Source organism: Alosa alosa, chromosome 9 (genome assembly GCF_017589495.1).
Source record: "Alosa alosa isolate M-15738 ecotype Scorff River chromosome 9, AALO_Geno_1.1, whole genome shotgun sequence".
In the NCBI taxonomy this organism is placed as follows: domain Eukaryota; kingdom Metazoa; phylum Chordata; class Actinopteri; order Clupeiformes; family Clupeidae; genus Alosa; species Alosa alosa.
Window position 1 is genome coordinate 13,857,640 of NC_063197.1, and position 143,688 is coordinate 14,001,327.

At 43.6% G+C, this 143,688-nt stretch overlaps 7 protein-coding genes across 15 annotated transcripts in view; 4 read left to right on the top strand and 3 right to left on the bottom strand.

Moving 5' to 3' along the window:
• The first annotated feature begins 1,731 nt into the window (after positions 1-1,731).
• srd5a3 (steroid 5 alpha-reductase 3) lies at positions 1,732-4,585 on the top strand. Its single transcript, XM_048252880.1, has 5 exons — positions 1,732-1,977; positions 2,481-2,632; positions 2,741-2,932; positions 3,428-3,550; positions 3,844-4,585. The coding sequence occupies exons 1-5, from the start codon at positions 1,763-1,765 to the stop codon at positions 4,101-4,103; spliced, it is 942 nt and encodes a 313-aa protein (XP_048108837.1). The 5' UTR covers positions 1,732-1,762; the 3' UTR covers positions 4,104-4,585.
• A 327-nt stretch (positions 4,586-4,912) lies between these two features.
• tmem165 (transmembrane protein 165) lies at positions 4,913-13,659 on the top strand. Its single transcript, XM_048253683.1, has 6 exons — positions 4,913-5,249; positions 6,352-6,577; positions 8,119-8,294; positions 10,977-11,156; positions 11,892-11,997; positions 12,134-13,659. Exons 1-6 carry the CDS (start codon positions 5,112-5,114, stop codon positions 12,208-12,210), a joined length of 903 nt encoding a protein of 300 aa, XP_048109640.1. The 5' UTR covers positions 4,913-5,111; the 3' UTR covers positions 12,211-13,659.
• A 4,403-nt stretch (positions 13,660-18,062) lies between these two features.
• On the bottom strand, positions 18,063-70,750 carry clocka (clock circadian regulator a). The gene is given in 25 exon segments (XM_048252075.1): positions 18,063-19,617; positions 19,620-19,740; positions 20,239-20,551; positions 21,136-21,320; positions 21,785-21,907; positions 21,951-22,097; positions 23,127-23,273; positions 23,794-23,892; positions 24,376-24,464; positions 27,976-28,123; positions 28,542-28,617; positions 29,008-29,155; positions 29,361-29,467; positions 30,464-30,546; positions 30,900-31,018; positions 31,390-31,503; positions 32,154-32,274; positions 33,179-33,268; positions 33,750-33,841; positions 33,954-34,102; positions 34,818-34,877; positions 39,984-40,075; positions 44,997-45,288; positions 45,907-45,984; positions 70,647-70,750. Coding segments are annotated over 22 exon segments (2,700 nt in total). The 5' UTR covers positions 40,004-40,075; positions 44,997-45,288; positions 45,907-45,984; positions 70,647-70,750; the 3' UTR covers positions 18,063-19,468.
• A 4,731-nt stretch (positions 70,751-75,481) lies between these two features.
• On the bottom strand, positions 75,482-81,406 carry nmu (neuromedin U). 5 transcript variants are annotated; one of them, XM_048253180.1, is made up of 10 exons: positions 81,189-81,406; positions 79,265-79,320; positions 79,085-79,132; positions 78,865-78,924; positions 78,539-78,568; positions 78,156-78,206; positions 77,473-77,523; positions 76,112-76,165; positions 75,841-75,890; positions 75,482-75,618 (listed from the first exon to the last, which is right to left on the bottom strand). In XM_048253180.1, exons 1-9 carry the CDS (start codon positions 81,355-81,357, stop codon positions 75,855-75,857), a joined length of 555 nt encoding a protein of 184 aa, XP_048109137.1. In that variant the 5' UTR covers positions 81,358-81,406; the 3' UTR covers positions 75,482-75,618; positions 75,841-75,854. The 5 variants fall into 5 exon arrangements, with proteins under 5 accessions (XP_048109137.1, XP_048109136.1, XP_048109138.1 ...); XM_048253179.1 differs by having other exon boundaries at positions 77,473-77,550; XM_048253181.1 differs by lacking the exon at positions 78,156-78,206 and having other exon boundaries at positions 77,473-77,550.
• An 18,341-nt stretch (positions 81,407-99,747) lies between these two features.
• exoc1 (exocyst complex component 1) lies at positions 99,748-123,457 on the top strand. Of its 5 annotated transcripts, XM_048252182.1 has the most exons (21): positions 99,748-99,939; positions 100,523-100,657; positions 107,715-107,845; positions 107,947-108,106; positions 108,797-108,814; positions 109,122-109,309; positions 110,163-110,390; positions 111,008-111,140; positions 111,688-111,797; positions 112,291-112,359; positions 113,440-113,589; positions 114,351-114,459; positions 116,042-116,086; positions 117,086-117,258; positions 117,546-117,647; positions 117,834-117,910; positions 118,486-118,714; positions 119,870-120,053; positions 120,390-120,589; positions 121,557-121,751; positions 122,615-123,457. In XM_048252182.1, exons 2-21 carry the CDS (start codon positions 100,534-100,536, stop codon positions 122,765-122,767), a joined length of 2,778 nt encoding a protein of 925 aa, XP_048108139.1. In that variant the 5' UTR covers positions 99,748-99,939; positions 100,523-100,533; the 3' UTR covers positions 122,768-123,457. The 5 variants fall into 5 exon arrangements, with proteins under 5 accessions (XP_048108139.1, XP_048108141.1, XP_048108140.1 ...); XM_048252184.1 differs by lacking the exon at positions 116,042-116,086 and having other exon boundaries at positions 99,749-99,939; positions 114,351-114,457; positions 117,084-117,258; XM_048252183.1 differs by lacking the exon at positions 108,797-108,814 and having other exon boundaries at positions 99,749-99,939.
• A 45-nt stretch (positions 123,458-123,502) lies between these two features.
• Positions 123,503-128,408, top strand: chst14 (carbohydrate (N-acetylgalactosamine 4-0) sulfotransferase 14). The gene is made up of 2 exons (XM_048252187.1): positions 123,503-124,256; positions 126,136-128,408. The coding sequence occupies exons 1-2, from the start codon at positions 123,966-123,968 to the stop codon at positions 126,961-126,963; spliced, it is 1,119 nt and encodes a 372-aa protein (XP_048108144.1). The 5' UTR covers positions 123,503-123,965; the 3' UTR covers positions 126,964-128,408.
• Positions 128,409-128,859: 451 nt separating this feature from the next.
• cep135 (centrosomal protein 135) overlaps positions 128,860-143,688 on the bottom strand; it is a 16,254-nt gene continuing 1,425 nt past the window's right edge. The window contains exons 3-25 of the mRNA XM_048252957.1: positions 143,462-143,652; positions 142,948-143,115; positions 142,525-142,754; positions 142,201-142,329; positions 141,114-141,329; positions 140,364-140,429; positions 139,705-139,855; positions 138,881-139,119; positions 138,431-138,586; positions 138,170-138,313; positions 137,755-137,832; positions 136,883-137,034; positions 136,189-136,304; positions 135,782-135,936; positions 135,226-135,281; positions 134,700-134,868; positions 133,984-134,094; positions 132,685-132,870; positions 132,046-132,255; positions 131,463-131,665; positions 130,217-130,321; positions 129,788-129,961; positions 128,860-129,541 (exon numbers count right to left, since the gene is read on the bottom strand). Coding sequence (XP_048108914.1) covers positions 129,520-129,541; positions 129,788-129,961; positions 130,217-130,321; positions 131,463-131,665; positions 132,046-132,255; positions 132,685-132,870; positions 133,984-134,094; positions 134,700-134,868; positions 135,226-135,281; positions 135,782-135,936; positions 136,189-136,304; positions 136,883-137,034; positions 137,755-137,832; positions 138,170-138,313; positions 138,431-138,586; positions 138,881-139,119; positions 139,705-139,855; positions 140,364-140,429; positions 141,114-141,329; positions 142,201-142,329; positions 142,525-142,754; positions 142,948-143,115; positions 143,462-143,652 — 3,427 coding nt within the window. The 3' untranslated portion in view covers positions 128,860-129,519. The remainder of the gene's footprint in view (positions 129,542-129,787; positions 129,962-130,216; positions 130,322-131,462; positions 131,666-132,045; positions 132,256-132,684; positions 132,871-133,983; positions 134,095-134,699; positions 134,869-135,225; positions 135,282-135,781; positions 135,937-136,188; positions 136,305-136,882; positions 137,035-137,754; positions 137,833-138,169; positions 138,314-138,430; positions 138,587-138,880; positions 139,120-139,704; positions 139,856-140,363; positions 140,430-141,113; positions 141,330-142,200; positions 142,330-142,524; positions 142,755-142,947; positions 143,116-143,461; positions 143,653-143,688) is intronic.

A 143,688-nucleotide genomic window follows, 5' to 3' on the forward strand; every position in this document is an offset into this window, starting at 1 on the left:
CCCAATTCCAATCCTCCCCCACCTTTCTTATGCAGCCCTTGCCACTTAATCTACTAAACCCCTCTTCTACTGCACTTTTTACCCCCCCCACTTTGCACAAATAGGCTGACACCAGACATAATTTCACTGCATTTCTTATTTCCAGGAACTATATGCATGTGACAATAAACTTCCTTGTATCCCTTGTATCCCTTGTAACTTTACATCAGTCCATTTTAAATTAGCTCAGGCTCAGATAAGATGGCATTTCATCATGTCTAAATTAAATGTATTTTTTGCATGGTAGAGTTAACACAGGCATTTGTGAATGGAGTATTAAACTGTGGTCAAGTTTTCCTGAGCCCATACAATGATTTTCTTTACAATGCAGTGCCATCTGAGCTCCGAAAGACTACGGCCATCCAATATTCAGCCCTGTCCCTTATTAAAAAGTTTCTCTGGATTCTCTAAATAATGACATTATGTATGCCTACTGTAGATGATGAAATCCTCAAATCCTTTGCAATTTAATGATAAGAAACATTATTCTTATATTGTTTCATCATTTGTCCACACAGGTTTACACAGAATGATGAATACCTCCACATATTTACTTCTAAGAGTCTCTCTGGGATGCTCTTTTTTATCCCCATTCATGGCTCCAGTTCACCTAGTTGTGAAATGTTGGCCTACTCTTTATGTTGACTTTATCATTACACAACTTTTCCAGCCTTTTGTTGCCACCGTAACTAACTTTTTTGAGACATGTTGCTGGCGTCAAATTTAATATGTGCTTATATTTTCCATAAAATAGACAAATTTCTCTCCCTCAACAGTTGATATGTTATTTTTTAACTATTCTCAATTAAATATAAGGTTGACATGATTTATAAATCATAGCATTCTTTTTTTATTCACAATTTACAAAGCGTCCCAACTTTTTTGGAATTACATATGGAGCCTGATTGTATGCGACCTTTCTACACCAGTGATAGGCAAGTCATGAAAAAAATGTATGGTGTACATTACTCGTTTTATAAACAGAGCAGAGGCGACGTGATGATCTACAATGGTCAAGATAGACTATTCTTGGGAAATTTGGGATGTGAGCCCGACATATTGTATTTTATTTTGTAAGGTGGACTATTCTTTCTTGATCCTGCATGGAACCTGAAACCTTCTGTGTCTAAGGTCCACAACATTTTCAAGTTCCTGTTGCAGTCGTTAGAAGGCGAGCCTAAACAAATATGCCTGGGTGTTCTTTGTTGTCTAGAGCTGGGTCCATCTGCACTTGTCCAAAAGTCCTGCTGCGCCTTTAACCTTGACACAGTTCAAAGACTAGTCTCTACAAATAAGTATGAATCTTCAGTGTATTGATGCATTTGTGTCAATACAGATTAAGACAGGGGATTTGTACACCTGTATAGTGTTGAAGGTCTTGCTGATATCAATTGCCTTGAAAAGCAGGTCTATAATGTCTTGGAATAACAGGAAAGACGGAAACCATTAAAGTTGTTTACATTTTTGCCCTAAAATAGTTACATATTAATATGTGTGATTACCAGAGTGCTTGTCATGCCTGTGTTTACTTTGTGTCACGAATTTGATTTATAGTCCGTTATGAACACATTGTAGGCCTAAACTCTTTGGACCCATGCTGCCACCTGTTGTCTACTATTGGTTACTACCTCTCTGCAGCTCACGTTGTCGAAGTGGAACCATTGTTTCTGTTGTTCGAGCGAACAGTTTTGAATGCTGGACCAGTGCGTCGTAATGCATTACGATGCTTGGTGGACTCCGAGTGGTAGATGTGACATGGTTCTCACTGGGATTTAGCTTTTTGCTGGCCTTTTGTCTCCATAGGTTTTCACGTTATGTGCCTCAAAAATTTGAGAGATCTCATACATTTCAGCTTTTCCAGGATCTAATCCGATACGGGAAAACCAAAGCACAAATAAAGCGATCGGACCTCCTACGAGTCTTTGATGTTCCCAAAAGGTGACAGCAGCTACACCACTTTTCTCTGTTATTTTGCTGTGATGTGAAAGCATTGATTCTCAAGGGTATGTCTGTCGTAGGTTGTTGCATTGTTGCTCAAAGATAATTGTTGCATAGAACAGTGACATTTCTCTTTTAGAGACAAACATGTACGTGAGGCCAAAGGTCTATAGGCCTACGTTGAATTATCCCCTTTCAACAGTTAAAAGGTTTGATAGGGACAAGACGGGGTAACAAGGCAGGCTACCATACCAAGTTTGACCTCTATTGCGTGTGTAGTGTACAGTTATAAGAGGGTGCTCTACAGGCCAGTAAACTATGACCTCACCTGACCTCCTCCCTGATTGTTAGACTGCATCGATTGACGTCAATATTCTTTTTTTTTTTTTTTTTTTTTTTTAAATATTGTTTTGACATACTTACAGTATCATAGTGTGTAATAACCTATGTTGTGGTATATTCTTAGCTTAATGTCATTTTTCTAAATAACCTCTTCCCAATAGATGGTTCTGGCATTTCTACGCTGTCTCTGTTGTATGGAATGGGTTCCTCCTTACTTTGCTCCTCCGAGCAATTATGTCGGAGGAGGGTCTTCCAAAGTGGTTGGTTGACACACTGTCATTCCTGAAAGGTGAACAACCTAGCACAGCTACTGGTAAGTTACAAGTAATAATGCACTTGCAAGCAAACCTGTGCAATGTGAGGTTATTTGGTGGATTTCTTTTAAAAGCCAATTTAAGCATCTTGTTCGTTCTCCCATCAGATCGTCCATTGTCTGTCTGGATGGTTCACATTTTGCTATGGGTCCACTGTCTAAGACGTCTGCTGGAGTGCCTATATGTCAGCGTGTTCTCCAATGGAGTCATCCATATAGTCCAGTATGCATTTGGGCTGAGTTACTACATCTTTCTAGGCCTGACTGTGCTCTGTGTTGACATTTCACCCTCAGATGAAGGTGAGTTTACAATTAAACAATTGTCCGTAAGTAAGTGCCAAAGTGTTGTAAATAGACAGATGTCTGAGTTTAAACTTAATTCCAGTAAACATCTGATGTGTTATCTAGCTAAAGTAAATAGTAAATAACAGATATTACTGGTCTTTGATCAGATTGGCTGAGCCACGTATGAAGATGTTGTAAAATACTAGACACTCACACTTGACTGCATTACATGCCAATTACTCCTGCACCTAACAAACTGACAAACAAACCACTTCTGTTGCTTTGCGATGATTCTGATGTATGTCACTGAAGAACTACATTAATTGGAGGAAGAATGATGATCTGTTATCAATAAATGACTGAATGTATTGCTGTGTGTTTATTTTACGAAACCTTGCTGGTTAGGCTATATGTTGTAACCATGTTATAAAAGTATCATGCCTACTGTAACTGTTTAGCTAAAACCACGGGAAACCATGGCCTCAAATACCCACCTGCTGTTTCGTTCAGGCTCATCTCTGCTTAGCCAGCTGCAGTGGTACCATGTGGCTGGAACAGGGCTTTTTCTCTGGGCATCATGGCTTCAGCACCACAGCCTGGCCCTGCTGGCCAGCCTGCGCACAGGAAACACAGGTAAGTGCCTGTCTAACACTGGATCTCTGGAGGAGGATAATGAGACATGAGGCGAAGCGATGAAAGGATATATTGGTTTTCTTATTTTATCATGAAGCTTGTGGATGTGTGTCAGATGTCCCTCATTTAACAATCTGTGGGTAGGGGAGACCATTCCGGATTGGGTAAAATAAAAATCATATTGTCTGTTGATTGACACTTTTTTACTTCCTTATGGGAGGGATTGTTTCCTCAAATAATGACCCCTAATGAATCATCAACATCTTATCCACTATCGTGCACTTCTTGTTCAGGTGCTGTGAAAACTCTTGCCCACCGTATGCCGCACGGGTGCTGGTTTGACCTTGTCTCCTGCCCACACTACTTTGCTGAGCTCCTCATCTACGTGTCCATGGCCGCTTGCTTGGGTGGTGCCTCAGTGACCTGGTGGCTTGTTGTGCTCTATGTCCTCTTCAACCAAACGCTCACAGCTCAGCTCTGTCATGAGTTCTATCGGAGCAAGTTTGAGGAATACCCGCCTCAGCGCAAGGCCTTCATTCCATTTGTACTGTAATTCAAACCTTCAGTGTTTTTGTTTGAAGTGAATATGAATATAACTTTGCTACTTGTTAACAATAATGCATAAATGTTGTTTTGAATGAAAATAAAGATTTGCCTTGTTTATCATGTAAAACACTCAGGTCAAAAGGAAGAAGAAACTGAGAGAGGGACTTTTACTACTGATAGTGATTGATAGCGCTTTTATATAAAAGTCTGTCAGGGGAATTGTTTAATAGGAATTTGCTGATGGACAGCAGCAGCTCTAGTGCACACTGAAAAATGCTGCGTGCCCCATGACTGCTGTGTCAACAGATGGTAAGTAGACTACTAGAGGGCTCAGATGTCAATGTATCCCTGTCCTGAAATAAACCTTGCAAATTGTTTAACCTGCAAAACTGTCCATGGATTTAATAGGTAAATTGGTGCATTTTGAAGATCTCCAAAAGGTTTGCTAGTATGTCATAATTTATTGCAATAAATCTGCTTTTAACTTGGCAACCTGGCAATGCATGATTTATGGATAAACCGATAAAATCAATGTTCTGTTAATCAAATACCCCAAATATATCTGTTAATTTTATTTAGTAAAAATGAATGCTTTATTTTGTTTAATATATAGTAGGCTATAAAGGGTCAATGTAATGTAGTCTCACACATCCTTTCAGTACAGTGGGTCTGCTCTTTCCAGCTTGGCAACATTTTCCATGATGTACGTTAATGATAGGTAAAATGTCCAATAACCACATTGTGTTGATGTGACGTCAGAGCCATATGTACACGTCTTGAACTCAGAAATCCAATTATATCACTCGACGAAACACTGCCGCCCTCTCATAGGGGTAGCAAGTTCGTGTCCAGGCCAAAACCTCTATAGTAAACTTAGGGAAATGGAGAACTAATGGCGAAGTACCATGTAGCTTGTTGACGATCGTGAATAAGTCGAAAGAACAACTACACTCATTTATGTGCGGGTGTTCTTTTCTTACACGGTTATCTTTAGCACTGCTACGTTGTTTTGAAGATGGCTCTTAGTGCCGCTGGTTGGCATGGCGCGATCAGTTTGATCTGCGTCCTGCTGTCCCTCACAGTTGCGTTGTTTTCGGTCGGAGTTGTTGGGATTCAAGAGGAGAAACCCGCACAGGAACAACTGCCTGTGGAGGTACGTTTGAGATTGACGTTTATCGTGAAGAACAATTCGCTGGGCAGATGCCAAACGTTTTTTAACCAATACAGGACATAAATTAGAGCTATATAAACATGCACTGGTAGCTAGCCAGCTAAAGTTAGCTACAAGATAATGGTCCCTTGATCATCACCTGGCTAGCTAGCAATAACTAGCTGTTAGCTTACTGCGCTCTTGCCGAACATCAGCAAACTGGTTTGAATAAGCTCAGTGTGACATCTAAGTTGTAACAGGTTTTAATGACATTAAGTGGAATCGTCATCAGGGTTAGGTCAGCCAGGCCAGGAGCTATAACATAACATTGGAGTTGTGCTATGAATAACTAGCAGCTAGTGACACTGTTGATTCATTGTATTGTAACCTTAGTCGTCAGTTAACATTAATATTAGGCCTTTGGATTTGCACATTTGTACAGTTTTGAGACCTCAATCGCCGAATATTGATACAAGTTAAGTAAATACATGAATGCTGTTCGTAGTACGGTATATGTAGAATGACACGCATTGGAATGCTAATGTTATATTGGATGTCCACGTTGCTTCCTGGTTTAAGTCTGGGCGGCAATGAACTCGCAAAACTGGAATAGAATATATTTGTGTTATGATCGGTACCCAAAATTAATATTACCAATGCCTCTCAGTGATGTAATGTAAAACAACATTTTATTGGCCTCGTGCAACTGAACTGACAACCTTATGAAGTTTATACCGGAATCTTTGTCATGCGTGCTGATATTGTGTGAGAAATATCAGACAATACGTTCCCACGTTCACTCACGCCTGTCATACTGCCGCTTCTTTGCATTGTTGCCTAGTGAAGTTAGTAGCGCCACACGTGTACTGAACCTCAAACTATAAATGCCCAATTTGGCCATTGATGATCACCTTTCTACTGCTCATTGTGTCGGTGGTATTCTCCACCAAAACGTTTATGCTCTCCCTTTTGAGTTCTCATAGCCTGCCCTTTTTTGTTAGTCATTGTTTTACACCCTTTAAGTACTTTGAGACCGGGTTGAAATACACACACCCAGACACATTGACAGTGACACTGACCTGTTTCTTGTCTGTTCACTTTTCAGAAAGCTCCCACAGGCCGACCCAATGGCCCAGTGGTCAGTCCCGACGACCCCAGCAAGGGGGAGCTGGGCTTCATCCATGCCTTTGTGGCGTCCATCTCGGTCATCATCGTCTCCGAGCTGGGAGACAAGACCTTCTTCATTGCCGCCATCATGGCCATGCGCTATAACCGCCTCACAGTCCTGGTGGGGGCCATGTTGGCTCTGGGGCTCATGACCTGTCTGTCAGGTGAGTGGTGACCCGTGGATGGTGCTTGGCTCAGATTAGAGTTTTTGTTTTATTATTACTGACACAGAGCACAGTTTCCTGCCTTTTGGCATGAGATGATAACTTGCGAAACTGGTGATTGGCACCTTGCACAAATAGGATCTATGCTGTTATAAAGTGATAAGGTGGTCGTCTTGGCAGACAGCGTGCGGTCATCTGTGCAGGAGTGTGGTGTTGGAAAAGCAGCAGTTCAGTCTTCGTATAACGGGACAGGTTTTTGTCCAACCTTCTGGGACCATTTTTAGAAATGGCTGTGTTTGACAGTGGACGGAGACAAACCTCTGGTGACCCGACAGGATTACAGCCAGCGTTTCCTTGTACAGTACAGTAGCCATCCATAAAGGAAAGCACATATCAGAGGACGTTCTCAAATATTTGGAAATAGCCTAGTCATTGTCCTCCAGTCAAGCATAACCCAGTCAACCTTGTGATCTTGGTGTTTCTGTTACACTTGCATTGGATATGCTCATATAAGAATATACTATCTTTAAGATTTGCTTACCATAAAATGTAGCCTACTTCTGTTTTTGTAAATAATTAGTTATTTGTGACCGTGGCCTCCCACACTTCTTCAATGTGATCAAAGCTTTTTGGTGGCACTAATAATAGAGTACCGAAGTGTTCTGTTCCGTTTCCATGACGGCACTTTCACTGGATCTAAACAAACTATCAAACTGGCTTCCCAGGAGGATATCTTCTGTTGCCGGGAGACACTGCACATGCGGCATCATTTCTAGTTAATACAATTTTTATTTTAAATGTAGGCTATAGCCATTTAAATGTTTCTAAATGCTAAATGCTTAGCCACAAAATACGAATTCCCTGGCAGGTGTAGTAGAAGGAAATAAAATTCCAGTGGATATTTTATGTCTTATCAAAGACTCGCGGCTGTTAAGTGACATTTTTTGTGTATGAATTTTAATTCACACAGTCAGACCCAGTGTTAATCCATACATGTATGCCCTTTGTATTATACAAAACCTGATGTTATATCCAATTTAAGTCCTTAATCACATCCTTGGCGATCTTTCAATGACAACAGTGTGTAAACTTATGATAGAAGGCCTATTTATTCTCTTGGGACTCCCCTTTAGTCTATGGTTTATTTTTTGAGATTGCATGTTTAGCTACACTTCCTGTGAGGTCTCGCCCCAATACAGCGATGTGTGAAAGATTAGTTAATGTGAGAAATTGTTTCACACTCTTCTTGCCTCAGCATGTTTCTCACATATGCCATTGTTTTGTTGTATTGTTTTGTTTTTTTTCTTGTGTAAATGGGGGATTGGGGATGAGAAAGAATGTCTTGGTGAAAGTTTGTGTGTGTTGCGTGCAAGCGAGAAGGGGGACTTATTTTTGCAACATCTCCTTTTTAAGTCCTCTAACAAGGCCTCGAACACATCCCCCTCCCTTTCTCCTACACACACATACTCACACACTCACACTCACTCACTCTACCCTTGTTGTGTTCATCACTCACGCTTCTGTGCCTGATGTCCCCACAGTGCTGTTTGGCTATGCCACCACTGTCATCCCACGTATCTACACCTACTACGTGTCGACGGCGCTCTTCGCCATCTTCGGCGTGCGCATGCTGCGCGAGGGCCTGCGCATGAGCCCTGACGAGGGCCAGGAGGAGCTGGAGGAGGTGCAGGCCGAGATCAAGAAAAAGGACGAGGAGGTGAGGTCACTTCCTCTTTTAGAGGCAGCCGCCGCTAGCTAGTCCACTTCCTCCTGGAAGTCCTGATCATTTGATAATTTGCGTCTTTACCAACTCCTGTATCTTCCTCTGATAAGGCCCATCACTTTGGTGCAGTCAGTTGTTGAGTGGTTAAATGCATATATAAACATATAATTAGAATATAGCCGCAAGCGGCAATGGCGGGCCCGAGCACCTGCGTGCCGCGACCCGTGACATGTCGGAATCCAACAAAGCACCGACGTGGTGCGTTTGTGAAATGTACATATTTGATGCGTGTGCTATTTGTTTTTGTATTTTATTTTCTGCCACATGTACTTGCTTGGCCAGGTGGGGGCGCAATGCAAGGCAGGCCCATTGGGTGTCATCATAATCATAATATATATTAACCTGAGAAATTGCAGACCATTAATTTTAAGCAAAGAACATTTCTGATACACTTTTTGGTTGGCCAGATGGTGGCGCTATGTTAGACATGGAAATTAGACATGTGAATGTCATCACAATAATGATATCCAAATTTTGTGTAAACTTTCAGATCAATCACATTGTCCATTTCTGGCACATTTCCTCCTTGACCAGGTGGTGGCGCTATGCCAGGCAGGCCCATTGGGTGTCTGGATATCATCATAATCATAATATCTATTAACCTGAGAAGTTTCAGACCATTTATTCAAAGCATAGAGCATTTCTGGCACATTTCCGGCTTGGCCAGATGGTGGACGCTATGCTAGGCCTGTGAATTATGCATGTGAATATCATCACAATAATGATATCCAATATTTTATAAAGTTTCAGATCAATCACTTAAGGCATTGTCCATATCTGGCACATTTCCTGCTTGGCCAGGTGGTGGCGCTATGCCAGGCAGGCCCATTGGGTGTCTGGATATCACCATAATCATGATATCTATTAACCTGAGAAGTTTCAGACCATTCATTCAATGCACTGTGATTTATGACACATTTTCTGTTTATGTGGTGAGATATTAAAATCATATCAAATATATTACAACATTCCAAAATCCATTCACAATTTAACATCAGCGACATCTTGGCATAATGTTTGCCAAATTTCAAATGAATCTGACAAACCGTCTAGGAGGAGTATGTTCAAATTGATCATGTGACATCAGGATAATTGTCATTCTTTCTGTTGCCAGTTGGTGGCGCTATGCCAAACATGCATTATGGGCATGTGAATATTATCATTAACATGGTCTTTAATGACCTGTGAAATGTAAAACATTTCAAGCCATGCATGGTGAATTATGACACATTTATTGTTTGTGTGGAATGGTATTAAAATGAACAATTTCGCCATTTTGTCAAATTACAACATATCAAAAAAAGGCTTCACAATTTATAATCAGGAACATCTCGGCGTCATGTATACCAACTTTGACATGAATCAAATCAACCGTCTAGGAGGAGTACGTTAAAATTGATCATGTCCACAAGGCACAAATTCTCAATTACCTCACTTCCTGTGGGCGTGGCTAATGGCATGTTAATACAAAAGTTGTTTGTTTTTGGGAGTTACATACACCCCCCAAATTTGGTGTGTGTATCTAAAACTATATGCCAACCACAAGTCACAGTGACATAAGGGGCTAAGCGAGTCTCTGGGCCATACCGGGGCCAAGCTTTTTACCTAGCTGCTTTGTGTGACACCTGATGTGTGTGCCAAATTTCAAGACTTTTTTCGATTATGTTAACCACCTCAAAATATTTGCCAACCACGGGATCAGTCACCTAAGGGGCTTAGCGAGTCCCTGGGCCACGCCCAGGGTCAAGCTCTTGTACCTAACTGCGATGCGTGACACCTGACGTGTGTGCCAAATTTCAAGAGTTTTCGACCATGTTAAAGAGGAAAAAATGCACGCACATCCCGATCTAATCCTGGGTGCTGGACAAAACACTTACGATGAGCGAGAGGGGAAAAAACCATGTTCGACCATGTTAACCACCTGAAAAACAGGAAAGCAAAAAAGTGGAATAATAATAATAATAATAGTGAAAAATAATAATCCTTACAAAAACAATAGGGCCTTGCGCCCTTCGGTGCTCGGGCCCTAATAAAAAGGTATATTGTATATAGTGTACAATAACAATGAGGGACACTGTTCAATTATCTTTCCTTCAGAGCAATATCATAATGATGACACTAATATCATAGGGATGCCATGTTTTGCATGTTTGGATGTTAAGTACGTACTGGTATATGGAGTATTGCTCTCGTGCACACAGCACACATATTTGCATAGTTGTGCATTCGTAGTCTCAAATTTGCACTTGTTGCTTTCATAGTCAAAGGTACAGTTCATATAGGTAACCACATTTGCATGCAACCACACACACACACACACACACACACAAACACCGACTTCTACAGAAACTGCAGCTATGCGTGAGCACAGACATTGGCACTTTCGATTGGGCGCTGAACAGAAATTTACTTCAGTCACCTCATGTTGCTAAAAATGCACAGTAAGTTCCCTTTACTTGTGCTAATACACACTGGTTACCCAACTGATCAGTACACAGATACTCACAGATTCTGAACACCAGGGCTTATTCTTACTGTTGTACCTGAAATCAAATAAATGCTTCAACATGGCATCTGTTGGTATCTCTTCACTGATTGGCTACCTCCCCCCCTCAGCTGCAGCGCTCCAAGCTGGCCAACGGGGCCCCGGACGTGGAGACGGGCTCGACTGCCGCCCCCCAGAGGGGCTGGAGGAGCATCATCTCGCCCATCTTTATGCAGGCCTTCACCCTCACCTTCCTGGCCGAGTGGGGCGACCGCTCGCAGCTCACCACCATCGTCCTGGCTGCCCGAGAGGTGAGGCTGAAACATCAGGGCAGCTCCACTGGTAGAACAGTTATATATAAGGGCCTGTGTCCACCAGTGGTGTTTTTTTTTAGCACCCTCAACTTCATTTTCAGAGCGCTTCAGTCAGGTTTTTATTGTTGTTTGGGTTACAACGTTTTTATTGGTTGTCAAGAGAGAAGCGACATTGAGGAGCCATCATTCTCTGTACCACTAACATTTTTCTGTTTGAGCATTGACCGGTCTCTTCAGATATTCCTATTAAAGGATAAATATAATTGTATATTATTTTATTCATCAAGTTTATTCTTACCAGTGCTAAAAAATGTATATGAACAAACTGACATAAAAAGATACTTTTACTATATAACACACTATTTCCTTAATGCTTTGCTTCATGGTTTGCTTCACAGTTCATTTGTGAAGTGTTTGTTGTAGGGTAATTTCCTGCTGATCTGGGGAGGGTTCCTGTAATATTTGGAGTTCTCTGTAAGAACTCTATAGTTAGCAGGATTTTTAGTCCACTTTGCAGCATTCACTGGGCTGGTGGAGTGGGCAGTATGCTTTGTTTTGTCTGCTGTCTCTCCCTTGGCGACAGTGGAATTTTCACTAAGTACCAGTATTTGCGTGCCCTTGAAATCGCCATGCTGATTAGGAGACAGAGTAGGCCAAAGGGATCTTTGGCAAGAAGATTGTAGCAAATTTTCCTGACTGATTGCCTGATCTTTATGGTGGTCCATCTCCCAGGATCCTTTTGGAGTCGCAGTGGGCGGGACCCTGGGGCACTGCCTTTGCACAGGGCTGGCCGTGATTGGTGGACGGATGGTCGCTCAGAAAATCTCCGTCAGGACTGGTGAGATTTATTGCACGCATGCATCAAACGCAAATCACATGAATGCACATTTCTTGTTTATACTGTGTTGTAATGTGGACTTACAGGATGGGAGGTTGTCAGTGCCTTGACTAGTGTTTGCGTTTCCCATCCACAGTTACAATCATTGGAGGTATCGTCTTCCTCGCCTTCGCCTTCTCGGCCCTCTTCATAAGACCTGATGCTGGGTTCTGATTGGAGCGCGGGGTAGTGGGTTCCTCTTGTAAATAACTGTTCGACTCAACAGCGTTCCTACGGAGATGGGATATACTCCTGAACTGTGTGTGTGTATGTGTTTTAAGTATGACTGAACGTGTGGAAGGATGTTTAGGAGTGTTATTGTGTGTATGTGTAAAGTGAGATGTGTGTATGTATAAAGTGAGGTGTGAGTGTGTGTGTGTGTGAGTGTTTAAGCGTGTGTCTTAATGAGCCGTGTGGCTCTGAAACTCTGAATGCTACTGCCCACTTTGGCGGGCGCCCAACAGTACTCTACTCGGCATCCTCTCTCCAGCCCCCAGCCTCCTTCTGCATTCAGACTGCAGTCCTGTCTCCACAGAACGCAGTGGTTCTGACGTGATCATACAACATCAGAACTAATCGTAGTCTTTCATTACAACCTCCATCTCACCACCCTCCTCAACCACACACACACACACACACAACCCTCCGTCCCTAGTGACACTATGTGAGCCCAGAGACTGAGCTGGAAGAACTCACTGCAGCCGTTACTGTTGACCTCCCTTTTGAAGTGTATGAGCTCCAGTGTTCCTGTGGCTCTCTGGCCAAGCCCCCCTGGCCTGTGCTCTGGACACCACTTCTGAGCTACCTGCCATTTTAAAACCCTACTCCGCCGCAGTAATGCCTCCAGACCTGGTCGTGGTCGCCGTTGTCCTTGTGTCTCCAACATGGCCGCCAAGTGCAGTCAAAACGTGTACACCCTTAACTCTGGCAAGACTGTAATTACATCGTCAGTTATGTTTTTGTTTTTTAAAACGTGATGGCTAGCTTGCACACATATTTAGCATTTAGACTGCCTTGTTCTGGTCAACTCTGTCTACATTCCTGTACTGTACATACACAAGTATGATCCAGAGACACATTCGGTTGAAAGTACTGTCGTGTGAAAATACTTTCTGCCGGTTGTCAGAATACTCCAAGCGGCTGGGGCTGGGGGGTGCAGTTGGGAGGCGATGTTTTTTGGGCCAGTTCTTCAATCATGTCTTCTACAGACCTACTATATACACACGTACTGCCAGCGAAGCAAGAGGACAACCTATGTTACGTTGATACATTAAAGAGTGGTTGGCGAACTGCGTCAACCAGTAAGTGAAATACCATAAACCCGTGAGTGATTATATTTATTTATATCCTCCCATGAGCACAGATGTGATGAGATTAAAATCGTTTTGGATGAATGTGCCCTTTGATTACTTTGGTCTGTGGTTTTTGTTAGTTTTTTTATTTTACAGAAAGTACTGTAGATATTGGGAAGAGATTACTTTTTTTCAGGACGATTGGACAAACCAGTCAATATTTGACAGAGTGTGTCCCACTTTGAAGGTGACCGGTGTGCTTTTGAACAGATTAAGTTTGATTTAAAGACTCTGAGCCCCTGTAAATAGTCAATAAAACCTGTCAGTCTCAGCCATGTGTCCTGTGTGTGCTTTCTCAGGATCTACTCTGGACCAATCAGTGTACAAATCATAGTGAAGTGTCCCTCCCACTTGTTTCTCAGGATCCACTCTGTAGACCAGTCCGTGTGTTGGTGCTTTCATGCTTAAGTTGATTTGAGGCTAGTATTATGCACCAAAAAGTACTAAAGAGTATGTGATCTTGAAACAAATTAATGATTTACTTAAGTACTTTTCTTTTGTTTTTCACTACACTAAGTGTATTTACCCAAGACAATGAAACCCCTCTTAACTAAGTATATGGCTTACTTTTCCAAAACTAGCCAATTGGTATATCAAATTAAAAGGGCTTTGCATTATACCAAGGAATTAAACTGGGAACTAACAATATGACAGACATGATGATTGGCAACTACTTGTACTTTTGTATCAAACTTCACAGCCAGACTTTTTTCAATATAGGTTTATTTTTCAAAATTGAATAAGGGGGGCAAACAGCATGGTTTGCTTAAAAAGGATCCATAATGGGTGTTTTTGTTAATTATGTAAGAATGGCCTGGCTCGTGAAATGAACCAGATGCAGCACACTCCTATACAGTGATAATACAACTCCGTTTGGTAAGTAGGCAACGAAAATAACAAACGCCTTCGATTTGAATTGATTTCGCCACCCTGGTCTTTATTATAGTTGTCACTTTTTAATCAAGGTAGGCAACAAACTTAAAAAAAAAGATGACTAACTACGGTGCTACTTAAAATGTTTGTTTTTATTTATTTGTTTTTTTATGTGCACTGACCAGATCAATTTCATGAGCCAAACACAAGTGTTCTGCAAAGAACGTCACACATACGAAGATTAAATGATAGCAAGATAGAGAACACTGATAGACATTCAGAACTTCTACTGCGTACATCAGAACTACAGAACAGTTAAACATGATTTACCATCTCCTCTGTATGGGCTTTCCATCAGAATATTACAAAATAAAAATAAAAAAACAAAATGAACAAATTCGTTAGGGTTTTTAGGCTTGTTCTCAATCTTCTTTACATCTCTGGATAGAAAATACTTGCAATCATTTCTTTTGTCATCACCTGACCAAAGGGGAAAAGTGTCGTATGTGAGCATTTCACAAATTAAGGGATATCTGGTTTCTGGTGATTTAAAAAAAAAAGGGAATAAAAAGGAGAATACAGAAGTGGCTGATTTGAGAGGACAATGTGCAAGTTTACAGGTACATCTCACTGATGGGTCCAGTCAAAGTAGTCAACAATAGGATGCATGAGACAAACACCAAACACTACAGAGAAGAGTGGATCTTAGTATCCCAACATCCAAATGAAGAAAATGGCAAGAGAATGACAAAACCAGGAATCTCACACAGATATCTCCATTGTGACAGGACTAGGGATAGTGATGATTTGAGCATTCATTTACGTGAACACAAGGTGGTGCTCTTTTTTGCTTTTTTTTTTGCAGAGAGATGATGAATCCCCATTTAATGCAGCATTATAGGCAGTATTGACCAAATCTACCACCCAGTCAGCTTGTCTGGAGTAAATAGAAATGAGGCCAATTAACAAATCAAACACATGAATGAAATGACATTCTGGAAAGGTCTTGATCTGAAAAAAAACAGCACTCTTAGATGTGAACAATAACAGTGGAGGTTTAAAAAGAGAGATCAGACTCAAAGTGTGATTTGCTTTGATAAGTGCATTTCTGATACACCTACTGTATGCATATACTCAGACCCCACCAGCGACCTTTCAACTACACAGACACTTCAAAACAGCCACTTCCTGAATTGAACTGCATTGTGGGCAACAAATTAAAGCCAGTTCTCCAGTGTGTCACAGTTTGTTTAAGTCCTCAATGTATAGTCACTCTATAGGGTTGAGTTCTTTAAGGTCCCTTTCTGTAAAAACATAAACAGCTCTATACTACAATTAAAACTTGTCTATATATCCATATATCCATCAGCATGGCTTGGTCATAGAAAAATAACGCCTTTTTTTGATAATTTGTACATGTCTGTTCCTTAAATATATTATATTAGGTTTTCAGCAGCTAAAATGCATTCATGCTAACCATTTGCTGTAAAGCTATGTAATACTGCACTACATTCATTCAAGCTAATACCTGGCCTAGCTCAGGTCTGGGTTTAAATTCATAACCACATTTGGGGTATAACATAGATCCAAATCTGAAAGGTTTGATAATTCGAACAAAAGTGTTTATATTTGAGATATAAAAATATCCATAAATCAAAAATGCTAGCTTAAGTAGTGTCCCATCTTACCCCAACAGAGGGGCTTGCCACAAATGACTGGTGACTAAACATTGGGCTTCAGTTAAAACCAAAATCCTGATTCAGCATCATCACTGCATTTACATGCTACATCTCTGGCAGGACATCTTAACATTATGGCACCGTTTCCTGTACATACATTAAGCCATAGCTTTTTCTCTAGAGATATCCACTGAAGTTCTCTTTCAGTCTAGGACTAGGCTTAATCCATGTATGGAAAATAAGCCCTATATATGTGGTTTTAGCTGACCAACAAAAAGACCAAATCGCTCTCCTGTCGAAACTACACAAAGAGAGATAGCTCGCCTTCTGTACGAAGTACTGCATCCGGAACCTTAATTGGGTGAGGCTAACGTTGTGATGTCCTACTGCAAGAATGACTCGAGAGGACACATATACACCCTCTGTGAGCATTATACACATTCAAACGTTTAAGATACTGCATCTCCCATGGACTCAGATATGGATAACAAAACAATCAGTCCACTCCAAGTGTCCCAAGGACCCACATGACCACTTCAAGAATCTCTTACGTAAGCCACAGACTTGAGCCCACCTAGACAGTGTAACGGTTCTCTCACTCCTGACCCCTGATTGTCATTTAACTACAAAGGGCTTCAACAGACACAAAATGTAGGGCTACACTCAGCATTGAGGACTACCACCTGACCACCTGAAGGGTAAATCATGAGAGAAAGAGAGAAAGAGAGAATTGGGAATTGAAGGGGGGCTGCGAGGTTATTGTAGCGGACCGCCTCTTCCTCCATCACCACAACGTGGTTACCTTGGCGACTGAACACGAAAAAAAAAAAAAAAAGGTTTGACAGTGACCCAGAAACAAGGTCACTTTAACGACCCAAAGGCTGCTTTCTGTGGGTAGCTCATTCTGCTCCCTGTGACTCATCTGAAACAGTGACCGATCAAACGCCTGCTGCTCGGAGGCATCACAATGGCCTGCAATTACTGTGTGAGGCATTTTCCCTCGTCCCACCGAGACGGTGCAAGAAAACAAAAAAAAACAATTAATTTGGTCAGGAGATCTACAGCAATGTAGTGTTGGGAGATAAATCTACTGCCTAGCTTATTCTTGTCTCTGATAAGGACACAGTATTTGTCAAGTGTGAAGAGCAAGGCTATAGGTTTATTGCACATTAATCAGAGAATCCAAAAGGGAATCTTTCTAGTGTGTGTGTGTGTGTGTGTGGGGGGGGGGTTATACTGTATGAAAAAGAGGACACAGAAACTTTTAAAGCTTTTGCTATTCCAATATTATAAGTGCTATACGTCTATGACCATAACAAGTCAAAGGAGTCATTTAATGTCTCCTACTGAGGACCTCCAATAAGGAAGCAGGCGGGCCAACATTAAGGCCACTGTCACCTATTTGTGAGAAATCAATTTAGCACTCTCCTGCAAGAGTGGTGTTGGGAATGACAACACAGATTCAAAGAGATTTAGAAGCTATTCTGGCACCATTAGAACTCTGCTATTGTGGTCTAGTTACATCAGGCCACACGCACCTGGGACAACTGAGTCAGATTGGGACTACATTACTAAGAATATACTGTGCAAAGTCACACATGGACGTGTGCTGAATTACTACCATAAATGAGGTTTGGTTTGTTAAGGTAGATATTGTTGTTGAGTACTTGTAGCTACACTTAAGTACATAATAATAATAATAATAATAATAATAATAATAATAATAATACTAATAATAATAAGCTGCACTACTGTGTGAAATCATAAGGTCTGTATTAAGGTGTTTGTCTTTTTTTTTTTTAAATCACTAACTTACAACAGTCATGCCTTGGCACTATTGTATAGATAATGAACATCACAGTCATTCTTTCCAAAACCCTCGCGACTTGATCAGTTTTTTCGGCAAACTCCTGTAAACATTCAGATGAGGTCCGCTGACACCTAAAGCCATCTGCACTAACCTTATCATCTACTGTGAATGTTAACAGAAACTGTATAGTATGGTGGCAATTCAACACCATACGATGCATTAAGTAATCCATGAAACACACACACACACACTCACACACGGTACTCACACGTACACACACACACACACACACACACACACACAGGTACTCACACGTACACACACACACACACACACACGTACACACACACACACTCACAGGTACTCACACGTACACACACACACACACACACGCACGCACGCAAACACACTCACTCACTCCATGAAACAATGCCATCTGATCTGTATCTGTGTATACTAATTAAAAATGTTGAATAATATATCTGTACTATATAAACCAATGCCATATATATTTACTTTTAAAAATCTGTTCCATTTCCATTAAAAAAAAACCTCAACAGTACTAATAAATTATGTGTTTGAGGACAAAACAAACTGTGACACAATTTGTAAAACCAGCAGTGCCTGCTTTTCAGACACATACACACTAATTCACATACAAACACACACACACACACACACACACACACACACACACGCACACACAACCCACAAGGAAAAGCAAGTCTGTGAACAATATCAGCCATTAAGCATGTTAAGTTCTCTTTTTTTCTTTGAATACTAGAAAAAAAGTATATTCAAAGCTACAAATAACAGACTAGGCTTTTCATGTCATGCATTATATAAAATATTAGTTTCTCTGTCCTTGTATCCATATATTTACAGATTATTTTACAGGTGTTCTGTACAATAAAAGTTCAATCCACATGACATTCTTAAAAATATTTTCTGACCCATAATTACTTTGACATGAAAAAGAAAGAAAAGGAGCAACAGAGAGAGAGAGAGAGAGAGAGAGAGAGAGAGAGAGAAGAGAAGAGGGGTGAAGAGGGAGAAAGCAGTCGTCTGCTCAGCAGGACCTCTTTGAAGCCCGGATGATTCGCTTCAGCCCAGTGTCTGAAACGGTCTGCATAAATTAAACCTGTGAGAGGTGACGGGCACACAAGATACCAGGGACGAGAGAAGAGAAGAGAGGGCAAGAGGCTTGCCAGGTGGACAGCCCACGCAGTGGATATCTCCGGCAGTGGACGATGCCATTGCAGCAGCTCTCGAGTGGGATTCCACGACAGAGACAGGCAGGCCACCGTCACTCCTCAGGTCACAAGCTGACCGAAGGGTCCAACGTGTAGCGCAGCCACGTGTTCCTGGAACATTCCAGAACTTGCGTCCAGGCAGGCAGGCATCCTGAGGAGGATGGCGGGGTGGGGTGAGGCAGGGATGGTGACACGGGCAGGGGGTGGGGGCAGAGGCCAAAACCTCCATCACCCCCACACACACACACACACACACACACACTCCCCTAGAGTCAATGCAGGAAGAGGGCCGGGTGGTCTAAAAAGACCAAACAGTATTCTTACTGTTAGCTTTGAAAAAAACAACAAAAAAAAACAATACCCAAATGACCCTCTCCACTGTCAAACACCAACTAACGTCTCTCCTCCACCACAACCACCACCATCACCCTCACCACTGTGCATCCTGCAGCCCCTTAAGCCAGGCTACTGCGTGGGTGCATTGGACCGGTCCGACATGCCGTCTACTCTATGTGACTGCTGCTGCTGCAACTGTTGCTGTTGCTGCTGGAGCTGTTGTTGCTGTAGCTGCTGCTGCTGCTGTTGCTGTTGTTGCTGTTGTTGCTGTTGTTGCTTTGTTGTTGCTGCTGCTGCTGCTGCAGCTGTTGTGTGGTTGTGAAGGCCCCCTGCTGCTGCAGAGGAAAGGCAGCCTGCAGGATGAGCTGGGTGGACTGGTTACTATGGAGCAGCCGAGGGGCCTGTGGGAGAGGACAGAGGCGTCAGACACCTGGATATGGAACAGACAGACATCCCCTTCACTAAAAATGTTTGGATTTGCTAAGTTAGCCTTACTTTTTTACCATTGAGTTCATCTTACTACTTCCAATTATAGTAGATACAAATGACAAGTGTAGTCTGTGCTCAATTCAGGGCACTGAATATGTAAACCGTATAACAAGGAAGAAAAGAGCAACCTTTGTAACACACTGATTTGTGCCACGCACTCATTGACCCAGTAATCTATGAACCCACTCCTGTTCTGAAATACTCTTCTTGACCTTCTTCTTTGCTTGACAACGTGTCTTTCTAGGTGGACTGACTGACCCAGAACCTATATTCTGTTCACAAACTCTACTGTCAACATGGACAGCCAATAAGAGTAAAGTTCTAAGATGAGTAGGATATGGCTTAGAGCGCACTATATCTACGGGCGGGTCCAGACTGACCTTTGACACGCCCGGCCCCCTGGTGGTCACCTGCAGGAACTGCGTCTGCTGTTGAGCCAGCTGCGCCTTGGCCTGACCCTGCTGCTGCTGCGCGGCTGCTACTGCTGCCTGCGTCTGCGCCTGCTGCTCCTGCGCCTGTTGTTGCTGTTGTTGTTGTTGTTGTTGTTGTTGTTGTTGTTGTTGCTGGGTCGGTTGCTGGGCGATGCTGATGGTCTGCGGCTGGCCCTGCTGCGGCGCGAACGCCGTCACCACCTGGCCCATGAACATGGTAGTGGGCACCATGACGCCGCAGGCCATCGGACCGGTCACCAGCTTTGTCAGCAGCTGAGGGCCCGCTGGAAACCTGAGGGATAGAAAGATGAAGAGAGAGGGAGAACAGAGAGGAGAGAGGGGTACAGAGGGGGAGGTAGAGAGAGAGAGAGAGAGAGAGAGAGAGAGGAGAGGAGAGAAAGACAGAAGGACAGAAAGAGAAACAAAGAGAGTGTGTGTAAGGGGAAGACAAGAAAAGGAAAGAGAGATGGAGGAAGGAGAGAACAAGGAAGAGAGGGAGAGTTCATGAGAAACAACACGGAAAAAAGACACCTCTTTGTAAAGCAGAAAGCTGCTTTCAATCAAGTGCCCATGTTGGAGAGCACACAAGCGGCTCAGAGACAGCTCTTTGTGAGAGCGCGGTGATCTCTGAGAGACCCCGTCATGTTGGCTTAGCATCACTCTCTGTCTCTTGGCCATGTGGGTTGGGACATCGATTGGAATGTCCACATCAGCCTTTGGCACACACTGTGTGTGTGCGTGTGTATGGGCGGCACAGAAGTGTGTGTGTGTGTCTCTTGGCCATGTGGGTTTGGACATCGATGAAAACAACCACACTCAGCTCCCAGTGGTACCGTGTGTGTGTGTGTGTGTGTGTTCTGCGGTTCCGGTGGTTACCGGATCTGCCGGTCCTGGGAGAAGGTGGCGACGGCGGCACCGCTGGGGCTGTTGGTCTGCGCCAGGCTGGTGGAGATCTGCACCACGTTGGCCTGCGCCTGCTGCGACGGCTGCACCATCATCATGGTGTTGTAGAGGGAGGCCGGCAGGGCACCCTGCGGGGACTGCAGCTGGTGGGACGGCCGCTGCGGTTACACACCAGAGAACAAACACACACACACACACAGGTCAACACCGGAGAAGATCACCACATGACATGACATGAGTCATCTCTGAATAACCCCAGTGTATGAAATGCCCTATACAAATAAACAGACAAGAGAACAATCACATGTGTCAACACCTGAGAAGATCATGACATCACCTGAATTATCTCTCAATTTATCAATGTTCCCTTTACATTCATTTAAGTACAAATAGTTAACAATAATTAAAGTGCACATGCATAACAGTATACTAACTGTTAGACTAACTACTAATTCTTGATTACATTTGATTCATTATATTCTTCGATACAGGGTGAAGACAAAACCGATATATACATGGACCAACAACCAAGATAAGCATTAGCAGCACAGGATCTGGGTCATAGCTGTTCTGTGGCGGGCTGCCTGTAGGGGGGCTCCTGGGGGCGGTGAGTGGCGTGTACCTGTGTGAGGGTGGCGCTCTGATCACGCAGGAGGTTCTGCGGCTGAGCCTGGGCTTGCTGCTGCTGCTGCTGTGGTTGTTGTTGCTGCTGCTGTTGCTGTTGCTGTTGCTGTTGCTGTTGCTGCTGCTGCTTGTTGTTGCTGTGGTTGTTGTTGCTGTTGTATGACGTGATGGGTGGCCGTGAGGCCGCCCTGGAGGCTGCCCGCTGGCACCACCTGGCCCTGCATGGTGAGAGTGCCTGCCTGCAAGGCTGTCCCCTGAGTCAACTGCACCGAGCCCAGGTTGAGCCCACTAGCACCAGGCTGGAGAAACATCTAAGAGAGGGGGAGAGAGAGAGAGAAAAACAGAAAGAAAGAAAGAAAGAAAGAAAGAAAGAAAGAAAGAAAGAAAGAAAGAGAGAGAGAGATGGAGAGAGAGAAGGAGAGAGAGGGAGAGAGGGGAAATAAGTATGCATAGTCTACCACAAACAGATTTTGCTGATGGTTGGATTAGTTTCATCCAGCCATATCATCAGACAGTAAGAAAATAATGTATTGGGTTCAACAAAGCAGCTCTGTTCTCTTTCATTAACGCCAAGGAGAGTGGGACGCTTAATAAGCTGGAACTGTTTACTCTAGGAACCAAGGTGATTTGAGGGAAAACACCTGCTAGCATATGTTTGAAGGGTAAATCACTACAGACTTGCAGGGGTGTGGGTTATGTATGCATTCCACAAGAACTATACGTACACTAGCGGTCAAAATTCCATTATAGACAGAATACCAGCTGAGATCAGTTGCACTGTTTTTTAATCAGGGCAGTAGTTTTTAGATTACATTATTTCCTTTCATAATAGCAAAAGGGTTCTCAACTGTGCAATTATGTAAGCACCTAATGTAATCTTAAAACTGCTGCCCTGATTAAAAAAAAACAATGCAACTGATCTCAGGTAGTATTCTGTCTTTAATGGAGTGGAATGGAAATTTCTAAGTGACCCCAAACTTTTAACCGGTAGTGTATATAACTCTTGTGCGATGATGTATGAATAAGAGTTTCATGCAGTTGGTGTAATCAGTTGTGTGAGGGAAACCCTATAGCCTTACTTTACCAAAACATCAGAGATCATTAAAAGAGTGTAAGTAACTACTGCCTAATGAGGCATAAATATTCACAAGCGATAAAATTACCATTACCACTAATTTTCAGACAACAAGCTTGTATTGAAGAATCAATTAATTCCATTTCAGTGTCGTCTCTCAAAGGTTACCATTTACAGATTGAAATCATTAATTTATAAAAAAAAAAAACAGAGGTAACGTTAGTGTTGAGCTTCTGGCCTCCTGTCAGTAGGGGGCAGCACTCACCTGCAGGCCCTGTCCCTGCACCCTTTGCAGCTCCTCCTGGATCTGGCGCAGCTCTTCCTGCTGCCGCTGGATGTTGGCCTCGATCATGCGTGTGCGCTGCTCCAGCTGGTCCTTCAGGTGCTGCATGGCGTCCAGCTGAGTGGTGAACTGCAGCCACATAGCCAATCACAAGAGCTCATTAGCATCACATGACCACTTTAGGCGGTGAAGTAGACAAGTTGAAAGGTCAAAGAGGTCAGCTGACGACAATACAAATGGTGGTGGTGGTAGTGGTGGGCATTGGAGGTTAGCTCAGGTCATAAGACACAGAAGAGTGGGCAATAACAGGGTCTTATGACCGGACCATAACAGTGTTGTTGAAAACATGTGACCCAGATATGGGATGTGTAACGTGAGCCCAGCTCTGACTTGAGAGGTCATGGAGTGAATAACACTGCTAGAAATACAACAGACTCAAAGGCTAGAGAGTTAGCCAGTCGCCAGCCACATCACCACAATAATAGAAAGCTGTGCTCTTGTCTTCCAAATGAGCGAGGCAAGAGGCACAATTTGTGCCTGACTCTCGAGGTGCACCTTGGAGTGGAAAACGGCTTCCTTCCCCTGACTGTCTGTAACCTGCCATTATTTTTGGCGCTCCACAGAAGAAGCCCCCCCGCTCCATGCTTACCTGCACAGTGGGCTGGAGCTGTTGCTGTGGCTGCTGTTGCTGTTGCTGGGAGACCATCGACGTGGCCATCGTCTGCGCCGTGTTTTGCGAGCTCATCGACTGTAATTGGAGACCAAAAAAAGAATATGATGGGTCTCAGACGCAGAACGAAAAACCTCACAAATGCAAATTAAAAATGGTGCATATAATAGCTTGTTATATTAGTTTGAGTCTATTATTCCTCTGAGCCACAAGAAGCGCTGTGTTTGAACCCTCGCCGACTTGCCCCAGGTCAGTATGTCTTAGTGGGAGACCAACATGTGCACTCTGGCCTGGTAGCAATTTCCTCTCTGGAGATGGCTGAGATACGATGAGACTCTGGGCCTGATTTATTATGTCCACATTTGCCAGCTCATTTATATTCATATACAGATGTTGGAACAGACTTAGTTGGGTTCAATGGCACATCTGGGATGCTGGGCTTTGTCCAAGATCAGAAGGTGAGTGAGGTGTTTTATCTTCATCCAATCGCGGAGCTAGATGTGCTAACTTCTTGTCCAATTGGAAATCTCCCACCCTGACACCATGGTGACGGTCACTGACCTGACTGCCAATGGAGGGGCGGCGTTCCATGGCGGAGACCGATTGCCGTGGCGGCGTACTGCGGTCCGTCTGCAACTTCGTCTGTGTGGCTGCGATGACAAAAAATAAAATAAAAATCACACACATTTGAATCACAACGACCCAAAAGTGGCAGCTTAATATTTTTTAAAGACTACAGCACTAAGGACTACACACAATTACACACTCATTTCACAAAAAGAGTGAGCCATCTCTTCCTCTCTCCATTAAATAGCTTTGTCTGATCTGGTGCCCTTGGATGACATCTGCTCACCTACCCTAGACTGCCATTGTGTGTGTGTGTGTGTGTGGTGTCTGTGTCTGTGAATGTGTGTATGTGTGATCATGTCAGCGATTAGACTAAGTTGACACATGACTTTGAGTGTGCACAGGCAGTGCAACTGGTTCTGAAAAGATCTCATTGATAATGAGAGACATTCTTTCATCACGTGCCACATGCACCGTGCCTCCTCACTCAAGAGATAACATAACGACAGCTGATCTGCTTGAAGGGGAGGTCTCAGAGAACACATGGCAGGACAAGGTGACCCTATGCAGGGGAACTATTGTGCAGATGAGCACCAAACCAAGTCAAAGACAACGGAGAGAATGTTGAACCCATAAAAAAGTGTGAGTGTGTGTGTGTGTGTGTGTGTGTGTGTGTGTGTGTGTGTGTGTGTGTGTGTGTGTGTGTATATGTGTGAGAATACTGCCATGGCTGGTTGATACTGGAATTCTGTCCAACAAACAAAAAGCCTACATTGACCGTCAAGGCATGAATGAGCATGTTTTTTGCTTAAAGACCGCCATTGACGATTTCAAGCATGAATCTGCTAAACTATACATTGTCTTTCTTGACTTCAGAGATGCCTTCGGCACTTTGCCTCACAGAGTCATGATTGATGCATTGGAAGAGATACAGCTCCCTAAAATCTATGTGGATATAATATAAGATGTATACAGTGATTCCTTCTTACAAGTAATCTGTGGAAAAGACCTCACCAGACCAATACCACTTGAAGTAGGAATTAAAAACTGGCTGTCCATGGAGTGCTGTAAATTTCATTATTGCATTAAATACATGGCTAAAATGGCTCTGTGCACATGCCCCGTCCCAAGTCCTGCCACCTAACCCAGTCCAGGGCTATGCTGATGACGTGGCCATCGCATCCCGAGATGAAGGGGTGATTAACAACATGCTGTCATGCACTGATAGATTCCTTTCATGGTCTGGCCTACAAGTAAAACACAGCAAATGTGCAGTTTTTTTATGAGAAGTGGTGGCAATCGCTGGTATAGATCAAAAACTGACCAGCCCCCCTCTTTTCACATCCTAGACCAGCCAATCAGAGTGTACTCCAGACACGAGACCTATAACTACCTGGGCCATAAATTTAATATCGCTGGAGAATAGAATCAACAAGTGAATGACATGGCACATCAGTTTATGACCAGACTGGATCTCATCGACACAGCACCTCTGCATGTAACTTTTAAACTACAAGCAATACAAGACATTTTTGCAAATGTCCATATTCCACAGAAAGTACTGCGTGAAATCGACAACAAAACTGTAAATATGGTTAGGAAATGGCTGTGTCTTAATACACATTCCACCAGATGTTTTATCTTCCAGAAAAACAGGGCCGGGGGCTTGAGTTCAAACTGCATGTGGGAGTATACATACAAGACAATCTCACCTCACCAACATGCTGAGTTGTGACGACACCAGCGTGAGGCAAATGGCCAGAGCATCCTTAATGCTGGATTTTAAGAGACGGAAAGTGCTACATGGATGCAGTGGGGAAGACAACTTCCTGGGCTTTAAAAGAAAGCCCAATGGAAAGCTTGATGGACAAGCACAGGGTTTTGGCGTGTCATCTGACTGGACCTAAACCTATGCCAGAGAACAGGCACTGAATTGAAGTGGACTTCCCATCTCCAACCTGTGGAGGTCTCTGATGCAGTTGTGGAGGATCCATCTGTTGTTGTGGAAGCCAGGCTGGACCATAACAGCATTGTTCACCTGCTCCAGCCTAGAACATCCAGGCAGACTCTCCTGTCTATTCAGAGAGCCCAAAATATGGAGTACTGGTCCAGTCTAAAGCTACAGGGAAAGTTGGCCAAACTGCCCTTTGCGGACCACTCTGCATCACACACCATCTATAGCAATGGCAACATCAGTGAGGAGATCCTTATTTTCTGTATAAAAGCACGTCTACAGGTTCTTCCCACCAAATACAACCTTTCACTGTGGTTTCCTTCCATCCATTCACCCCTCTGCATGCTGCATGACCCCCCTCAACACCTGGAGTCAGTAGCCCACATTATGAACAGTTGCACTTAAAGGACTGTATATTGCCAGACACAACAGACTTGTGGATCTCATTGCTGCTCAGATTCCCTGTGTGGCTGATGAAAAGCTCTATAAAAACACTACTGTACAGTCTGATTGGTTTAACTCACCTGCAAACACTTTTGTAGGAATACCAAATACACAAGAAATTGTTGTCATATCTCAGCATTCCAGAACAGTTAAGCTATTTGAAGTAGCATGTGCATTTGATCTGTTTATGGAGGACTCTTACCTTTCGTAAAATATCAATCATTAATATCCACCATCGAAAACCTTGGCTACAGATGCCAGCTTATTGTGCTAGTGTTTGGTAGTCTAGGGCAGGTGTTCCCAAACTTTTCCACGACAAGGCCCCCCAAATACCACTAGGTTCTGGCCAAGCCCCTTGATGTGACCCCCCCTATTAAACCCATCGACAATACTACGGCAAATGTAAAAATACATTAAGCTAATCCTAATAATTATTTTAGCCACAAGCACTTCGCGATGGAGCATACAGTGTGTAAAAATTGTATTTGGGGCTTTCTGCTATATGAGAGCTATCACTCTACTATTATTCCCAGTCATTATCATGGGAAATATAATGTTCAGATATGCCTCACATTATTATAATGGCATTGTATAACAACCCTCATAGTAATAGGTATATTTTAAATTTTCCAAAAGTATTTATTTTTTGCTTTTATTTTTCCTTCCAACTTGCTGAGGCCCCCCTGGCACCCCCTCGCGGCCCCCACTTTGAAAACCACTGGTCTAGGGCATGTACACAGGCTGGCGACCCGGGGACTTTGTATTGGGGGGCTATTGAAAACAAGAGCCAAACAGTTGGTAAAGTACTGCTCAATTTCAGCCATTATAGGAAGCATGTTTATTTGGAAAAGGAGATGTTTTCTGTACCCCTGAGATTGTATTGTCATACATAACAATGTGCTGATGTGGTTTAATCTGTTTCAACATTTGATTCCTAATGAAAATTTACTTGTAATGTGGAATTGAATAAAGTATCTAAACTGTGTATTCATGTGCAGGCGGAAGTGTGTTTTCTGTATTCATCATTGTCAAAAGCTGTGTTTCACATTTTATAAAACTGCTGAAACCTTTTTGCTAGAAATTTGGTTGTAAAGAATGAAGTCATGTTGTAAATCATGTGTACGTATACGACAGAGAAACAGTGAGTATGTGTGTGTGTGAGTGTGTGTGTGTGTGTGGTTGTGTGTGTCTCTTACAGGTGGGATCGGAGACAGCCGTGTGCGTGGAGGACTTGCGTGAGGAGCGTGACGAGGCGGAGGGCGTGTGGCTGCAGTCGAAGCGCTCTAGCGCCTCCTTTAGACTGGAGGTGTTGAGCTGCGACTCCGAGCCCGAGTCATGATGACTCTGCTGCAGGGAGAGACAGAGGAAGTGAGGAGGGCGGAGGAGAGGAAGAGAGGGAGGAAGGGAGAAAGGGTGAAGAGAGAAAGACAGGGAGGAAGGGAAGAGGGAGGGAGATGAAGACAGGAAATTGGACACAACCAAATGGCCAGTTCCAGCACGACTGAGTCACGCTCCATGTTGTGGCTCATTCCAACTGATAAGTCATGTGTCAAGAGAAAGTTTCCACAATGACAGGGTTGGGTGGGCACGAGGCAGAGGGAAAACAATGACTAGGCAGAGAAAAGGCCACTGGGTCAGTGGGGTAACGGTGACTGCAAAGGAGAAGAGGAAAAGTACTGAGGTACTGTGTGTGTGTGTGTGTGTGTGTTGTGTGTGTGTGTGTGTAACAGGGGGTCAGGATGCTGATCTGTGGACTGTTCACCTTGTCTGCAGTGATCTCTGGGTGAGACTCCTCGAGACCCAGCTCTCGTCGCTGTTCCGCTCTCACCTCAGCATAACTGAGAGAGATGGACAGAGAGAGAGAGAGAGAGAGAGAGAGAGAGAGAGAGAGAGAGAGAGAGAGAGAGAGAGAGAAAAATAGAGAGGGGGCGGGAGAGAAAGGGATAGGGGAGCGGGAAGAACTTTATTTAATCAGTGGAAATCACAGGGATCAACTTTGTTTTCCCAAAAAGCACAGCCACATTGCACACAACACACAACACAATGAACACCACTAAATCAGTCATTCACATTCGTAGATGGTGTCAGTATATTTAACACGTATGAGTCATTCAAGAAGAAAATGATATATCAGACCTAAAGTCTATGTGCGTGTAAAAGTGTGTGTATGGATGTCTGGATGTCTGGATGTGTGTGTGTGTGTGTGTGTGTGTGTGCTCTTCCCTTACCTGACTACTGTGTGTGTGCAAACAATGAACTCAGGTCTGGAATTCCACTGGTGGTAGGTGATGTAGTACTGTGTCTGCAGCCAGATCCACTGCTGACCTTTTGTCAAGAACCTGTAGTAGCACGACTTGCCTTTCCCATACTGCATCACTGCAAGAGGGTGGGGTCAGAGGTCAGGACAGCAGTCAGGTCAGGGGTCAAGTTAGGAAGGTTAAATCCTGAGATGCCATGGTGAAGCCAGTGAACTAATTACTGATTTAGCTTCCAAAACTAAACTGGGAAACAGACTCAAAGACACACACGCACGCACACACGCACGCACGCACGCACGCACAGTGTGTGATGACTAACTCACAGTGCTCGTGGCACTTGGCCAGCGTCTCCAAGTCGTCTACGTGGTAGTAGTCATACCCTGATGTGCCCAGCACCTCAAACGGCAGGTAGCCAATGATGGGCGGCGCCCTGAAAAGACACAACACAAAAGCAGACGTTTTAATTTGTTCCACTAATATTCCCAGTCTGCCTCTATCCTGCCCAACTGGTTTGCTCCATTTTTATTCATTAATCCTGCGTTTTGAAAACAGAAGAAAAGCACTGTGTATTGTCAGAGGTATTTAAGCTTGTGTTTATGCATAATCACAAGGACAAGTAGCCAGGGGCAAACATCACATTCACAATCAGTCTCTGATCATAAATAATGCATGGCATAATACGCCACCCAGCCAATCAGAAGCGAGCATTCATTGTGACCATGGTTTAAATCATGAATAATGCAGATCATTGGGGCAAACCAGGACATGATGAGCATGGCCGTGGAGCAAGCTCCTCCTGAGAGACAGTCTGGTTGATGTAGATTCTGTTTGCTGTGGAGTGAGTGTGACTCACTATTTCCAGCTGAACTGCCGTGTGTGTGTGTGTGTGTGTGTGTTTTGTGCCCCAAGCTCAGACTGATCCCAGCGCAGCATCCTCGGGGGAGCGCCAACACACACACACACACACTCAGGCAGCAGCTCACGTTTAGAGCTGAACTTCAAGCAGTCGCAGAGAGAGTGGGCGCTAGCTGCCATTAGCCCACGCAGCCAGAGGCTACCTGTGAGTGAAGTGTGTGTGTATACACACAACGGGTCGGGAAAGACATTTTATTGAGACCACACCCTCCCCAAAGACACTCCTCACTCCATTAGTTTTCACACACACACACACACACACACACACACACACACACACACACACACACAGTAGTATAGTATATATACTCCCGTGAGGGAAATTTGGTTTCTGCATTTAACCCAATCCGTGAATTAGTGAAACACACACAGCACACAGTGAACACACAGTGAGCCGTGGCCCACTGGTCGGGGCTTGAACCGGCAACCCTCCGGTTACAAGTCCAGAGTGCTAACCAGTAGGCCACGACTGCCCTCCAAGTAGGCCACGACTGCCCTTACATACACACACCTGTGGTCAAGAAAGAGAAACTTCCACTCTAAGCTGTGTCGGGAGGTGAATTCCTCATTAGGCTCCTCCACCGTGCACATCTCCTGCAGGGCAGAGGAAGGAAAAAACACAGAACACAAAAGATAAAAATCAAAAACTACGTTCCCCAGCTCCAGCAAGAAAACAAAGGCAACTGCATTCCAGTCATTTCCATCTCCGACGCGGCCTCCTTCGCTCTTGTTTTCTTCCTTTCTCCACAGACACTGATAAATGAACAGTTGGCAAAACACTCAGCCTTGACTAGAACATCAATCAACAGCACGCCCACGCATACAGTATAAACAGACCTACGTCTCATTTACTGAGGACAAATACAGAAGTAGAAGAGCAGTCCAACTGGATTCAAACACACACTCACACACACACGCACACGCACACAAATGGAAAGTCAACCTACCTTGATGAACTGAGGCTTGGCTAACCGCACAGTTGCTATGAAACACACCCGATCATCAAATGCCGGTCGCAACGATCGCTGGATAACCCCCTCGAATCCATTACGTGTTGAGTTAGGCACTGGAGGAGACATAAGCAGGGGAGAGACAAAGAGGCAGAGTAAGGGTTTACCCTCTGCTTGTACACCCTATTTTGTACAATTAAGAGTGTTGTAAACAGACCATTACAGACACACTTCAGATGGCAGAGAGCTTTTTAATTAGCACTAGCTAGCAAGTCGAGTGACACAGAAACCATTTCAAGTGTTAGAAGGAAAAAAACAAAACGTTTATGCAGTGGTAATTATATTGGAAACTGATTCCTGCAGTATTCATGTACAAAAAGGGAGAGAGAAAGTAATTGAAAGAGAGACAAAGCGAGAGAGAGAGAGACAAAGCAACAGAGTGAGAGAAAGAGACAAAGTCGGTATGACTCAGCAAAGTTTCTCTCACCATTATTCAGGGACTTGAAGTTTCCGATGAACTTGACGTACTCATACACAGGCGGGTCCTTGGGGTCTATCGTACCCCGGAGCATGTGGCAACAGAACTCGAGCTGGTTTTTCGCTACAAACGAGGCCCAAGAGAAAAACACCACATCAGCCCGAGGAAACAAGATCACACACCCGCCCCTGAACAGGAACTCACAAAAATGCCCCAATAACTCCCCCAAAATAATAAACAACCCCCTCTCTAACTCTGGGACCAGGACCAGCCCTGATCTAGTACCAGGTTTGGGTCGGGTCTAATTGGAGACAGCTGCTGTCCGGGTCTCTGATTTCTCTCCTGGACAAAGAGGCACAAAGCTGCAAAGCAACGAGCACATCTCCAGTACAGGACCAGGTCATAAAAAACTCCCCCCATGAGTGTTTTCTTTTTAACAGAGCATCAATAAAAAGCACTTATGGAGAAGCCTTTGGGTGCAGACTCTTTCCAGTGGTCTTAACAGCCTACCACTGACCCACATGGTGTGCAGTACTAAAGCCAGCTGGCCAAAAGTGAATCATCTGAATCATCACATTTAACAGGAGCGTCATCAGCTGGTCAGTTCTTATGGATCACTCACTCAAAAGATGAACTTAATAATACCAAGACACGGCGAGGTGGCTTAAATAGATAGCTACATCAGATAGATGGATGTAGAGAGAGAGAGAGAGAGAGAGAGGAGTGATAAAGTAATGGATAGAGTAATGTGCAGTGTTCAGTGCAGTGCTCACTCTTCAGGTAGTCAGGCGTGAGTGTCTCTCCTTCCAGGATGTTTGCGGACAGAGCCTTGTAGACGTCAGAGTGCTCCCCCAGAGGCAGGAAGTTCAACAGGTTCTGGTCCACCAGATCCGACTGAAAGAGAGAGGAACCCGCCTTTCAGAACTATACTATACTCACACACACACAGACACGCAGAACTATACTACTATACAGAACTATACTATACACACACACACACACACACAGACACACAGACACAGACACAGACACAGACACAGACTGCCTCTCCAGCGGAGTTTCGATTACAGTTTTGCACAAAACAATTACTAAACCCTTTCTACTTGGCAGCGACAACATACAACAATTCTGGGCAGGCACGTCCACAATGACCATTATAAATGGTTGTATTTTATTAGTGCTTTGTGTATACACAACGTTGTCTTCACCTCGAACCAACTATAACAATTATTCTGTCTTCATCAGACCACACAAAACGTGAACGTCTTTGGAACGTGTATAGGGTCATGTGACTCATCTAAACGCAAAAAATGTGTTTCCATTTCCTTTTGCAAAGCATTTTTGCATGTTTTTTCCCCCCTAAATTCTCACTTTTCCATTAATGTTTTTTTTTTTCATTCTGCAATTTAGATGTGTGCATTTTCAGGGTTAATGGAAACCCGCCTTCTCTCTCTCTCTCTTGCTTGCTCGCTCACTCACTCACACACACCCTTTTCAATATCCAGTTTACCCAACTCTTCCATGGACCCTGGTGTTATGTGAAGTGCTCTCATGTTCTCTTTGTTCCATGTTCTGAGGCTAAACACACTCCTGCAAAGCCTCGGCCGTTACGTTATGTTTCCGGGCCTTACCTGCCTAACACATCATGCCACCGGTGTCTGACCTCACAGTCCTGGGCTCCAAAGATCTAATTATATACATGCCGACCTTGTGTCCTATGTTGTCAGACAGACTCCCATGAGCACACGTGCGTGCACACACACACACACACACACACACACACACAGATAATACTCACAGGCAGATGTTCTAGTAGAGATGTAACACTTTCCGACACGTAGATGATGTTTCCGTCCGTCATGATTGCCAGAAAGAAGCCATCTAGTGCCTGTGGAGATGAGCAGGAGGAACACATTTAACGTCATATTTGCAATAAAAATATAAATACCTCTAGGACAGGGGGGAGGGAGATCTCATTCTTCTTAAACATGATATTTAGGTCTTGTCATGTCAAGACTGAATTCCTCTTACAGGGCACAGCGGGCCGGTATCCCAAAGTTATGCCAGTAAGAGAATTAATTATTTGCAGCTTGCTTTGCAGTTTCATGCTCTCTAACAATTCAATTGTGCCAGAAACAGATGAATTCAAAGTCAATAGGGCCTATGGAAGCTCTGGTGGAAAGATTGATTCAACTTGTCCAGATATTCCCCTTCAGTCCTCCTTAATGGTTTTGTCACAGTCTCATCTCAGTGTTCAACTGCTGTGGTTCCAATAGTTACAAATGTGTCCCAATGCTCTCTTTTGCAGCCTCTCAGGAGGGGCTGGTAGACATCATTACGAGTCATACAGGTGCAGGGGTGTTACTGACCTCCAGCATCAGCTGGGTAAACTCCTCGTTACTGAGGAACGGCGGCTTCCAGTCCTGACGAATCTCACTTGACTCTGACTGGGCAGCGATTTCTGATGGAGGGACAGAGGGAAAGAGAGAGAGGGGTGAACAACTATTTAAGAAGACTGATATAAAACCTGAGATTAATACGAGAAACTGGGTCCGTTAGGAAGAAGCCTTCACCTTTGTGCTTGCGCAGGAAGTCTATGCTCTTCTGCAGGATGGTGGACTTGTCCATCTTGCGGGTGTTGCCTGGCAACATGGTGCCCAGTTCCTTGATGAGGACATTGAACTGGTCTCGCCTCTTCTTCTCCGATTTATTCCTGGAAACTCTGTAAGGGGACAGTTCAGCGAGTCAATGAACACACCCAAACAGTAAACAGCAGGGGAAATTATGACAAAGTAATACACACTCCCATGCAACATCAATATCCTGAACCTCTCCCTTCCACACACACACACACACACACACACACACACACACACACACACACAGACACACACAGACACACACACAGACAGACAGACACACACACACACACACACACACACAGAAACACACAAACACACAGACACACACAAACACACAGACACACAGACACACACACACACACAGACACACACACACACACACAGACACACACAGACACACACAGACGCCTCTAACACTGCAGTGCTTCTTCAGGCCTTCCCACACTGCTCCAGCGTTGCTCTTTCATATCCATTGAGAGGCTAAACATCACCTCAGCAGTTCAACACGCAGCCACTTCTCAGACTAACGGCCTCACTGTTTAGAAGTCTGCGGCGTCTAAATGGGCTAATATTTCACCCGGGCGTGCACAAGCTTCATGCCTTATTAAATGAACAGCATGCTTCTCAGCTCTGCAGGCGCAGCCCTATATCAGTGCTCTGCGAGGCCCTTGGTTGATGTACTGTATCTGTCTGCGTGTCTGTGTCTGTGTGTGTGTGTGTGTACGTGTGTGCATGTGCATGTGTGTGTATGCATGTGTGTGTGCGCGTGTTTGTGTGTGCTCTTCTCCTCCTTACCGTTTTGCTTTGTCCTTCTCATCTTCTTCCATTAACCCATCAAAGATACTGCTGTCATCCCTGCAGTTTAAGACATAAGGAGAGGAGAAGAGGAGGGGAGAGGGGGAAAAATCAGAGAGCAGCTCAACCACCTTCTGACACCAGCTTCACAGACCCTCGCTGCAGCAAAAGCAAAAAATCCAACAACCACTCTTCACCTCTCTTCCTGCATACACAACAGCATTCCTCAGTAGGACTAGGTCTGTTCTTCTGCATATAGTCAGTTACACTCAAACGGCAGCAATCTTTCGGAGATGAAGGTTGTAATAAAGAACCTCATTTGCCTCAGTTAACTAACAACTGCCTGACCCAGAAGATCTCCTGCTGCGGCCGCGCTGTTTGGCAGGCGCCTGTCCCTTTAAGAGGATTGTAGGTCAGTGGAGGAGCCTGCGGAGAGGCTGTCCGGCCGACAGCGAGCCACTAGAGGGCGTTTGCGGCTCCGCTGGTCTATATTTAGCCGCCGTCAAGTGACTCAGCTGGTGCCGAGGCAGAAAGGAAGGCGAAGGCGAGGACTGCTCATCAGCTGCCATCACTGCCGAGGAGGGGAGAGCCTCGGTCAGCCAGCATCCAGCTAGTCACCCAGCAATACACACACACACACACACACACACACACTAGGGTTGCTCGATTATGGCATCGATATCACAATGATTTTGTTCAATATTGAGATCATGAGTATTAAACACGATTACTCAGTGATTTTGGACCATCAACCATTTTCAAAGTTTTTTTTTTTTTTCATTTTTAAATTGAATTTTAAATATAATCCAACAGGAAAAAGTGCATGCAAAAGGATAATGCACACGGCAATTCAAGACCAAAAGAGAGAATTGTTATAAAACTAAATGTAGCAAAATAATCATTACATTTTGATTATGTTGTTTTCAAAATCGTTGTCATTGGATGTCATAATCACGATTAATCGATTAATTTGATTAATTGCACAGCCCTAACACACTAAGGATAAGGATATATACTCTTTTGATCCTGTGAAGGAAATTTGGTCTCTGCATTTAACCCAATCCGTGAATTAGTGAAACACACACAGCACACAGTGTACACACAGTGAGGTGAAGCACACACTAATCCCGGCGCAGTGAGCCTGCATCAACAGCGGCGCTCGGGTAGCAGTGAGGGGTTAGGTGCCTTGCTCAAGGGCACTTCAGCCGTGGCCCACTGGTCGGGGCTCGAACCGGCAACCCTCCGGTTACAAGTCCAGAGTGCTAACCAGTAGGCCACGGCTGCCCGTAACTAGGGAGGGTTAATGGACCCCTACGCGTTTCTTTCTGAACTCCCTACTCTCAAGTGAAGTGAAGTGGGGCTTTTTTAGGTCATGGACAATACACTGAGCCCAGCCATTATCACCCCAAGGTGGAGAGCCTCCAGCCTTTCTAGCTTAGAGTGCTTGTGTGTGATTATAGTGTGTGTGTGTGTGTGTGTGTGTGTGTGTGTGTGTGTGTGTGTGTGTGTGTGTGTGTGTGTGTGTGTGAGTGAAAAAGAGATAGAAAGAAAGAGAAAGAGAAAGAAAGAGAGATAAAGACAGATCTTGGAAGAGGGTAGATGTTTGCTTAATGTGAATCCAACAAAACAAGGAAAATATAAAATGCATTCAATCACATGAAAAAATGTCATAGCGTGGGAGACTCCATATGTACCCGTGTGTGTGTGTATGAGTGTGTGTTTATGCACACATCACAAAAGCTTCAGGGAGGTCTGAGTCAGATCTGTTAATGTCCAAATGAGTGCATCACTGTACAGCACACGCAGAAGTCTTTTCTTTACGACTAAATTAGCATGCATCACGCAACTTGCCCGAGTATCTGCATGTGTGCATGTTTGAATGCCCACATGGATGGGGAAGAGGGATACTGCTATAAATAGCAATGAGAAGAGACGTGAGGGAGACACTGACATCCACGCAACACCAGAATCACATGACATCTGCTACACAAATCAGTCATCGTGTGTTGGGTATGTCAAATAGGTTGTAAAACAAAGAACTACATATTTTGACATACCCATCATACCAACAAGTGAACACACCCAGGAAATATGTGTGTGTGTGTGTGTGTGTGTGTGTGTGTGTGTGTAAGCATATTAGTAAGTGAGTGAATGTATACGGGTTTGTTTTCATAGGAAGCACTCCGACATTTCTAAAGAGTGAGTCAGGAAAAGTCCTCCACATCATTTCCTGTTTCAGCCCATCTATTAATTATAAAAGCCGACCCCGAATCCTTAAGTCCCATGTGAGTCACTGTCACTGTTAGGGCCTACTGCACAGGTTTACATGACCTAGTGTGTGTGTGTGTGTGTGTGTGTGTGTGTGTGTGTGTGTGTGTGTGTGTGTGTGTGTGTGTGTGTGTGTGTGTGTGTGTGTGTGTGTGTGTGTGTGTGTGTGTGTGTATGCAAACTTGAGAGGATGCAAATACAGGTCCAGGAGCATCTGTGTGTGTGTCCGCATTAGCATGTGCATTCAGTTTCCACGTGCTGTTCATTCAGCACTCATGTGAGCCCTCCCAAAGCATGGGGGTATATCAATGTGTGTCGCCTGCGTCATGCCTGCGTCTCCATACAGTGTGTCCTGTGGCCCTCAGTGGCCATGGGTGGGGGGGGGTCAGGCCTGCTTTCTAAAGAACGCATACAACCGCTCTGTTTGCCTCCCATTGTATTGCATGAGTGTGCTTACAATTAGGTGTGTAGGTGTGTGTGTGTGTGTGTGTGTGTGTGTGTGTGTGTGTGTGTTATTTTCTTCCCACACCAGGAGGTGAGTAAAAAAGCAAGTGCGTATTCCTTCTATTTGATGAAGCATGTGTGTGTGCTCACTCCCCCTCACGTGCAGCCTTGAGTATGTTGTCAAACTCTGTAAGAGATAAGGGTAGGCCAGCTTCTAGGCCAGCCCTTCTGGGACAAATAAATAAAGTGTTGTTACTCTATACAAAATCATTCTGTCGTCTCAAGATTAGAATACAGATGATCTTTTAAAGACGCATTCAGGAGGGCGGGCAAAGCCAGCCGGTTGTGGTCAGGTGTGGCATGTGTTTGTGTACAAATATCACCCACACCAAACACGATGGGAAGTGGCGAGTTCGGTAGTGAGCTAATCATTAACTCTAATGGGGTTTGGACTGCCAGCATTGGTGTGAATGAAAGGCTGATAAGGACTCCGAGAGGAAAAGGGGCAGAACAAAGCATTCCTATTCCACACCGTATTCCTCGCACTCCGCTTAAGCCCACATAAACAAAGCACATCAAGCGAGTGCTTAAGCGAGCCTCACACACACACACCTCTCTCGAAAACACATGCACAAATACATTCACGCTCTCACATATTCATTCTCTCTCGCTCTCTCGCTCTCTCTCTCTCTCTCTCTCTCTCTCTCTCTCTCTCTCTCTCTCTCTCTCTCTCTCTCTCTCTTTTTACGGCATGACAAATAGTCAGATTTCACATCAGTGTTTCCCATACATTGACTTGTTTGTGGCGGCCCAACACAATATCAACATTGACCACCACACAATGACTTTCCAGGTTGTACTAAATTGTGTTTAAATCTGGTTAGCATCATAACCACGGTGCGCTAATTTGTTAAAAACTGTTGCATTCAAGTTAATTCTGCAAACCTACCACCACAAATAGAATTTAATTCTGTGGGAAACACTGCACATACAGTGAACACACAGGTATAAGCCATGGACATAACAAGTCAAGTCTCTCTCTCCTCTCTCTCTAAAACTAACACTCAAACACACACACTGTCTCTCTCTTGCGTACACACACACTCACTCAAATGTTCAATCTCTCAAATGTTCTCTCTTACACACACACACACACACACACACACACACACACACACACACACACACACACAAACACAAACAAACACAGGTCCAGTCTGCGGCACTAGCCAGGGGCATGTGAGCCAGGGCCATCTGCACGGCGCACAGGCTTAGCGTGGCTTAGGCCCCAGTGTGTTAAAAGCCCTCCTCTGACGTCTGCGTTATGTGAGCTCATTCAGGGGCCTCTCGCTCACATGCACCCTCACAGGTACTCACACACACACACACACACACACACACACACACACACAAACGTACACAGGCGCACACACACACACGCACATACACAGGCACACACACACACCTAGACCCAAACGTACGAAGGCACACACACACACACACACACACACACACACATGTACACAGGCGCACACACACATACACAGGCACACGCTCAAACACACCTACACCCAAACGTACGCAGGCACACACACACACACCCACAAACACACGTATGAAGGCGCACACACAGAGACACACTAAAGCACATGCACACACACACACATACTCCATGAACCACCCCACCGCAGCCAGAGTGGTGGTCACAAACACAGATCGCTTTATTGACACCATACTGTGTAACATTAGTGAACACTGTACAAGCTATATTTAAGTATAGTATACTTATTTACACTTGAGAATGCATAAGTATAGTATACTTATTTACACTTGAGAATGCATTTCATACTAGTGCAAGTCATACTAGCGATGTAGTGTGTCATATCTTGCAGTGTAAACACTGAAGACTGAAGGTGTCTTTTTCTATTTTGTCATATTTTGTCATATTTATGTCGAAATTGTGAAATTTGTATAAAGCTGTAAAATACACAGCCCTCTATCAGCCAATGTAAACACTCCAAACAGTCCATTCTTCATTCAATAGGGCCACACCCAAAATTCCCCACCACCCACAACAAGGTGAGTCAGCCATGTGAACCTTGAATGTTAACCATGGCAACTGAGTACAGGTGTATTATAGTAGGATAACACCTCAACAGACATCTTTAAGGGACAGTGCGGTATGTGTATAGGGTGAAGGGCAGGATCAGGCTGTAAACTTTATTGTGAAAGGATGAGCAAATGTTAACATAAATGTGTGTGTGTATATATAAAGGGAGGTTTTGATGAGAGTATTGGTTTTCCAGAGGTCAGAGATAGCATTCAAATGAGGCATCCAAAAACAATTAGCTTCAGAAGAGGCAGCAATGCAAAAACAAAATGCCCTGGCTTTGAACCAAAACATCCTGGGGTTAGCGATGGGCCGTGGCTACCGCGGGAAGCTGGCTCACTCACCGGTCTATGCTGGAGGTCATTTTGTAGAGTGTTCAGGGTCGCAGTGGTAGAGAGACGCCCTTTAATCGTGAGGTAGACATTTGTACGCAAACCTGCAGCAAAAAAAGGGGAACAAAAACAGCCCGTTAAAGCAGCCAGAACATCACATTCAGTCCTAGAGAGAGTAAAAATACTGTGTCAACGCGCCCAAGGTCTTTGTCGAGTTTCCCAAGGGACGCACTTATAGATAAAAGAAACACCTTCACCTTCAGTCCAGTAACTTTGGCTAACAGCTTTGGCTGAGTAAATGTAAACGTATTGTAGAACAGCAAGGGTATTCAATGAGATATAGTAGTTAGTTTCAATTAGCAAAAAGACACAGGGGAAGGGGAAACGGAATCAGTTACAGGGCTAGCTGGCTCTGTGTGTGTGTGTCTGTGTGTGTGTGTGTGTGTGTGTGTGTGTGTGTGTGACTAAATTGGCCCACTTTTCAGTTTATAATAGTAAACTTTTAAGTATACTTTATTTTGTACTGCAACTGTACTGAGAACGATACTGTAAGTAAACTAGAAATGCAATTCCCAGGAATTACACGAGGGGATGCAGTCTGCTGGTTAGGGTGTTGGTGGGGCTGTTGAGCTTGCTGCTAGCTGGTTGGTAGGGTAATTGTGATACCTGCAAAGGTGCTTTTGGAGTAACCAAATTTGAATCTTTTGTGACATGGCATTATTCAGATATCACACTCAAGGTGTTTTTGACCTTGACATTTGACCTTCAACCTCCAACTTCAACTCACTTCATCTTTGAGTCCATAAAAACACTCGTACCAAATTTGAAGCATGTACGTCAAGCCGTTCTGGAGATATAATGCTGAATGCATGAGATATGGCTGGGACTTTTATTTTGACACACAGGAAACACTTTAACAGGATGTTTAGTTCAGGTAGAGCTAGATTGTATCAAAGATCCTTGATTACTAGCAAGATAGAGCAACGTAATTCGTTACTATGGGAGCAAAACGGGACAGTTCCGGTCTGCATAAGTGGGAGTGTCACCTTACGTCACTAAATAAACTTTCTCTCTTAATAAGCAATAAGAACAGATAAACCTAATTGTGTTCACAGTATTATTGTCTATAATCATGTATGATACCAATGAATCATTCTTTAGGACATGATATGAATAATTTAATTAGTCATGTGAACCGAGCTAGCTAGCTAGCTAACGCTAGCTTAAAATGCTATACAAGTGGATGGGAGTAGCTATGGCAATACAGCTATCGCGCCAACAAGTGACTAGTAGTTGAAGGACTTCGCTTAAACTTAATATACTGTTGCAAATTCACTTGAGTATAAACTATCCACTTTAACTAATGTAAGTAATGTTATTCAGCTAGTTGTCATTTCAAAGAAATTACACTTCTCCGCTTAAAATTTTACCTTAGCTAAGAGGATAGCTAGCATGCTAACAACCGACACTTACTGGCAGCAGCATGGTCTGATATTAAGTTATTTTATCACAACCAACGCTAAAAAATTACACTTTTAGGCTTGAAATGATCCCAAACACTTACAGATTATGACAAAAATTTCCAAAAAACCCTCAACAAATCCAGAAAGACATAATGACCAATTTATTGGTAAAATTCCACAAGTCTCCATTGACATTAGTGCAGCGAGGGTTTACTCTGGTCTGCATAAAGGGGGATTTTCCCCCCTCCCCCTTGCAATAATCGAACGCGGAAATTGTCGAACGTTTGCGCCTCTCGCTCCGCTTTAACCCTCTCTGATTGTATGCTTAGAAGCTGAGACAGTTGGAATCCTTACAGGTGACACCTGTGCCAGTGTTCTGATTAGCCTGGGAACTGCTCTGAGAACTACTTAACGAGCGCAGCTGGCTCTATTATGACATCACAGCCCCCATTCAAGTCTATGGGGGAAAAATACACTTTTATTTACAAATATCTCAAAAAGTATAAACTTCTCAAAAATGAAAAACGGATAGGACGGTAAAGCCTTGGAAGATCTACGGAACGGTGTTTCAACCAAATTTGTACGTGAAGCGGTTTGGGCTGAATAGCGCGCACAAAAAGGTAAAAAGAAAAATAAGAAGAAGAAGAATCCGGATTTCAATAGAGGGGATGCATCTAGCTAGCATCAACTAGTGAAGATACTAGTTATAGACCATATTTTAGTTAATGATAGTATACGCATACGTAAAAAATACACTCAGTAAACTATAAGTTTAATAGCTTTTATACGGCAAGTGTACCATTCAGGTATTATATAGTTATACTTAACTTTCCTTTAAATAGTTTTAAAGTTCACTAAACACCATCAGTGGACTACAAATACAAAAATTCACAACATATAATCTGAATAAAATGCATGTTTCTTTATTAATCAAAATGTTCGACTAAATGTTTTATTCGATGGCAAAACATAACGATTTAAGTAGGGTAATATTAAAATCTGTCATGCAGCCTCTCAAAGATCAGTCCCTGGCTACAAGTACAAGTGATTTTTCTGTCAGTATAAGCCAAGTATACTTAATTATAAGTACTAGGCTAGATATGCTAAAACCTTTATGTACACAGTCATCTGTACAACAGTATAAGCCAAGTATATTTAAGTATAAATCAATTTAGTATATCTGTAATCAGTACACAAAAAGTAAACAATACATATACCACAAATATTCATATAAGCAGTTTCTACGTGAACTAGTTCAAAGTTCAGTTCACAAATTTTAAAATGAACTAGTTCAGTTCATAATTCAAAATTTTGAACTAAGTTCACACTTTCCAAAAAATGAACTAGTTCATAGTTCTTTTTTTTTTCATATGTTGCTGTGAGCAGTTAATTTGGGTTGAGGATCTGTCTTGACAGTCTTTTGATTTTTTTTTTGGCTTGCACATACCTTGAAAGGCTAGCCCGGTGCTTCAGTTCAATGTGCCGTATCAGGTTGCTGTGGATGTGACTGAATTACTTTTTCTGCTGTTAGTGAATGTGTGTGTGTTGAGACCTTGAATTTCCCCTGGGGATCAATAAGTATCTATCTATCTATCTATCTATCTATCTATCTATCTATCTATCTATCTATCTGAAGTGCGGGCAAAGTTTGCACAGAAATGTACGATTTTTCCCATCTTCACCGACCTTGTCATAAAACTTGTTTAAATGATCATACGACACCTCCTTGCTGCTTTGTCGTCTACATCAGCCTTTCTCACTTCGTTGACCTGAGGCCCAGTATAGGCATACTTTGGGGTCATAGGGCCCACCTACATGAACCCCCTCCTCCTCCCACCCCCATCAAATTATCATAATGATATCGATTATTATTATTTTTATACTATATTGATATACATGCACTTCAAAACAGTCAATGTTTAAAGTGCTAAGATTGTTCACAAAAGTTTGTGAAAACATGCACATCAAAGTACTGCTTTACTAATGTAAAATGTAATTAGGCCTACAATACTTTCATTGTTTTTGCATTGTTGCATGATGCTTGCATGAGAAATACTTCTCAAAACAACAGCAATTATATGGGTGCCTTTTTGGGATGTTTCCCTCATGCAAGCATCATACACTGATAGAATATTTATATGCTATTTAATTACATTTCATTTGAATGCATTCAGGAAACACAATACCAGCTTTTGTGAATGGTAAATGGCGGATCAGATCATGCGTAAATAACTGATCTGGAGATCTTTAACTATCTTTAACTAAGACTAATTAATAGCTTTTGGCTGACGTTATTACTTAATGCTAGACAGTGTTTTATATAGTCTGTGCTCTGTTTTTTATGGAAGTTACATAAATCCACGTCGTTCTATTAAATGTCGTTTCATAATTAAATAGCCTTCCAATAGGTTGTTGAAGCTTAGCTTTGCTACCAACGAGCACACGCATGCATTGAATAAATGCTCTACCACAACTTAATTCTATGCCTCTATGTTTGATGACACCAAATTAACAAGTATTTCCTACTAATTGCAGAAACGTTTGTTTTCTTTTTCTGTCCGCGGTTCCTTGATCAATTGCACAACAAATTATAAGACGATGCCCCGGGAATAATTTCACTCTGCAGACCAGCATTGTCCACGTTGCGGACCGCGGCCCATAGTTTGAGAAATGGTGACCTGCATGCTGCCATTTTAAGGCCTTTTACGGTGTTTCAGCCGGGTTTTCGCATGGAAGGCTCTGTAGAAATCTGGCACCCTATTGAACGAAGTTAAACTGAAAGAGCGTGCAGACACCAGAATGAACGAGTTCACAGTAACGTTCATCAGGCAGTAATACAGTACGTTCAGTTCACGTTCGCTCAAAATATGAACGAGTTCATTAACTTTCGCTCAATGAACGCGTTCAGGCACAACACTGCATATAAGTATACTAACGGTACACCTCCATAAACTTCTTTTTTGGTAAGGATGTCCAAATATACGCAATGATAACTATAATGCTAACTGTAAAAACATACATTTTTAAATATTGTTGAAGCTAATAAGAAGGGCCACATCCACAACACACACTGTAACTACAACATGAACAATAATTCAGAATGTTTTTTTGAACAATAGCAAGGCTGACAGCCAATCAGTATCAATTGAATTTTTGGCATCACATTTCACACATTAACGCCCATAGAGAATATTCCTGATGACGCACAAGGCAGCTTTCTAAGTAATTTTGCTGGGTAATGTTCCTGAATGTTTCCTGACTATTGTTTTTTTCTGGCACATTCCCATTGATATTGGGCAACATCTTTCGTTTCTGAAGAACTTTACATCAGTAGGCAAATTGTCATGATCATCCAATCAGAACGAATAGAACCAGTTATATGGTTGCCCAGCAACACTGCTCGAAAACTATGCCCCATCACCCCCTTCAGAAGTTTTTCTCATTGCTGGTCAGTGTGGACGCCCACATTATTAGAGCTGTGGTTGTCTTTGCAGTGATGGTCAGCAGTGTGGACAAGCCTCTAGGTTGGTTGTTAGTGAAGGTGCTGGGAGTTCAGCCTCACCTCCAGTCCAGCCGCTCTGCCAGAGGACGAAGATCTTGCAGCAGAGTGAAGATCTAATCCAGGTGAGAGGGTGGAGGTGGAGGTGGCTGAGATCCGTAAAGGGGGGGTGGGGCTGGGGGCTGGGGGTGGGGGGACGGGGTGTGTGGTAAACACCCCCCCGGATGTGATCAGGGGTGCAGTGTCTCGCTGGGGACAGGTCAAAGGTTACCCGTGCTCAGAGGGGTCCTTGTGGAGGCGTGGTTTTCCGTCGGGTGTGAGAGTGAGGAGACCACATGACAGCGACACACCAAGCCTGCAGCAGAGAGAGAGAGAGAGAGAGAGAGAGAGAGAGGGGAAAGGAGAGAAAGTGCGAGAGAGAGAGAGAATGGGGTGGGGTTGAGTGAGCGAGAGAGAGAGGAAAGGAGAGAGAGAAAGAGCGAGCAAGAGAATGGGGTGGGGGTGTGAGGGAGAGAGAGAGAGAAAGAGAAAGAGAGGAGGAGGAAGGGTGGGAGAGAGGGAGAGAGAGAGAATATCTTCAGTTAAAACATCTTGCCATGTTCACTCACCTAGGGAAATGCGTGACTTAACAGCCAATTTGATCGAACACATCCACTAGCCACAGCAGCATTAGAGTGTCAGAACAGAGAGAAGCATTCAAGAAACAAATGAGACATTTGCTCAACAGAGCGTATCTCATTATGAAAATGTGCATTAAAAAGCTCTAAAACATCCTGATATACCTCCTAATCAAGTACATTAGAGCAGAATGGATTGAATTTGGAGGATTAAGCAGCACAGTCCACTTTCCAGGTCAGTAGTGCAGAGCCAGCTTTGAAAAAAAAAAAAGGCAACTGAAAATGGCACCTGAATAAATGAACATTTCTCTCTCTTTCTCTCTCTTTCCCTCTCTCTCTCCCTCACACACACTTACCCATCACATGTTCTCTGAAGTGCTACTGTGGCTCTGAAGCATTTGTGGGGAGGCGTTTCAGGTTTCCTTGTTTCCCTCCTGTGAAAGGCAAAAGAAAAAAAAAGAAGAGTCAGGTCAAACTTTATCCTTCATCCCCGATGCTTTGCTAATGGACTGAAACGCTGCCATGGGAGGCCCGTCTCAGGCTTGACAGGCATATGGAAGCCATCGCACAGCACTGGAAATACCCCCCAGCCTCCAGAGACACACAGAGAGAGAGGGGAAGGATACAAAAAAGAGAGAGTGTGTGTGTGTGTTTGTGTGTGTGTGAGAGAGAGAGAGAGAGAGAGAGAGAGAGAGAGAGAGAGAGAGGAGGGAGAGAGGTGTCTGTGAGTAGGAGGTGGGTGAAAAGTAAGAGAGTGTGAGAGGGCAAGAAAGTTTGTGTATGTGTGCGCTCACAAGTGTTGTGTGTGCGCGTGAGTGAGTGAGTGAGAGAGGCTGTGTTACTATGTGTGTGTAAGAAAGAAAGAAAGAAAGAAAGAAAGAAAGAAAGAAAGAAAGAAAGAAAGAGAGAAAGAGAGAAAGAAAGAGAGAGAAAAACCCTGCAACCCGATATTTCTTGCAGGAATGCTTGTGGTAAACTCCTGGGGGCAAGACTGCCGGTGACAACCCAGATACAGGAGGTCCTCTCAGTTACTCCCTCTCTCCTCTCTCCTGTCTCTTGCTCTCTCTCACTCTCTCCCCCCCAAGAGACACCCTCCTGACATCCACAATGCTTAAACTATCAGAACGGAAACGGAATCCAACAAAACTCCACTGAGGCTGCACAGTGCACCAGCTAACTTCCCAGGCCACAGGGCACCACTTTCAGTTCTCAGAAAGCCCCATATAAAACAGCAACAAAGCCTTTTATACCCACACACATACACAGAGCTGCGATGCAAACTCAGATGAAACCAGTCAAGTCAGCCATCTTGAAAAGAGCGGGTTAGCAACAGATCCTCATCTCTTTGGAGATCACAAGGGTGTGGTGCGAGTCAATTGAGATTACAAAATAAAATGTGCGCTGCGAATTACATATCAACCACAGACACACTGGGGACAATGGAATTTGGACCCGGCTAGACTGGATGTCAACTGTGTGAAGAAATCCCGACAATGATCTGAGCGCACCTCGGGGACTGTGCAGATGTGTGTTCAGAACAAACAGGCCATTGAGCTCGGCGGCTGGGGACAGACTGGCTACGATTTATGATCATTGAAAACCAACAAGCTCAGAAACGGCTTCAAGAGATGGAGAATAATGAAAGAGCAATGGAGTCAAAAAAGTCCGTAGACCTTGAAGCTTGGGAAATGGGCTTTGAAAACAAAAATCCGACACCAAGAAATCTTGGCATGGTTGCCCATTGGGCGGCCTGAGGGCAGTCACACAAAATGACAATGAGGAAGAATGCTCTGATCCACATCAATGCAGCTCATCATTATGGACAGAATAGGACTTGGCATCGGTATGCGAGTGACCAAGCACAGGCTTCTATGTAGCTTTCAGTTCTTCTGGATGGAGAGAACGGTGTGAGGCAGCACTATGCCACATCTGGCCACACCAGCCATCCCCACTAGGCATCCAGGAAATACACTATGTGGTTCAGTGTTGTGGGATGGAGCAAAATGCAGGACAGGTTTTTACAGCACAAACTAGGCTATTGGTCAACAGGAACAGGTGGGCGGTGGAAGCGTAGTGGTTAATGAGCTGGGCTAGCATGCAATAGCCTGAGAGTTGTAGGTTCAATTCCTGGCTTCCATCGTTGTGCCCTTAACTTAACCCTAAGTTGCTCTGGAGACAATGTAATCCCTTGTAATATATTTGGCGTATGCATGCCACTTTGTATAGAATAAATGTAAAAGTAAACAGTTTTTATCTGTGGCAGCGCAAGTTTTAATCTTGTGATGAGATGTCTTTCAGGTAGTTATAGCACACAAGTTTTTACACTCTAACATTTACTGCTGCTTGAAGTCTAATGTTGAACAGAGGACTACACCCGGCATGAGTTCCTCCAAGCATGCAGTTTGCGTGTGTCTATTTGTTGTGTGATCTTTATGATAACACACGCACACAACAGAAATATCTGCTGTCTGACCAGACAGTTTCACAAGAGCAGGGCTAGAAGAGGCCAGACTTCCTATGGTCGTAACGGTGGATTCCTACAGCTCAACCACTTACACAAATAGCTACTGATTCACAGAGAAGACAAACCATTTTTTACAACTTTTAATGCAACGTTCTTTTGAAGTTTACTTTGTTAGTGATTTTGTTTTTGACGGTAAATAGGCTTGGTTGTTAATCGGCCCTATCTATAGTACTAAGAATTTAACAATAATCCTGTGTATGTTTGAAATAGCTGACATGATGCAACAGCAGTGCTTCTTATGTCTTAACAATACTTGTGGTTTGTTTCTAAAAACCAACTGCTTTTTTTAAAAATTGTACGGTATCTGTCCACAACACCCTCTTCAATTTCCTCAACAGACATTCTGTCGACAGCATGGCTCTCTAAACAGCTACATTTCCAAGACATTCCCAATGTCATATGACGATGCTCACAACCTGTGCCTAAACCTCTGACCTCAAGATGACCTTTGGGTGTCACTTCTCTCTGTCGATATATTGCTTCTCTCTGCTGATATATTAGCCAGTTTTGAATCATTTTGACAATTATTGGACCATAACGGTATCCATCTCCTCACATGCCGATATTTGTTCAAATGCTCCCTCTTGTCTTGTGCAATGTTTGTGTGTTGCACTATAGCCCTATATTTCCTACTGAAAAATACTTCATACACGATATTCGAGATAATAGGGTATTTCCGAGTTCAAAAGATCCATTCTCCATCCATTCCAAGTTTAAAAGAGATCCATTCTCTTTTACTTAGTGTTTCGGTAAAGGATTCTGAAGGCAAGGTCACAAGGGGATCAATGTGGGAGGTGCTAAACGTGGAAGAGCACTGAAAGCAATAAAGCCTTTGGTAAAAGCTGCAGTCAGTCAATTTGTTTCCTATAAGGCGTGAAGCCGCTAGATATTATGTCTTCCTGCCCAATAACCGTTGGATTTATCTGAGCCTCCGAGCGTAATGGCGGAGTCCTCTGCACCTGCCAGCCAGCAGTGACAAATCCCTTCGCACACAAAGGCGTATGCGCGCGCGCGCACACACACACACACACACAGGAAGCGTTGCGCTAAAACAATCTTCACACACGCCGATTCGGCTGCATGTCCGTCACAGCCTACTGAAGGTCAGCTATGTATCACCTGCTTACTGCTCGTGACTGATGACATCCTGACCTGCACGCTACTGAGACACAGGTACAGAGAGAGAGAGAGAGAAAGAGAGAGAGTAAACATACTCACACCCAGACACATAAAAAGCATACACACCCACACTCATTTATATCAGTCTTCACACTCTCCAGAGTAGATCCTCTTGCCATATTTTGAGCCACTGCATGGTCAAGTTAAAGGCCAGTCATGCAGATAAAAAACACACTCAGAGTTAGATCACCTCATTAACTGGGCAGGCTTTCTAATGGCCCTCATGTTGTTGGGAACTGAGCTAATCAAAACAGTGTGCTTTGTGTGTGAGAGAAAGAAAGAGTCAGGAGAGACTGATTGAGGAAGAGAGAGTGTGTGTGTGTGTGTGTGTGTGTGTGTGTGTGTGTGTGTGTGTATTCCAGGAATTTGGAAACTTTCCATGGGAATATACAGGAATTAACAGGAATAATGGGGAATTAATGGGAATAAACTGGGAAATTTTAATATGACAAGTTAGTCTATAACAGGGAACTTAAATGTAGTGGACAAAACCCCATCTTGCAGCATAATATTAGTTAAAACAACCTACATTTAATTAAATAATTAAATTAAATTAAATTAAATTAAATTAAATTAAATAAATAATTAAATAAAGGTTAATTTCTACCCCGCATATACGTCAATCACCAATCAATTATGTTGTTGAGTGGCGTGGTGTATCTTGGGCAGTTCAGTGGTTTCAGTGTTGCTAGCTTAGCACGCTAGTAAACCATAGGCAGAGAATGGGATTCCCGCTAGCATGCTTGCTAGCTTTGTATGTTAAGCTAAGCAAAAACACGAACAAACAAATCATATTGCTTATTACGAAACAAAATGTTAATGTTTGTATATGAAACAGTTTGTATGAATTACCTAAAATTCCCAGTTAATTCCCGTAAATTCCCATTATTTCCTTTAATTTCATGAAAGTTTCCCATTTTGCAACCCTATGTCTGTGTGTGTATGTGTTGTTTGTTTTTCAGGTCTTTTTGCCTTCATCGATTATCTTCTACAGGATGCCCTGTTCTGTTCAGTTGAGTTTCAGTTTCTTTCAGAAAGAGAAAGAGATGGTGTGAGCTGTGGGAGCTGTGGCTGCAGCGCATGTACCTCAGTCAGGTCCGAGTGCCCACAGGGACCCGGGTTCGAGTCTGACCCGTGGTCATTTGTCCGATCGATCCCACCACACTGGCTTACTGTCACTCATCACTTTTTTGTCTGAATAAAGGCAAAACACCCAAAATAAAAAACAGGGAGTCAGACAGAGAGTGAGAAAAAGACTGAAAATTTTGGAGCTGAGGGCCAGGCTCCAGAGTAGAGGGACTCTACCATACTCACAAAGGTGTCACTAGTGAGATGGTGGGTGGCAGGAGGAAAGGTCATCTCCCACTAACAAGATAGGCCCCTGGGTGGGGTTGGGGCGGCAGAGATGGACACGACAGGGACCGCACCTAGACCTGCCTTCATTTACATCACACTGCAGCATGTTCTTCAAAGCACACACACACACACGAAATACACATAAGCACACACACACACACACACACACACGGCATGTAGGCACCTACCACACACACACACACACACAAACTGAGCAGCACACTTTCACACACAGACGCACACAAACACACAAAACACACACACACACACACACACACACACACACACACACACACACACACACACACACACACACACACACACACACACACACACACACACTCCCAAACTCATATAGAGCAGGTCACAAGGACAGCCTATTCCTCAAGGCTCTGTTTCAAAGGGGACAAAGAAAACCCTGTTGCCCTTCATACTGCTGGCCGTGCTGGGAGAGAGATGAATAGCACTAAAGGCAAAGAGGCGACAAGAGAGAGAGGGAGAGGGATGTCATAAAACAAGACACCGATGTGTGGGGGGCAGGGGCCATGAGCACACTTGTCCCCCGAAAAAATGTGACATTTCACGAGCATGACTAGTAAAGACAGTGTCACCAGACTCACCACGCTCCACAGGCAACATTAGCCTAGTGAAAAAAAGCGCACTTAGTAGCCCATAAAAATGCCTTTGCGTGTGTGTGTGTGTGTGTGTGTGGTCTCTTGGCATTCTCCTCTTTCCAACTCACGCGACTTGACTCAGCCATACATTTATAGCAACTCTCCCGAGCGAAGCTGCCATGGCGAGAGCACGCAACAGAAGCCCTCAGTGTTCATGCAAAGCAGGTGACAAAACTCCAAGAGAAAAAAAAAGCAGATCAAGATAAAGAATGACAAACAAAAAGGAAAGAAATAGATGCAAAAACAGGGTGGCAACTGAGATAGAAGAGAAGATTAATGTTAAGTGGATATGGCCACAGAGAAAGAGAGAGTGAAAAAGAGAGTGAGAAAGGAGTGGAGAGAGGAACGGAGAGAGAGAGAGAGAGAGAGAGAGAGAGAGAGAGAGAGAGAGAGAGAAAGGAGAGAGGAACAGAGAGAGAGAGAGAGAGAGAGAGAGAGAGAGAGAGAGAGAGAGAGAGAGAGAGAGAGAGAGAGGAAAGAAAATTAAATTCACTTGTGGACAAGGACAGAGCTGCAACACAACAATGGGGGAGAAAAAAAGAATAGAAAACAAAGAGAAAGAGAAAGAAATAAAGATAGAGAGAGAGAGGAAGGGCAAGAAAAGGAAGTGGAGCAGCCATTGGGTTTCCTGCAGAGGCACAGTTGCCGACGCAGCAGCAGAGCTCACAGGCAGCGGTTTTGTAACTGTGATGTCAGTGGATGCTTCACTGACCCGCTGACCCAATGACCTACTTTCCACTCGCTTCCACTGCGCCTTAATCACCGCTCAACAGGCAGCGCCTGCAACCACAGCCAATCAGGACCAGCCCCGACTCATCGCTTGTGGCGGTCAGCCAATCAGAGATCAGAGCAGCTCACCGGTGAGACGGGCCTCTGGCCAATCGGAGAGGCAGCGGGTGAATGCCTGAGCCCTCTGGCCAATCGGACACAGAGCTAATGTGCTGAGCAACCGCTGCACCCAAAATGGAGGAAGTGAAAGCAGTATAAACACAGAGAGAGAGAGAGAGAGAGAGAGAGAGAGAGAGAGAGAGAGAGAGAGAGAGAGAGAGAGGGAGAGGGAGAGGATTAGATGAGAGAGAGAGAGAGAAAGAAAGAAAGAGTGGCAAGAAAAGAAAGATTAGTCTACAAAAGAGAAGTTAAAAATCAAAAACAGTATCAACAAGAAAGAGAGAGGAAGAATCCAACAGACAACATACAACGCATAAGACAGAGGCCAGCAACAATGAAGAAAGGGTCAGAAAGAAACACTGGATGTGGATAATCTGCGTTGGCCATTTGTTGACCTGCTTTGAGAGCTTTTGCGAATGACAGTCCCCTTTTGTGAGTGCATAAGTCACACTGCTAGGAGTGTCTTCCTCTGACGGCCGTGCAGGCGGCACAGACACGCCGCAGTGCTGAGGGCTGGAGCGCACCGTGACGCGTACAGTACACTCTGCTCCTCCATACTCTACTAATAGTGCTGGCTAAAGAAATGCACACAGAATCCCGCAATATTCTAGAGTTTCTCATTCTTTTCTCTCTCTCTCTCCCGCTCTCTTTTTCTCTGTATCTCAGCTTGGTTTCTCTCTCACTCGTTCGCTGCCTCCCTTCTCTGTCTCCCTCTCTTTCTCTCGCTGAGTTTATCTCTGAATCACTGTTTCTGTACCCCTTGTTCCATTTTGAACACAGCAGCTGATTCTCCCACGCTCACAACAGGCAGTCTGTCCCAAGATTGGGGCCACTGCGTACGTAGGTGCAAACACACACACACACACACACACACACACACACACACACACACACACACACAGGTATTCAAGCTTTCTTTTGTCAGTGACAAAAAGACACCTTCTCTCTCCCCAAGATGATGTATACACCCATTATCACACCATCTTGCCTTTACTCACACACTCCCTCACACACACCCACAAACACGCCCAAGTTGGCAAAAAGTGTGTGCGCGCGTGCAGCGCCTCTTTTTGGTTCTTTCGGATGTAGGTCAACGCAGCTCTGAGGATGTGACTCACACACACACACACACACACACACACACACACACACACACCCATCCACACACGCAGACACTTGAGTGGATCCTCAACACCGTTCTGCACACATGCACATGCACATACACACATATACACACAGAGACGCCGGCATGACAACAGTGCCTGTCAGCAACGCCATAGCAACCGCCCGCACCAGGCGGAGTAAAAATAGACCGGCTGAATTCCTCCACTGCGGCGACTCCGCTTTCCCCCCTTTCTCCCTTTCCCTCTCTCCGCTCTGCTATCATCAGCCTGCATCAGAAACACCCCGAGCCCCCCTGCCCCATCCAGAGATGCCCCGTTGCCTGGGCCAGAGAATCCCCTTTCCGTGCCTTCAGAGAGCCCCGGCTGCGTCTTAAAAAAAATCACACGCTATGTTTAGGCACCGCTAAGCATCCTACGCTGACGAGCCTCGCTCAAACAAACCAGGCCCACCAGGGCTAATCTGGGAACGGGGGCTACTCCGCTACTCTGCTGAGGGGTTCCTCTCAAAGCCCCCCAGATCCTTCCTAGTGCCATGCGGAGAAGCACAATGCCTTGGCTTTGTGGCGGTGGAGGTGGTGGTAAGGAAGAGAAGGGTCTGTTGGGGCGCGGGGGGATGATACGCGACTTCAAAGTGCAGCTCATCCTAAGCCATGCTACATCAAAAGAATCCCCTGTGACATTTCTCGTGTATGTTACTAATGGTTGAGTCAAGGAACTTGAGGGGATTTCAGGAGCCTGGTCTCTTGTGTGTTGGGGAGATAAAACTCATCCCCATGCCACCCCAGAACCCCCCCCCCACCACCACCACCACCCACCCAGGGTGCATTTAAGTAGTGGTACACCAGCGCCTCGACTCCAGAGAAAAGCCTATCACAAGGGACAGGGTGAGCCGAGAGAGAGAAAGAGAGAAAGGAGAAAGAAAGAGAGAGAGAGAGAGAGAGAGAGAAAGAGAGAAAGGAGAAAGAAAGAGAGAAAGAAAGAAAGAAAGAAAGAAAGAAAGAAAGAAAGAAAGAAAGAAAGAAAGAAAGAAAGAAAGAAAGAAAGAAAGAAAGAAAGAAAGAAAGAAAGAAAGAGAGAGAGAGAGAGAGAGAGAGAGTACATACAGAGAAGAGAGACCGGTTTCAGTCTAAAGGGCAAGCTTTTGATCGTCAGAGGCTACAGGCTACAGCAGTTCAGTGCTGGTAAAAACGGGACCAGGCATCAGAGAAAGGAAAAGTACCAGGAGCCAAGAGCGGACTTGTAAACAGGCGACCAAAGCAAGGGAGGGAACGAATACGGAAACAGTCGGTCACAACGGCACAACGCACTTTCTGAACAGGAATGCCCTCCACACAAAAGGCACTCGAACAGGGAGCCATTTAAGACTGGACTGGAGTAGCTTAGCCTAGCCTACTGTTGTGTAGCCTAGCTTAGCATTCTTGTCAGGGGAAAGGTTGAGTTATCGTTGAGTGAGGAGACAGGCGAGGAAACCAGGGAGGATCTACCGCAGCGTCCATTACTTAAAGTGTCACCACGGAGCGGAAAGGGGGTGGGGCGCGGGAAAGTCAGGGGGGGAAACGGGGAACGGCAAGTCTGCTGTCACCATGGCAACTCCATCATCGGCCGGCAGCCGACGGTTAAAACCCGGAGCCTGTTAAACCTGCAGCATGTGCAGTCAGGCAAAGGACAAACGGCACACACACACACACACACACACACACACACCTATGCCTATGTCAGTGCATTGTCTCATCTTGCCACAGAGATTCACAGACCATCAAGTCTGAGACCGCGTCAAAAAGAGCCACTCAATAGGACACACACACACACACACACACACACACACACACACACACACACACACACAGACACACCAGGCCAGGCAAAACACAAACAAACACGGCTCAGCAAATGTGTCGAAGAGAAAGTCCCGACAGCTGCATCACTACTCACACAATACCCTCACACACAACTCTGAAAATATTTTTTTTTCAACTGCAGCTTTAACTGTGATTTGAATTGGAATACTAAACACATCATAAGGTCCCACACATAGAAGGGACAGGAACGTAGGGTCCAGAGGCAGTATTTGGAGGAGGAAGATGCATTTGAATCGTTTTACGGCACTCAAAATTTCCAGACACAATTTCATCTCCTCAGCCTCAGTTCTGTGCTTTCCCAGCGCTGTGTAGACGGAGTGGCCAGCTCCCAGGCTCCCTCTCCCTGCACGTGCCCGGTACCTCCACACACACACACACACACACCCACCCACCACCGCACCCGTCTCTGCTCCACACTGCAGTCCTCCACACACTCCCAGTGCCAGACCCCCCCCCCCTACACACACACACACACACACACACACACACACACACACACCCATCCATTAATAATAGACATCCATGGGATCTATCAACCTGCGTTTCTGCACATGCACATGCACATACACACATATACACACACACAGGGGCTGCATGACAACAGTGCCTGTCAGCAACGCCATAGCCTCCGCCTTTTTTAGGCGGAGGCAAAATAGACCGCTGAATTCCTCCCACTGCGGCGACTCAGCTTTCCCCCTTTCTCCTTTTCCCCTCTCAGCTCTGCTATCATCAGCCTGCATCAGAAACACCCCCCCCCTGCCCCGTCCAGAGATGCCCCGCTGCTGGGCCAGGAATCCCACTGTGCCTTCAGAGACCCGGCTGCGCCCAAAAAAATCACACGCTATGTTTTGGGCACCGCAAGCATCCCTCCTTTGACGCAGCACCTCGCTCAAACCAAACCAGGCCTACCAGGGCTAATCTGGGAACAGGGGCTACCCGCTTACTCTGCTGAGGGGTTCCTCCACAAAGCCCCCAGATCCTTCCTAGTGCCATATGGAGAAGCACAATGCCTTGGCTTTGTGGAAGTGGAGGTGGTGGTAAGGAAGAAAGGGTCTGTTAGCGTAGTGGATGATATCTGTAGGCAAAGTACAGCTCATCCTAAGCCATGCCACATCTTAGGAATCCCCCTGTGACATTTCTCGTGTATGTTAATAATGGTTGGGTCAAGGAACTTGAGGGGATTTCAGAGCCTGGTCTCTTCATGTTGGGGAGATGAAAACTCATCCCCATGCCACCCAAGAACCCCCACACCACCACCACCACCCACCCAGGTGCATTTAAGTAGTGGTACACTCGACTCCAGAGAAAGCCTATCACAAGGGACACAGGGTGAGCCGAGAGAGAGAAAGAGAGAAAGGAGAAAGAAAGAGAGAGAGAGAGAGAGAGAGAAAGAGAGAAAGGAGAAAAGAAAGAGAGAAAGAAAGGAAAGAAAGAAAGAAAAAGAAAGAAAGAAAGAAAGAAAGAAAAGAAAGAAAGAAAAAGAAAGTCCTGGAAAGAAAAGAAAGAAAGAAAGACCAGAGAAGCAGAGACCTTTCAGTCTAAAGGCAGCTTTGATCAAGTCAGGAGGCTACAGGCTACAGCAGTTCAGTGCTGGTAAAACAGGATCAGGCCTCAGAAAAGGAAAAGTACCCAGAGCCAAGAAAGCCGGACTTGTAAACAGGCTGCAATTAAAGCAGGGAGGGAACAAATCTGAAACAGTCGGTCTGTAACGCACAACGCCTTTCTGAACAGGAATGCCCTCCACACAAAAGGCCTTTCTAACAAGGAGCCATTTAAGACTGGACTGAGGGCAACAGCCTTAGCTTCTGTTGTGTAGCCTAACTTAGCATTCTTGTCAGGGGAAGGTTGAGTTATAGTTGGGTGAGGAGACAGGCGAGGAAAACCAGGAGGATCTGCAGCGTCCATTACTTAAAGTTACCACGGGAGGAAAGGGGTGGGGAAAGTCAGGGGGGAACGGGAACAGGTCCTTGTGTCACCATGGCAACTCCATCATCGGCGGGGTGCCGACGGTTCAAACCCAGACCTGTTAAACCTGCAGCATGTGCAGTCAGGCAAAGGGACAAACGGCAACACACACACACACACACACACACACACACACACCCATGCCTATAAAACAGTGCATTGTCTCATCTTGCCACAGAGATTCACAGACCATCAAGTCTGGGGGACCGGCGTCCAAAAGAACCACTCACACACACACACACACACACACACACACACACACACACACACACACACACAGACACACCCAGGCCAGGTAAAACACAAAACAAACCGCCTGAACAAATGCCTAAGAGAAAGTCCGACAGCTGTATCCCACACTCACCTGATACCCTCACACACAACTCTGAAAATATTTTTTTCAACTGCAGCTTTAACTGTGATTTGATTTGGTTACTAAACACATCATAATGGTCCCACACATAGAAGGGACAGGAAACGATCCAGAGGCAGTATTTGGAGGAGGAAGATGCATTTGAATCGTTCTGACCTCAAAATTTCCAACACAATTTCTCATCTCCTCAGCCTCAGTTCTGTGCTTCCCAGCTGTAGAACGCCCAGGGCTAGCTCCCCAGGCTCCCTCCCTGCTGCGTGCCCTCGCCCTCCACACACACACACACACACACCCACCGCCACCGCCGTCTCTGCTCACACTGCGGTCCTCCACACACCCCGGTGCCAGACCCCCCACACACACACACACAGGACCCCTTTGTTTGGGTGTGCAGCACCCCACCACCGGGTCGGCAGACAGGAAAAGGTCTGAGAGCAGAGCACAAGCCGAGCCAAGCAGCGGTTTTCCACCAGGCCAGGGGCCCACGGCGCAGCTGCCAACAGCCCCATGGCGGAGCTTCAGCTTCAGATTGGGCTTCGACTGCGGTGGCTGATGATGCTGCTGCTGCTCCTGCTCCTCTTGCGGTGGCTGCTGCTGCTGTTGGCCCACAGCCTCTCAGAGGAGCACGGGTGGGCACGGGGGGATGGGCTTGCTGGGCTGTGGTGAGGTGGGGTGGGGTGGGGTGGGGAGGTGGAGGGGGTGCTGTGCCAACTGCAGGAGGCAGCAGGGCCAACTGGGTCAGTGGGACTGAGGGCCTGGATAGGGAGGCGGAGAGGTGGGAGGAGGAGCCAATGCTGCGGATGATGGGATCGCAGAGGAAGAGGGCGGGTGTAAACGAGCAAGCGTTTGTGTGTGTGTGTGAGTGAGACAGAAAGAGAGAGAGAGAAAAAAAGAGAGAGAGAGAGAGAGAGAGAGAGAGAGAGAGAGAGAGAGAGAGAGAGAGAGAGAGAGAGAGAGAGAGAGAGAGAGAGACTCAGCACATCAATGTATACTAAATGGGGGGAAAAGGACCTCAAATGCAAATGTTGTGTTGTGGTAAGCTGGTGTGTGTTGTTATGATTGGATACAAGCTTTTTGTTCAGAGCTGTTGTGAACGCGCCTGTGTGTGTGTGTCTGTGTGTATGCGCACACAATGTTCAGCAGCATGAGACACATCATGAGCAAAGGTTACTCTGGGTCAGTCGCAAGCAAACAGGTCCCAGTCCTTACTTACTTACTTACAGGTGTGCCCAGCCATCACACATCTCACAACTCACCAGGAACTTGCACAAACTTGCCTCCAAACACACACAGACACACACACACACACACACAGAGACACACACACACAGACACACACAATGCTACTTATTGGTGGAAACTATGCACAATCTCAGCTTTCCAAACTTCCCTGGCAATCCACAACAATTAGTGCATGTACACTTCACATCCTGACTAATTAAAATAAGACAAGCTGTAGGTTCCAGACATACCTATGGACATAATCTCAACATTTAGACCCCCATAGAAGACATTAATGTGACTAGGCTAGTGCACCAATAGAAGCCTTCACAAGTATAGAATTTTCAGTCAGGGAGTTAGAAAATCCAGATCATACCCCCACCCCCCTCCCCCCTCCCCTTACCCCAAAAAATATGCCCCAATTTCCAGCCAGAAACAAGCTGCACATCAAAGCCCCGTAGCAAATAAATATATAAAGGGGTACAGAGTCAGTGAATATCTGATGAATGAGGGCCAGAACTCCAGAGGTAATTACGCCGTTTACTTCCCACGCCAAGCCGACAATGTGCCGCAGTCTCGGCGGTGAGATCCAAAACCAAGGGAAGCGTCTCAGGGACGCGTCTCCAGCAGCTCACACTCAGTCCCACCGACAAGGAGCAGAGGGAGCTTTAACTGCACGGGAGGGACGCCATTTTACAAGCAGAGGGGGAATGGGCTGAATTTGTAAAACTCTTCCTCTGCACTGCCGGCACTCAAAAGTGCTCTATATTTCACGCATCACAGAAGCATCCTCACATACTGTAGATATATCTGAGGGATGACTTGTGCAAAAAGCCCTGGTTCCTGTGGCTGGGGAGCAGATTGCGGTTCTGTGGTTGGATTGAGAACAAGACGACACTCAAGACGCAGCCAAGAGGAGCTTGGGATTTGGAAACCAGGGTCCCTCTGAATCCCGCAAAGCCTGGTCTACCTCCAGAGCCACTTCCTCACCCCCCAGTCCAACCCAATCCGCTCTGCTGAAGCATGCTAAAAATGTACACACATTTTAGGTCATTCAAACACCCCCTCGGATTAGCAGGGACAATTCCCAAAAGGATTGGCCTGTTTGTGAAAACCACCCAAAAGAAGATTCGAGGAACACAGAGCTCAGCCGACTTCTCAAACGGGATGTGTCCCAACCAATAGCTTCTCTGACAGCTGGATAGACATAGACACACACACACTACACTACACTGCAGCTGTAAACTAGTCATTTGAGAATAAGATACAAAACCTCCCTCCAAAAGTTGACCCGACACCTGACCCGACCTTCAGCCTAACACCAAAACCTCCCTCGCCCTCTCCTGAGTGGACAGCGGTAGATGTCCATCACACTCTTGACCTTTCATTGTGACCCACCTTCTCCCCCTCCACCGCCACCACCTCCACCAGTGAAGCTTGCGCGTGCCTGCAGAAGCCATTCTTAGAGCAAAGACGTCATGCTTGTCTATAAAGGGCTGTCATGCACCCAGTTAACGTGGCTCGCCGCCAGGTTTTATATTGAGATGAATACCTTCCAGAGGAGGACCTCTGGCAGAGAGAGCATGACAGAACCGCTCCGGAGACCCAGTGAGATTGTGTGGAGCGCATGGTTATGGTTCTGCAGTTCTAGGGCATGATGGTTTTCCAATAGTTCTGGAGGTAATGGACTTTTTTGTGGTCTGTCTGATGGCAAGACAGTGAGATCATTTTAAATGGTTGGGGGGGTTGGGAGTGTGGGGAGGTGGAGGTGGAGGTTGTAGTTGTAGAGGGGACGATGGGGGACGGGGGCGGGTTGGAGAGAGGTAGGTCTCTCACGGGAAAGACAGGCGAGCTTGCTGAGAGTCCCAGTACACAGTGAAGATTTCCCAGAGCTCATAGCCAGATGAACAGTATGCAAACCAGGCTGTGCTTGCCTGGAGTCTGGTGACACGCACAGCCGCATACCTGAATAGCGCTGCCAAATGAGGGACCTCAACGGTGGTCTCCAATACACACGACAACGTACACAGAGCTGAAAATGCCAGAGCACCAGGAAAACAATCTAGCCTGAAGCAAGAAATCAATTCGTTTGGCTACTAGCAAATCCAAATAAAAATCGGGGGGCGATCACTGCTGGCTGACACAAATCTGATTCCAAAGCGAGTGCCTTGAAAACATTTCTGCTTGGCCTGAAAACGCTTTAATAAAAAACGAGAAGCAAGGGAAAGAACTCCTTGTGCTCTGTGTACTAAATGCCACTATGGAAAAAAAACAGAATCTGGGACAAACCTCTCTCTCGTGCTGAAACACATGCATAGTGTTACCAAAAGGCAAAGGAAACCACTTGTACGTTGGATTAATAGCAGATGGCTTCTGCGTTACAATGTTTTATTCAATCACAGCAAAGTGAGACTAACTGGGAGAAGGAGGAGGACTTTGGAGAGAAGGGCAGCAAGGGAAAACTATGGGGAGAGATGGAGGGAAAAAAAAACAATCAGGCAGACGCATGACTGACCTTTGTCAGGGAGACACGGTCTCCTAATACAAAATAATTTGACAGTGCCATTCTTTGTTTTGTTTTTTGAATCTAGGTTTCATTTTCAACTTCCACTGTGTACTACCCTAAAAACCAAGCAAGCTTTAGGAATGGATCACACTCTAAGATGAATTACTTTCTCACATTAAAGATAGTTAGCTGTAAGGTGAGCCAAGGACAACCTGTTCAAGTGATTCCACAAAGCACTGTTCCAACTTGTTCAATTATGCCACACAAACAGAATGATAGGAACAGTCTCACCACTACATAGTTTAAAGCCAATGTGTGAACATGTGAAAAGCTAGCAACCTTGGGGCTAAAGAATTTGCAGGAGTTCTCTCAAGCCTATTTCAGTAATCTGTTAGCATTCTCTCAAGCCTATTGACACGATCAGCCCACAACCCTCAGCCCTCAGGTCATGAGCAGCCAGACCAACACGATCCTCAAGTCTACTGCACCCTCCTCTACACTACGCTAGCCTGAGAACAGGTTAAAGTTCTTCACCGCGGCGGCGCCATGCTCATCTAAAGCTATGCCAGCCAAGTAGAGCACTGTGTGAGCTGACCGAGTCAGGGGAACAACAACAGACTTGGCAAACGACCAGTTGCCATCTCTCTTCAGCCCAGCCCTCATCGACTTCAAAATGGGCGCCCATTCTAAATGGGGTACACAGAGAAGGTCAAAGATTTTATCCTGAAGTTGGGCGGGCAGAGGCAGGCATGAGTAACAACTAGCGACAGCAATGAGGGGTGGCAGTGAGATGGAAGGGGGGGACTACTGTCAATTTGGGTCATAGTACCCCTGTCAACACAACCCCCCCCCTGATTTGCTTAACAGGATCTCACTGTGTCAGAGCCTGCACCCCCACAGAAAAACCTCAACAGCATTTGTTGTCAGGTAAACCTTACTCTGTGTTAACTAAAAAGGATCATGCAGTCTGTAAATTTCACTGAAGTACAGCTCTTCTGCCAGGGCACAATGGACTGCGCTTCATGTTTATAATAGTTACTAAGGTAGGTGTCCTTCACTGCTCACATAATGGCAATTTCCACCGTCAAACCAACATCGCCAGAGCTCAAACAAGAAGCAGCTTGAACAAACACAATGCATGCTGCATGCAATAGCATAACAAACACAAGCATTAACAGTAAAAACAAGGTAACATAGTTCACCAGGTCAAGTCAGGGGAAAATGTAAAATTGTTGTTATCAGTCAGGGAAAGTTCCAGAACATTTATTCATCAGTAATCTAAACAGTGTCCAAAGAGTAAGGCTAGTTCAGACTCCGTTGTGGGTGTAAAGATAAAAACAGGATCGGAGACCCTGCATACTTCCACTGTTTGTCTATGCTGTGCCCCAAGGCTACACAAAAATAACATTCAGCCCATCACAGACACTGCCATGTCCCTTGAAAATAGCTTGAAGTTGGTACGGCTAGCCTATATGATCAGGTGCTAGTATATAAAAAAAAGGAAGTCGAAGAAACAGTGTGCCAAAAAAACGTTACCATGTCCTGATCATAAAACATTCATCAACAGTCACAGTGACAACAGCAACATTGACAATTTTTTTGGTCAACAACTCAAGTCATCCAGACCGCAAAGACCACAGGCTGACTGCTTAATGGCCATGAGTCACAGGGTTAAACATAAGCAATGGCCTGCTGGCCCAGGGCAAGTAAAAGACCATGTTGGCCAAGTTGATTGGCCAGGGAGTCACTGGCCAATTTTGGGCTAGTGTCAGTTTTTCTGCCAGTCCCCATCAAGAGTCAGTTCAGCTCACCTGTGGTGATGCTAACTGGTTGAAGCTTAGCATGTGAGGCTAAAATAAAGAGGGAGCTCATTACAATGTAATAAATTAACAGTTTTGTGTGAAAGTTCCTTTTCCGGGCCTGTGGATATATTCAAGGGACCAGCACAAATGTCATGTACAGGCCGGAGGGGTCAGTGGGGGGAAATTGTTACATTGGACAGGAATGGACACTGGCCGCGACAGGAACAGAGATGGCAGAACAGGAACAGTCAGGGAGCTTCTGTCAGAGAGTCAATCTCCCCTCTTGGGGATGAGTGTGGGTGTGTGGGTGTGTGGGAGTGTGTGGGTGTGTGTTTCTGAACAGGTTTGCTGGAAGCTTACAACAACTTGTCTGGGTGGGTGGGGAGATCATTAATTTGCTTTCCTGAGGTGTGTGCAGCCTTACTGAGGTTGGGCTTCTGTGTATCTTTGAACAAGAGGATGAGTGTGCAAGTGTGTGTGTGTGTGTGTGTGTGTGTGTGTGTGAGAGAGAGAGAGAGAATGAGAGAGAAAGAGCTCTAGGATGACCCAGATGTTTTACTTGTGATTCATCTCTAATCAGAACCTCTGGGATTTCTGGAGGTACTGGGAGGCACCAGAACACAGTGATCAGTGACACTTCCCCTGCACACACACACACTCACACACTGTTACCATACAAAAAAAAATACACATTTACAGGAGTACACTTTAAGACCCTCTAAGATTCCCACACACCAACATCCCTCTTCATAAACCCATTCACTAACCTCAACAACAATGTCAGCACACACAAACAGACCCACTCACACACACACACACACACACAGAGAGAGACAGAGACAGAGAGAGAGACACACACACACACACACACACACACAGAGAAAGAGAGAGAAAGAGATAGACACACAGACACAAACACACACACACACACACACACACACACACACACACACACACACACACACACACACGCTTAACCAGTGTAAATGTTTTTTCTCTTGTTGGTCAAGATCGGGTGGGCTTATTCATGTTAATTCCTCCATCTGCATGGGGACAAACATGGGTGTGAGGATAGAACAGATGACACGCTGCAATATTCAGTAAAATCCTCAAGCGAATGTCCATCAAAGCATGCTAATGCTAATGCCATCATCTGTTTTCTCTACTGAGGTGTTCTTTGAGATACTTAGGAAGTGACCTTTAACCCTTTCACTTCAATGAAAACAACATCTTAAAGGTTGAGCGTTCAATTCAGGTGAAAGGTTGTTGTTATTGGAGTCCAAGAACCAATCAAATTACAGACCCCATTTCATGCCTGTATTGATTGGGTATAATAGTGAATTTTTCCCTCCAAACCACTTTTTTTAAGCCTGTCTTAAGCCATGCTGATTCTCAAAAGAGAATTGGTCTGGGGATGCTTAGTTCACTTCCAATTTCCAAGGAGTGTAAGTAACCAGCAGTGAAATTAAACTTAAGTAACTAAAATTAAGTATAGCAAGCACACCTTTCTTGTAAACAAAGCTTTTAAATGCAGTTGTTTACTCAATTCCAAAGGAGATACAAGTCTGTGCCGTTTATTACTGACGCCATCAGCGCAGCCATTGGTTGTGTTCAACTCAACTGTACTCCCCTGTCACATCGCATAAAGCCCACCCCAAGCCAGATAAGCAGTTGTGATTGGCTCCTGGGCTTTCTGTGATTTTGGAAATTTCAGAATTGAAGATTTGCCTGTCGGATCTGCAGAGCAAATATAAATGTGGTCTCAGATTCGTCTGGGTTTTTGTTTCCCATTTTCAGAACCAGGATTGCACATGGACAGTGATTTTTTGTATGCACACAAACAGACGGAGCCTTTAAATACCTTTCAATTCACAAGTTCAATTCTTCTACCAACATGAGAGGGGTGCACTCAGATATAAAACAATACCGATTTTTAGCACAAGAATTCCAATAGCAATATCCCCATTTTGTTGGCGGTAGTCCGGTCAGTCATTTCTTACTTCTGCTACAACACATCAGCGTCTTCCAAATACACTCTCGGTTTTTCCTCCCTAGTTTTTCCTACTTTTACGTTTAAGAATGAATAACTAGGCTGCCCATTGGTGCTATTATATTACCTGTTGCTTCTCATAATATGCAAGGTATTCACAAAATAATTTCTTTCAAGTGAGTTTGTTTATTACCAGCCTAATAACTAAACAACTAAATAAATGAATATCGGCCCAAAATATTAGCCAAATATTGAATATCCATCCAGAGCCATTAGATATCGATATTGGCCCTTAAAAATGCATATCGGTCAGTCCCTAATAATAATCCATCCATGTTAATAACATTGCTTGCAGTTCCTCTCTCTTCAGCTACGAGAGGACAACACAAACAAGCAGTCTGAGGAGGAGTCTCGTCTCCGCTGGCCGACAAACGAGGCCACAGAGGCAGAGGCAGGTGGAGGGCGGGGGTGTCGGAGGAGGCAGTCAGCCTCCAGGCTCCCATGGGGCCCTTCTCACACCTTCCCACTCCCCGGGGGCGCACAACACCTTCCAGTCCCTTGCTGCCACCCCCACCACCACCACCACCACCACCACACACCCACGGGGTCCTGAGTCAAACGAGTGGGACCGCTGCCCAGCTGAGACCCAAACAGTGAGACACAACCAGTAATGGTGCGCTCAGTGTCGACTCAAATCAGCCTGTGATGAACTATGCACTGTCTTTTGTTGTTTGTTTGTTTGTTTGTTTGTTTGTGTGTGTGTGTGTGTGTGTGTGTGTGTGTGTGTGTGTGTGTACCAAATTGTGCATGAAACGAGCACCGTTTGAAGATCTGCCATTACAAAGCAACTGCAAGGGCTTGAGTGATATGTCTTGACTATATATGTGGACAGCAACACAAACCAGCGGTCCTGGCAGCTTCACAAATGGACCCAAAAACACCAAAAATGCCTCAGACCAAAAATATACCCAACAACTGTCTGGAAAACTCAAGGCACGGTTTAGCATTAAGAGTTGGTTCAGACTAAACAATTAGCTGTCAGTTCAGCAATGAAACATTCCAGCTGTGCAAACATTACTATTTCGCCTTTGAAAAACTAGAAATGTCATTAAAACACAATTTTGCGGAACCAATTTGACATACAGTTTACTTTTTGCCAGGATGAAAACTCTTTAGACCATGCCCATAAGCGCTAGCTTAGGAAAACCACTAAAAAATAATTTAAAAGGCCCTGTTTCTCTGCCAGCACTCAAGGTTATTATGCCTCTGAGGTGATAGTGATCAATGAAACCTACAGTCCCTGCTTTCATTAACCACGACAAAGAGGTTAGCAGCAAGGTGACAACAATGATCTGACAGACACTCACCTTTGGACACATTGACATCATCAGCCACAAACCTATCATACCTAGCCGCTATTAGCTCCATAGGGTAGCTGACACCAGCTGAAAGAGTCATTCCTGAATGATGAACCTCATACAGATCTCATACAGATCTGAATGAATCAGGCTAACTGATCTAATAGAGTTCCGCAAATGATACCCAACCACTCACAGAGTGTAGTGTATATTTCCTATGTATAGGAAATCCACAATATTAAGATGACAAAAAACAGCATGCAAATGTTATAACACATTTATTTAAATATTGACATTTTTTAAGTGCTGCCATCCTTCCTTACAGCTTTTTAATATGCACACAATTCAAGTATCTTGTTAGTTAACGTAAGTAAGCCAGAACTACTCTCTTATGTTCAAATGAACACATCAAAACAAGACTAAGTGAAAAGGAAGGTGTTGAGGGGTGGAGAGAGACCAGGGTCAACACAACTAAAATTAAAACTACATGTTCAAAAAACACCTAATATTCTGAGCCAGTGTAGCCAATCAGTGAGTCAGACTGGAAAAGACGCACAAAGCAACGGCTTCGCCCACACATATGCTGGCTTCAGTCTTTCCTCGCGCCACCATCTTTAAAAAGCCATTTCCTCTGTGGTTCACTTCTATATCAGCCGCCTCTGCATCCCACACACAGACCAGCAAAATCTAATATGGATCCTGAAGGAGTGTCGTCGTTAAGCCACTGGCTATCCAAATGGCTGAAACAAATCCTTTCCAGGACACAAATGAACATGCATATTGTACTACAGTGGCCCACTGAAACTGTGACATATATACCAGCAAGGGGTAACTTTACTGCATCTTCAACTTCATAACATTTCAGGGAGGCAGCTGGTGTTGAAACATTAACAACCCAAACTGACATAAAGTCCACACATCCGTAGCCACTGGAGCTCAAATGTGTAGGCCCTTGCATCACCGTTTTCCCCCTGAACCAAAATTCAACTTTGAAGTGCAACATTCTCTCAAGAGTCCTTGGTAATTGCCTCCCACCTTTGCTGTACCAAAACAAACCACTCAACCACAACCAACCATCCATATGTATCACTTTCATCATTTTTTTAAAGGAATGCTTAGGTTACGATAAGCCATGACTAATCTTCAGTTTGGGATTGTCTCTGTCTAAAGCTGCTTTCAGATATAACCTCGGGAGTTTTGTCAAACGGAGGTCCGATCCTTCGGGTGATTCAGATATGATGCGAACATGCTGACATTACACGGCCATATGTGTGAACGACAACGACGCACATTAACAGAATCTCAGTGTGGTTGAACACGCACACGAACAGAATCTCTGCATGTTCTTCGCTTCGTTCAGAATAATTTACAAAATGTTCGTCGGAAATATATGTCGTTCAGATATACGGCCCAACTGTTTAACATCCACAGAACCTCCTGTCTTACACGTAGGTCTGAGTGCAGCTTACATGTCACCACTGCCAAACTTCACTCACAAAGGGTAATATTCAACAATACTGATGACACCTCCCAAGTCCTGGGGAACTCTGGGGAATCTAAAAGTTGCATAAGTCACCATGTAGATTCATAACATGCATTCTTCGGCAGGCCAATCCCGGGGCTGTGCCTTTGAAGACCACAAGCTTCATCATCATTAAGTAGGTGGCACGAAAAAAGGTTGTCTAACAATTATGCCATAATTAGCCAATTACTGGCTGACAATGACCGTTTACACCTGAGTAATTACACCACTCTTCTAGAAGATTGATACTAATCTGACCACCAAGAGCTCAAGGTTAAACCCCAAGGAGGGGCAAAAATAGCATTTCTCCAAACATTCCAAACCACAAAAGTGTGTGTGTGTGTGTGTGTGAGACATGCCCTCCTGTGAGCCTACGCCCCGAGATAAGGCAGTATGGAGGGATCTAGACGTGGAGGCACAGAGACCCAGAGTCCAGAGGTTGAGCTTGAAGCAACAGCCGACATGCCAGGGGATTCACGACCAGGCGGGGTGGGTCCCAGCACTGTGCCAGATAGGCTACGCAAAGTTTCTGGATGCTGACACTAGAAGTTCCTCTCTACAGCAAAAAGGGCAAGGTCTATCATTGAGTTCACTTTTTACACACACACACACACACCTCATTCCGGGGTAATCAGGGTCCGTCAATAATGGAAGTAAGGATAGCACAGGTCAACCAATCTAAAGTCTCTGAAATGCAATGTAGATGGACTGCACTTAAACATTTCTACACAACAGCCTTCACAGTTACTATGAGTGGAACGTGGTCATAGTGAATTATGAATGGTCCATAGAGGCTAAATCATACAGCATTTTGGGACATACACATGTGCTCACACACACACTCCCAAAACTCTCTCCCAAAAGAAAAAGCAACTGACTGTACATCTTGTTATTTGCAAATGTGTCTCCATGGCATAATCTTAAACTCTTATGTCAGGTGACAGTAAGAGACCCTCAATTCTGACATAAACACAAATGACCGATTGAAGACAATGTCATATGGTTAAGGGTCAGCAAGGGCTTGATTCAGTCTACTTATTAAAAAAAAAAAGGCTTTTATCTTTCCATCAAGGGAAGTGTTTCGGTTTAGATTATGTTTCTTATGTTTCTTACTTTTGATCATTTTGATTATAGGAAACTCAACCTTAGTCGACATTTTGAATACAAAGTCAGTTTCATTGCATGAATGAAGTGTAGGCTATTCAATAACTTTTTCCATTTGTATAGTTGATATTTGATATTACTATTGATATTGCGGTTATTATTAGTACTATGATTAATGCAGGCTTTTGTACTTTATTTGATACCATTATTTTTCAGCCAAATGTCATAACCATTTCGACCAATAGGCTACTTTTACAAGCTTCTAGATGGATATCCCGAGTTCGGATATCCATATAGATATCGTTTGTTAGACTAGTCCCTGAACTTTGTGACACAGACATTATCAATTTCTACCTGCACGCGATGTCTATCATAATCATAAAGCAGGTGTTTGGTGCAATAGAAAAATCGTAACTCCCATGAACACTCATGCCAAGAGACACATTCGAACGGCAGGCTATACACCTAAGTCTCCGCAGCAAGCATCAATAACCATAAATGCCGGCTATCCCACAACTTCATTGCAAGATATCAGAGAGGATGGTCACATGGACACAAACAAGCGATAAGGAGGATGTAAGAGCGCCGTTTTATTGTCCTGTTTTCATAGAGTGAGAATGAATGGGTCCCTTCAAGCACGCAATGACAACATGCAGCGAACACTCAAAAATTTGACGGCTCTTGATTGCAGCTAGTAACCAAAAATTAAGCCTAACACACAACTCAAGACTGAATACAAATCAATTCCATTCTATGAAATTATGCCTGCTCAAATACATTCTCATCTTGCGGGTTTGTGCTCAACCCAATTCATACAATAATCATTATCCTGTACAACAGACACTTGAATGAACGGCATTTCCTCTGCAGTAGCCTGGCGAGACTAAGATTTACAATTAAGAAACACATTGAAAGAAAACCATGTAATGTAACAAATATACGAACTGGCAACTAAAAACATGTATTTAGGAAGCACCGGTGTCGTGCGCGTTAAAAGGATCGCTGCTAGCTTTGACGCCTCGGCTACAGGTTGCTCTAGCGGTGTCTCAGGGAAAATGGTCGGGATAAATTGGATTTGGTTTCCCCGTGGAGTCCAAATCCCCGGGAAAGCTTGCGTTTGCACAGAAAAAAATAACAACTAAACACAGTTGTCAGCATATGAGCTTCAGAATGTTATTCACCTTATACACTGAATACATCCAGTAGATCCGTTCCGGAGAAGAAGCGCAAGTTTCCCATCAAGCGAATGCGCACCCGAAACCAGCGGCGTGTTTAATCACTCAAAATCAGGGGTCACTGCATGCTAACCGTGCTAAATATAGCAACAAACTTTGAAATGCGAAAGGGAAAATAAAAGACTACGGTGATCACCACAGGCATATAGAACACGAAGAGCATGCGGGCTTTTAACCGGTTAAAAACATTTGGTAGCACCATACAGTCCCCTCCCCTGTCTCACCGGGGTAGAGCGAATGTGGGTCACCGGGCCTTCGCATTCTTCCTAAGCAAAGCGTAACGCTAAATAGCTAGCATAGAAAAACAGCATCGTATACTCTCGATGCGGTCATATTTGCAATAAACTTAACCGGACAGCGAGTCGATTGCCATTTCCAAAGACACGTAATTATGCATGTCTTAAAATCGCGCTTACCTTGTCAGTTGTCCGACTGTTACAATTTCCGTCCTGGTTGTTTTGGTAGTAGATGGCTGCGCGGCGGGTTGAACTGGAGTTAGAAAAACAGCCAAGGCCTAGCTCGGGCTCGCAAAGAGCATGCGCACCAGTGTATGAGTATACAACCTGGCGGAACTACACAGGCATACCTTTGACGTGCATGAGAGTTTTTTCTTGCCACAAACATCGGCATAAGACGTTGTATTGCGTTTTATTTATCATGTTTGAAGGTATGAAAGGCATTGCATTCACACGATGGTATTTAAAATAAATGCAGGACTACATCTCAACACATTTGCACATATTAACTGAGACACAAAACATGGGCTCTTGCTGATTTTTCATGGATGCAGGCCCACTTAAATACCGTCGGCTATTTCTTATTCTGGTCGATTAACTTAAATTAAAGTCTTGAAATGTTGACTAAAATAACTAAATTACGGTTGTGAGTAATTAACATCCCTCAAGGCTATATTTTACTCGATAACATTTGACGTAACAATTAATTTTTTATTTATTTATAAGAGCGCTATTCTATTACATTTTGTGTTATACAAATGTTCCCAATCTTTGGCCTTCATGTGTCGCTCATTCCTCTGGCTGAATGCCAATTAGGTCAAACGCGCAGTGCAACCAAGCTTGAATGAAAGAAGCGCGCGAAACAGAGAGGCGGGATTTTTTTACCATTTGGCACCTGCTCTGTCCAATCACGGTTCCGTGCGTGCGCACGAAAAGATCCTGTGTTTTTAGCCTACTGACTCACATCTCGCAGCCTGTTTTATTTGGTAATGATAAACTAACTATAGCCCTTTGTGCCCATGTAGGAAAACGCAGTCTATACTTTCCACACTCAGCAGGGCTGAATTGTGTATCTAGTTTACTTAGACTAATTAGTCCACTGAGGGAGAGTTTTGCAGTTGTGATGAACAATGGATGGATTTAGGCAAATGTTCAATAGGCCTTTATCACTGCAGCCGAAGTAGGAAGTGAACAGCCCTGTTCCTGTGTGAGCACAGGTGTTTCTAATTAAGTGTCAGATTCGGCAGCAGTTACTTCAACCAGAGGCCTCGTTAATGTTTTTAGGAACACCTGTGGTTTGCCTGCCAACAGGAAATTCAACAGCCCTGCTTCAGCTGCCTGTGGGCTGCCGTGATAAAGGCCTATTGCAAGTAGCCCAGGGGCCCTATATACCCAAACGCATTGCAGTACGGTGACATTGTCTATTTTGTGTTATTTAGGCTTATTTATATATATTTAATACTTATTTATTTTTGTTTGATTGGAAAAAAACCTATCAATTGTCCTTTTCAATGGTGGGTTTCAATATAGTTGGACAAACTTCATTTGATTTGCGATCAGCTGTTTCAGGAATAAGCCCAGCTCAAGTTGAAATGAAGAGAAACAGCGACATCTAGAGTTAAAGCTCATGAACATCCCTTCTAAGTCCCTGCAATAAGGCTCAAAGATGTCGTCGCGGTCTTATATTTACGACCGCACAACAATTTAATGGCGACTTTAGGCAAGTCTACGCGAATATAAAAATGGCATCTTTTTATCTACATAATGAAAAATGTGTGCTAAAAACCGGCAGGTGGCAATTCGATTTATGTGCGTCTTTCATCCATTCTGGAAAGTTCAGCTTCCAAAGGTGGTTGATCAAAAACCTGTTCACAGCTACTGAGTGGGATAGTCTATGTAACAGGAAAACTGGTGATTGTCATCCATAGCACTCACCCATAGAAATCACACATTTTATTTATCAAAGTGTAAATTGCAATCAATGAAAAGCATGGATAGCCTACTTTAAGAATAAATGAGTCAATAGCCCAGATATAGCAGCTGAATTTTATTTAAGTACATGAATGGATTCCCACATCTCTAGCCTCAACGACTACAGACCAGTGGCACTCACCCCAGTGGTGATGAAGTGCTTTGAGAAACTGGTCCGTAGTCACATCACAGCAGCCCTGCCAGGCAGCCTTGTCCCCCACCAGTTTGCCTACAGAACTAAACGATCCAGGACGCCATAGACATAGCACACAATACTGCACAATCACACCTGGAGCAGCAGGGAAGCTATGTGCGGATGCTCTTTGTGGATTATAGCCCTGCATGTGGATAAATAGCTTCCTCTCTGACCACAGACAGAGGGTCAGAGTAGGCCACCACTAAGGTTGCTAACCGTCCCGAATTGTGCGGGACATCCCGTATTTTGGGTGATTTTGATTTGTCCCGTCAGGGACAGCACCACTCCCGATTTTTGAATCACAGCTCATCGGCCTTGTTAACTTGTCAATAGTGGGCTACTGTAAACGCACCTGGAACAAAGTGTCCAGTGCCGCCGCTACCACGCGCATCTCGCACCACAATTTAGCCAGAGAAGCTTTACTGCAAACTGCTTTTCACTCTTCTTAGAGAACGATTACAATGTCAAAATGCAGCAACAGCATCTTACATAAGGATGATACTTTTTGGATCCTCTCTATTCTCTCTATTACTAGTCTCTCTATTATGCAGCAGATCTAACTTGAACGTTATGCTACTCGTTTTAATTGGGAACGAGAGGGAGAGAGGGTGGAAGTTTCCAGCTGGCTTGTGATCATTGGTAATTGATTTCACCTTTTTAAGAAACTTTTAAAAGGAAATCATGAGAACAACAAAAACAACGCGAGGAGATTGCGGAATTATCCGGTTCACACTATACTGAGGGCACCTTGACATAGGCTGCACGCACTGTAATTTGGACTGATAGAATATGAAGAGTGGTCAATTGCCTTTGTGTAATGGTGAGTCTTCAACAATCCGTTTCCCTTGAACTAAGCATTTACATGAAGCACATGATAGGCTATGCCAATTGAAACACTTTCCACTTAAATAGCTAGGTGGCTACCAGGTTCATAATTCACTTTTTATTGCAAACAGAAAATATATAGCTAGCATCATTACATGCTTCTATTTCCACAGGAATGAAGGTTGTTTACACCAACTTAATTTACTTATCATTGTGCTACAGGCCTAAATATGGCACAAACAATTTTTAGAGTTTGTGGAATGACCATAGGCTATATTTGAATGGAGCTAGCAAAATATTATGAATACCGTGTAGACAATGCTCTTAAAGTGACAGTACACCATTTGTAATTTTTTTTTTTTTTTTTTTTTTTTTTTGGGGGGGGGGGGGGGGGGGTTATCCGCATTTGAAGTGAAGTGTCCCTCATTTGGGGTTGAGGAAGTTGGCAACCCTAGCCACCACACATCCACGGCCCTAAGCCTCAGTACTGGCTCTCCCCAGGGCTGTGTCCCTTGCTCTACTACTCCCTCTACACACACGACTACTCCCCTGTCCATCACAGCAACACCATGGTGAAGTTTGCGGATGACACCACAGTGGTGACCCTCATCTCCGGGGGCACCTACAGAGATGAGGTGGAGCGGCTGTCAACAAGGTGCAGGGCCAACAACCTGCTCCTCAACACCTCAAAGACTCATCATAGACTACAGGAGAAATAAAACAGAGATCCCACCATTAATCATCAACGGGGACTGTGTGGTGAGGGTGGCATGGCAGTCTTCCACTTCCTGGAAGTCCACATCGAGGAGAGCCTGTCCTGGAGTGTGAACACCTCTGCGCTGTGCGCTGCCCAACAGAAACGGTACTTCCTGAGAATACTCAGGAGGAATAACATCACACAAAGACTGCTAGTGTCCCTTTACCATGCCTCCATTGAGAGCATACTAACATACTGCATGTGCGTATGGTACACCAGCTGCATAGCGGCAAAGAGGAAAGTGCTCCACTACAGAACTACAGTTCCCGTTGTCTCAAAAAGCCCAGAACATTATAAAGGACACGCACCATCCTGGTCACTCCCTGTTTGAACTGTTGCCTTCATACATACGGTACAGATCAACTAACGCAAGGACAAATAGACTCAAACACAGTTTTTATCCAATTGCAATAACCACCCTCAATGCTGCAAAAAATAATGTGCAATATGGAATCTGATATGAAATGGATCAATGCAATGACAGAAAGTATGCATGTCTGTAGATGATTTGTGTTCATACTGTTTTTATGTAATGACTGTGTTCATACTGTTTTTTATGCAGTCACTGGGTGTGTAAGACTGGGTGAATTTACGTATGCTGCTAATGTTGTTGTATGTTTTTAGTAACAATAGCACTTAAATTATATTTTTATAGACTCAATGAATGATGCACTGACTGGAGAGCACTTTAAATGTCATTGTACCTGTGAATAAAGACCTATTCTATTCTATTCTGAATAGTTCCTGACTCAAAATATTTGAGATTGTCCCAATCTAGATATGGAAAAGTTGTTGAGGCTCTCCACACTGACTGGACCTGCTACTGTATATGGATCCCCCTCGTTCAGTATACAGAAGTTCTGCAGCAGGTCCTGAGGAATTATTTTACCGTGGGACCCATGGGAGTGAGATGCATCACCTAAATAGATTATTGTAATTCTCTTCACCTATGCTAGGAGCTGCGATGACACACCATTCCTCTACCTTCCCTTGTGCATCGCCATTCAAGACATGTACGACTATAAAAACGTGCCGCATCTTTGAAGCATTTGTAATATTTCTCTCTCCTCTTACATATCTCTGTCACTATCTCTCTCTCTCTCTCTCTCTCACACACACACACTTTATAAAGCTCTCTTTTTCTCTCATTTGGGGCTAAATTGGTGAAATCATACCACCACAATAAAGAACCTTTTCTAGATGCTTTTAATTCCAAAGACAGCTTTGTTACACAGACAGTTGGGGGTCAAAAAGAAGTTTATTTGGATTCTCTTGAGTACATTCAACAGCACGATACAGTGGTCATGGAGGGCATGGAGGAGCTTAGGAGAGCTGCAGGGTATAGGCCATGACACCCTCTGGATACCAGGTCAGGTCTGTGCAGTGGGTCCAACTGGCGACAACTGATGCAGACACAAGCAGATCCAAATATAGGCTTTAAGCTCCTGTGTTTTTTTATCTAACTCTTATAAACATACTTACTTAATATTTTGTGGACAAATGACATTCCAGTTCTTGTGACAAAATATTTAACATCATAAGATTCCAATTCTCACTTTACTTTGCACTGTACCTGTCAAGCAAATGACTAAATGTGCTGAAGAAGTCCAGCTGTAATCTAATACCTTTTTGTCTTTATTTACACATATTCTGCGGATCTTCTTCCATTTCTCGGCTGCATGTGGGAAAAAAAGAAGTGTTAGAAATGAGTGTTTGTTTTTCATGAGATACCATGATCTCAACAGATATCATGATATCAAAAGGTCTCTCGGCACTGTAGTTATGATGAAAAGATGAAAGCTATTATATCCATTAAGTCAGAGATGAGGGAATGATATTGAGTGCACTCTGAGAAAAGTCAATTGAAACAAATTTCAGTCAAAATATTGATCTTACCCGATAAAGAAAGTATCCTCTGCTTTGTATTCCTCCTGGTCCCTTAACATCATCCTGAGTAAAGACAAACACATTTTTGTCTCACCAAATATATTGTCCTCACCTCTACATAATATCATCTTGGTTCTGTATAAGAGTTGGTTAACAATCCAGAGTGAAAAAGGGTAATATGTTAAAGAGAAAGAGGTCAGAGTTCCATTAACATGCCTTTGACCAGAGCTCCTCATGCCATTCCGTCATACAGAAAATAAGCATCTATAAAATTTGTGGCAACTTCTGTGCCCTTACTGACAGTTAAGGAAAGCAGAGGGTTTTAGAGTTGGCAGAATGGCATCTTGTTTTAACACCACGGTTGCAAAACAAACCTCAGCATCCAGTTTATGAAGCCTAATTGTCTAATGACATATAATGGCATTGTAACATAGTAACCGCAGCAACGATTGTTTGTGTCCACTCCACTGATAATGTTTATTGCGCTTGATCGAAAACACAGCAGTTAGCAGAAAGCTTCTCAACAACACACCTCGGCCTGTGCAGACAAACAAGTGTTATACATGCTCTACCATGTGCTGGACCACACTGCCCACGAACGTGGTGTGGACAGGTCCCGGAAGCCAATAGCGGCACGTGGAATGACATCATCATGAAAACACAGTAGCATGTCAATAGTTACTGTGCTGGTCAGCCTCACTAATTTTAGCCGCTAATTGCCCCTCTGAATGGAAAAGAACGGCCAGTGCGGAGAGGGTTTCTGCCCACTGAGTGATACTACGTCAAATGGGCTTCTGCACAGTGGGCCTAAATTGGCTTGACATAGGCTAGCGCTATGTGTATAATCCCATACAAAGGGACAACATTAGAGGTTCTCTTTATTAGACGATCAATTGAACTTTTCATGGCATTTGGTCTCTCTAATTTGTGTTTTGGTCTTGTCTGGTACATGTTGGCATTCTGTGCGAACAAGTTTTGTTTTGTTCTATGGAAATATGAAAACACACACACACACACACACACACACACACGCATACAGGCACACACAGTATTTTCTCATGAACAGTAAGGCATCCACAGAACCACAAGTCAACCCATAGAGTGTTTCCTACGATTTCCTTCTCAGTGAAAACTAAATCACGCTTCGATGACCTGAGTGGATGCTCTGTCTCTCTGACATTTTCACCACTGTCACTTTCATTCCTGATTTCAGGGCTACAAACGGTGCCTCACTGCGCATAGAACTCTGCTGTGCAATGTCACACAAATGATAGATAGTGATGTAATAAAGGACTTTATTACATCTGTCTGATGTAATAAAAGTTGTGACTGATGGATAGCGTGAGAACACCGATATGAGGGGTACATACGAGTGCCGTAGCTCTTCTCACTTGCTTCTTAGAGGGCATCGCAGAAACCAGCTGTAAAAGCGGATGCAGCACAGGAAACTGACAAACAGACAGATGAACAGAGAGACGGACCAACATAGATGGAAGGACATGAAAATACATGAAAACCATGAACAACAGCTCTGACTGACAGACGCTGGAGGTCGCAGAGAGGACTGCACACAGACACACACACACACACACACACACAATCTCGCACATCTTACTCTCAAAGCACACAATCCCTTTAATTCATTCATTCATTCATTCATTCATTCAGTCAGTTATTAATGCAGGACAGGCAGAATTTTAAGCTCTACATTAACTCTGATCAGTCCTTTCCTTGCTTACGGTTTGAATGGATACTACAATAGCTATATGTGCATCATGTATTAACTTTTTCCTAAATAAATTAAAACCTAATTATATTAAATGTTTCACAAGAGGTAGATTCAAGACTGCGTTTGCCATATAGACTGTCATTGCAAAATTGCATTTTGAATAATAATGATGATAGTAGTAATAATAATATTAATATTGTGCAACAAGTGGCCGTTCTTTACAGCAAGAGTGAATATATCAGTAAGCCTTCAAGAGCAATGCACAATTTGTTTGTCTGAGATCAAGCTGAAACAGGGAGACAGACTGTGTAACCACCAACTTACCATCTCATTCTGAATCTCATCTCCTCCTGATTTAGCATAGTGAAATAAAAACTACACACACAGACAAATATATACATAAAACATAAAACATACACATAAACCATATATATATATATATATATATATATATATATGGCTTATACACATACACATATGCACATATGCACAAGACAATACACACACAGTTACATGTACACACATATATATGTTATGTACAAATCCATATACGCATATACAGATTCAATAACAAATAACAGATGGGTACATCTGACACATTAACATATAACATTAATGATGTCATGATGTTAGTGTTGTAGCACTTATCTAGCATCTGCTCAAACATACAGCTGAAACATGTTTGAATGTCAGTGGGGTGGACTTACCCTTTTACTGTTATCTCTTGGTGTCAAATCCTGCATCACCAGACCAAAAAAAAAAGTCAGCTCAAGTGACTAATGACAACACTATTTTCCAGATGATTAGCAGACGCTTTTGTCCAAATTGACTTACAAAATACAACAATAGTAAAAAATTGTTTTTAAAAGTTGGTAAGACTACATTAAGGAACATAGCAATAATAACAATAATGTCAATGCAATATCAACGACCCATCAACATACCATAAATATACAAACCATAACTCATAAGAACCACTTAATTAATTAAGTGTAAGTTAAGATATGTTGGAGAGGATTGAGGAAAGAATCACCTGAGCTTTCTGTAAAGCCCCCAGCATCAAGACACACACCTCTCCCAACATCTCACGTGCCTATAGTCATTTTAGCGACATATCAAACCCAGCGAGAGAGACAGAGAAAGAGAGGGAGAGAGAGAGAGAGAGATACACTCATTAATACGCAAACTACGCAAATGCACTCATTACTAATTGCAATAAACAATATTAATTCAAGTCATGCAAATTGTCCTACCCTGAAGGGAAAGTCTTCAGAGAAGAAGGATGTGCAGATATCATCTACCTAAGAACCAGAGGGCAGGGTGACCAAATCTATTACCAGCACAACATTCTGCCACAGCAATTTGGGACTAATGGAGTCTGTAAGACATGTAATGTAACAGAGGGGTGTGTGTAAGAGCACATATGTTGTTACCTGGTTTACTAGCTGGTCATAGTCTATCGTGGGTCTCTGCTGCAAAACTGGGGCGCCTTTATCAAAAGCAAAAAGATAAAACAGCAAAGCATTTAATAACAGGCAATAGTCCCGACCAGATCACTATAGAGCCTGACAAAAACCCATGCGGTGATGTATTTAGATCAATTTGATGTAATGGATATCAAAGGATATAGAGAATATATTGTATGTAAATAATGTTGATAACACCTCTGTCTTGCGTGGCCACAAACATTTTAAAGCTAACATTGTGTATGAATGAACAGGAGGGTTTTAAATATTAGATGATTATTTTTCATAGAATTGTCTATACACTAATAACTGCATTCCATCATTCCATTAGCCTATAATTAAAAACCATGTAAGATATTTCTCCTTTTCTGAAACATTGATTATACGCTGGAATATGCTGACTTAAATTCATTGTTTTGCTGGAACATGAAAAGTGTTAACCCTTTTGTTTCTGCTTCACTTTGAGATTTGGAGTCCTTGTGTTGTTCTCTCTCTCTCTCTCTCTCTCTCTCTCTCTCTCTCTCTCTGCGTACCACAATAAAATAGGTGAACCTATTTCATCTCTTCACCTTGCTGTCTCATCTAAGTTAATCCCCTCATCAACCTGTTTTACATCCTGACATTTATGTGTACCTCATTGTCCCTCTTTTAATTAAATATCACCTCAAGCATCTAGCTTTGTAACCTTTAAAAAAACAACAGAAGGTTTTTTATTTTTAGAAAAGAAACTGTCAGTTATAGATCAGAACCATAAAATGTGATCAAAACGATTAAGATCACCATGAAATGGTATTTTAGTGTTTAATTCAGAACTGTGTTACATTACATGCTCTACATTGCCAGAGGAAGACAGAGACAGCAGCACAGAATCCCGAGGACAGCACTCATACACCCAGAGACATGTCTATACTTATGATATTATTTATGTTTGTTTTGGAATAAGTCCTACTCCATTCCTTGCTTTAGTTCATGACTAGTTAAATTGCACATGACTAGCAAAAGATAAAATACATTATTTAGCAGATTAAATCCACATAAATCGTAGAAACATTGCATTTACAGACACATTTCAAATGCTCCAACAATGCAAATGCTGCAGGCCGATTCTGTTGTAGGTTACTCCATTTCCATGGTTGTGTATCAGTTAAGGTTTTCCTTATTTTTTCCCTGTGGACAACCTGTAGACACAGTGTGATTTTATCACATCTGTTTTGTTGCTTTTAGAATATGCATGCTTTGTGTTCTGAAGAAACACACAGCTACTGCAAAGTTTACTGGTTCACATGCCTGCTTAGGCAATATGAAATCAAATTAAATGCTATGGTAATCGTCAAAGGAGTACTATGCTATGAGTACTTTTCCTTAATTAACCATGGTTGGACTTCCTTTGTGCCACCACCCAATGGTGAAGCTAATTTGATTAGAATGGAAACACTACAAAGCCATTATAAATAGTCTGCTCTTTTGACCCCTAAAATGCAGCTCTCCTAAATTGCTGTTGTCCAAGGAGAGAGAAAGAGAGAGAGAGACACAGACAGACATAGAGAGAGAGAGAGATAAAAAGAGAGAGAGAGAGAGCGAGAGAGATTCTCGATTTATTCTTGCTGGATTGCTACATCAAATACTCAACAACTGCTCATCTCAGAAGACCTGACAGATCATCATATAAGATAGTTTTAAATGCAGGGCCCACGACTCAACAGGAACAGCCTTATATATCACGTTTTAAAAAGTACATTTTGTAGCAGTTTAAGCAATGATCAAAATTCATAGCCCACGACATGAATGCCTATAACTTGACAAAGTCGAAACTTTTGCTTCATCTTCCATTTTCTTTTTGTCTTTATGCATTTAGTTCCTGTCTGAATGGAGCAACAGGTGTCAAACTTACTTTTGCAGAGGGGGATGGTAGAGAGAAGGAAAGCCACTGCGAGCGTCAGGATCGCGCTGTTCGGTGGACTCATGGTGCTGAATACACCACCGGAGCTAGTCGGAGTGTGGCTACTGCTGTTGCTGCTGGAACTGTGGGAGGTTCCGCTGGGACACTGATGGGTTGGCATCTTTAGCAAGGTGTGTGAAAGGAGCTTTTCTCTCGCCAAGTAGCCTAGGTTCGTGCTGATAAACTTACAGGCTTCTCTTGCCAGGTTTTTAACGTTTTGTCGGAGGAATTTGGAGGCGTTAGAAGGCCACACCCTCATGTTACTCATCAGCATGTAATGGCGTCACACTTGTAGGCCTACACAATCACAAACTTCCGATGAGATAATTTCTCTGAATGCATCAATGAGTTAATGTGACGGGGGTCTATTCTACATCATGCACACACAATTTGTGGACGTAACTAAAACGACATACAAACAATAACTTGAATAACTTTGAACTTTGAATAACTTGAATAACTTTGAAAAACCGTTGAGAGAGGTCTAATTCCAAAAAGGTCCATTTGAAAATTATGGAATTGGCCAAGTTTATTCTATTTTTGCAGAAGATACAGAAAGTGTACAGGTTTGGCAAATTAGCTTTACTTTAAACATGTAGTAAAACTAGGCAGAAATCTTAACTTATTTTCCAAATTACATTCAATTGCTTTGATTTTAATTGTTGCCTTTCAAGATGATGACATTCAATGCATTGTATGCTTTACCAAATGCATTTTGGTATTTTGATTTTATAGATAGTGACACTATTACAAGTTTTCTCAGCGCCCTAATCTCGGTCGTTTTCATTCACATTTCCGTCACGGTTAACCAGCTGTTTTTTTCTTTCGTACGCTCGGTCGTATTTTCAGCACCACAGCCCCAAAGACAGCTCTTCAACCGGCGGTGGTTTCAACGCTGATTCAAAAACAGACAGCATCAAATTTGAGATGGGTGGGTATTTGGTCCTTTGCATATTCCTCATATCGTTATGGAGTGAACGACGTGGACAACATAAAATAATATTGTGTTAAAGCAACACCAAAGAGGTTTTTGTAGGATACCCTAAAACAATGTTTCCAAAATCGTTTCAGTGGTTCATCAACTCGTAACGGCACTTCTGCATTCGCTTCGCGGCCCTCTATCGGCTATAACCGCATGTAAGTTTGCCAGATCGGGTAGCGGATCTTTAGTTCGATGGAATGAGACATAAGAAACTACGAATTTGACATGCTTCTTATGTCGCAATACATCATACTTTCATAAAATCATGCAACATACTCTACCTTGTCTGTGGACATCGTTATTTGCAAAGCTGGTGCTGGATAAACAAATAGCGTGCGACAGAGGAAAAGTGCTTTGGTGTTGCTTTAAATGGATTCTTTACTGACTTAGCCTACTTGTAGCACTCAAGCAATATACCTACTCGCACTATTTTTATATGATAAATAATCATAACAACCATAGGCTAATGCATGTGTATGAGCATGGGAAATACATATGTTACTTTAATGGTGCTTATGAAGGCTTAGGTTACACCATCAGGTAGCCTTAACTACCCACCACTAACAATCAGTATAACTGTACATCGCCAAATGCTGCAACATATTGTGCTCAGGAAGAAAGTTTGGCAATGTTATTTTTACACAAGTGATGGTGGCCCTGATTAAATCCCATCAAAGTCCTGCAAAACACTGACTGTCACAAATTTCTTGCATTTGATGTATTCCCTGGCAAAGATGCTCTTGTGTGAACTGTTAGTGAAATAACACTGTTTAACCATCTTATTCATTCATGCAATTTACACAGGATTCTTTCAGTGTGTCTTTTGCTCATGCATGCCATGATGAACACTCCCCCCCATCTCTTACATTCCCATGACATGTGTTTGCATGATAGTAGTGGTCTTACATGTCACAATCATGGTGTTAACATGCGTGTGTGTACAGTAAGAGCTATTTCAGAATGTCAAGGCATAAGAGTGAATTAATTGAGCAAACCGCAAATGTTCACTCATGCACAAAATACTATGTGAAAGCTGACACACTATCCAACCATGTTACAAAGGGTCAAGAGAGGTCCCATCACCTCTGGTGGTTGTCAAAGTCTTGCGTAACATATTAACAGTGGTGCATGCTTGGTTTGCCAGGCAAGTGAATAAAGCCCCATGGAATAAGTCTTAGACCAGTTCAGCATTTCCATTATCAACTTCTCTTGGTTGCATCACCTGGTAGAACACCACAGAGGGAAAAGAAACCTGAAGGTGACCTTTCTAGGTTGCGCTTTTGAAACTGAATGGGGCTTTTATTGGTCCTTAGGTTGTCTGCATGTCATTGTGACGTCCCCTTTTTAACATTTGCATGCCTCATGATGATTACTATGCTTCATCTATCATGGGCATTAGACGGTGTTTAGAAGTTGTACCATCAACACGCTGTGTGTTGTGTTATTGTCCCAGCAGTGTGACTGTGAAAAGATACTTACAGTGGATAAAAAAGCTAACCAATGCACTCAGGTTGCAACAACTATAGGGATGCATCAGTGGTAAACTCTTGATGTGCAGAATGCTGTCACAGTTAATACCAGTTTACTTACACTTACATTCAGACGTGTTTATCCAAAGAAACTTACAGCAATAAAATAACATAAGCATTTTCAAATTTATAAGCTACAGAGCTATAACCTGACCCTAGCCAGAATGTCGTTCCGCTTAGCTCCGCCTAGCTTCACTCACATCCATCTGGGACCTCTTCCATTGAGAGTGATTTCTCCAACCAACTTTATGGTTTAGCCAATCAGGGCGCTAAGGCGGGAGGTTTCATAGATGTGACATAGCGTAGAAGCGACTGTGAGTCTGTTATTAGCGTCACAGGTTGGCTTCGATGTGAGTGGTTGAAGTAGCACGTCAATAGATGACGGACAAGTGGCTTATTCAATCATATGCAAGCATTTTTTGATTAGGCCCAGCCTTCTGAAGCAACACTTCAATGGATCGGTTCCAGATGGATGAGTGGAGCTAGGCGGAGCGAAATTCATCTGGCTATTGCCAGGTTAACAGAGCTACAACTACAGCAAAAGAATAACATTCAAGCATTTTAACTTCTAACTTACTACAGAGCTACAGCTACAGCAATAGAACAGAGCAGAGGAGACTATCGCTAGGAATTACCATTGCATCTGTCAATACTAGTACTAGAGGATAGGAGTGCCTACATATTAAGTACTTGTCAAGTATAATAATAAAATGAAAATATTAGGAAAAATAAGAAGAAGAAATCACGAGCTCGACTAGCATTCTATAAAGACCCATTTAAGTTTGTTAAGTCTTTATTCGTAATGCAGAAGAGTGGTAGTCTTTTGGAACCTAAGCAGAAGCTTGAGGAGTATTTAGAGGGAGTGCACAAAGATAGGGAGAGGTTCAGAGAGATGGTACTTCCTGCTGATATCCCACCTATTGGTGAATTAAGTAGCCAATGCGACGATAGTCCACCAAGGTGGAAAGAGGTGCAAGAAGTAATAAAACGTGCAAGGGCCTCTTCAGCCCCGGGACCTAATGGAGTGCCCTACCGGTTGTATAAGAGTGCACCAGATGTTTTAAGATTTCTATGGCAATTAATGAAGATAGTTTGGAAAAAGCAGAGTATTCCCAAGGCTTGGCGGAGGGCTGGGGGAATATTTATTCCCAAAGAAAAGGATGCAGTGGAGATTAATCAATTTAGGCCAATTAGTCTACTGAATGTTGAAGGGAAGGTGTTCTTCAGTGTGGTGGCATGGAGACTGACAAATTACCTTGAAAGGAATAAACTAATATACCACGGTGCAAAAAGCTGAAATTCCTGTCTTCTCCGGGTGCTTAGAGCATACCAGCATGATTTGGCACCAAATTTAATTAACAAAGCGTGAGAAGAGAGACCTGCACGTTGTGTTCTTGGATTTGGCTAATGCTTTTGGGTCTGTGCCGCATAGTCTGTTGTGGGAGGCCTTTGATTATTTCAGAATCCCAGGTAGCATTAAAAGCCTAGTAAAAGCATACTTTCTGGATATTCAATTATGTTTTACTACAGCTGTAGTTAACAGCTGTAGCAGCTAACAACTCGAGATAGGAATCATGGCCGGATGTACCATCTCCCCACTTGCTTTTACAATGGCAATGGAGGTCATCATTAGGGCCTCAAAATGGATAGTGGGTGGGGAGAAGTTGCAGGGAGGGCCACGCCTCCCCCCGATTAGGGCTTTCATGGACGACATGACAACCTTGACGTCAACCGTTCCATGCACCAACAGGTTGCTGGATAAGTTAAATAGTAATCTGCAATGGGCCAGAATGAAGGTGAAGCCAAGTAAGTCTAGGAGTCTCTCAATAGTTAAAGGGAAGGTAATAGATAAGAATTTTGCTATAAATAAGGAGGTGATTCCCACAGTTCTGGAGAAACCAGTGAAGAGTCTGGGAAGGTGGTATGATGCAAGCCTTAGTGATAAATCACAGGTTGAAGACTTGAGACAGGTCACTAGGCAAGGTATTGCAAAAATTGACAAGTCAGGGCTGCCAGGTAAGCTCAAGCTGTGGTGTTTGCAGTTTGGTTTGTTGCCTCGGCTAATGTGACCATTGACAAGTTATGAAGTTCCTCTGTCAAAGGTAGAGAGGTTGGGAAAAATGATCAACTCCTTTATCAGAAAATGGCTCGGAGTCCCACGCTGCTTAAGCAGTGTAGCCTTGTATGGGAAGGGCATTGTAGAGTTGCCAATATCTAGTCTGACAGAGGAATTTAAGTGAGCTAAGGCTAGATTGGAAATTACTCTTATACAGTCCAAGGACCCAGTGGTGAGGAAAGTTGCACCCACAGTTAATGCAGGGAGGAAGTGGAACCCAGAGCAGGCAGTTAAGCAAGCACAATTAGCATAGGGATATAAAGGGCCATGTGCAGCATGGGCGGGGGGGTCTAGGGGTGGGTGTAAGTAAACCCTTGTGGAGTAAGGCTTCTGCAGGAGAAAAGAGGAAAATGGTAGTGGAGGAAATGCATAGACAGGAGGAGGCTGTAAGATGAACTAAGGCAGTGTCACAGGCAAAACAAGGGCAGTGGGTGAACTGGGAAGGGGTGGAAAAAAGACGGATTAAATGGAAAGATCTATGGGGCATGGAAGCTGGTAAGATCAGATTTATGTTAGGTGCTACATATGATGTGCTCCCATCTCCCAAGAATTTAAGTCAATGGTGTGGTGAGGATGATAAATGCATACTTTGCTCGTGTGTGGGCAGTCTCCACCATATCCTATCAGGGTGCAATGTAAGTCTCACCCAGGGGCGGTATACGTGGTGTCATAACCAGGTATTCATTACCATCATTCAAGTCAATTCATTAGCAGCTAGTAAAGGGGTAAGGCAAATTAACTTTGTACGTCAGGGGGATACACCTTGTTCCGCGAAGGCCAGGTGCAAAACCGGCCAGTTGAAAAATGGGGCGGGCTGGGAAATGAAGGTTGATCTTGGCCAGCAGATGGCGGTACCTCCACATATAGTGAGTACTAAACTACGACCCGACGTAATTCTATGGTCGGATTCAGAGAAGATAGTTTACTTCATTGAACTCACTATTCCTTGGGAAGACAGAGTGGAAGTGGCCAATGAGCTGAAGAGAGCTAAATACACTGAAATAGCAGAGGAGGCAGCTAAGCGAGGTTGGAGTGCACGATTAAGGCCTATTGAAATCGGTGCACGTGGGTTTGTGGCCAGATCTGCTATTGGCTTGCTGTCTGAATTGAGCATTTGTGGTCGAAGTCTAAGGCAGGTGGTTAGTAACATGTCTTTAGCAGCAGAACGGGCAAGCGAATGGTTGTGGGTAAGGAGAAGTTACCCTTCCTGGGGCGCAAGCTAAGGTAAGCTAACTGGCTCATTTGTTTTGTGTTTGTGATGGACTGTGCCTAGGTTGATGGTACTTGGTTTTTTATGGTTTATGGTTCGCATCAACGGGACGGACCAACCTAGCCAACTTAGACCATGCCTAGGTTGGTTAAGGGTATTTGGATGTTTGTTGTGGTAATATGGTGGCAGCATGGGGCATAAGCTAACTGGCTAATTTGTTTTGTGTTTGTGATGGGCTGTGCCTAGGTTGATGGTTGGTTGGCCAGGGTTTTTATGGCTATGGTTCAGTCCACATCAACGGGACGGACCAACCTAGCCAACCTTGACCATGCCTGGGCTGGTAAAGAGTATTTTGGGTATTGGATATTTCAATGTGGTAATATGGTGGCAGCATGGAGGGGAGTGTCTCCAGGACGCTGGTTTCACTGTTAAGCCTTCATGAGGTGTCGTGGGCCTAACTTAACGAAACATCGGTGAATGAGGGTGCCCACTTGTTAACCCCAATGACATGCAGCATACTATATACTGCTGTTGGATGGGCCATTTGTATTGTGTTTGTGACAATTTGTTGGCGGATTTGTGGGTAGTGTGCTTTTTAAAGTTTGAGCAGGGGCTTCTGAATATGTTTTTACCTTGGATTTTGGCACAAGGGATTTTAACATCTAATCCTGTGTATTCATGTAATATTAATAATAGCTTAAATATAATTAATAGTTTACATTTATATAGCGCCTTTCAGGATACCCAAGGTCACTTGACAAACAAAGAGATGGGTAGCTAATGGGGTGTCAGAGGCCATTCCCTTTAACAGCGCAACGCGTGACGTCAAAGAATGCATCGGTATTTTGACAGTCAGCGTCACATTTGAAGGAGTCTGCTTGCGAGACCGTATGGAACAGTCATTCCACTAAACGATGCTTTACTTAAACCTAGCATAGTGTAGCCTTCACGCATTTGCACTCGTCCATTATTTGAACTCATTGGCAAAGTGAAACTAACTTCACTGTGGTGTCGGTCAAAGACGAAACAATTACAGTATACACGGTTACTTTCACTATTGACTGACAATGGGTTACCATCGAAAACATAGGCTGGAAAAAGCAACAAAGTACCCTAATATTGTTCAAATGACTGAATAAAATAACATTTATCCTGCAGAGGAGTTGCTTATCAGTGTGTCTTCAGCCATATGTGTCTCTCGCCTCTCCCCTAATCACTTTTAATCGTCATTACCAATTTTTAGAAATAATTACTGTGCTATCTCCATCATGATGCTCATTATGAAAATGTCAAGCGTTCCATTCTCAGGGGTCTTGTCTCCATACAGATGCAGCAGTTTTCAACTTGAACCTTGTTTGTGAGTGTGTAGGATAATCCTTGCCATAGATTAGTGTGTGTGTGTGTGTGTGTGTGTGTGTGTGTGTGTGTGTGTGTGTGTGTGTGTGTGTGTGTGTGTGTGTGTGTGTGTGTGTGTGCATACGTGATGTGTACCTGCACTGAAGGATGGTTCGATAAATTGAATAAATGAGGGAATTTGCTTAGTGTTTATATTGTGAGTAGACATTTAGCTTTGCTTGTGGCATGTTGTGAATAATATTTAGAAAGTGCAGACTGAGGGATGTTAATGAGATATATTACTGTTATACATAGTCTCAAAGGCTTGTGTATGAGTGTGTGTGTGTGTGTGTGTGTGTGTGTGTGTGTGTGTGTGTGTGTGTGTGTGTGTGTGTGTGTTTTGGAAACATTTCAACCACTGGGCTTATGTTATAAGTGACGCACAAGGGAAAATGCACTAGACATGCACAGTTCCACTGGGAAATATCCTCCAAATATCAAATGAATAAATAAGCTGCTAGTGTTTTCTATGAAGGTATTGGCTGAATTGTAGCTGGGGGGTGGGGGGCCAGGAAGTAACTCCACAAGATCCGTGCCCATCTATAGTGATAGTAAATCATATAAACCACACCAGGCTATGAGGTGGAGGTTAACAATTCAATGCACTGGTTTGAGCTCTCATATTTGAAGTATACTCAAATATTGTACGTAGTACTTGTTCCCGATTGACCACATCCAAACCTGTTAAACAGCTAACATATAGAAGAATATAGAAGCTAAAAAATAGGAAAAAATACATTAATTCTAAAATGGCTGCTTGAATGACTGTAAGTAAGTAGGTAGGTCATTATAAAGCATTTTTGGACAGCAGTTATAGGAACTACATGTACCCTCTGAAGATGCTAGAACTACATAGTGCCTAAGGTTGTTTTTCTGTTAGCATTCGCAGAGCCAGTAAGAATGGCAAGGGGATGTAACACATGCATTGCACACTGATTGTGAACCAGAGTTTTGAACATCAACTTGTTTCCCCCTTTAGATTTAAAAATAATTTTTAGCCACCCTCCCTACCGGGAGTTAGATTGGGGACCCCAGCACACACTACAACAAAGTCCATCCATATCATCCAAACTCTCTCCAGTGAGTGAGACAGTACATGGCGTACTCGTGGCCACAGGGCTTATTATAGCACGTGTGTTTTTACCCAAGAGCGCAAGCGATGGGAAGTGCCCGACTGCATACTGCAGCGATTATATGATGAATGAGAGCACTCACACACACATACACACACACACACACACACACACACTCCATCAACCTATGTCCCCAAACACACACACACACTCTCACTCACTCACTCACACACACACACACACACACACACACACAAACACAGAGAGAGAGTGAGAGATATATACACAGACACGCCTGAGACAAACCAGGTCACTCTTATTGAAAAAACATTCAATAAAAATAATGTGCTTTGTGTCATTTCAGATCATAGCTATGTATGTTATGTCTTAATCTTTTATTTCTGAAGGGTGCAGAAACATACACACGTACACGCTACTTTTCACAGAAATCTATTGAAAAGCAGAAAAGCAAACCTCCCTGAAAGTGTGTGAAAAGAGTGTGTGTGTGTGTGTGTTGTGTTGTACTACTTTCCATCTCTGAAGCTTCCGCCACAGTCTAATCATCCATCTTCAGGTTTTTGAACTGTGTGAGTATTTGACCATTTTGCAAAGAGAAGGTCTTATCCAGCCCAATTAAAACCCTTTCTCCCACAGAAAGAGTATATGGAGCTGTTAAACACAATTTAAAGTAATACAATATGAATTCCCCTTTTTGTCAATGTTCAATTGACAAGAAGGTATCCAATTTGTCTAAAACCGACAAAAAGGGTCACGCTCCTACCCGCGACAACAACGTTACATAGTGCAGTGCCAGACATCCCAGTGGCACAGCATGAACGTCAGAAAGTTCTGACATTTCAAAGTTCTCAATGTCTCGTTTTAAATGTCAGGGCCCTCGGAAGTCTACCAATGAAGTGTGGAGATACATTGAGCCTCGTAAATGGGTGTAAAACAGTGATTTATTTACATGGCTAGCCCGATGCCGAAGCACCACTATTGAAAAAGCTGTTGGTAGCATCGGCTAACTAGCGCCAGATTTTGGAGTGCAGGGGACAAGCCGAGATGGGCTATGAGACAAACGTTCACACTCGGTATCATGTTTCAATACACTTTAGGTCAATATCACACCGGAATTCTCCTTTAAGTCAGTTGGCTTTATTTATTTATATTAAACTTTATTCTCCTGTAAGTCAGTTGGCTTTATTTATTTATAATAAACTTTATTCTCCTGAAAGTCAGTCTGGCATCAAAATTAGCTGTTATTTTAAGGTAAAAGAACTACATTGTGTTGCTTTAAATGTAGCTTATACTGTTGCATATGTTGACACAGTAGCACCATAGATTATTAGAAGATATTTGAGTGGATGTTCAAATCAAGTAAGGTTTTTAGGATCAACTCTCCGTGAAAGCAAAGAGAGAATGTTACGTGACAGTGGTCAAATGGTGCCTATAGGGCTTCAGTTCCATTCAGATTGCTTTAGCAATTGATCAAAAATGTAATATAGCCAACAAAAATCTTTCTAATCACCACAGAGAGACCACTGAGACTTTAATTACTCTGCTTCATTTTTCCATGTTTAATGCCTTTCCCAGATTCAATTTTATGCCTTGTTAATTGCCCATCATCATCTGTTTGTGCGCAGTGCAAAAAAGGGACAGCTGAGATACTGTACGTTAACTGAATCTTTCCATGTACAGTCAATGTGCCCCTCCCCTCCCCATGCGTGCGCACACACACACACACACACACACACACACATACACACACACACACAAACAGACAGACACATTCCTGTTCAGTGAATGTTTCCCCTCTTGTTCAATTAGCGTTTTCACCTCCTTATGAAGTTCAACATTCAGCAGTGAGAGGGAGTTCTTCACTGCTTAATTTTTTTGTTGAATGCTGCTGTTTTTATTGAATTTTATTTTATTTGAATTTGGAGACAACATGCCATCATTTTTATATCTATATAAAACATGTTATTTGCCCTGTAAACTGTTTGAGATTTTAATACATCATCAAGCCTCATATGGTTTAACAGATAGAAGTGTGACGACTGATACACAGATAATACGCACAACAAGTGCAGCATTTAATGTGGTGTTTTGTCCTATTTTTACTTTAAACCCCTCTCCACAGGCTGTCCACTAATCTTAATGGAGTGTAACTACTCTGCTGTCTCCTATAGTCTTTGAATGCAAACTCACCAGCATTACATTTTTAGCCTCATTGAGAATCAGTAGAACAGCTCTACCACTCACTATATTGTTGCTCACTTTATAAGCCCCATCTGTATTCGCCACCTACTTGAGAAAAGAACAAACTTTTCTATTAACTTTTTTTTTTTAACTTGAATGGCTGTCTACATTGGTCACCTGTGTGACCTCTTCTACTCCATAATCATAGCCAAGAGGTCTCATTTCATGGACAGTGCCGATGAGCCAAAGAGACAGTGGAAATATTCGCGAGAGCATAGCACCCTTGAAATTGGAGAGGTTGCGAAGTTTCTGCTTGAAAACGTATTGATGGTGATAATCCCATTTTTCATTTTGCCACACTACTTGATGGTTATGGAATTATGCTCTTCAGGCTACACATATGTGGAGAACGAGAGAGATGGCACAGCACAAGTGAACAAGGCGAGCAGGAACGCCAAGAGACCTTTGAAATCAACTAATCACACGTCAGATCAAACCACGTCATCCCCATTTTGTACTGACTCACAGTTTGAGCCAACACCCAAATACCTCACACGAAGTAGTAGTTATATTATTATATGAAATCCAATTATTGATGCATGTGAAATAGTTAATTAGATAGAACAACCTAGGTGTTGTATTTATACAATCCTCTATTTCTTTACAGTTATGTTGAAGTAATTTCTGAATAAATAATACAATGGAATGGGGATTTTTGTTTAGATTTATGATCATGTATTTATGATTTTGGATGGAGTTTCCAGAAACACAAAACCTCACTGTTTCATAGAATGTTTTAGACTATTTTTTAAATGCCTTATAAATGGCAAACTGATATATTGTGTCTTGGTTATTTAAAGCTCTTCCATACAGTGATTTTTATCAAAATGAGGAAAGGCTGCTGGGCCTTTAATCAACAGTGTGAATGTCACCACAGATCACACAGACATTATCATTTCTCCCTCCATACTCACATTTCAGTTAAAAAATAGCCTTTTCTTGTAATGTGGCATCCCCCACATAAATACTGACGAGATTTCTCATGACTCTCGTGAATGCTTCGAGAGACCATTTAGGGGCGAACCATGCCCTTTCTTATATAAACACACACACACACCAAACCACTGCATTTAGGCAATATGAAATAATTATAACATCAAAAAATTGTTTTGGGTCATTCTGCAATCCAAGAGTCAGCCTGGCTAGTGCACTATAAATGCACTCTGCACTATCAGTAGTCTACAAATATTCCTCCCTCCTGATATTGTTTGTCTGTATCATTCCTCTTTTTTTAATCCTCCCGAACTGTCAGAAGGAATCATCAGTTCCATTACCAGTGTGTAGCACAAGCTTTTGTGGTCGAATCACTCTCTTGAGCCCTTAAAGTGGCAGGCATTCATTTAGACCCACACACCACCAATACAAAGATTTAATGACATTAAATAATGTAATAGTTTAGCTCACAAGGGGGATAGTGGCCTATGCCAGTGGTTCTTAAACTTTTTGTTCCCCCAAATGCAACCCCCTTCTCTCCAACCAGCAAGTTTAAGAACCACTGGCTTATGCCATTATGGTTTAATTTTCAATAAATTATACATAATAATTTTCTGTGCTGTGCCATTTTATGTTATTGTTTCATATCAATTTCTACCAATAATGTTCTGTAAAGCTGAAAATTAGAAAAATCCTGCCTATAATGAGAAAGGTTTTTGTTGTAATAATCCTGCTTTAACTGGCATGTTCTCTTCATAGCAGATGTCTTGAATCTGTTGATCTGTTGGTTAGGCTGTCATATTTGTAACTCTCAATCTGTCTGTTTCTTTCGACAAAACTCACCAGAAGTCCTCATTTATTATTTTTCAAAAAAATCTTCTGGGGATTATTAGATAGGATGATACATTCGTTTTACCCATAATTCAATTTCTTATATTTGTTTTACCTATTTTTAACAGGGGGAGCTTTTAATCAACTGGGATCTGAGTACTAAATTTGCGCTTCTACATGAAAATTTTGGAAAGACAATAAAGCTTTGCATCTTGAATCTTGAACTTTCTGTGACTAACACCCCCACTGCTGGAAAATGTTGATAGGGGAAACAATGATTTTAGGCCTAATAATTGTGCCATGCCCCCCATCTGAGCAATTTAGATCTGGGCCACAAGGTCATACAGTCACTTAAGACACAGGTTATTTGTTTTTCTAAGAAGCACAATAACCCTACAATACAAGTTACTCTTTATGGGCAATCAGTTAAGCAGGTTCAAAATATAAGGTTTTTAGGTGTGTGGATGGTCTCCAAGTGGAGGCTGGTGAGATCTCTGAGACGTCTACAGCTTGCCATGGTGTATTGGGTAAATCTGCAGGGGCATAATAAGCAGGATCATCCAACCAAACTCTAGGACATGGAATTGGAAACAATTTAGCAGTTTTGGATGGGTGGGAAACAGTCAAGCTGAGAAACAGGGCCCAGTTTCCCGAAAGCATCTTAAGCCTAAGAGCAGGGGCGATTCTAGAGCTTTGCTGGGGCACAGGCCCCCAACTCCTAATAGGCCTACATAAAAAAAAAAAAATTCTACAGGTAGGCTACAAGTAGGGGTCGACCAATTATCGGCCTGGCCGATAATTAGGGCCGATATTTAGCATTATTATAATAATTGGTATCGGTCATTTTTTCCACCGATAAGCCGATATTGAAATGGACAAAGAATGAAACGCGCTACTTTGTCTGTAAAGCGTCTCACTCCCTGAATTTGCTACTCTGTGGTCAAGAGCATTGTCCCGCCCACTTCACCGTCTGATTTGTTAGTTAGCACGAATGCAGCCAATCAGGATCGAAGACTGAACACAGACAAAGTTTAGGATTCTCACTGAGGCAGACTGGGCTTCAGCTGTAGCTTACATTGCTGAAGTTGCAGTGAATCACAATCATCTACACTGAAGTTACAAAAACACCACTTTGTAAGCTATTGTGTCTTTGATCCGGATCAATAAGTAAAGCACCCACTTCCTTAATTTAGCGAATTCCCGATTGATGCACGTTACACTGAAAAAAGTGTTTCTGAGCATGTGTAGATATAACATAAATGAAATCTGTGAAATTAACAATAAAAATCTCAGTTTGTACCTTTACATGAAAATGTATTGTTTGAAATTAATTTGCATTTGTTCAAATTACAATAAAATTGTGTGTTTTTTCATTTAACATACATTATTAAGTTATCCCAGTCGATCTTCTCAAGTACAAACACTCAACAAACAAAAAGCTTGTTTAATTTAAGCTGTTTCGTACTCCCGCCAACTGGCACGCATCCGTTGAAAAGAGCAGAAGACCGCATTTCCAGAGGCTGGGTTTATGATTGAGTCCACTGAACGTTAAGGTAAGAATAAAGTTTGCCAAGTATCGATACTTGGTTATATTTATTTTACTGTCTATGGTTAGATTAGCTTCCATCTTCAAGTTAAACTAAAAGACTCTAGAACAGTAGAACTAGTCGAGTCTTTTTGTTTAATTTGAAAATTAATGTTAACGTTAGCAAGTGGCCTTACTCAACTAGTGGACTTAGCCTAGCACTACTAGTCGTGTGTGACATTAAAGCAAAACCCTCGCCAAAATGCATTTGTGTAAATACTCGAGTCAAACGTTAGGTTAAAAGGATACTGACAAAGGCTGCACTTAAGATTGACGATGGTTTAGTTTTCTGGTCAAACGACTTCTTGAATTAGCCAAATTAGAACTATTTGCTGCCGCTAGGGTGCGTCTGGATTTCTAGGCTATTCTTAAATGGGCTCGCTACGAATGGGCACAGCCAACAGTGATAAACTTGATAAGGGACCGTAACACTACAACCAACTGCCCGTGGCGAACCCATTCAAAAAGCCATTTGACCCGAAAACTAAACCATGGTCAATCTTAAAAGTGCAGCCTTTGTCATCAATATCCTTTTAACGTAACGAAAGTTTGCCGTTTTTACATCATTTAAAATAAATCCAAGGTACACGTAATCTCCCACACGTACCTGGGAATAGGTAACATTTAATATACACCGAGTATATCATGTCAAAACTATCAAATGTTATAGAACTTTCTCGAAGTTTAGTAAGATAAGGAAAGGCCAAAAATGTACATGTAAGACTTAAGTCTATGAGAGGCAAGGTCTTTCTGTAACCAGTTCTGCAACCAGCAGACTGATTTATTCAGTGTGGTCTTTGGATTAATTTGTCTGTTCTGTTTGTCTGTTCTATTTGTTCTGTTTCTCTTGCCCATGTGTGTCTGTCTCATTATGTTTCTACATCTCCATGTGTTGTCTACATCTCTTGGTCTCTCATATCGAGAAGGAATTCTGCAGGATCACACTGAAGCTATTGCAGTCCACATTCCTGGGCAAGTTGGACCAACACACACCCAAGCTGTTGCCAAGCTGGAAGGGTGGAGCCGTTGGGAAGAAACTTGATGAGACCCTTGACATGTTAAATGAGGCATGTATTTACAACAGTGTGGTAGTAATTAGTTGTATGTAGTAGCTTTCTGATGTCTGTAATCTCATATTTTATATTAATCTTATATTTCTCATATTAATTAGTAATCTCATTCCATATTTTTGTAGGACGACACAATTAAGTCGCGAAGAGAAGTTGTGATCAGAGGACTCACACTCTACCTTGGTGAATACACTGGAGAGTTAATGAAGGACTACCAGGTAAAGAAGATACTACTATGCATGAAGGACACAAAGTATAATCAAGAATAAAAAAAACACAAAGTTCAGGACTTTTTTCCATTGTGGTACTGATAATATTTTAGTATTTAATTATTAATTGCCACTAGATATCTAGTGGCATGTACACGAATATCCTAGGGTTTGTTGATAACACTGATGTATAACCATTTGTATAATTATGTAGTTAACAGAACCAAATATATGATACTCTTTATACTGTATAAAGCTGCATTGCTTAATTACTCCAACAAATTGAATTAAAATGGCCTTAAATGGCATTTGATTGAACTCTGCGATACCTGTAGACACCCTTGTTAAGCTACAATACTACTCAAAAGTACCACATAACAATCTGATCATCTGTTTGGAGAGGGGAACAAAGAGTTATGCATCCTTCACATTACTATACAATAAATAAGTGTTATTGTATTTCACAGGTTTTAATGACTAATTTATGCTGCGACCATCCAAGAAGCTATTACTACATTTGCCCTCGGCATCTTTGTTGTCAGCAAAGCCAGGGATGGTCTCCCCAAGCAAGCTGGAATAGCCATCGAGGGAGCAGAAGTCCTTTTTGGTATCCCAGATGTGGCACATGCTTGCACCTATCTGATGGGCCTTATCTATGCCTTGGAACTGAGGTACCCTAATAAACTGAAATACACGTTTGAGGTCTTTCACAAGATCTTCCTAGAGCTAGAGGATGCAAACCAAAAACTGTCCTCCAAAGTCCATGATCTCAAGGTCTGTTTGCAAGCTTAAAATCTATACAGATGGTGTATACAGTAGAATGTATTTTGATTTGTTTGTAATAGAATGTATTTTGAATGGTTTTTTTGGCTTTTGTCAAATAAATGTATTTATTTGAGCTAAATGACTTCCAAGTCTTGTTTTGGGTTAAGATGCATAATTATATCTGAGATTGTTTGACTCATGTGGGTTGCTCAGTTTCCAGTGTTGGGCTGCAACCAATTAATTAATCTGTCGATAGTCTTGATAAATTGATTTGTGGATTCGTCCATACAATGTAAGAAAATGGTGAAAAATCGATCACTCTTTCCCAAAGCCCAAGCTGCAACCTAAAATGTCTTGTTTTGTCCTGATCACCAGTTCTCAATTTAAAACATTCACATCAGAGAATCTGGGATTCTTCTTCTTAAAAAAAAATGACTCAAAGAAAATTCTAATTACTGACAAATTATTTAGTTGTTAGCAACTAATTGATCAATCAACTAATCATTGCAGCTCCTGTCTTTTTATCAGTATGGTCTACACTTGGCTCCACGGCAGCATATCTTGACATGTGATAAGAGGATTGTCTTTTCGAACACATAGATGACACATACTTAAGTTTTTAAGTTAAAAAAGGTAAGGCAACTTTTTGCATCAGATGATTATGTATATAATGCAAGGCTAGTCTTTGTATAGGCTACTTAATTTTTTGAATGTAAGACATGAGTTTTGGAAGTAAAGTCTACTTAACTTTGCAAGTAAAGTCAACTTAGTTTAATTAAGTAGAATATACTCATAAAATAAGGTTCAGTCATTTACAAAACTAAGTTGACTTTACTTAAAAGATTAAGTTGAATTTACTTGATAAATTAATATTGACTTTACTTACAAAACTAATTTCTTACACACAAGAAATTAAGTAGCCTATACAAAGACCAGCCTTGCTGTCATGAGCTCTCTCTCTGCCTGGTAACACGCACTGATTGAAGTCTGATGACCTCCACCTGTTCCTGCTCTGCTCTGCCTCACCCTCGTTTACCTACCAGCTGCACTGCATTCACCACTCATCATGCCCTGTATTTAAAGCCTTGCTTTTCAGTCCACACTTGTCAGATCGTCTGCAAACCCGCACCAGTTACCTGCCTGTCTTGGAAAACGACTCTGACTCTTTGCCTGTGAACCCAGACCCGCTCGACTACTTCTTTGATCTCCAGCCCCGGACTTCCCGGATCATCCAGCTCCTGCCATTGCTGCTCGGCTATTGGGGAAACACGCACACGCAGACTCTTGGAACTCCCGGAACCCCTGTAACCCCCAACCCTTAAATAAACTTTCTAACGTGACGCTTTTGTGGTCCTCGTCCTGTTTGGTGTCTGACACTTGCTTTAACTACATATTAATCTGATGCAAAAAGTTGCCTTTCCTTTTTTAAGTAGATCTGGCTCAATATTTTTATCAGTGTACTGATGCTGTAGTTATCCCACAAACTCGGGTGCTGAGCGTCGGGAGTTCTCTGCCTCCGCCTCGTTCGTTAATTGTGAAAAACGGGACACCTCGGCGGACATAGTACAGACAAGTCCTACATTATGCGAACGTCAAAAAGTCTAATTTCTCCTTTTTGAAACGGACTGTCAGAAAAGACTACATAAAGAGTACTGTATGTAATGTATGTGAGTGATGACAGTGAAGATGTGTGTGTGGGCGGGAGGGGAGTGGAGCAGTGACTGTGTGTGTGTGTGTGTAGTGGGTAGGTGGGGGCAGTGTGCTGTAGGTATGTAGAGGATGTGTGAGAAAGGCTAGGCAATCAAGGACATGGGTAGATGGAGGAGAAATCAAAAATAATAAATAAAAAGTGTGCAAAAGTTGGAGAAAGTCAGATATGTGTGTGTGTGTGTGTGTGTTTTGACGTGTGATGAAATAAGAAAATAAATAAAAGGTCTGTAGCATAGGGAGAGGGATGTAAAAGATGTACAATGCAGGCCTGTTAACTGTATGACAACAGTGGTTTATTTAAACTACATCATAAGAATTTATTTCGTCAGTCATCATGGTCATTTTAATGAGTAGGAATGAAAGTTCTGCTGTGTTTATTGCAAACAAAATTCCGCGATATCTCCCGCGAGTCACGTCAGGCAGACTGTAGCCTGCCTGTCCTGGATGAGCTGCCCTCTGTTGTAGCTCCTCCCGGCTAGCCTCTGAAGATCACGTTTACGTAGAAAGTCAGACTCAGCCGAAGTCGAACAAGCCTATTCTCTGGGAGGGCTCTGGGCCTAAGCGTCTAATTCCGCATTGAAGCTCCACACCCCAAACAGTTGGTGGCGGTAATGCACAGTTGGTATGGCAACCGCCAATACATTTAAAGAAGAATAAGAAGAAAACTGTCACTTATAAGTTATAAAACAACTAGCCTATCATATGTTATATTTCTATCTCTTTGCTAGAGGCTTGCTAGACTCTTCTCTGGCAAATTCTACTATTTTGCGTTTTTAGTGTCAAGGCCTAGCACTAATTATGTTCCTTCTCTTCTTTTGCTTCACCATCCCAGAGCCGACTCGACGTGAAGGCGTCATGTGATAGTGTTTCCGGAAACAGGAAGTAACAGGGCTAGGACACAGGACAGCTGTCTGCACAAAACAAAAATCATGAACTTACACTAAAGGGCTATTCTGTAAACATAATTTTAAATGGACGTGAAAGAAAATACAAGGTGTAATTAATACCGAGCTAACTGGTCGTGAAAACATTTAAGGTAAGTTGACTGCGATCCAAAAGCAAGCATTTTCCCGTTCTGTCGGATAGAAGACACCTCCCTTTTAGCATTATGCAATGCAATGCTTCGCTCTCTCCCCAGCTAGTCGACTATCATATAGTTGAACTGCAGTGACTGATAAAACAAGCAGTTATAGTAAATATCAAAAGTTCCCTTGTACTTGTGAAGTAATGTGCATTTCTGTTATTTGAGTGTCAAGCTCTAGGGTACAGTAAATGATTGAGACCACCAAAATGCTTTATGCGTCTCTCGCTAGTTAGCTCACTTCGGACTGGTAAATAACAGAGCTTACTTCTATCAAACATCGGCTATGTCAGTGACATATTTTTCTTTTGCCCGCATGTTGTAATCAAGTATATTGTTGCAGAATATTAAACCATCTCTCATTGAAAGCATCGTATTCTGGTCCCCTGGGGATCAATAAAGTATCTATCTATCTATCTATCTATATATCTGTCTGTATTCTGTTTCTTACAATTGCGATAAATGTTATTGGCGCTTGTTTTCAGACAGTTTACAAAGTGTCAATCCACCCCATCCCCACACACCTCCTGTTTTACAGATAAGACCAAAATGACAGCGATCAAGCATGCCCTCCAGAGGGACATTTTCACTCCCAATGATGAGCGTCTTCTCAGCATTGTCAATGTGTGCAAAGCAGGCAAGAAAAAGAAGAACTGCTTTCTTTGCGCCACAGGTAAAAGACCCATCATCTTCATCAGATTCCCTGTTGGCCTATATTAACGTCTTTATTTTTATATATATATATAAAAAGACGTTGGTGGCAGCCGTGGCCTACTGGTTAGCACTTCGGACTGCTCCCCGAGCGCCGCTGTTGTTGCAGGCAGCTCACTGCGCCGGGATTAGTGTGTGCTTCACCTCACTGTGTGTTCACTGTGTGCAGTGTGTTTCACTAATTCACGGATTGGGATAAATGCAGAGACCAAATTTCCCTCACGAGATCAAAAGAGTTTATATACTTATATTTATACTCAGTGTTGCCACAGTTACCTTGAAAAAGTAATCTGATTACTGATTACTCATTTAAAAAGTAACTTAGCTACTTTACTGATTACTTGATTTTAAAAGTAACTAAGTTAGATTACAAGTTACTTTATTAGTTACTTTCAGCAGCTGCCAACAACACCCCCAACGCCTCAACATAAAAATGATAACCGGTTTTGCCAATACTCACTAGGCCTATACTGGAAGTGCATTTTAACAGCATTGTATAGCAGACATCCCAACCTAACCTACTTAGATACTGAAATTCAGATGTGTGTTCAATAATGTCGAAGTACACCAAATAAGGAAGGCCTATTGATAGAAATTGTTATAGTAAAATATGTAGATTCTTTTCATGTAGCCTTGGCAACTAGCCATCTTGTAGGCTATAGGCCTGACTAATATGCAAATGAAATGACACTTGTTAAACTCACCTCAACAAGTCTTTTGCAATCATTGTTGCAATCATATGTTTTAATCTTTTGAGACAATTGGGTACACGTTTGTGTAGTCTGATGTGAAATGGGTCTTAAATCTTTCTTTTTGAGGGGCACTGACGCTGCCATGACTCTTATGTTCCTAGATACACTGACTGAACTGATGAATTATGTTTGGGAGAAAAGACATATAAGCACTTACACTGAAAACTGATTGATTGATTTAGCAAAACAGACCAGGATGCTCTCTGTCTTGGATGCGCTTCAGGCACAAACGCACCACTCCTCTCTCTCTCTCCCTCTCCGTTGTGTGCGCATTAAGCTATGCACACGCGATTTGAAGCAAAGATTCTAGAATCTTTGATTTGAATTCTGTTCTGGCTTGCGTGCTCTTGTTCGCTCTAGGTTCAGGGAGATTTTATGTAATTTGCGGGCGTCAGGAAGCCGCTATCAATATGTTGGAGACTCCCAAAACTTCGGGAGACGTGGGATGTCAAGCTAGACAGCACTTTGTCGCCAGCACAGAATGTACAATGTACCTTAATGTTGTCATGTTTAGGTGACACAAACTCAAAGTAATGACTGATGAAATGTGCATCTCTCTCTCCCTCCATTGTTGTTTACGTTTGTGTCGCTGCACCTGAATTGTCCTCATGCTGAAAACGTGAGCATAGCCTACATGACATTGGCATCATATGGGAGAGATATATGGTATGTAATGTTTACCTCTAGAGCCCAGATTTATCATAGGTAGGGTTGGCCACCGAAACACGGTTCTAATATGGCACCGGTGCAGACACAAACGGTAGTAACTGCATCGAATAACAACGTGGATTTCGGTGGCTCATTTCGGTGCTTAAATAGCGTTTTTTTTATTTATTTTTTTTATACCAGGCATCACTGCATGTCATGCGCCATCTCTAACATCTTGCTCTGATAGCAACGCATCCAGATACAGTTAGCTAACATATGATAAACAATGGATGTATAAACCAGAGGGGTGCACCACATAGACGAGTGGACAGTGTTCGACAGCTTGCGTGAGCCCACTGCTTACTTTAAAGCGATCGCGAGCTCCTGTCAAAATCTAGCAGTGGGCCTAACTACACACAAGCAAAAGGCTATGAAACAACATCAACAGTAGGCTAGCCTATACATTACACAATATCCTTGCTAATGCGCTAACTGACATTTATTTGAAATGTTATCAGCAAAGTTGTAAGGTGAAAACTTTATTTCACGGTGTGTTAAACAACATAATGGCATGATATTAATCTTTCATGTGCATGAGGCCCATATAGCATCACAATGAATATGAAGATCATGTTAAACGTTAGCTGGGAAAAACATAAATATGTAGGTTACATACCTGATGTCACTGAGCTGGCAAAGAGACTACGAAACCATCTCCGTACATTATCGCTAATTAAACTCAGCTGACTGGTGTTAGCGCATAGCCATAGTTGCTGTTAAAATGCCTACTAGGCTAGCGCTGGGAATCTAAACACTTCAACACCGACATGTAGCCTAACATGTTCAAAACTACTGCGTGTTATGGGTTAAGACATGAAATTTTCTTGAAGCATTTGAAAACACATTGAATTAACTGCTAAATAGAGTCCCTGTTAGATTAGCTTGCTTGCAAATGCCGTTGCCCATGACCCGGCAGTTTTATGGCAAGTGGTTTTAACATACGTTATGGCAAACTGCCTACACTGGGTAAACTTGAAAGCAGAGCTCACCATTGTGTGTGCATGCATGGCAAGTTGTTTAAACAACAAACAATGAGATATTGATAGTAAATTGAATATAACAGTTCAATTTCATGTTCAAATTTGTCTTATAGCAATAAAATGAAAAGCAATTCATGCTTTAGACCATTTTAATTTAAAACATTTTAAAAACAAAGTACCAGTTCAGGCACCGTTTCGGCACCGGCACCGTTTTTAAAAGTATCGATTTAGCACGGGTATCGGATAAAACCCAAACGATACCCAACCCTAATCATAGGCCTACTTTGCTTGACAGCAAGAAGTTGTCCTGGAAGCTAAGAGTCATTCCGTCTCCTTTCACCTTTAATCCCAGTGTTTGTGTGTGTGTGTGTGTGTGTCTGCCTGTGTGTGTGTGTGTGTGTGTGTGTGTGTGTCAGTCAATGCGCCCCCCACACACACGCACACGCACACGCACACGTACACGTATTATGTGTTTTAACAATTGTGGAAAACTCAGCTGAAGGACCGTCTCCTGAGAGGATAGCCATTTTTTCATTTTTGTTTAGCTCTTCGAAATTTGGGTAGGTGGTTTTAAATTTATGGAAAAAGGGTTGTCTTAATTTTTCATACTTTTCACAGTATAGAAGAAAGTGTTTCTGTCTCAACCTTCCCTGTCTGGCAGTGACCACATGTTCCTTCTTCTTTTGGCATCCAGGTCTTTCTATTCCAACCAGTTTCCACTGCAAGGGTGTGGTCACTGAGCCTGTACTTCAGGATTTGCCTCTGCTTTGTATCTCTGACAGAGATGAGATGCTCTGCCAATTTATAATCTCTTTTTATGGTTAGATAGAATTTCATCCTACTTTATAGTTTGGTTTCTCCAATGTTCCAAATAATCCTATTTTGCTTGCTTGGTTTTTATTGACACAAATTTGTAGTTTGGAAGCAGAACTGGTTTGAGCATATTGTGTATTAGTTGTTGTTACTGAATTAGTGAGCTTCAGTACCAGCTAGTACAGGTCACTCTTTTCTGGGTTCAGTTTCAGGGTTTTTAGTGCCACAAACTGGAGAGTGTTTTTGGGACTAGATTTCCGGTGCATCCAGAATTTTAGGAATCTTTTTTTAATAGGTATAGCCAATGGGTAACGACCTTATTCTGCTTTACATGCGTTGTTGGGTGTTTTAGTTTGAACTTTCAATACATTTCGGCAGAATTCGACATGTAGGGCTTTTGTAGGATGCTTGTCCCATGTAGTGTAGTTCTGCATACTGAGTGGACCCCAAACCTCACTTCCATATAGCGCAATAGGCTGTATTATACTGTGAAATAGTTTACACCAGATACTGACTGGTATATTTATATTGTAAAATTTGGTCGTCTGCAAAGAGCAGGAAATTAACCTCTTTTTCTTGAAGGGTTAGTCCAGGGGCTGCAGACTGTTCCAACTGCACCGCTAGTTCATTGATGTAGATGATGTAGAGTTGGAGTCAGACTGCAGCCCTGCCTTACACCACGTCTCTGTGGAAAGGGCTCTGTTTTTTTCCAATTTTCACTCTGCATTTATTGTTTGGATGCATTGACTTGATCACGTCATATGCTTTACCCCCTACACCACTTTCTAAAAGTTTGTAATGGGTATTGTGTTCGATAAGGAAGGTCATTCAAAATGCAACTAAATGCCTTCCCCAGATTACTGCTCACACATCTACCTCTGTAATTGTTTGGGTCCAGTTTGTCTCTACTTATGAATTGGGGTGATAATTCCTTCATTCCAGATGTCAGGGAAACAGCCAGAACGAGATTGAACGGCTCTCTGCAGCTCAGGTGTGCTGTATTTCTCACTCCTGATGCTATCAGGACCACAGGCTTTATTGGGTTTTAGGGATTTTAATCTTTGTGCCAATTCGAGTAATCGAGTGGATTTTGATTGTTTTTGAATATTGATTCAAAGTTTTGTGCTCAAAGTATTCCACATCTCCCAGAACTGATTTTTATTGATGGAATCTTCGATTTCATACAGTAGAGTGTTGGTGTAGCTTTGCTTTTTTCTTTTGATTGTTTGTTTGTAGCTTTTCAGGGTTTTAAAATATTCCATCCTCAAGTCTGTGTTGTGAGGATGGTGGTGTTTGAGGTTTGACAGTTGCCTCAGTTTTTTTCTGCCATTTTTACATTCTGTGTCAAACCATTTTTCATGCCTTTGTTTTGTTTGTTTTTTGGCTGTCTTTTTGTTGTTTTTAGTTAGACCAGCCTTTTTTGCAAACTTGTGACAAATCAGGTTTATTTCATGGACTGCCATGTCGATACCTTCTTTTATATTAGGGAATGATTTATTAGTGAAGTTTGTTATTTGGTTAGTTCATTCGAGGCGGGTTTAGGGCGTGTGAAAACGTTTCTGAGCTATCTGGGGCCCATCTGTTTGTTGGACTGAGTCCGTACAGCTTACTGGGTCCTGTATCAGTGTTAGTAGATTGGTTAGTCATTTTCAGAAATATATTTAGTTGGTTATGGTCTGATAGGGGAGTTTGCTGCCTGACAGTGAATGCATTGAAGTAGGATGGGTCCATGTCAGTAACTGCATAGTCCACTACACTATTACCCAGGACTGAAGATTATGTGAACTTCCCTAAAGAGTCCCCTCTGATCCTACCATTAAGTATGTACAGACCTAAGGCACGACAGAGGAGCACTAACTCTTTACCACTGCTATTAACCACACTATCTAGGTTGTTTCTTAAAAGAGAAGTTTGGTGTGATATTGACCTAAAGCAAAGTCCTTTTAGGCAAGTCCCTCCACTTGGCGGCCATATTGCAACGCTTTTTGGGCACTCATCGGGCATCCTATTCAGCAGAAATGCGCGTGCGCAAGGCTTCACGACACCAATTATGCTCCAGCGGGGGGGGGTTCACAACACATGATTGGCACGATGTCTTCACAACACACCATATGATTGGCTCAATGTATTCACATCACACCACATGATTGGCTCAATGTATTCACTTGTCGACGTTTTGCCGAGGAAGGGGTGGGATATGTGTAGACAACGGCCATATTGGCGTTACAAACTAACCCCATGCATTTCTATGGAGGATTTTTTTGAGTGCTGTGTCTCCTCATTAGAAAGTCTCTGCCTAAAGTGTGTTGAAACATGATGCCAAGTGTGAACGTTTGTCTCAGCTCATCTCGGCCTTTCCCCTGCACTCCGAAATCTGGCGCTAGTTAGCCGATGCTACCAACAGGTTTTCGATGGGGGTGCAAATGTACGCCCATGGGTGGGTTGCAAAAAGGTCTGCAGAGAAAGCGGCAAGAGAAGGCATGCTACAGCAGCCTAAAATGGGTGCCCTGAATGATGTCCACCAAAATAGCCTAGAAATTTTATTTGCTGCCCGGGCTAGTCTAGCAACTCTCCGTTGGCTTGCGAGCTTGAAAAATTAAACTTCGATAGGGCCAATCACATTGAGTCGTTAGCATAATGATTGATGGCAGAGTTGAAGCGGTTCGGTGTGAATTCCATGCTACTTGAAAACAAAGAAGGTGGATGTTGCTGTTGGCGAACAGCGTGACACGAGTTAAGATTTTAAGAAGTTGGCAAAAGTTTGAACTAGCCGCTGGTGGGAAAACGCCTGGGACTCGAGTTGTAGCGCTATCCTATTGCGTGCAGAGGGAATTTTAAAGACAACCGATTATCCCGCCCCTCGGACTGAGCACTGCGAATGGTGAGTCCCCAGACCCTACATTTTAATGTGGGTCTGGCTCGTCAGGCTAGTCCACCAATGTAAGAGGGAGTAATCAGCTGGGTAGTCAGCTGAGCAGTTAGCCAAGTTGCTGTGGCCTGACTGAACTAACGCTCTAGTACTGTATGCTCTCTATACATATATCTATGCACTCTACACTGTCACCAGTCAGTTAGAGATGGTGTGTGTATACAAAACTTGTTTGTCTTGGGGAGTTACATACACCTACCAATTTTGGTGTGTGTAGCTTAAACTATATGCCAACTATGAGACTCCATGACAAAGGGGGGCGCTAGGGAGTCTTTGGGCCAAACCCCCGCACAAGCCTTTGCCTCTGAGTATTTACTGAGGATCTTGATGTGTATTCCAAATTGTATGAGTTTTCAGCCATGGAAACCACCTCAAAAAAGGCTAAAGCAACAGAGACAACATATTTAAATTCACAGACTTAATTGATCTCAAGTGCTAAGTGAGTGAGTGTGTGAGATCACATGGGCTCAGATAGGTATGACTGGGATTGGGACAGCAAGTCTGTGAGTCCGGACTTTGGGATTGGCCCATCGTCAAATGGCTGCTGTGTCCTGCTGTGGAAATGCCCTCAAATCTAAGATTTTAAAAATTCACTGTGACAAAGTGAGGCTGAACACCCTCCCAATTTGTTTTATATGATTTTAACTTAAGAATTTGATCATTCAAAAAAAGTAAGTTTGGACCTGATACCTTTTTTCAGTTTTTTGGAATATGCCTCTGAAGTTGGGCGAAGATGTGTTTTTTTGTTTTTTTTAGCCTTAATATCTGTGAAACTAATCATCCAAGAGAGACCAAATTTTGACACACTCCGTTTCCACTCTCTGTCTTGCATTGCAGTCACCACAGAGCGACCGGTGCAGGTGAAAGTGGTCAAGGTGAAGAAGTCGGACAAGGGGGATTTCTACAAGCGCCAGATGGCATGGGAGCTGCGGGATCTCACCGAGGTGGATGCCAAAGATGCCAACAAGGTCCGAGGTCACGGTTCAGGAAGATCCCGCACATTATATCTGTATGGGCCTATCCGTCATTCATTTCACCTCTGTTGCGTGTGTTGTTTTAAATCTTCTAGGAAAACCCGGAGTTTGACCTGCACTTCGAGAAGGTATATCGATGGCTGGCAAGCAGCACAGCGGAGAAGAACTCCTTCATCTCTTGCATCTGGAAGCTCAACCAGCGCTACCTCCGCAAGAAGGTGGAGTTTGTCAATGTCAGCGCCCAGCTTTTGGAAGGTGGGACATGCCCAGACTTTTGAAATGATATTTACTGTAGACTATGTCAGGTTATGCGACAGACATAACACTAGTTAGAGAAGAGTTACATAAGGAAGCCCTTATAGTGCTTTAACCTAACCTGCTACTGTGTTTTACAGGTGCTGTCTTGCACCTTGAGCAAGTTTGATTTAGGAAATTCCAGAATTATTCTCCTCTATTCATTCATTCCAATACTACAAACTTGCTCTTTGTTTTTCCTCTGTTCTTCCTTTAAATAGGGTCTCTCTGTGGCTCCTGTGTCTAACATCTGCCCTTTTCAGCTTCATTTTAGACTATTGGACCTTTTTATTCTGCATTGATTTGTTGCGGGTTGCTCAGACACCCGTTCCTCTGTAAAGTTCGGGGGGGGGGGTTGCATGATTTGTGCTCTGTCAACAAACTCATTGATGGCTCTAAAAAGGCATATCTGAACAGAGGCCCTAACCATTTTTTTTTAGCCAACACTGTTGCACAAATCAGGGTGAACAAACATATTTCAAATTTTCTTCCTGCAGTAGGCTCTAAAGCATGGCAGACACCTTAACGCTTCAGATATTTCCTGTTGTTTGTTGTGTGATGTTGCTGAATGATCTGAAGCATGGCTCTGTGTGGCTTGTAAGGCTTAATCTCTGTTCTGTACTCTTCTCTCTAAAACCTCTCACTGGCCAGAGCTTCCTAAAGCTGAAGGTTGGTACTGCAACTCTTTACTTTTCCCTCCGTCATTGCCCCTCCAGACCTCTCATACTCCCCCACTACCTCTCCCCGTTTCCATAGCATCTCCATGTCCAGCCATCTGTCCTAAACCACCCGTTCACCGACCACACTGCACGCCATACAACCATAACAGCACTGTGGATGATTGTTTTGTGAGGGCGTGAGTGGTAAAGGTCTGTGTGTATGGATCTTGGTTGGCTTCTGTGCAATGTGTGTATTAATTGTGTGCGTGTGCTTGTGTGTGTGTGTGTGCGTGCGTGTGTGTGTGTGTCATCCCCAGAGTCCGTTCCGAGCAGTGAGAGCCAGAGTGTTGCGGGCGGCGACGAGGACGCCCTGGATGACTACCAGGAGCTGAACACCCGTGAGGAGCAGGACATTGAGGGCATGATGGAGGTGTGCGAGTACGCCATCTCCAACGCAGAGGCCTTCGCTGAGAAACTCTCCAAAGAGCTGCAAGTGCTGGATGGGGTGAGTGGAACAAAAACCCACCTAGACCTGCTGGCATGAGCAGCAACCACTGGCAAAGGTGATGGGATCTGGGTAAAGCCATCACATGGTGAAATAAAAGATTATTTATTTCTGCTCCGTTTCAACCCACTTTGGTGAAATTTCACCAACTTAAGACTCCGACACACCATCCCAGCAACATTACGGATACAGTCCCTTAGCAACATCCTAGATACCATCCTTGCAAAATCCTGGAAGTTGCTAGGGTGGCATCACAAGCCGGTGGAATTTCACCATGTAATGCGTTTTCCCAGATCCCATTACAAAGGTGAAAAAACCACATCCAGGATAGTGGCGCACAGGCAAGTGAGGGTTTGAGGTGTTTGGATCAAGGATGAGAACATGGGGGCTGAATCCGCATTCAGTCAGAAAGGAGGAGGCAAGCAGCGTTCTAATGAAAAGATACCATGGTATGTTAATGAAATCCAGCGACTTGTAGCTGTTATGAGCCAAATAGCTCTTGGCAACACAAAATGTCATGGAACAAAGGTAAACTAATTTCAACGTTTGAGGCATCAAGCAATGGGCAGCAACTAAATCACTGTATGTTTGAATGAGGCTTTAGAGAGGGTAAGTGTCAGCTGTAGGAGAGGGGTAAAGAACAGGCCTAATAGGGATTATATAACTATACATAATAATGTATTTATGTAGATTTAAAATTTGAGTGGCTTTTGGCTGCTATGATTAGGCTGCAAGTTGTCATTTTCAATCTGCTCCATCTTAGCTCCTGTTTTTATTGACTTCTCTCTCTTACACTCTCTCTCTCTCACACACACTCTCTCTCTCTCTCTCCCATGGACCTGGCTCCCCTCAGGCAAACATTCAGTCCATCATGGCGTCAGAGAAGCAGGTGAGCATGCTGATGGATCTGCTGGACGAGGCCCTGAGGGAGGTGGACACCATCGAGGGCAAGCTGAGCAGCTATGAGGAGATGCTCCAGAGCGTCAAGGAGCAGATGGACCAGATCTCCCAGAGCAACCGCCTCATCCAGATCAGCAACTCCAACAACGGCAAACTCCTGGACGAGATCCAGTTCCTGGTGGTGAGGTGTCGCTCTTGAACTTGGGGGAGGGGAAGGGCAGGCACTTTTGGAATATGCTTGTAGGACGTAGACTCTTGTTTCTCATTTGCTGGGTTTTTTCACTCTGGTTTGAATGTTAAAATTACCTAGCCAGTACCCTAGTGTGCATGATTTATTGCAAAGCTTGCTAGTTAATATGAACATGCATCAATCTGAGAGAAGTGGTCTTGCATTTATCAATATTATGTAAGCCTGTAAGCAACTTTATAAGGAAAGGGATTCGTAGCCAAAGGCTAAAATTGATATTACCAATATCAAGTTAATGTTACAAATGTATGGCTACATAAATTCTTTAAATGGTTCTGGTCAACAATTAAATATCTAAAATTTCACAATGGAGGATGTTTTAGTTGGCTAATTTTAGAAGGTGCGCTGCAGGCGCCTATGAGGCACCGCAGGCCGCAGGCGCCTATGAGGCACCGCAGGCCGCAGGCACCGTGTTGGAGACCACTGTTAAAGTGTACTCTTTGATTCTCTGTTGTCCTAGAGAAGCAGGTACAGGCACATTTGTCTCTTTATTGTTGTTTCTTCTCCTAAGTAAAATATTTCCAGTATCTACAATCTCTGGATGTTTGCAGAACCATATGGACCTGTCCAGAGGACACATTCGGGCCCTTCAGGAGGGTGACCTGTCCTCCCCCAAAGGCATCGAGGCCTGCATCAACGCGTCGGAGGCCCTGCTGCAGTGCATGAACGTGGCTCTCAGGCCAGGTGTGTCTACCTCTCCCTTCTACTGTCTGTTCTCTCCCAACCCTTCAGCAGGGGAGTTTTGAACATTCTAACAGAAGATTCTAGACTGCAACAATGTAAGGTTCTAAAATTCCATGTAGAATTCTATGAACCCAGATATTCTTAGGGCGGGGATCACATCAGCCTGCGGCAAGCGGCAGCATCAGCAGCAAACGTAACGCAACGCTTAGACCATAATAAGTTTTATCTCGTTCCTAAGCAACACAAACGTTTGTCAATTGAATATGCTCGCATTGCGCTTTGAAAGTGGAACCAAGTTCAACGCTCAGCTTGTTCAACGCTAGCGTTACGCCAGTGTTGCCACGGTTCCACTGCCGAACCATAGAGAACAATAGGAAACCTGCCGCTTGCCGCTGGCTAATGTGATCCCCGCCGGCTGTTAAAGGATGTTTAAGGGTTAAACGGCCAAAACAACATGCCGATTTGGGGTTATGGTTGGGCTTTATGGTATTTGGCAGTGGTGTGCTCACGTGTGTGGTCTGTGTTTGTTAAAAACGGCTTCCTGTAGGTCACGATAAGCTGGCTGCGGTCAAGCAGCAGCAGATGCTCTTCAGTGAACTGAGAGACAATTTCGCCCGGCGCCTCACCAACCACCTCAACAACGTGTTTGTACATCAGGTACACACACACACACACACACACACACACACACACACACACACGTGTGACCTTTTCACCTGCCACCCACTGAAATGGTATATGAAGAGAGAGTATCATCTTTTATAGAAGCTACATTCCTTCATAGCTTCATGGGTCACTAGCGCTACCAACCGCCAACCAGTCACTCAGGTAATTTGACTATGTACAGTATCTGACCAATTCCACAATGTCCTGGGGCCTTCAAGAGGGATGAATTTAGTCTTGTTTTACAATGTAAGTGTATACATATTTGGCGTTTGAATGTTCCTTGTTTCTCCATTGGTTGTCTGTACTTCTGTCTTTCTCTTTTTATTGGCTGTTTTTCTTCTCTGTCCTGAATCTGATTGGTCTCTTGTCTCCTGCTCCACGTGTTTTGATTGGCCGCCTTGCCTCGCTCTGTTACCCCACATCACGCAACTCTGTGCTCTTTCTCTCTGTCTCTGTCTCTGTGTCCCTCTGTCCCCCTTGTCAGTTCAACCACTTCAGTCACTTCAAAATGACCATCCCTCAGTTCTATAGGTCCTCCTGTCTGTCACTCCCAGTGAGTACACCTGTCCAGCACCCGCCCCCTCCGACGTAACATGTGACCGCACTTCCTCCTCGTCTAACCATGCCCACCACCCCAACCCAAACCCCTTCATTCAATGCCCTGGTTTCCCCTGAAGAGCATGGCTTGTGCTCATGAAGACCTAACTTGTTCTCCTCCATCTAAGGAACTCAAATATTTATTTAAAAAAAAGCTTTTTTCACCTTAAGTCTTTAATTAACCCAAACGTGCAACCCCCTCTCATCGTTGTCAACTCATTTTAGCACCATTGTAGCACCCCCTTGTGGCTGGGAGGTACAAAGCACTGCGCTTTTTTGTGTGCATTTTGAATGAGTTTGAGGTATGATTTGCGTGTGTGTGTGTGTGTAAGAGAGAGAGTGAGGTGTTTGCACTTGGGATAGGTTCGACGCTCTGCCTGTGCACTCAGCATGTTGCGTTCTAGCCAGGCAAGTGCACAAGACACCTGTGACCCAAAGACCCGAGGAGGACCCATCATCCCAGCACTGCTTTGTTGAACACACCCTAGCCCTCAGCTCTTGCTCTGACTGTGAACAGTACAAAGACAAGTGCTGAGAAATGAAACCATGTGCAGTAGGTTTCTATGATAATAAATGTCATAGGGTTCACTGTTCCCCTTTTAGTTGGTTGTCATCAGGAGGTTACTTTATGATATTGTGATGGTGTCTAGTGTGACTAATCAGCATCTTCTTGCACCAGATAAAGCTTTTGACCAAACCAGCTCTTTAAGTTTATCATAACACCAATCCCTAGCCTTGACATGTAGTGTGCGTGTGCGTGTGCGTGTGCGTGTGCGTGTGCGTGTGCGTGTGTATGTGTGTGTGTGTGTGTGTGTGTGTGTGTGTGTGTGTGTTTCTTTGCATGTAATTGGTTTGTTTATGGATAGCTGGGTTTGCTACTGGTTTTGGTAGTTTGGTGTTGTTTGGTATAGTTGTGTGTGATGATGATGTTTGGGTTTTTTGTTTGTGTGTCAGAGTGTGTGTGTGTGTGTGTGTGTGTGTGTCTACAAGCCCAGGCGCCTGTTAAACCCTCCCCCCTCCCCTCTCCTCCCCCCAGGGCCACGACCAGAGCTCCACGCTCACCCAGCACACGCCGGACCTGGCACTGCCCAAACACAGCCCCCTGCACCGGGACCTGCTGCGCTACGCCAAGCTCATGGAGTGGCTCAAGAACACCCAGAGGGAGAAGTACGACGGCCTGTCCAGGGTAAGAGCCTTCCTCTTCCTCATCGCCTCTAGCTCACAACCACCATCCTCATCCTCAAGATCGTCGTCATCTTCGCTCTCGTTGTCATCTTCAGATCCCCTACAAGCCTCAGATATTGCAGTCAATGATGTACACTGTTCATTTATAGCCATCACTATTAAACATACTTGCCATGGTTCAGTATGCAGTGCATTTCATCCCACACTCCTACCTCCAATATGCTTTCAGAGGATTCAAAATGCTAAAAAAATACTTGACAAACCAATGGGCTACTTGCACGAAGGCCTCTTATATGCTTGTTTGTTTGTTTTCCGGTGAAGCCAGGTGTGTTTGAACCTGCCACTATGTAATTAGTGTCACAGTCAACAGACCCAGTTGAGTGTACCTGGTGATTCAGCATGTAACGATAAAGAAGGATTTATGCATGTGTTAATTTTTTTATTATTGGGCAAACAAGATATTCCGTGTCATAGTGAAGATGTAAGGATGCAGAATATAACACAAGATGCCGTTACAACATAGTTAATGCTCAAACAGAAAAACAAACGAGCGCACTGACAGCCTTTTGTGCAAGTAGCCCATTGTTAAGCATCCCATTTGAGCCTATGAGCTTCCCATTGCCTTATGAGCTTACCATGGTTTGTAAACTTGGAAATAGTAGCACAACCGTTTGCCCAGCATTTCTCCTCACTTTGTGAGCAATGATCTTTTTCTTTCGTTGTTGCTAATGTTTTATATTTCCTCTGTTTCTCATATTGTAGACCTATGTTGATTACATGTCCAGATTGTATGAAAGGGAAATCAAAGACTTCTTTGAAGGTGCCAAAATCAAAATGGCTGGCACTACCAAGGAGGCGAAGGGGAAGTTCGGTAAGGATTTTAAAATATGTGTGTGTGTGTGCATATGTGTGCGCGTGTGTGTATGTCTGTTCACTTTGAAAGTATTTGTGTGTAGTTCCCCTGCTATGACATAAAGAACCCACTATAATGTGTCATCAGACGCTTTATGTTTGTGTGCTTTATGTGGCCATAAGTGGTATGAGTCAGTGTGTTTTTCTTTTCTTTTAACATATGACACATTGTTGTTCATCGTCTCATGCAGTCCATGTCTGTACTTTTAGTTATAAATGCTGCAGTGTACTTATATCTGTGTTAGTGAGTGAGACAGTAAGGCAGCTGTCTGTGTGCACTGTGCTACATGTCTGTAGTTGGGCTTCCATACAACGATTTATTGTGCTTTTTGAATATTTAAATCCTAAAGAAATCTTGACTTGAAACGTTTGAAATGCGCATAATGGCTTTCAAAGCAAATAAAGTCCAATTGATTGACCAGAGGAGGGTGGATTAGCTCACGATTTGCTAAAGAGGTAATGCGACCGAGGTTGATAGCAACGGGTTTTAATCGCATTAAATTGCATTCGTTGCAATTTTATTAGCCATTTCCATAAACATTGCCTTAAAACTTGAACAACCTCTAGTTTGTATCGGACAGCTGTTCATAGATCCTCCTTTGATTTGGAGTTTCCATTTCCATAACACAGCAGATGGAGGTGCTCTTTTTTGTGATTTTACTTTACTTTACTTTATTTAATTATTTATTTTACAAATTGTTCTAAAACCATGTGACTGAGTGGGATGGAACCCCAGCTGATGTGTCTGTCTGTGTCTGTGCATTGTGCTGTGCTGGCATGCCCCGCTTGGCTGCGATCAGGAGGCTACATGTATTGGAAATCTAGAATAGGAACGGAAGTGGGAGTAAAGTTGCAATATGTTGTTTTTGTTGTCAAAACAATTCTCAATAAGTTGGACCCTGTACGATGATAAAAGGCCAAATCTCACAACGCCTGAGTACATCGCATAAATTGTATACATTATATACATTATATACATTTATTATAAATCTAAACCTACCTAAATATTCTCCTTTTCTCAATGCAAACTTGATATTGCAACTTTGAATACATGTAGCATTCAGATATTTTTTTACACAGGTTTCATTTAGACAGATATCACCATTACATTTGATATGGCTCTCTCATACCCACACCCAATGTTTCTGTAATGCCACAACAGAAAAAACAATACATCCTTCAGCTGTCTGCAACCGTTTTACTGGGTGTTTGTTTTCACCTGCACTTTTTAAACAACTCTCTATCTCCCCCTGCTGGTAAGCTTTAGAATGGCAGAAGGTTTATTCTCTGCATGCTGTATTCAGAATTTCCGGTGCATCTTTCTTTTTTTATTATTACCCCTAAAACTCTGAGAAAAGCAACCTTTTTGGCCACTGCAGCGCATGTCAGTGTTCGACCTATGACCTATAACCTTTTGACGTGTGTGTCCCCCCCCCACCCCATGCCTACCTACCCCTTGCCACCCACCCTTCCCCTCACTGCATGCCCTATGCCTAACGAGTCTCTGTCTCTGGTGCCTGCCTTTTCTAACCTTCTGCCAGCCACGCTTCCGCGGAAAGAGAGTGCTCTCAAACAGGAGGTCGAAAGTAAGTACCACACACAAACACGCTTTTACTCTCACACAGACATATATACACACACACACACACACTTTTCACACACACGCATACATACACAGGCTTCTGAACACACAAGCATGGTAAATAGTTACCGGTTTGATAAACACATTTAAATTCATCTTTACCCCTTGAATTGATGGTACCAAAGGCAAATCGACTTCACTGAAGGGCTCTTACTGTAATTGCTTATTTTCTAGACATCACAGTTAGTTATCACAGAAATGCAGAACATAACTGTCGTATATGCTTTATGTATTAGTCTCTGCACCACACCAAATGCGCAGACTTTAGCCTGTAGAATTAGCCAGTGCTGCCAAACAAACATGAAATCACACACTGAAGTGTTTGTCTGTCTGTGAGACACCATAGATATTACTCACGGACAAAGTCTAGCTGGTGCATACTATTTATCTATGTAGAATAAGAAACCATCCCATACACCACAGGTTTACCAAATATAAGCATAAGCAAACCAATTCTAAACACTCTGGGCACTTCCTGTCTTTGATAACCAGATCAAAGGGCATGCTCTTAGCACATGTGGCTCAGCTGTCAGGCACAGGGTTCAGTCATGTGAATGGCAGACTAACATCAAAACACCTATGAACGTCAGGCTCTGTTTGCTTTCAACTATTGGCAGATCCATAGAACACATCTCTACTCTATTGTCTTATTGGTTTTAATTGTAATGATATAATTATCTATTAACATAGTCGTTGCTTGCTTCTTTTGGTGATAGATGTTTGATCAATAGCCTACTGCAGCAGTTGATTGCAAATGGAGGGCGTATTTTCAAAGGTGTTTTCAATTAATTTGGTCATAAAGACTGAGCTAGCAAGATCAGACAATGCTAGGACAAGCCTGGCTTTATCTGTTATCTTATATTTCTTAATTCTACTCTTGTGAAACCCACCTTCCGGGCTTCTCTCAGAGTGTGACTTGAGTTGTTGTTCTTCCCAACCCACGGCGTGGCGAGCCTGCACGGCAGTTCGGGTAAGCTGACGGGCTCCACATCGAGCCTGAACAAGCTGGCAGTGCAGAGCTCCAGCAGCCGCCGCTCCCAGTCCTCCTCCCTGCTGGACATGGGCAACATGTCCGCCTCCGACCTGGACGTAGCCGACAGGACTAAGTTCGACAAGGTAAACATACCATGCCGTGGCTTTGGTCTTTCTACCAGGTTTTCATACACATTGTGTGTGTGTGTGTGTGTGTGTGTGTGTGTGTGTGTGCCCCCCCATATTTGGGTCCAGAGCTACAGTACCAGTTGCTAAGCATCCTTATTCTGAACATGTCTCATCATGAGTGGAAACTGCCTGATATCTGTGAGTCAGTGACAATATATGAGTCAGTGTTTTCACGGAGGCCATAAAGTGAATCAGTGTGTTCTGTGATGCACTCTGCCCACACTGTCCACTCCTCCCTGCAGATCTTTGAGCAGGTCCTCAGCGAGTTGGAACCTCTGTGTCTGGCCGAGCAGGACTTCATCATCAAATTCTTCAAGCTGCAACAGCAGGTTCCCCTGGCCCAGGTGTGTGTCTGTTTCGTTTTGTCTGTCTGTCTATCACATACGGGAGTGCATTCCTGCGTGTGCGTGTATGTGTATGTGTGTGTCTGACTTGCATTTCTGGAAATGAGAATGATTTAGGCATTAGTGTATCCCCAAATTATAACCAATAATATTCCTCATTCGCACCACCATACGGCTCTTCTTCAGGCCGAGGTTGATGACACCGATGGAAGCGCTTCCTCCAGGGCCTCTGCCAATGAGCACAGGCACTCCATCTCATCGGAGTGAGTAACACGTACACACACACAGGAACACATTTTCGCACACATGTACACATACACACACACACACACATAGAGGCACGCTTGTGCACACATATCTGAAGCCAAAGTGCCTCAGTCAGTTGCAGCCACCTCTAAGGCCGTTTGACTAGACACACACACACACACACACACACACACACAGCTGGTCCTCATCACATATTATCTCCACACTTGGCCCAGCAAAATGGGATCCCACTTCCTTATGTCTCTGCTGGGTTCAGAACAGCACATATGTCTCCTCATATGTTTCCTGTTGTTGTCTTTCTCTGTTCTCGCTGGGGCGGTTAGCACAGCTTATCAAGGCTATCACTCTGGACTGCTGCCAGCTGTATGTGCTGTGTACTACTTCTGTGTCAAACTAGACCATTATCTTTGTGTTTATGTTTACTTATTCCAAAGCGAAATACAGCAATCACTGCTTTTGATGCTATTTAAATTTAATCTTTGTGTGTGTGTGTGTGTGTGTGGGGGGGGGTGTTCCTACCTACCTGTGGTTTCTGCAACTGCTCCTCGTAATGCAACCTCTCCTCCACCAGGCGAGACATGGTGCGCCTGATGATGAACAAGATCTTCCAGAGCATCGAGACGGAGCTGAACAGCCTCATCGCGCTGGGCGACAAGATGGACAGCTTCCACTCGCTCTACATGCTGGTGAAGATGAGCCACCACGTGTGGACGGCCGAGAACGTGGACCCGGCCTCCTACCTCAGCACCACGCTGGGCAATGTGCTGGTCACTGTCAAGAGGAACTTCGACAAGTGCATTGTGAGTCTCCTCTCCGTGTCCCTGCAGCATCGGGTCAACTAACAGGCTTTTGGCTGTATGGCTTAAGTGCAGACCAGTGCCACATATCCTCTTTTTACGTTTTTTTTTTAATTGTAAGCTTCATTGACCTTGACTGCAAAGCGCTTTGGTTGTTTTTTTTTTAAATGTGGTATATACAGTCGTATGCAAAAGTTTGGGCACCCCTCTGAGATTTCATGACAATTTGCTCTTCCTTTATAATAGAAGATCACAGCAACAAGATTTGTTTTCCTACAAAGATGCAGACGTTTGAGTGTTTTCCAGACCAAAATTCTTAGAGTATCATTACATAGTTTTATTATAATAAAATACAATGCAAAATATGGGATGTGCAAAAGTTTGGGCACCCTTTTAATAGCATTCATTTCAAGACCTGTACGGATTTATAGCTGACAGGTTGCAGCACAAAACTGCTTTGATTAGCTCGTTAGACCTTCAATTACAAAGACAGGTGGAACTAATCATGAAAAAGGCTATTTAACATAGGTAATAGCTGGCTGTGCTTGTCCTAGGTTCTTTCTTAGAGAGTGGCAACATGGGGACCTCAAAACAACTCTCCACTGACCTGAAAGCGAAGATAATCCAACATTATGAATTAGGAGAAGGGTACAAAAAAATTATCTGACAGGTTTAGACTGTCTGTCTCCCACAGTCAGAAATGTAGTTGTGAAATGGAAGGCCACAGGAACAGTCCGTGTGAAGGAAAGATGTGGTAGGCCGAGAAAAATAGGGGAAAGGCACAGGCGAAGGATGGTTAAAATAGTCACAGAGAAACCACAGACCACCTCCAGAGAACAACATCTGGCTGCTGATGGTGTAGTTGTTCACAAAATGTGCTGGAGTTCTCAGTTCTCTAAAGACAAACCTATAGCCTTCGCTTATTTGTTTATTTGTTGACTTTATTATTCACATTCCCATTCGCAGTGTGCAAGTGTGCTAGTCCTCCTGGGGTGACGTTAGTCTTTATTCTTGAACTCATTAGAAGTACCATTACACTGGATGACTGGAGCTACCTCCCGATGCAATGTGTGGTTACATTCCATGCCAGCATAGCATCTATTTCGACACCATTAGTCCTTGCTGTCTTGTCAGGGTTTTCTTTCCTCTCCTCCTCAGCAATTGCAGATCAGGCAGATGGAGGAGGTGAAGATCTCGAAGAAGAGCAAGGTCGGCATCCTGCCCTTCGTCACAGGCTTCGAGGAGTTCGCCGAGCTGGCCGAGACCATTTTCCGAAACGCCGAGCGGCGAGGCGACCTGGACAAGGCCTACAGCAAGCTGATTAGAGCGGTCTTCCTGAATGGTGAGGAGGCTGGGCATTCATGGCAGAGCTGGACCGAGCTAAGCATATTCTCTAAGATTGGATATATTATTCATTATGTCATTTCACACCTATTTAAGTGCACAGTGTAACATCTGTAAGTCAAGTACAGTGATTCAGCTGAAAACGATCAACAGTCACATTTGCACACGTACTGTGCTGCTCCCATATGGACTAAATATTTTTACTAGAAAAAATAAACCTACTGGTTCTCGGCAGCATCGTAGGGTTTCGATTGAGATCTTTTGCATGTCTTGACCACCCTGGTGTGTGGGTGTGGGTGTGGGGGTGTGTGTGTGTGTGTGGGGCGCCCTGCAGTGGAGAAGGTGGCCAACGAGAGCCAGAAGACCCCGCGGGACGTGGTGATGATGGAGAACTTCCACCACATCTTCTCCACGCTGTCGCGCCTCAAGATCTCGTGCCTGGAGTCGGAGCGGCGCGAGGCCAAGCACAAGTACACCGAGCACCTGCAGTCCTACGTCATCACCTCACTGGGACAACCACTGGAGAAACTCAACGTAAGACAGAGAGACAGAGAGAGAGAGAGAGAGAGAGAGAGAAAGAGAGGGAGAGAGAGGGGAAAGGGGAGATGTAGAAAAGAGACAATGAGAGAAAAACAAGGGAGGGAGGGGAAGATTAGCAACATCACAATCTGGTTGCCATTGCACACAGTTGAACATTGTTGAGTACAGATGTTTTACTTGGTGTACTGAGATGTACATAGATATGGGCTATGTGATTAGGTTTAAGGAGTAAGGCTAATATTCGCCAGTGTGGTGGTGTACAAAACAGTTCTGTTATGTGATAAGATAAGACTTTATTAACAGCCAGGGAAGATGGGTCCAGCAATAATAATATTGAATATTAAATAATAAACTATTGAAAAGAAGAGAATAGTGCACACAGAGCCTAAATAATAACAGTGCAGTGCTTTATGACAGTGGTATTATAGAGCCTAAATAATAACAGTGCAGTGCTTTATGACAGTGGTATTATAGAGCCTAAATAATAACAGTGCTTCATGACCGTGGTATTATAGAGCCTAGATTATAACAGTGCAGTGCTTTATGACAGTAGTATTATAGAGCCTAAATTATAACAGTGCTTCATGACAGTGGCATTATAGAGCCTAAATAATAACAGTGCAGTGCTTTATGACAGTGGTATTATAGAGCCTAAATAATAACAGTGCTTCATGACCGTGGTATTATAGAGCCTAGATTATAACAGTGCAGTGCTTTATGACAGTAGTATTATAGAGCCTAAATTATAACAGTGCTTCATGACAGTGGCATTATAGAGCCTAGATAATAACAGTGCAGTGCTTTATGACAGTGGTACTATAGAGCCTGATGGCAGATGGAATGAAAGACCTGCGGTAGCATTCCTTCTTACAAAATGGATGGTTGACAAATATAGTGTCTCATTGGAGTATTATACATGGAGTGACTGTTTTCTGTGTTGATTGCTGGTGTGTGTTTACAGCACTTCTTTGAGGGGGTGGAGGGGCGTGTGGCTCAGGGGGTGCGTGAGGAGGAGGTGAGCTATCAGCTGGCCTTCAGCAAGCAGGAGCTGCGGAAGGTCATCAAGGAGTACCCCGGCAAAGAGGTGAAGAAGGGTCTGGACAACCTCTACAAGAAGGTGGACAAACACCTGTGTGAGGAGGAGAGCTTGCTGCAGGTGAGTTCAGGGGACGTTTAGTCACTTAGTTCCCGAGTCTGAATGTAATAAGTCCCTGTGCACACTGACTTCTCCGTTGGGCGGGTTCCATTTGATGCATTTAGTTTAAAGGTATTGCTTGTCAATGCTATTGATTGTCTTAAACCAAACCTTTCATAAATTAAAGCAAAACTCTCACCAAAATGCACACAGGGTTCACTAAAAAGAAAGATTCTGGACAACTCACTTCTTGAATAGCAAGATGGCGGCGAGCAGAAAAACCATGAAAGTGTTTTAAAACCTTTCTTTTAGTAAACGCTGTGTACACAAACAATGTTCTCAATGATCGAGTTCATGTGTAGAGACACTGGTGATACTTCGATCAAAGTTTCATGTTGTGTCGACCCTTCTTAGTGTTTAAAAAAATAGAGATTTTGATGCGATCATGCATCAAAATAGTGCCCCTAGGACTCCCATTCAAAAGACCATTTGATCTGAAAACGACAATACGGTCAAGCTTAAAAGTGGCGCTTCGGACGAAATTATGCTTTTAAATGAAAGTTTGACTCCGGTACATTGACAAAAAAAAAAACCTAGTTTGTATTTTGGCAAGAGTTACACTTTAACTTCTGTCTGTCTGCCTACTTAGTGGTTACACCACACTGCTTGCTTTTCTGCACAAGCAACACTGTGCATGCACTTCTATTTTTGCGATAATGTTCTCAAACTTGGACCCTTGAGGTGAAGGCTTAAGACATTTGTGTGTGTTATTTTTGTGATGTGTTCCTTTGCTTTGGGTGAATTCAATTATACAGGAAATTCCATGTCAGATACTGTATGTAACTTGTGGTGGGGGTTGCTGTAATGTCTCTTTTCTCCATTAGGTGGTGTGGCACTCCATGCAGGATGAGTTCATCCGGCAGTACAAGCACTTTGAAGGGCTGATCGGCCGCTGCTACCCCGGCTCTGGAATAACCATGGACTTCACCATTCAGGACATGCTGGAGTACTTCTCTAGCATCGCACAGTCTCACTAAATCTCACTAAGTCTCTTTCTCTCTCTCACACACAGAAACATACACAGTTTCTTCTCTCTCTCTCTCTCTCTCTCTCTCTCTCTCTCTCTCTGTCTTCATGTATTGCATAACACATACAGAACACGCTCAATGCAAACACAGAATGGTGTGACCTTGAACCTCCTGTAAAGAAATGGAAGGATACAGGTTGATATGAGTTAGACTGTAAGTACTCTACTACATCTGCCTTGTATATACTTCAGTGTCTAATGAGTTTCCTGCTTTAGAACCCATTGTGTAAATTACTGAAATGTTGTTGATGACCGTTTAATTTTTGTTTTGAGTTAACATTGATTGAACCCAAAATCTCTTGCAAACTGACTGAAAATGAGTGTGTGCTTATGTGTGTGTGTGTGTGTTACATTGGAACACTAGATTTGTTCTTTCATCACTGCAGGAAAAATGCTTCAGCGTTCATTTTTTGTCACAAACTCTTCAGTTGATCGTATGGTTACTGATATTATTGTATCTTGGTGTGCCTGCACTGTAAATCAGGAAATGGACTTCACCTGCAAATCTCTCTAAAGTGACTGATTAAATATTGCTTATTCTGGTTACATCTTTTGCTTAGTTTTGTTATATGACCCTATGTGCTATTGCTAAACAAAATAATGCCAAATGTCAAATAAATAATGTCATATTTGTCTGTAATTTGTTATTGAGAGTTGTATTTTATTGCTGGTAGCATTTGTATTACATAAAATGTGGATATTATTCAAAAATAGTATATGTTTGAAATAGTTTAAGGAGTTGGGATTTTCTGCTTCTAAGAAGCCATAGTTTGAGCAGGCTGAACATTTTATCTTTTAAGACAACAGAATATCAATAGGTATTTGCACAATGTATTGAAAAACTCCGTGTTTTGGTTTTATAATTATAACAGATTTTAGTTTTGAGATGTCAAGACAAACTTTGTGCGATTTGGCAGAGGTCGACTACTAGACAAATCATTGGGCAAGGTAGGTCCACGTCTCCTCCCACTAAGTGTGTCCACACACTACAAGTCCCACAATGCATTTTTTGTGAGTTTCCCCTGAAAACCCCATGAAATACACTGAGAAAGTGGAGTTGCATCGGCGGAGTGAACGTGATGAAAATGTGTTAGACTAGCCTACTTCTTTTGTTTCCCAAAAAGGACAGGATAAAAACCGATACGAAGATGCCGGTGCGTAAGCAGGAGTTTGTGAAAAAGGGGGTCGGTGGGCCTCGAGGCAGTTCGGTTATAAACTTTAGACCACTAGTGAGTGCGACGTCTCCGCGTCGGAGTTCAGCGGTCTTGCCTTCAGTGCTGACGTTCGCCGTTATCGTGGCGTCCGGAGGCCTTCTCTTGATGATAGAGAAAGGAATGCTGAATAATATGGAGACTCCGCCACCCCGAGGGAACGGCAAGAATGTAAACTATCTGCAGCAAGTTAGGCATCATGATTCAAATGCGGACGTGGAATCTCAAGTGAGTCCATTTTCCATAATGATTTCCCCAGGAGGATTGTTTGCTTTAAACCCTCTCAGTCAGATAATATGCTATACAGTTTTACAAATAGCGCAGAGATCAAGTTGGTTTGTGTCAAGTGGTTAATGCAGAGTTTGAGGATGTGTTTTGACTTGCCAATCCTTTTCTCTGCATTTGGGTAGTAACTTAGGAATACATCATAACAGGTTATAGGTTTATGGACTTGCTTTTTCTTTAATCTATGTGGCATTATGTATAATAATACAACATACAACATATGTGCCTGTAGGCTATACACTGTAGATTGGTGAGCCTTCATAAAGTTTTAGCCAGTTTGTGTGGATTTACTGCACACGTAGACCTAATCCATGCAAATTCCCAAATTCACGAAACCAGTTCACATAAACGGTTCACTTGTTTATTTATAAGTCTGGCTAGGAGGATTGGAAGATGTAGCCAAGCCAAAGCAGTGTTTGTAAGGAGAACAGTGTTTCTTTTACTGAGATGAGATGCAATGATGCACCATGAATCCTCCTGGCAAAGTAAGGTTGTAGTTGGTGATTTTTCTAGAGGGCAAATTTGGTAATATAATAATAATGACTGGGGTAATAGATCAACACTACTTCATGGGTCTTCTGTGTATGATGGGGTATTTGAGGCTATAGTTTCCAAAAATGGCCCAGACCTGACAAACAAAATGCTGAAACATACTGTAAATCCAGAAATGTTGCCTGGTCAGTGAAGAGGTATTTGATACAGGATTAGAATGTGCTCTAAAAATGCTACTGATCACCTGAAAAAACAGAAACTTGTTACTACTTCATACATATATGGCCTATAGGTAGTTCAAAAGTTTGGGGTCACTTTCCTTGTGTTTGAGGGAAAGCAAAATCTTTGCAAAATATAACTAATACTAATCCAGAAAAGCATAAACATGTCTAGTTTGAGGGACAAATACCTCACAGGTTTGACACTGGCAGCTTCATTAAATAGTACCAGCTAAACCCCATATCAACATCAACAGAAGAGATGACTGAAGGATGCTGGCCTTCTAGGCAGAGCTGAGAAAAAGCGAGGAGGAGGAGGAGTGCACACCCAAGTAGAGGGGCTGGCAAGGAAGTTATCAGAATAAGGATGGAGTAGCCACACACTCTCTGATCTCTTTACATTTTTTATTCAAGACCAACGTTTCGGCAAACAGCCTTTATCAAGGCTTTAAGGCGGAGTTGTAAAGAAAATAAAAATAAAACAAAAATAACAGACAGTCGGCAGAGGAAGACTGAAAAAAATGAACGTACAGGCAAATCTAAGGCAGATTACAAAGAAGAACATTTGTGAGATGGAGACCAAAATACTAGAGGAGTTTTTTTGGTGGGGGCAAAGTGGGGAGATGTGTACAGGAAAAGGAATCTTGATGAAGATCTTGAAAGCTCTCACTAGTTTGCAATGCCATGGCACAGTGCTTGATTAGAACCAGTTCCCTCCAAAAAGAGGACAGTGATCCAAAGTATATCTCCAAACTATCCAAGAACCATATAGTGAAGAAGCAGTCATATATATATACATATAGTAATTAATCATATATATCATCAGTCTCATATATATATATATATATATATATAGTAATTAATAATTAATTAATTAGTCGTTATTCTCAGTGACAATAAATTGAATATCTTAGGGGTGTTGACTAAACAAGGCATTTGACCATTTTATGACATTTCATAGATCCAACTGCTAATTTATAAACTGAGAAAATAATAATCAACAATGGAAACAGTGTTTAGTTAAAGCCTGAATGGAAATGTGTAATTTCAGGCCTACTGGAAGTTTTAAAAGATCAGCTCCAGTAACCACTGTACCCCTCCTGGTCTTTCAGATTATGCAGGAGATCCGTAACCGCACCATCCGCTCCATGTGCAGCCAGAAGAACATGCCCCACAACGTGTGGTCGCTGAACGCCCTCCAGCGCAAGACTCTGCTGCAGCACATCCTGGTGAGCGAGGAGCACCACTTCCTCTACTGCTACGTGCCCAAGGTGGCCTGCTCCAACTGGAAGCGCATGCTGAAGGTTCTGAGCGGCGCCCTGCCCGGCGTGGACGCCAAGGGCAAGATGGACCACCGCACCGACCTCCTCTTCCTGTCCGACCTGCAGCCAGAGCAGATCCGTCACCGCCTGCGCCACTACTACAAGTTCATGTTTGTGCGCGAGCCCATGGCACGCCTGCTCTCGGCCTACCGCAACAAGTTCGGCGAGATCGAGTCGTACCAGAAAAAGTACGGCGCCGAGATCATCCGCCGCTACCGCAAGGGCCGCGCCAAGGACACCAACATCGCCGGCGACGACGTGACGTTCACAGAGTTCGTGCGCTACCTGTTGGACGAGGAATCGGAGCGAATGAACGAACACTGGATGCCCATGTACAACCTCTGCCAGCCGTGCGCCATCACCTACGACTTCATTGGCTCGTACGAGCGTCTGGAGGACGACGCCGCACACGTACTGGAAAAGGTGGGCGCGCCGCCCCACCTGCGCTTCCCAGAGCGCCAGTCGTGGTACAAACCTGTCACTAAAGAAACGTTACATTATTACCTGTGTGGCGTACCACAGAAGCTACTCCGAGAGCTTCTACCCAAGTACATCCTGGACTTCTCGCTCTTTGGATACTCCCTCCCCAACACAACCGCAGAGTACTGCAGACACTAAAGCAGGGACGGACAAACTTTCCTAAGTATTATTTTCAGGTGCTATTTTATTATGGAGCCCTGTTACACTCCCCACTGTATTATTTTATGTAAAGGATCGGGAAACTGACAGGATGTGGTTTAGATGAGGTTGAAACCACTATGTGAACAGGGAACAAGACAGACTCGACTGTAATGGCTAAAGGAGATTTTCAGCATCTCTGTTCAAGGATCAAGGACCCTAGACAACTCATGGGGAACCTTTTAAAAACCCCTCTGGATCCAGACCCAAGTGGCGTCTGTCCTTGATTCTGACCAGGTGGCTCTGTGTTACAGCTGGTCCAGGAACAGCTGTAATGTGAGGAACATGACGGGCCTCAATTTAATCTAATGTCCGGCAAAATGCAAAGTCAGGAAACGAGCAAAAGTGTCCCATGAGCTAAAGATGTTGTTTGGTATGCGGAAGCATTTGAGCTGGTGTTTGTGCTTAGGATCTTGCTCATGGTACCAAATTATTAAATTAGCTTTAGAGACGTGTTAGACTTTGCATTTTGCCCATCATTTAACTACAGCCCAATGAATCAGTAGATGGGACAGATGTTTAAAAGGACAGGAGAAAATAATCTGAAGCACAAGTCGGACACAGTATTAGTGGCAGTGCCAGTATCTGGTGTTAAAGCTGCTGTAAGTATGTTAGCAGTTTCTGATGGCTTCTGCCATTAATTCACTTTGTCGTTTAAATGTGTTGAGCACACTCCAAATAACTGGATCAGCGGCTAGCTACATCACCTGTCCTGGAGTGGTTCACATCCGGACTTACTTTTACCATTTACTTGCTGATTGAATAGCCTTTTTATAGTAATTATTACATGATGTGAAAACAGGTTTTATCATTGTATGGCTTACAGCAGTTTTAATTGTCCATCTTCAGCCTAGTTTGCAACTAGACAGCTTTAGTCTGCACTTGATTGAGGTTAACTTAAAGACTGTGCAACACATCTAAGAAATTATCTGTTGGTCTTAAATGTATCACTTGTAGCTGTTGCTGCAAGTAAATGCACTTTTCTCTGTCTGGCTACAGGGAATACAGAATACATTGTAATTCAAAAGAGCTCTTGGTTTATGGTTATACAGTGGCAATCGATATTGTAAATATTGTAACTTAAAAATTAACCTTGTAGTCTACTATAGGCGTCACACCTCTGGACACTTCTTTTGATGATCATCTTTTGTGAGATCTCCCAAGTCAAACATTTTGGAGCAGGGACTCGGCCTGTGTTCCTGCGGTCATTAGTTATTTAATGGTCTCAGTGGACCATTGTCCCAACATCTGTGAAAAGCGTGAGTCTCACACACACACACCCAGAAACACCTGCATAGCCAGACCAGCTGGTAGCCAGGATACACACTGTACTCTTCTTCCACGCTTTCTCCACATCAAGTGAGATCCAATAAACACATTCCTGAATCTGACTGGTGTTATCTATGCTAAAGTTTATTGGAGTGGAATAAGCAACACACTACTCAATTTTAAAGAGGCAACATTTTGTTAGTAGTGTTGCTGGAAATGACAACATCTCTGGGATAGAGGAGCCATTTATAATGTGGTCACTGCAGGCCCCCCGAGAGGCAGCCAGTTCATTTGGTAGGAAAAAGAAATATGAGGATCAGCTTTGCAGGCTTGTCAATCTGACCTCAATGTAGCCCCAGCAGCATTCATGTGGAATGAATTTTGCAAGAACTGGCGGTGCCTCAGTTAAATACCCAAACACTGGGTGTTGCCAACCTAGCCCAAAAAAGCTGTGTGCTCAGCAGAAATGAGTTTCGCCAGAAGAAGCCTCTTCCTCGTCCTGACTTAGATTACCGTAGACAACGAAAGAAATAACCTTCTTGTTATAAAACCACACAGACTACAGGAAACGAAGAATGCTTTTTATTCACACAGAATAAATTAATGATAAAGATGATCCATAGAACCACTTCATGTGCACCCAGACAAAATAAAATTAAATAACAAACAATTCTGAAGTATTCAACTCCGTACTGCCATCTGATACAAACTGGCCAGTAGCATAAGGTATGGCAACACATTTGGTAAGTCATGCTATTATGCACACAGTAGCCAAATAAGTGGTATAATTAAAAGCAAGACCCCAAAAGATTAGGATCAGTTCATTGAAGACAGACAGTTAAGTAAAAATACGTCTAACAAATATAGAATTCTTATTTATAAAAGAAATACACATATTCACACTACGGTAGACAATTAGTGCCACTGCTTTGATTCCTTCAAACGACACACATAATTTGACATTCATGTGCAAAAGGTGATGCGCTCTAGTAGGCACTCGGCATGATTGAGCCACTGCAACCCTCCCGCTGAGCTGCCTTTCTGATGGAGCAGGAGTGGAGAGGCCTCCATCACCTCAGGAGTGGGTTTTGGTTGGCCACCAGAATGTGCCTCGTGTTTGGGTGGACAATCATGGCTTGGCAGGAGATCACTTCAGAGGGCCCCAGTTCCGCATTTCAAGTATAAATTCAATGTTCTCTTCGTTTCCTGAGGTTTGGCTCCTGGTTTTCACTCTTTGAAGCTCACGCTTCTGGGGAAAAAAGGCAGAACATTAAATCAGATTAAAAACAGTTCAACAGTTTCTTTGTGCCTGAGAGGGAGATAGCTGTTTAAAATTATTCCAAGATGCAAGTACAACCGGTCAGTAACAATCTCTACAAGAGCCTCTGCTCTACAGAATATGTATGTAGGTCACTCCAAAAGGCACCTGGGCATTTACTCTGGGTCATGTCTTGTCCAGGAGGGACGTTTAGGTGGGAGTCTTCAAAAGGCTTACTTGTCAAGCGGTTTGTCGGCCGTTCGTTCAGGCGTGCGGAGGATGGAGGAACGCTCAGGGGAGAGTGGGCGGGGACTGTGTGGGCGGGGACTCAGCGAGGTGCTCAGAGGGGAGGAGCTTCTCAGAGAGGAGAAGGACACACCTTGCCTGCGCATCTCCTGCACGGCCCTCTCCCTGGGGCAACAGACAGAGGATCACTTCAAGAAATTTCAGGGCTCAAAGCAAGAAAAAATTCTGTGCCTGCAGTGATTAGAAATGGTCAGTCAAAGCTGCTAGAATGATCTATTTTCAAATCTGGCCTGTGCCTGAGAACTTTTAGCACTGGAATTAGCAGACATACTTAACTAAATATTAGGAAATGTGCAAAACTAATGAGGTGCAGTGCATTGTGGGTAAGCAGAAGGGCTTCGAGGGGGGTGATGGACAGACCTCTCAAAGCGCTCGGTGGTCAGCTGTCTCTTCAGAACGTCCATCTCCGTCTGCAGCTGGGACAATTTCCCCCGGAGCTGAGAGACTTCCCTGGCATGACCCGCCCTGTACACACACACACACACACACACACACACACACACACACACACACACACACCCTCTGTGAGACTACCACTCAAATAGAACTCGCCAATTACCCTTTCAACAAAGCAAGGGTCTATGAAAGATTTACTGCACAAAATGCAAGCCTATGATTTGCTTGTCAGTAAAGGACTCCCTTTTATAGCAGGCTCAGCCTACCTTCCACCTCATCATGACCCAATATCATTATGACTTTAACCATGGAGCTAAGATTATAAAAATAAATATCATCAAGCTTTGCAGAATACTGTGTTTCAATAGCATACCTTCTTTAGGATTGGTTAATGTAATGTACATGCTCCAGGGATACTGTTAAATATGATCATACTACTTGGTCATTGCTTAGAATAACAACTTTACCTTGAAGGTACTACTTAGACCACAAGTATGTCACCATAGAAACATACAGTAAGCATTTGCCATTGATGTCTACAGCACATGTTATTTCACCCCGTTGGGTTTACATTAAATACAGCTATATGCATACTACTGTCTGTAATTATGCAGACAAAAGAAGACATTAAAACACAGACATGCACAGTCTCCCTTTCTTCCTCCCACCAGCTCACACTAACGTATGAGGGGGAGAGAAGTCCTAACTATGGTTCCCTTGTTATCCTTCCCTCTGCTGCAGTTCATCCTCTGAATGGATGTACTTTTGTCTCTTTCTCTCTGTCTCTTTGAAGTCTCCCCCTAGTCTCCCAGTACACTTTTTGAGAATCCTACATACTGACTGTCTCCACTTCTCTCACTGTGAAATGCTAACGCTGCTTTTTTAGCCCACTCGGTTTCTGCTGCCATAGCAAGACAAGGCAGGTTTATTTATAAAGCACATTTCATACGCAGAAGCAACTCGATGTGCTTTGTATTACAGGTACGGATGAAAATACGGATAAGATGTTAACCTCCATGTGCTATTGGTTGGGGACTTGCCACAGAAGCTGATCAGCAACCAAGTCTCTGTGAAGGCATAAATAAAGCGAAGCCGACGTACCTAATAGCCCAGAGATGCACTCCATTATCTGTACCCCTCCTGTGTTATCTGGACCCCTCCTGTGTTATCCCACACTGGTTCCTGTGACCCCTGACTGCCCCCGGCTTACGTCTTGCTGTCGGCGAGGGCCAGCCGGTCCTTGAGCAGCTTGAGCTCCGCCTCCCTCTCGCTGGAGCTCAGGTGCGTCTGGAACTCCTTCTGCCGGTTGGTGGAGAGCAGCGTCTCCAGGTTGCGCACCGTCAGGCGCTCGCTGGCCAGCTGCTTCTTCAGGAGCTCCCCCTCCGAACGCACGTCCTCCAGCTCCCCCAACACCTGAGGGAAATGTGGGTCAAAGGGCACCGTGGTCAAGGATACCACAACACTGCATAGCACAGTGGGAAACATGGTGATGTCCCAACGTTTTTGAGACGTGTTGCTACAACCAAATTCAAGCTTTTTTTTTTAGCTTTTTTCCCCCTCATAAAATAGTACTTTTTCTCAGTTTAAACATTTAATATTTGGTCTATGTCCTATTAAAATGTTCTGTTTTTCATTATATAACTTTTCTGAAAATGGGGTTGTAGACATATAATTGCATACTCAACAAAACAGTTATATATGTATTTGTACAAGTTAGTGTACACTGAGTACCACATATATGCATATGTCTGTATGTGTGCGTGTGTGTGTTAGTATGTGTGCGTGTGTCTCACCCTCTCCAGCTCCATGCTCTTGGCGGTGAGCTGGCGTGCGGTCAGCTCCTTGCTGGAGTCCAGCTTGACGCAGAGCTCCCTGACGGCGGCCAAGTCGGCCACCACCGAGCCCTTCTCCCCTCGCGCCAGCTGCATCTCCTCCTCCAGGCGCGACATGCCTCGGGCCAGAGATGACACCTGAGCCTCGTACGCCTGCAGAGCGCTCATGTGCTACACACGGAGCGGAGAGAGACACAGTGAAACACCAACAGCAATTTAACACAGCTCGGAGATTAAAGCTACAAGGGGCACATTTATTTTAGTTGAAAAGGGGCTCCAATGCCAATGTTAAATGTGGTAATGTGTCCCCAAAGGCTTTTCTGAACAAGGCTTATGAACAGCCTGCACAGCACTGCAGAGATATTCTCTTTTTATTAGCGTTAGGCTCAGAGGCACACACAAGCTTTCAGACCTTCAGCTGAAATAAATATTGTTTTTATAGATTACTGTTATTTGGGTTTAATTTCAAGACGTGTCAAAAGGGTGAAGAGGGTCTTAACAACAAATGTGCTGCATCCAAAAATGTGTTAAGTGTCTCTCTGTTTGTCTCTCTCTCTCTCTCTCTCTCTCTCTGTTTGTCTCTCTCTCCCTCTCTCTCACCTCCTGGATCTCTCTCTCCTGGTGGCTGACTCTCTCGCGGAGGTGCCTGCGCTCCGTGTCTGCGGAGAGCAGCTCCAGGCGGATGGAGTTGGTCACGCCCTCGGCCTGCTGCAGCTGCGCCTCCCATTCCTCCGCCTGCGTGTGGGCCATGCGGAACCGCTCCAGCATCTCACGGTTCTCCAGCTCCTAGAACACAGGAGCACAACACCACCATTATGGGTGTGTGCACAGATAGCTGAACATCTGGAAGACCATTTGCGACATAATTAATATCCCTCTTTGGGAAATCATGAAAAAATACAAACTTCAGATTGTGAGAATGTAAATTACTACAGCAAGTAAAAGTCGGGAGGAGAAGGGAAATGAGTCAAGACATCACATAGCCTCATTAACAATATACATGACCAAGGCCTAATGCTGCAACCCATTTGTATCGTACACTACCCCGCCCAGGTTGCGCTACACGCAAACGTGACGTAATGTAGCACTCATAGCGTTCTCGTTTGTCTTTGTGGGGAAGAACATGGACGCCACCAGGGCAGCAGCTGTCTCGGTAGTGCTGGGCACTTGCCTAGAACACGAGGGCAAGCTTGTGGCTCATCTAAACAAGCTATGGGATAATTCACACTTGCGTTCATATTCCAGCTTCAATTTCAACAAGTGTTGTCGTATTTTTCTCGAGCAACAAGGAGTAGTAGCAGTAGCAGGCTTGTTATTGTTATTGTTAGCTACATTAGCCTCTTTAGCAAACCAGCTCGAAAACAAAACTTTACATTGTATTGTGCGCACAGCAAGACCATGCAATACATACATTGTTGACCGGATTAAAGCAGTAATGTAATCAAGTGTGTAAGAGCATTTAAAATCGGCCTTAAAATGGCCAACGTAGTAAAAATACAAAGAACTACATCTCAGCTACCATCAATTACGGGCACAGCCATCTTTGTTTGTCAAGTCGTAAGGTTCTCCTCGGTGTACTCTCAGGAGGCCCGAGAGGGACAGTTGATTTTACGACCAAAAGGGGGCGTGTCTCGGTAAAATGACCCAAGACAGCTGGGAGATTTCCCACTTTCCAACTCGGACGATGCAAATGGAATGCAGCATAAGTTCCTGACTTCTGTGAATGTGTTAAGGTTTTAGTGGCAGCAATAAGCTCACTTCTGGAGTGTTATACCACTGACTATCAAGACAATGCTTACTGTTTACCACATCATGCCACTATGCCGAGTCTTTCACAGAAGTTCCAACCAAACCACTTCAAATGCAGGGGGTTTCTTTGGGCTTTATTAGTGATCTTACTTTGGCAGCCATGAGGTTCTCTATGCGTGCCACCTCAGAGATGTAGGACTGGACCCTCATCTTCAGCTCGTCCTTCTCGTGGAAGGCCTCCTCCATCTCAGCATGCACAGCCTGGACAAAACAGAGCAGAGAAGAGCAAGGCACACAGTAGTTGGGGGGTGCCACAGGTAAGCAGGGCATTGTGTGGTTCCTCATTTCCTGTATTACTTATCAGTTCCTGTGTGAATTTCCAGTGCTAATCTCATACTTATGGATGGTATTTCTTACCATGTGTTATGGGTGTGAGAGTGAAAGTGTTGTGGGCACATGTGTATGTGCGTGTGTGTGTGTTCAATGTGTATGTGTGTGTGTGTGTGTGTGTGTGTGTGTTTATGGGTTCGGTGTGTGTGTCTGTGTGAGTGAGTGAGTGAGTGAGTGAGTGGTGGAGTGAGTGAGTGAGTGAGTGAGTGAGGGGAGGAGGGAGAGAGAGAAAGAGAGAGAGACAGAGACAGAGAGACAGACTGAGATTACATTTTTGTCACAGACTCTCCAGTTGATCTTGTAGTCACTGATATTATCTTGATATATCTGGGTGTGTCTGCACTGTCAATCAGGAAATGGACTTCATCTGTAAATCTGCCAGAAATGCTCCTCCGGGTACATCTTCTGCTGATTTTTGTTATATGACCCCATGTTTGCATATGTGACAGTGAGATAGGGTGAGTCAGCCTACAGACCTGGTTTTCTCTGGTCAAGGTGGCCAGGTCGTCCTGCAGTCTCCGGTTCTCTCTCAGGGCGATCTCTCGGTCGCGGCCCACCGCTGCCAGCTCCTCCTGGCTAGAGTCCAGCTGCCTGCGCAGGCTGGAGATCTCCCGCTCACGGCTGCTCAGCGCCCCTTTCAGTTGGCTGCAGGGATTACAAGTGTGCGCGTGCGTACACACACACACACACACACACACACACGTTATGGTTTAACATTGCAAAATCATATTTCTCTTCCCCGGTAGCTTCTAAGACACATTTTGACCATGTCTACAGGAGTATGCGAATGCTTCCATTTGTATGCACTTCAGTGTACAAATAAAATTAACTAATGTCATACCTACTGTGACAGATGTGTTTGGTTAGTTTTCATCACTCATGAAGAATTATGTGCCAATAAGTAATTTATCTATAACAAAAACAAACTGCACCGCTGACCAATTTGGGAAAGGTCCAAAAGCATCCAGTTTTGCTGAGAAAATACTAAACATAGACACTTACTCTAGTGAGTTCTCCATATCGGCAACAGTGAGTCTCACTTCCTTCAAGGTCTTCTCCTGTGGGAGTAGAATGGCGCAATTAGTTCCCTACTCAGAAAAACAAAAACACCACCATTCTTCCCAGAACTCTTAAATCACAATTTACGCTGTGCTTCAAGGAAGCGTTCACTTCACATATATTCATTAAGCAAATAATAATTTAATACAGAACAGACACAGATTTACATGGACGTATGTGCTCCTTGGGTACTGATTGCCGAGCTACACTTAACAGAGACTGGATGGGCACCTTTGTGGAGAGCATGTCCCGTGGAAAAATACACATAAAAGACTGATGTATACGCTCTGGAGTATACAGTCTGGTGTACACATGACACTCTCCGTGATAATAGTGTATGTGTAGCGATTATAGTGTAAGTGTAGCGTTGCAACATGTACTCTGTAAACGTTCTGCATCTGCTCCGAGCTCAGTGTGGCCTGGCTGTGAGCCTGTGACTGCGTTGCTCACTCTACCAGCTGAACTAAAAGAACGTGTTGCCCTGTGAGCTGAGCACTACCTTGCTGTGCAGCTCGTCCTGCAACAGAGCCATGGTCTCTGTCTTCTGGTCCACAGTGTCCTGCAGCGAGTCCTTCTCCCTGTCCAGAGTGGCCAGGGCTGACTGTAGCACGCTCACCTCATCCTTCTGAGACAAGCCATGGTGACTCAGATCACCTGGACACACACACACACACACACACACACACACACACACACACACACACACACACACACGACACACACAGATAGGCACACACACACACACACACACACACACACACACACACACATACAGTAGACAATGTTTAGTTTCACTTTCCACCATACAGGTGTACAAAAACCCATATCCAAAACATAAAAACCACTCCTCAGGCATGCATTATAATAATACTGAGGGACGTGTGTGTGTGTGTGTGTAAAACTCACTGATGCGGTCCTCCAGTCTTTCGATCTTCTGATGGGCAGCCTGCAGTTCACTGGTCTTCACCGACAGCCTGTGCTGAACGTCAGACAGAGACTGCTCCATCTGCTCTTGTAGCAGCCTGAACACACCCACACCCACACCCACACACACACACACACACACACACACACACACACACACACACACACACACACACAATGTTGGTATAACCCCTTAATTAATGGATAGACACCTCTCACTTTGATCGGAGTTATAGAAATATTTGTGTAATTAGTGGGCTAATCAAACACGTGACAGGGTTCCCACTCTAAGTCAAATGTAAAATTCCATGACTTTTCCCTGACAAAATAATGAATTTCCATGACTTACTACTGTATATAATGAATGGTAAAATATACCGATCAAATGACTTCAGAGCAGCCGTGAAGCGTTCAAGAATCTTACTTTTTTAGAGCGGAAGATGAATAAACAAAGTTGGGCTACTCAAGCAAGCAGTAAAGCTAATAACCAGATATACACATCTTTTTACGCCAAGTGCACACAGTTGGTGCTCGATTTGAGACGACACGACCCTGTCAACTACACCAGTAAGACCATAGTGCCCACAGTGCACTGCATGAAAATGTACTGACAGAAGTAAGCGGATTGGAACAGAGTGATACACTCACTCACTAATACACACGTACGCACACACACCTGAGCGCCCCACTCTCAGCCCTCTGCTGGGCGGTCTGTTCGGCACTCTGCACCATGACTGAAGTGCGAGCGCCTAGCTCGGCCTCCACTGTCTCCGCCCTCTGTTTGAGCATGCTCACTTGAACACGCAGGTCCATGCGCTCGCGCTCCAACTGCAAACACACAAACAAGCACTGAATATTATACAGGTACAGGTACTGACAGTGCACTGATTATTATTCAGGCACTCTACCATGGTAGTAGCTGGACAGTCTGATGATGGGCTCATTTATGGTATTTAGAAGATGGCACTGTTTGCAGTGGTGAACAGTAACTAAGTAGTAATTCGTAACTGTACTTAAGTAACTTATTAATGTATCTGTTCTGTACTTTACCAAAGTCTTTCTATTGGGTGAGACTTTATACTATGACTCCAATACATTTCAAAGTGAAAATTCTTAATTCACATTTAGTGAAACTTGTCATTCCTTTTTACCAAAGCGAATAAAACAAATCAGGGCTCAGTGCGCGATTTGCCTTGAACATCTTTCGGTTTTGTTGAGATTTGTTGGACCATTGTGCGGTACATGGAATTCATCACAAGCCCGCTGCAGCATTTTGAGGACGCTCATGCCTAGCACTACATAAATCGATGGAAAGGATGGAAGAAACGGCTGACACTGACTTGCCTGAACACCCCTTGCCTTATTTGTGCAAACTTTCTGAATTAGTGTTACAAATTACAAATAAATGTAAAATGACATATTAAGCAAGACCCATATGATGTGAAGAGTAAGGTTATATGATCATATTATCTTGTAGTGCAGTAGAACTGCTAAAAGCAACTACTTAAAGAAATATATGGTTTATTGTGAATATCTGATGGATATTACTGTTTGAATGGTGCTCTCCAGGTCCAATATCCTCCTCTCCTCCTGTTCCCTGTCTGTCAAAGCAGTCGTCTGGGCAACCTGTACAGTTTGACAAAGATTTGTTACATGGGAAAATTAACATAATCTTAGAAAATATGGGCCCCGACATAGTACTGAACATTCACTCGCTATGCTGCTTTTGAGAAGTGAAGCATTTTAGAAATTATTTACAGAATTATAAGTAGCAAATCCTTGAAGACATCCCTGTATTCTGACCGCATTTTACACACCACTGTGTCTCTGAATTCACACAATTATCACCAGGCCCCTGTCCCCCTGTGCCCACACACACACAAACACACACGCACGCACGCAACCAAGTGAAATGGCACCAATTCTATTTGACTGAGGAAACACACCCCTGCCCCAGACGCACCTTGAGTCTCTCCCTGAGTGTGTCTCTCTCCGACGTCATCCTCTGCAGCTCTGCGTCTGCCTGCTCCCTCTCCTCTCGCAGTCGCTGCTGCAGCTCGGGAGACGTACCGCTTTCTCGCCGCACGCGCCTGAGCTCTTCCTGAATCTACACACACACAGCAAAAAAACACAGAAACATTCACACTTGTTAATGTTCTCAATACCATCTAGATACTGTTCCGAGCCAGTATGTCCAAATGGCATGTTGACTGTCCTCCCTCACCTGCTGGTACTGTGCACTGAGCTGGTCCCTCTCGGAGGTCAGGGCTTTGACCTTGGTCTGGATCTCCTCCATGTGCTTCTCAAAGCCCAGCAGGACAGCCTGCAGGTCGTCTCTCTCCTTCACCACACGGAAGATGTCCACTTCCCCACTGTCCCCCTGTGCCCACACACACACACACACACACACACACACACACACACACACACACACACACACACACACACACACACACACACACACACACACACACACACACACACACACACACACACACACACACAAAGAGTAAACTGTCTGCAAAATGTCTAACTTCCTAGAAATAGATGAATAATTGTACAGACAAATGACTACTTTGTTTTTTTATACTCCTTTCCTGCATGTGTGCGCATCTACATCAACACTTGTAATATATTATATTTTGTGTGAGGGTGTGCTACTGGACTTCCTTACCCGTCCATGCCAGCTTGACCTGGTCCTGGGGCTCCTGCCCCTGGCTGGGCTGAGGGAGGGGCTTCGGCTGGTGCCCCCGCCCCCGCGGGTCCGCCGGTACTTCTCGGCCTCCTGCCGGTAGTAGTCCCGCTCCTCCTCCAGGCTCTTGACGAAGGCGTCCAGGCGGGAGGGCGAGCGGTCTTTTCCGCAGATGCCGTAACGCATGCGCATCTTTTCCAGCTCCAGAACAAGGTCCTTCTCTGGAAACGACAACAGCCAGGAATTTCATTTACAGTGACTTTCCAAGCTCAAGGTCACAGTATCAAATCAAAGGGGAAGCTAAACAAAAAAACCTACATAAAGATAAAAAAAAAAACTAGATAGAGATACAGAATTTATACAGAATACAGAATTTATGAGCTCAGTTCATATGGGCTATGCACATTTAATAACACTGCAACTTCATATGGACGTTATATTACAGAGTATTATTCTTATTTTAGAGTTAGAAGGATTCATCTTAATAGGATTAATGTGTTCCAAGTTAGAAAGTCTCAACAAGCAACAACATATTTTCTTATTCACATAAAAGGGGTAGTGTGATGCTCTCAATATGTCTTAATATTTCCTCTCTCATTTACTAAGCAAATCTCTTATACAGCATTCAATCTGAATTATGATATGGACAGACATTTGTGAGGAGATGCTATTCTAGCCCCTTAATACAAACTGCTTTTTCCCCCTCAGTACACCTGCAAAATGAACATAATAGCCAATGGGCAGCTACAGGTGTCAGGCTATATGGGCAGGGGGATAAGGTGGGGTTGGGGGCCTCCACTGCTCACCAGCCAGGGTCATCTTCTCCAGTTTGTCCTGGAGCCTCCTCTTCTCCTCTTCCAGGAAATTCAGCAAGCCCTCCATCTTCTCATTCTGCTCCCTGGAGTCGGCCAGCTGGTCCCTCACGCGGTCTTTATCGTGCTCGCCCTCCAGTAAGTCCTGCCACAGCCAATCACAGCGCTTAGGGCCGCCTGCCAGGACCTCTGACAACCAATCAGAGGGCAGCAGACTCTCTGCCCAGTAGTGAGCAAGTGAGGTTAAACTAAGCCACTGCTCAGATTAGCCAATAAGATGCTTTAGAGGGGAATTCCACTCAAATGCAACTAGGAAATAAAAATCCCTGTTATTCTCATGCATGGCATGTTTTTAATACATTAACCTGCTAAACATACAACTCTAGATTTCAGTAGAGCATGCTATTCCTTCATATGAAAATACTTCACTTCATCATTTTGCCACTCTTGCTAAGACTGCTTCTATAGGACACATATACATGAACAATGACTTTTAATCCCAATGTTATCTCTTACACTTCATCGAGACCCACAGATAATATTGAGATCTCTTTGTATTGACGCGGCCTGCATGCGTGGCCAGATGGCGCGTTTCACACACCATTTAACATGACAGCATCCGAGCGGCAGGACACCGGTGAACACAGACATACCCTCTTCAGTTTGGAGACGACTTTCTCCAGGTCCTCGATCACGCCCTGCTGCCTCAGGAGCTCCCTCTGAAGGGTAGGAACAGAGAACGATCAGCAGGACCTCTGGGGCATGGACACCTGTCCACAGTGGCCTTATGCTCAGAAGAGGGTCATACACTGACACTTAAGTAATAAAAAGGACTGTTTTGTTTGATACTCTCAAGGACTTTTCTTCCCTAAATATGCATGAGTTTCCCGCAGAGAGACAAAACGTACTTCATATCAAATATGACCAAAACATTCAAATAGTGAATATTAAAATGAATATACCCCTTGTGAGCTCAATGTGTTTGCAACAGTACTCCTTCCCCTCAATTCTATTCTACTCACTCCACACAGGTCTTAAAAAGCAAGGACATTTTTTTCCCCAAAGCCAATATGTAGAATTATCTATTTTCAAATATTAGAAAGCCTGAACCATGCTTGAATTCCAGCTCAGTTTGTGACAACTTTAAGGTGTTTGGTGTTTTACGCCCCCAACATCGTCTTCCAGGCAGTGCTGCATGGAAGGCACTAGGGTTAGGGTTAGGGATAAGGTTAGAGTTATGTGCCTTGAAGTCAACGGTCACAGCGCTGCCTTGAAGTTGACGGTGGGGGCTTAAAATACCATCGAGCCAACTTTAGGCCCTGCTCCACAGATTATAAGAATCAACCCCCTCTTCCCTCCTTCCCTACACCACACTAGATGCCCACAGGTCGGGAAAACGTTACCTTGGCCTCCTCCAGCTCCTCGTCGGCCGTCTCCAGCACCAGCTCCTTGTCCTTCTCCAACTGCTGGGCCAGCTTGTCGATGTGGGTGAGCTCCTGGCACAGCTCCTGGTTGCGCACACTCAGGTTGGCCGCCTCTGCACTGGCGTCCGCCTTCCTCTGCTGCAGGCCCTGCACTTTCTGCTCCAGCGTGCGGTTGGTCTCCTGCAGGTACTCTATCTAAAGGGCGCCCCAAACAGGGGTCAGAACAAAGACAACGTGCCATCAGCATCACAGGAGTATACAATAATAAATCTATTTGTTTATGTTTTCTTTATTCATTTCTGTTGTATTTGTTATGGTTATGTTATGTTTACAGGACCCTCATTAGCTGCATGGTTGTGTAGAAAGTAAGTCCAGCAGAGAGAATCCTCAAAGACCATTTCACATTTACATTTACATTTATTCATCCACATTACTACATTTTTATCCAAAATGAATAATTGAGAAACAATAATCAAGCCTAGGCAACTTAGGAGAGTTTTTTAAGTTCAAGTGCAGAGAACTCATCCTAGTCAATCTGTCAAATCACAGCAGACAGAACTGAGACCCCTAAACCCACAGGGTGCCCTCAGGGTGCTGTGGGTTTAGGGATATTGCAAGTGATATTGTAAGTTTATCTTTACTGCCATTAGGAACAGCTGGGGGGTTCAGTGTTTTGCACAAGACTCTTTTGACTAGCAGCCAAATGCAGCCAGATCTGAGCTTCTACCTCAGAAGTGGCTGCTCTTTGCCACCAGATGGCGCTCGATGCCATCACCTCCCATGGTCATGTGTAGTGAGACTGCTGGGATTTTGGCTCTGTCGTCGGCATGCGTGATGAGAGCGTGGCATTGGCTTGCCCACTGAATGAGCCTTCTGAAGGCCATGTGGGATCAGCAAACGGAGAGGTTTCAGCTGCCCGAGTTTCACATGTGCTGTTGCCAACAAGCTGCTTAGTACCTTCTGTGTCAGCTAAAAGTTCAAATCCATTCCCTGCCAGTTCATGCAGAGCTTTACAGACGCACTGTAAGCAAAGGTGCATAAACAACAACAACAACAAAGTTGGTACCTGCAGGTTGAGGTGAGCGATGAGCTTCTCGTTGCTGATGTTCTGGGCCTCCAGGGAGATGACATCGTAAGGGCGCCCTCCATCCAGGGCACGATTCAGACGCTCAATCTCTTTGTCCCGCTCCTCCACCTGGTAGTAAACAACAGTCAGCTCAACTACTTTTTCTGGTAAGTACATACTGTATGTATATGTGTATGTATGTGTGTATGCGTGTGTGTCTGTCATTTCATAATTCCATGCTATAATACAGCAATGCTGTACTACTAAGTATCATGCAAGATATTTTATGGACATATTATGAGGTATGGGTGTTGGATTGCATACTTGAGTGTTGAGGTGTTTAATTCCCGCTTGCGTTCTCTCCAGGTCCACCTGGAGCTTATTGACGTCCTGCTGCAGCTCCTGAATACGGTCGTCGGCCACCTGTAACAGGTCAGCGATGTACGGGTCATCAGGCTGCGCCACCACTGCCGGCGTGGGACCCAAGGATGGAGGCAAGAGCTCATCTATCTGCATCCGCTGCCGTCTGAAAGGAATGTTGCGCTTTTTTCCTCCTGTCCAAACATAGACTAGAGTCAGTCCACTTCTAACTGTGATAGAGAGCATTTCAAACACAAAGCACTGTCAAGGACATATATTTGACCTTATACACATCTGGTAGTACTACACTAGTTTGTGGAGCTAAAAGGCTCTGTAAATGGCTGTGTTTGACGGTGGGCTGTGTTTTATGAGGGTTAGTGGGCAGACCTGGCGTTTGCACCACAGCCTGCATGTTCTTCTCCTGCAGCTGCTGAATGCGTTCCGTCCTAACCATGTTCTCCTTCTCCAGGGAGCGCACCTTGTGCACATACTGGTTGTTAAGAAATTTCAGGTCTGACGTCTCATGGTCGAGCTTCCTTATGTAGGCCTTCAGCTCTGTCAGGGAGAAACTCTGTGTAAGACCCAGATGACCTCAATCCCACTACAATTTCTGTGATTTGCAATGCACAATGCATTACAGCACTGCCAGATGCAAAGCGCAGCAGGCTGTCAGTGCTCATGGAAATGCACTTGACACAGCTGACACTTTCATTAGCAAAAGGCATCACATATTACAGCTTATACAATCTAAAAATACACAGCTGACTAAATGATTCACAAATGAAAACCATTTATCGTGGTTGGTTAGTGGTAAGTATGATGGGGAGAGAGACTTCCTTAACAGGAAGTCAGATTCTTGTTGAACATGGTTCAATTGGTTGAGGTGTTGTTCACTACATACCTCTGCTGAGCTTGTCCTTCTCCTCCCTGAGCTTCAGAAGCCCCAGGTGAAGCTCATTGTTCTCCCGTACCAAACGTGCATTTTCGGTCTTGTAGGGCTCCAAGAGAGCGTCCAGATTCCGACTTTCCTTTTCAGTCTTGCCGGCTGAGAGCTTGGAATTGCGCAGACTCTCAGTGGTGTGCACCAGGTCACTAGAAAAGACGAGCAAGTCATTTGGATCAATCAAC

Coding starts and splice junctions, on each gene's coding strand:
- tmem165 (XM_048253683.1), top strand. CDS start 5,112: ATGGCTCTTAGTGCCGCTGGTTGGCATGGCGCGATCAGTTTGATCTGC. Junction 5,250..6,351: donor AGGAACAACTGCCTGTGGAG/GTACGTTTGAGA, acceptor TTCACTTTTCAG/AAAGCTCCCACAGGCCGACC. Junction 11,998..12,133: donor GAAAATCTCCGTCAGGACTG/GTGAGATTTATT, acceptor TCCCATCCACAG/TTACAATCATTGGAGGTATC.
- exoc1 (XM_048252182.1), top strand. CDS start 100,534: ATGACAGCGATCAAGCATGCCCTCCAGAGGGACATTTTCACTCCCAAT. Junction 117,648..117,833: donor AGCAGGTTCCCCTGGCCCAG/GTGTGTGTCTGT, acceptor GCTCTTCTTCAG/GCCGAGGTTGATGACACCGA. Junction 117,911..118,485: donor AGGCACTCCATCTCATCGGA/GTGAGTAACACG, acceptor CTCCTCCACCAG/GCGAGACATGGTGCGCCTGA.
- srd5a3 (XM_048252880.1), top strand. CDS start 1,763: ATGCTTGGTGGACTCCGAGTGGTAGATGTGACATGGTTCTCACTGGGA. Junction 2,633..2,740: donor ACAACCTAGCACAGCTACTG/GTAAGTTACAAG, acceptor TTCTCCCATCAG/ATCGTCCATTGTCTGTCTGG. Junction 3,551..3,843: donor CCTGCGCACAGGAAACACAG/GTAAGTGCCTGT, acceptor CTTCTTGTTCAG/GTGCTGTGAAAACTCTTGCC.
- nmu (XM_048253179.1), bottom strand. CDS start 81,357: ATGCCAACCCATCAGTGTCCCAGCGGAACCTCCCACAGTTCCAGCAGC. Junction 78,925..79,084: donor CTGAAGACTTTCCCTTCAGG/GTAGGACAATTT, acceptor AAATGACTATAG/GCACGTGAGATGTTGGGAGA. Junction 78,207..78,538: donor CAAGAGATAACAGTAAAAGG/GTAAGTCCACCC, acceptor CTGTGTGTGTAG/TTTTTATTTCACTATGCTAA.
- chst14 (XM_048252187.1), top strand. CDS start 123,966: ATGCCGGTGCGTAAGCAGGAGTTTGTGAAAAAGGGGGTCGGTGGGCCT. Junction 124,257..126,135: donor ATGCGGACGTGGAATCTCAA/GTGAGTCCATTT, acceptor CTGGTCTTTCAG/ATTATGCAGGAGATCCGTAA.